The sequence below is a fragment of the Emydura macquarii genome, unplaced genomic scaffold (genome assembly GCF_026122565.2).
Source record: "Emydura macquarii macquarii isolate MOO-44397 ecotype Brisbane River unplaced genomic scaffold, CSIRO-AGI_Emac_v2 contig_2473, whole genome shotgun sequence".
NCBI classification, from domain to species: Eukaryota; Metazoa; Chordata; order Testudines; family Chelidae; genus Emydura; species Emydura macquarii.
The window spans coordinates 21,518,974-21,663,152 of record NW_027132610.1 but is presented as its reverse complement, the minus strand read 5'-3'; the positions used below and the strand labels follow the sequence as shown (position 1 = coordinate 21,663,152).

Genomic DNA, 144,179 nt, shown 5'->3' with positions numbered 1-144,179 from the left:
TTACTTTTTTGACTGCTACTGCACATTGAACAGATGTTTTCATTGAGCTATCCACAATAATCCCCAGGTTTTTTTCCTGAGTGGTTGCAATTATTTTAAAACCCAGTAATGTAAATGAGCGCTTTACGTTACTCCCTTTACTGTGCATTACCTTGCATTTGTTAGCACCAAATTACATCTGCCATTGTACTGCCGCAAAATGGCTTCCTGTTTTAGGTCCATGTGAAATTCCTCATAATTTTCCCTAGTCTTGACTAACCTAAATATGTTCTTTATCATATGCAAATTGTCATTTTATTGTTCAACTCTTTCTCCAGAATCTTAATAAACTAATCAAAGACCAGTCCTAGGATGGATCCTGGGAGCATCCCACTGATAATCCTTCACCATGTGGAAAATTAACCATTTATTTATTTCTGTCTTCTGTCTCTTGGCCAGTTTCTAATCACTCCTTGACTGTTTAGTTTCTTTCAGAAAGCTTTTATTTCAAGAGAGGCTAGTGAAGCCCAATTTATGCCAGTTCTCCTTTAGCTACTATTTTGTGGACAAGTTTCAATTCTAGTAGAATAAAGCAGCACAATTTTCATTTACCGGAGCTGTGCTCATTTTCCCTACCGTATTATGTTCCCAAAAGTGTTTCGTAACTATCTGAAAAATTTTCAAAAGTAAAGTAAAGTTTACTTGTTTTTTATTCCAATCTTCACCCCAGAACTTGAAAAAAAAAAAAAAAAAAAAAAAAGAGATCCAATTGCTACCTTCCAGTCCTGTTAACAAAAATGTACAGTCTTTTTATAATAACTCAGTCACTTAATTCTTCCTTCAGAACTTTTGATTGTTTACCGACTGGTCTTGGAGACCCATTGCCCTTTATCAATTTGTTCCAGCACCTCCTCTTTTGACAACTCATTCTGTAACTATGCCTCATTTTTATTACCTGAAAAGAGTATGTCCAGAGTAGGTATCTCCACAACATCGCCTGTGGTGAAGACTGATGCAAAGGAACAGTTTTGCTTCTCTGCAAAGTCTTTATCTTCCTTAATTGCTCTGCTGGTAGTTCAGCAGATACACAGATTCCCTTGAAGGATTTTGATATACTTAAAGATTTTCTTGGGTTTTTTGTTTGTCTCTCTTTGGTTACAACATTAATAGAACATTATGGCCGTCTGGTTAAGTGCTCAAAAAATGCCAACGTTAAGGTTGCACACAGCAACAAAATTATACCACCTTTTTTAATAATGGTGGGAAAAAAAATATACTTTTCCCACTCTCCTTGTACTCGACACCTGAACCATTTCTGCTCAATTTTTTTTAAATCACCCTACTGTAGAGGGTTGACAGCACTGAAAAATGTCAGCACATTATCAGCAACTGAAAACAAGGTTAGAACAGAAACAATTACGTAACTTTACTGATAGCAGTTCCTGCTTATTCCTTTATAGCAGTCTTGCAAATTTCCACTTACATGCAGCAAGTAGGAACATACACAGAAGAGAAACAACGCCAATAATGCTCAAAATCAAATAATTAATTTAGAAATAAAAACAAAAAGGTTTTAGCCCTTACGGGTGTGGGAAAAAAAACAAAAATACCTTAAATACTTGTCTTAAGAGTAAATCAATGTTGCAGCTGTTGTTCAACTGCAAAGGAGCTCTACCAACTCTGCCTCTTTTCATTAGCAATGTCAATGAAGGAGGAGGTGAAATAGACTTTACTGAGAAAAAGAATTGGTGGGGGGTGGAGGAGGATCTGGCAATGACAGAGAATGAGAACTGGTGAATTTGTTGCAGAGGTAAAAACTGAGGAATGAGGGTGAATGATGGGAGAATGGAAGGGAATGAATACATGGAGTAGTGACTACATAGGCTTATGAAGGGAGTGTTTTCCGATAAGCAAGATAGAGTTGGGATGAGTAACAAGTAAATGATGGGGTAGAATGTAAATAAGGGTGGGTGATTTATACATCTGTGTTTAAAGAAAGGATGAGCTAGTAGGCTTTTGCCTGGGCTGGTACATTTTCCTGACAATTTCAAAAGGTTGTGCTATATTGTTAAATAGCGGCCATGTTTCATTCCAGAATGAACGTCAAAATTTTATAATACTATGTAACTCAACTTGTGGAATTTGTAAAGAATTTTGGTAACCTTCAGGACAAAAAGTATTAAACTGCAAGATAATATTAAATCCTGTAAGACAACTAAATATTATTAAATTAAATATTTTATAATAAATTATGTTACATGTATCATATAAGAGACGATTAATGTATTTAATATTAAACAAATCACCATGTTTCTAGGACACACTGACCTACTGCTATTGAGGGAGGCTGGAGACTCCAAGCACTCCATTCTTACCCTAACAGGAGAGGACGATTCCTCTGTATTTCGTTTCTGTGGCTCAGCTTCCACGTCCTGACGCTTGTTCTTCATTCTTTCCCGAAGATCCCCAGTGGGCCTTTCTGGTGACCTGTATAAAGTAGAAATAGATATGATGTAGCCACTTCTATGTTGTTTTTTAAAGGAAAAGGACACACAATTTCCTTGACTGATTTTTGTAACTGTTTATAGAAAAACCTGTTCACAAAGTTTGATTTTAAATAATTCAGCCATGATGCCTAAGATCCCCGCCCAGCAAAACTGAGAAAAACTAATTAAATCTTAGTGGGACTGATGTTACTAAACAGTTTTTGGAATTTTAGACCATGTAATAGCTTCCTAGCAGTCAAGAAAGACTGGATTTCAGGAATGGGTTATTTTCTCAATGGAAGCAAAATGACTTGGCACAGTATTGTATTACTAGCTCAATTAAACTGACATATGCAGAGCAGAGTGCAGCTTATAACTCAGATGCAGCACCAATTTCAGAACTGCATTCAAAATCCCAGCCAGGATGATTATGTCTGTCTTTCCCAAACTATTATCTAGCTCTAGTTATCACCCTTATGACCCACTAAACCCGTCCAGTTATATCCGGCCCTGTGTATATTCAAAGCTGCAGTAGATTTAAAGAAAAAAAATCACATCTTTATTTAACCCAGTACAAAACCCTCTGTAAACACATTAAAAGCATACCCACAGGGCTCAGCATTGGTTTAACTAAATCTTTGTGAAAGAGATTTAAAGTTAAACCAGTGCAACTCTGAATGCAGACAAGGCCTTTGAGCTGAGGTCATTTGTCAAAGCTGCCACTCACCCATAGCCTTGACCATTTTGCCAGACAAAAGGAAGCCTACTTGAATTTAGGTTTCAATGACCCTCCCTCTAAGGCCTGGTCCACATGCAATTTTTATGCTGATATAACTATCCTGATCAGGTGTATGACTTTTTTTAAAAAAATGAAATAGTTATGCCAGTAAACACACCTCATCCAGATGCAGTTATTGTATAGAGGTGCCTTATACCAGCATAGCGCATTTCCCCTCTTAGGGAATATCTTGTATTGGTATAAAGCACCTTTGTACCAACTATACCAGTACAATTAAATCAGTACAACTTTTGTGGTTAGACAAGTCCTTAAACAGAAGGGCTGAAGTGAATGGTATGTAAGGCCTTTCAAGTTAAAAAGCCATTTATTGTTCTTACCAAATAAACCTAACTGAACACTGAACTGTGTGTATCTGCAATGGTGGTTAATTCCTACTGCAGTTTCTCATCTCACGCAAGTTATTAGCTTTGAATCTTTACCAGTTTTGTTATAGCTACGGAGAAAGATACTGAACAACTAGCTCCAGGAGGTCTGTCTGATATTTGAAATAATGAAACTTCCATCTGCTTCAGGACAGTAGTTTTTAACCTGTGGTCCATGGACCCTTTAGAGTCCACCGGCTATGTCTAAGGGGTCCACAAAAGGTGACTATGAAAATAAAGTTTCAGATCCCAGAAAAGGCACTCTTTTTCTGATCAATCAAAAATATGTGAATACCCCCATCTACAGGTCAAATCCCAGAAGTGCTGTCATTACTATGGAAGCTCACAGTTCAGCAACAGTCCTCACACTGCATACATTTTTAGCTGAATTTTGTTCAGCCAGTTTTCAATTTAAGACTTCAATGGTAGGGGTCTGCAGACCACAGGTTGGATTTCAAAAGGAATCTGCACCTCCACTTGAAATTTTTTAGGGATTCACAAATGAAAAAAGGTTAAAAGCCACTGCTTCAGGACAGTTGTTTTTTTCCTAGAAGGATTCGTGTTGTCACTAGGAGTTACAGATTTCTATTATTTTTTGTTGTGTTGTTTCCCCATTCTATAACGGATCGATATCCTGTACATATAGATATTTAAGAAAAAAATAATTAAAATGTTGTTTCTACTTTTAAAAATTGCTTATTTGAAGCCTCGTTTATGTTTCAATTTCCTCTTTTGCAATATTTTCCATTGTTAAAAAGTTAAATTTGGTAATAAGGTACAATCTTAAAGAGATCCAATTAAAAGGCCAGTGACTCCTATTTATCCTCCTCATACTTTTCAAAATATTTAACATGCAGTGAAGTTGTACACTCAAGTGATTTTAAAGTCAGGGGAGAGGTACAATGGTAACAAGGTTTCTCCATCCGCCCTCTTTCCCAATACTAATTAACAAAACATACTTCTCATCAGGGTGGATAAAAATCAATGATTTTTTTTTTAATTGTTTTTTTTATTGTTTTTAAAATCATCAATAAAATGCTAAATTTCTCTCTCATTTAAAAAATAACAGTTACAATTAAATATCGCAAATATGTTAAACCTACACCAACAGTCTCATAAAAATGACAATGGCTCTAGTCTGTCCAGCCTAACTACCAGCTCTTGCTTCTTGAAAGTTCTGGGCTTTCAGTTTCTGTTTCTCAGCAAACTAAAGTCACACGTGCAAAAAAAGACACAGGCTGGATAGGATTGTTGTTGTTCTGTGCTTATGTGATGGTGGAGCTGGGTCAAGCAAGGCAGCAGAGTTAGTTAAGACACTGTCTTAAAGACAGAAAGACAAAGGACAGAGGCAGAGTAGAAAGGAACAGTGGAGTGGACTGGAAAGAAAAAGGGAACACATTCAATACACACACAGCTTCCTATACTCCCCCTCACTTTTGCCACAGAAAAACTGTCATGGCTTCTGGGTGTAAGAGAGATCCTATCTGGGAATATTTTGAAGAAATTCCTTCCCTGGGTAAAAAAGGAAAACGTGTCAAGTGTAAGCAGTGCAAGGAGGAGATGCAGGGCCTAGTTGCAATAAAACATCATCATGAAAACTGCTTATTGGGAGAAAATGATGTGGATATGTCTGAAGAACAATGTGGATCAACTGGTTAGTAACGTAAATAATTCACTTTACAATGCATCATTCTTCAAGACTATCTATGCCTTTTAGTATAAGTGTGATTTAACAAGTAAATTCCCAAGCTGTTTGGTATGTTGGATGTTGCTAGAAAACAAGTTAAGTTTAGCTAATCTTTATGGATTGGTTAATTATTTAACTAGGTTTAGAATATATCACCCAAGTATACAGTACAGAAAGCTGCAGTAAGAGAAATCTAGAGTTGCCAGTTGCCACTGGGTGTCATTTTTTTATTTTATATTACATAATACATGCCCCTTATTTTGGAACATCATGACCACAGACCATAATGATGATGTTGCCATAAGTCTATTCCCTATTTTACTTCAGCATAACTCAGCTTTCCCAAGGGAACCCCATCCTATACTTGTTTTCTCAAAAAAAACAGAAGTGCCAGTGAGTTCTATGGGACTTATTCCAAAATTAAGTGTACTCTAAGTGTAGTCAGTGTTAGCCTTTTTGGTTATTTGGAATTGGATCTGCATCCTTGCTGAAAAAAATGTAAATGATTAACTGAATAACAGAGTGAGAAGAATGACTATTCAAAATCATTTCTGAATTTTGTTTCAGGATTCCATTTAAGCACAAGAGACCTTGACTGTGACTGTCTATCTGCAACAACTTCAGAGTCATCCGTTGGTACTTTTAGCAGCAGTGCTGCAACTAAACGTATTTCGGACAACAAAGTATCAGTAGCAAGCAAAAGACTTCAATTATCCAGTAAAACCACCACCATTGATGGGTTTGTAGTAAGGACCAGCAAATACCAACAGGACACCATAGATGAAAAGATTGCTCGGTTCATTTATGCCACAAATTCTCCTTTTCACATTAACAATAAACACTTCATTGACATGGTTGAGTCCTTATGACCAGGCTACACTCCACCTGGTAGAGCAGACATTGATGGAAGATTGCTAGATACAGTGTATGAGAAGGAACTTGAACAGTGTGCAACAGGGGAATTTTGCCAGTTTAAGCCTTGATGGGTGGAGCAATCTACACAATGATCCAGTAACATGTGCCTGTGTGACAACAGGAGATGGGGTTGCATATCTTTCAGAAACAATAGATACATCGGGAAATGCCCACACAACAGAATATTTAAAAGTGATGGCAGTGAAAGCTGTAATAAACTGTGAACAAAAATTCAACTGTCACGTGCGGAGTTTTGTCACAGACAATGCTGCAAACGTGGCAAAGATGAGAAGATACTTAGAAGAAGAAACGGAAGGATGCTCCTTAATAACATATGGCTGCAGTGCCCATTTAATGCATCTTTTAGCCAAAGACTTAAGTACTTCTTCTCCAGGAATAAAAGAAAATGTTGTTGAAGTCGCAAAATACTTCCGTAACAACCATTTTGCTTCAGCTTCACTGAAGAGAGCACGAGGATTCAAACTAATTCTCTCTCAAGATATTCGATGGAATTCTGTGGTTGATTGTTTTGAACAATTTATTAAGAACTGGCCTATTCTCATAAAATTTTGTGAAGAAAACTGTGATAAAATAGATGGAAGTATCTCATCCAAAGTATCTAACATTGGATTAGAGAGGAATGTAGAGGATATGCTCAGTATAATGAAGCCTATATCCATAGCCTTAAACAAACTTTAGAGAAATTGTTGTTGCATTGCAGATGCTGTCAAAATTTGGAAGGCATTTCAAGAGACATTGAAGAAAGAAATACCTCACCAGAAAAGTTAAACTGCAGACAAGCATAACTCCACCTCATTTTCTTGCGAACATTCTTGACCCCAAATATAAAGAGAGATGCTTAACTTCTGAAGAAGATGATGCTGCCATAGCATGGGCATCTCAAAATCACTCCTCAGTTATGCCAGTTATAATAAATTTCAGGGCTGGAGCGGAACCATTTAAACAGTACATGTTTACTGATGATGTTTTGAACAAAGTCACTCCCTTGAATTGGTGGAAATCATTAGCCAGGCACCTTGAAACAGAGTTTCTTCAGTTGCTAAGCCAACTTTTCACAGCACTAGCTTCCTCTGCAGGCAGAGAGAGAATATTTTCATCATTTGGTATTATTCACTCAAAGCTCAGAAATCAACTAGAAGTTGAAAAAGCAGGAAAACTTGTATTTCTGTTTCAGTCTATGAATAAAAATGATAGTGGGAGTGGGGAAGATGAGAGCTAGTTGTAGAAGTTTTAAGGACAACGTACATTTAGTGTTGTGATGACTTGTCTGTTAGAGTTAATAACATTTGAAAATTAAAAAAAAAAAGGACAGCCGTCAGCCAGCAACTCAGAAAACTGCTTCAATTGCAAATGTGAAACATTTATGTAATATTTAAAATTTAGTTTAATAAAATATAAGTGCTATTGTGTTTGTGTGTGTGATTTAGTTCTTACCATTCCTAATGTACTGCTGCTGCATCTGCAGCTTGACACAGGTAATGAGTATTATGTACTATTTCCTAAATTAATAAAAATCAAGTTATCTAAAAAATTATACAACGTATACCCGCCTAGATATTGTAAAATGCTATACTGAGTTGTAAATTAACACATTTTAGTGATCAGATTTGCACCACTGTTTAAAAAATGTGAAGAAGTATAAGTGGGAAACATCATTTAAATCAATGATTTTCTCTTGGTGATTTAAATCAATCCACTCTGCTTCTCATAAATATAAATAAGTCACCTTCATAGAATACATACATGCAACATATTTTAAATTTATAGTTTTAGGCAAATAATAGCTCATTTTAAAAAGGATTTGGTTTAATCCTTTAAAATAAGTTCCTTTGAGCTGTCTCAATACTTCTTCCCCAAAGATGCTCTATGCTAGCTTTCAGTATTACAAAAAGTGGTATTTCTTTAATGTTCTTTGTGTCTATTTTATTTAAATTCAGCTCCATCAGAAATCCCAAGCTGCTACCAAAAGGAGCGAGATTTGTGGAATTGACAAAATTTCATTTAGACAGCAAAGAGATTACATATGATCTAAAGGTAACATACTTGCCCCCAAAACACTGGTTGAAACACTGTTCTCATAATACCCCATGGACAAATCAGAGAAGCAACAGAACCTAGTGAGAACACAACTCATGTACCTTCTAACTGAAAGATAATCTGATACTACTAGAATGCATAAGGTTTTCCCTTTAAGTTTCAGAGTAAGTGGGGAAACACACCAAACCCACCACTCTCACTACACATTTCTAAGTGTGAAAAAGCTGGAAACCACCAACAGTTCAGTTTATTTAGGCATTATTCAAAACTTCTTTAAGATGAGGAAGTCCATCAGGAAATTAGAAGCAGAAAAAAGTATGGTGTGGTTGTCACCTTTTATTGCTTTGGGAGATAAACATGGAGATGAAATGAAGTTAAACCCTCTCCCCCTGCAAATAATAAAAGCAACATAAAGACAGTAGAAATCTGTTAAACAAAACACCTAGTTTCATCAAATTGCTTAATAGATTTACTCAAGAGGTGGTTGTTCATGAGGCCTTGGCTGGTTTTGGTACTTTGGTTTAGGACAGAGAAAAAAGTTCACAAACTGACTGAATTTTCTAGTGAATTTTCTACAGAGATTTCATCTGGTGCACTGGAATTTTATTCTTTTATATAATATTTGCTCCTTTAAAAGATCTTAAAGTTTTCTATATACTACACAAGACAGAAAGTCCTGCATTATGGACACTAAATGTAAGGTTTTAGTTACACAGGCAATTGCAATTAAGCGCGCACATTATAGTATACAAAGGACTCTACAACTGACTACAGTTACATTTTTAAATAAATTCCTAACAAGGTATCTTTCAGTAGGCCTCGTATTTTCTTCAGGGACTTTTTCATAAGATGCCCAGATGGTCCATATTCTAACTGTCTACACTAGAGAATTTCACCATTTCAAGGTTTCATATTGTCACTTAGCACTTTTAGCACCATTACTGCCTGCAGCAATTCAGCATGTTCACATTACACAAACCAAGCTGTGTAAATCAGTGCAGTGTGTTCACTCGCAGCAGTCCTTCCAATCATTTTGGGCACCATTGTGGCACCTATCCCATAATGCCAGGCAGCGTCTCTGGAGCAGGGGCAGACACATTTACAATGTATATTTTTGTAGAGTGTATATTCTATGTATATCTCTCTCCTTAGTTGTGTCTCTCAATACATACACAAATTTGTGCTTGTTGACCGTATGCTGTATTTGGTTTCATCAGTGGTTTGTTCCAATGATTGTTTCAAGTGTTTTTGTACTGTATGCATAGTATGCAATGACCAGGAGCTGTGCCTTCACACAACTCTATGTCAACGCTATTGCAAAAAGGCAACCAGATTTTCCAACACCCCCTATATGCCTGGATTCCTTCATAACAATCCAGGATGCAGAGGGAGGACATCTCTCTGGGTAAGCTAATGATGTCCAGTCAGTCATCTGGCTCCTCATGAAATGAGTCCTCAAGAAGGTGTACTGGAAATCAGGCAGTATATGAGGGATGCCAAACAACTGGCTACTGAAGTACCATTAGCAGGTAAGTAAAGAGCTAGGATTCACTTTGGGATTGTGGACTAACTGTGATGTGTGTCTTTTTACTAACGTCCTTTTTTCCCCCTCCTGTACTCAGATGTCTCAGGGATACGGCTCAGGCAGCTATTAACCGTGATGCCATCCTTGGCCCCCAGTAACATACATATAGTAATTTATTGGTTTGTTATTAAATTCTTATTTTTCCTCAAGAGAAATGTAGCATATGAGCCGATGTGTGTGTTTGATGATCTATTCTGTGTTGTGCTTGTCATGAACAGACCAAGACCCATGGGGAGAGAACAGAGATATTAAAATTCAAATAAAATTTTATGTTACATTTTCGGAAGTTTGAAGCTGGTAAGTGTCCTGTTTTCCTACCGGAGGATGATGGCCTGAATTGTGGACAGGCTAATGGTCAGGATAAATACATTAAGTATCACTGTGGCTTCTTTTGTGCAGGCATGGAATTGGAGGGACAGGTACAGGTGACAGTGTTTTCTGCTACCAAAGCTGCTTGCAAGACAATCATGGGACTACACTGGGAGGATCAACTGACCCAGTGCAACCATAACACCTGGGCTTCACAGATACTCTAGCACTGACAATGTCTGAGCTGAAATGGTGCAGACGGAAGCATTTACAAAGTTTACTTGGAGATGGTATAATGGTACTGGTACTTGGAACACAGTGTTTGACAGCTGTTTCCTGACACAAAATGGTACAGGAGATGCCAAAATTCTTTAGTGTAGAGCAGATACTTTAGTGCCTTGCTAAGAGCTATAGATGAGTTAAAGCAAGCTCCTAAATGTTCTGGCAGCTCACTTATCCAAAACTCTGAGTTTTGCAAGCTATCCAATTTGACTTTTATATAACTTATAGGAGAAAAAAGTTAACATAAATAAAGATGTAAACCAATATTATTCTTGAATACCAGCGGTAATGTCATGCCTTTATAGGAAGCAGAAAATTAAAAACAAAAATCCTGCTGTCCATTAAAAGCATACACCTTTTAAAAAAAAATGAGCAAGTAGAGCCATATGCTCAATACTCCAAATACTGTAGCAAAGGAAAATGACATTCAGCACATAAAGGTAAGTTTAGAATCATTTTCATGTAAAGCACCTCTCTTCCTTTGCTCTTTGGAGAATTCAGCACATAACATTACAGTAAGTTCCACTGTATACTAGAAAAAAAGCTCAAAGGTTATCTGTATTTTATTCCCAGTTGCTACAGTTTTATAAGCAACGAAAATTAAGATGGTCTTAAAATTAGGGCACAGAAATGGGAAACAGAGCCAGGAATAGAACCATAACATCCATGCCAGACATCCTGTTTGACCTTCAACAAGTCACTTAATTTAGTTGCTTCAGTTTACCCGTCTGTAAAGTGAGGCTAATTCCTACCTCACAGAGGTGTTGTAAAGCATTATTAATGTTTGTAACATCTTTGAGATCTTTGTATTAAAGCTGCTGAACTGAAAATTATTAACTCATATTTTTCCCTTTAGAAAAAATATATACAGTTCTGGTTCGGAGCACAGACTCAGACTACTACATAGGGCATTTTTTAAAAAGATAACAATGTCTGTTATAATATTATAAGCAAAGTGCATTCATTTTACTTAACAACTACTTTTCTTTTTATTCTGATTTCTCTGCTGGAGATTTGTCTGTAGAGGTAGTCATGAAATCACATTTTCATTCCCTAGCATGTCTCTTCACAACTGGAGAGAAAGAACAGCCACCTCACTCACCAACAAAAATATTGTTACTGGTGAAGGCAAAAGGATATGGGCTATGATTTTGAGAGTATTGCCTTAAGCAGTTGCAAAACAACATTTTAGTAGAGAACAGAGAGGCAGACAGAAGCTGCAAAGTGATACACTACACAGAAATCCATTTATTAAAGTACTTGCATGTCCCATTTCAAGGCAGGTTAAAAAGAAGTTAATCTGCATCCACAGCACTTTATTAAATATTTTTTAAAGTTACACACACAAGAAAATCCAGGGAAAACCCATTGCATCTCGCCAAGTTATTTGTTTTCAGAAGCTTCACAATCCAACAAGGTTATTGATAAAACATACCATTAGGACACCACAGCATTTCTAATTTTTACAGAAGACATACTTGAAAAAGCTATTTTCCTACAGCATGTGAACAATTCAAAGTGAGTTCTTGATTTACCTTCTATAACTGCTGCTATAGCCTTTACCTCGTGGTGAAGGGCCATGTACGAATCTACATGTGTTCCCATAGAGGCAGTTGCCAGTCTTCAGCCAGTTACGGCACTGTGTCTAAGAGACAGACATTACTCGGTAAATTTCACACTCATTTCTGGAAATACCATTGGTGTGAGTGTGGCAGAACAAACAAATGAGTCCACATTTACTCCCATTTATCTGAGATTTCCATCCGTCAGTAACTTACTTCATTAAAAACCAACAACGAGCACCAAGTCTGGCAGATACAAAATTTAGGTTTATAAAAATGCTATTAAATGTACACTAGAAGCTGGAACAACACAAGTTATTTGAAAATCTAAAGATTAGTATCTTGAACATCTCTGTGTGAATGTGTTCTCTTTACCTTTACAAACATCACCAATGACAAGAGTACTCAGTACTCATGAACAACTCTACCCCACTATCTATGTCCTGAAAGAGAAGATGCTGGGTGGGTAGGAAGAGAAGAACACTTTTTCAACTCACCTCTGCAGTACTTCCAGTGCTGGGTCCAAGCCTTTCAAACACACTGGGTCTTCGGGATGTGCTATCGGATATGGTCTTGGTATTTTCCACTGTGACCTTCCTTCTAATTTTTGACATTTTGTACTACTTCAACCAAAAAAAAAAAGCAAAACTGTAAAATCCTTCAGTTTTGAGCTATTGCCACTGAATTCACAATAAAAAAGAATAATATATTATGCTATAAATTGCAGAAGAATTTCTGTAGAGGTGTCGAAGAAAGGAACAGAAGGAATCATAAATAAATGGACTGTCCTGAGTACAAAGGGATGCCTCTGATTATTAAAAAAATTGGTTCAAACTTGTCAACTAAATACTAACAATGAAATATTTTAATTTATTTTAAGACCTGATTTGGATTCCCCAACATCCCTTTGGGAAAACATCAGAAGCTGCTCTGCTCATTCAGGCAGCAAACTACTTTGGTCACGTGTTTGACCATTATCTCAGTGATTTCAAGTGTAAAGAGCACTTTGAATGGCATTTAACTACTCTTTCAATAGATGGGATTTGACTGGTAAAGAGGCTCACACTTTAGCAACTTAAGTTTCTAAAGGGGATTCCTACTGCTCCACTCACTGTTTAGGAGAACTTATTGGCAGCCATCTCACTCATCTCCCCTCCCATACATTAGCCATGCTCGTTGTGCACCCTGGTTTGTGTTGACATACATCTGAAATCCTTCCTAACACTAAAAGAACTGAATAAATTTTGCAAACAGATACACCCTATGCTTGACAAATCTTCCTAGACATAAATTGTCTCATCTGGGAGCAGGGAGGGAGCTCTTAGTCAGAGGAGGGAAGCATTAGGGGAGATGAGAATATGCGGCAGGCTACAGAAAAACAGGCTACAGAAGGAGAATTGAGTCCAAAAATTATTCTCCGTTTAAGTGATACCAATTTATACAGAAAAATCAGCTTAGGAAAGCCAGTCTATATGAGAACAATCCACAGCCAGTTTTAAGAAAAACACATTACACAAGAAAAAAATACTACTGATGTAACCTATATTTTAGATCTGGCAACTTTGACAGTCTCTTGATTTCTTCATTACACAGAACTTCATTATCTGAATCTCATGGTTATCTGAATGTTGGCTCTTTCCCTGTAGTTTGACTCCAGCACAATGTTCTCTCTGTAGAAAACTATGCACTGAAGTCCATAAACTCTTTAACCCTTCTATAGAATGCAGAAGACAGTTTAGGGCTCTGCTAGAGGCTTTCCCAGTCCCCATGACTATTTATCCAAATCTTTGCTTGAGACATAACATTCTGTCAGATAACCAATGTTCATGTTACCAAGTTTTTATTGAATGTGCAAGGTTGGTACATGCTGTGAGAGAAGTAGTTAATTGTGGATTATATTAGGGATTAGAAACAATGGTTAACATTTATTAATGATCTGAAGGGTGAAGAAAAATAGCAAAATAGTAAAACTTGCCAGTAACAAGAAGTTAATTAGGTTAGTAAAAACTGTGGAGAATATTGAGGAACTCCAGAATGTTCTATTCAAGATAGAAGACTGAGCAATATAACAGCAAATGAAATGTAAATAAATGCAATGTAATGCACACCAGGAGAAATTATTTCAATTTGTATACAGATGATGAGTTCAAATTAGCCCAGTCTTCTGAGAAAAACAATTAGGAGTCATTGTGGATAGTTCAATGTGCAGCAGTGGTTAAAAAGTCTAAAGATAAACTGTCAAAGTTAGAAAGTGAAACATCAAGTCTAGACAAGCCCAGCTTCCTTCCAGTTCAAGGTTGTTCCCTAAATATATCCAGGTGTTTTGTTCGCTCTAATTTTAAGGTATCATGCAATTAGATCCTTGGGGGGCAGGGGAGGAAGAGAATACAGAATATATTAAAAAGGCATTGTATATATTAATAGTAAGACCACATATCAAATACAGCATTCACTTTCGCAGGCTTCATTTAAAAAGACACACTTGAAACAAAAAAGTTTAGAAGAACGGTACTGAAGACGGCATCAGAAGAGGGGAGAGTCAACATATGAAGGGTGAGTAAAACAGGATTATTTAGTGCAAAAAGGAGTAGAGTCACAGGAACATAGTAGAAGTATATAACGATATATGAAATAGGAACACACTGATAAGGAGTTCCCATTCATCTTGCCTTATAATAAGAATGTCGTTTTATTTTCAACTAAACAAAGGCAACAAACAGAACTGATTATTTTTAATTTACTCTTCACTCAGCAACTAGCAAACTTTTGGAATTCACTGTCACAGAAAAGTTAAGATGATTACCAATTTTAAAAATGACATTTTATAGTACTGTGGTAACAACAGCGAATTACGACTAAAGAGGTACTTTCATTTTAACTACCTACTGTTGGGCACCTATAATCTTCCCACAAAAATTACATTTTAGACTGTAATTTCTTCATACTCTTTTGAACCAAAATAATTTTTAGTTAAATTCCATTCAACCGCTTGAGTTTTCTGAACATGGAAAAGGTATTTTCATTTGTTTGGGTTTTTTGGGGAGTTTTGTATGCATGTTCAGATAACACAAGATCAATTCCATTCTTAAAGTCTGGCATGTATCCAGCTGTCAATGAGAATCATGTATTTTCCTAACCGGAAAAAAAATTGTTGCGATAAACCATTCCAAGTGAAAACAGCATGCTACGAGCACATAGCATGTTAATTTCCAAGTCCATCAATCCCATAATCAAGTCTCAATTCCATAACCGGATCTGCATGGTCTTAACCCTACAGTTAGAGGCCCATTGAATTCAACTGGAGTCCACGCATTTAGCACCAGTTACAGGATTAGGGCCCAGGTATGGTTATCTAGACAGGGGCAAATAAATCTGAGAACCAAGGTCACTGAAACACACATTTATGAAATTAAGTAAAATGCATTTATTTGAATGTGCAATCACTAATATTTTTCATTTGTCAACAAACAAGGAAATTAAATGCACAAAATACAATTGATATTTTACATGCAAATAGTAAGGAATATTGTTTTTTGACTATGTTGTGGCAAGTGTAGGAACGCTCCTCTTCCCTCCCTCTATATGCACTCAAAGGAATGGAGGGATTCCAAAATTTTAGGGGGGGGACATTTATTTCTGACTCGTTCAGCCACCTGTTTAACAGATAACCAAGAGCAACTGAAATGTAATGTCCCCATAAAATTCAGCAAGTTACTTTAATTCTTCCTAGGCTTTTCTAAAAGAAGTGCTCTTATATTTGTTTGACCATGATCCAAAAAAATCAGTCCTACAGTGATCACCAACAGAGTTCAGACTCCTAATCCCATCTGGTCTGCTTCTGTGTCTCCTCCCTCAATTTTTAACTGGTTCAACAAATTTTGTTTGAGCCCCCATCAGGATAAAGTATTAAGCACTCAACAGTTTCCAGTTTCAACTCTGCCAATAAATACCTTAAATGCATAACATTGGGAAATATCTTTTTTAAATTAATTTAATTAGAAGGAATCATTAATTATTTATTTCACTGACATGATATAACTTGGTAACTCAATCTATTTAGTAATATTTAGGAGTCTGCATCTTCTATGACATCTTAATCACTGTTAATGAATATCACAGAAAAATAAAATTGATTTCCCTATTCCATTTTTATAATACTCAACTTACTAGTTAATTTTATTATTTAAATTGTCTAACAATAAAATATTGCTTGTTTCCATACATCCAAGGCATCATTGTAATAAATTAGAAATACACAGTCAACACTTTTACACTTTATTGTCTTGTAAATATTTCTATACCATTCTGCGGTACAAAAGAGGGCTTATTTTAAGTGAAGCTTGTCAAGTGCGTAAGAGATAACATTTAGTGAACTGAATTCATTGTATTATTATATTACAAATTAATTAACATGTACTCCCCCATCTATGTATTTGTATCCATGTGTTGTCTCTCATCTTATACGTAAATCACAAACTCTCTGCTGCAAGGACTGTCTTTTTGTTCTGTTTCTACAGAGCCTAGGACACTGGGGTCCAGATCCATGACTAGGGCAACCAGGCACTACAAAAATACAAACAATAATGTTGGGGTAATGTTTTCCTTGATACTTCTGTTAATGATAATGTGTAACAGGGTGGAATGATTTAAATCAAAGCAATTTAAATCACCAATTTTAATCATGATTTAAATCAGTAAACAGGAAACCCTGATTTAAGTAACGGATTTTAATATTGTTTTGCATTTGTACTTTTTAGTTATTTTCCTAAAGAGAGGATGATTCTTATTAATTGGTAACTATTAAAATATGTTGATTTCCAAGTAAGTACAGCCTTTATACAAAATGTGGTACTTCTTTTTGCTAACTAGGATACACTATATTTACACACTTTTATTTAAGCTGTTATATAGTTTAACTTATGTTTATTCAGAGTCTTATCCTTTATTTTTTTATGTTAGAAAATGGCAAATAATGCATGTCTTGTTGTTTACTAAACGATGATCAATTTTTTTAGTTGTGAATTGTGTCAAACTATTTGCATGGATAAACAAATTCAAATAAATGCACAAAGGGCATTTTAATTTTTGTATTAGTTAAATAAACTACCTCAAATATACTGAATACCTAAGAAAAAAGTTTACCACAACATGTTTTACCTTGAGAACTAACTGATTTATTAAACAAAGGAAGTACTTTCTGCAGTTAGTGAATTGAACTGATTGTTACTGGTTACTTATTGAACTGAACTAGTTGAATAAACTAAAATGAAGTAAATATTCTCTCTGCACCTATAGAAGAGACTACTGCTGTCAAAGGCTGCTCTAGTACTTCAATAAACTCTGGTTCTAGGTGTTTAGTCAGTGACTTCCACCAGTTCAGTGGTTTGACTTTCTTTAAGACTTCAGCAACAAATATGTACTGCTTAATATTTTTAAATTTATTTTAGAAGATTATGGTAAATTTAGGCCTCAATAAAAGTTGTCATAATTTCATATTTAATTTTAAATAGGTTTATTTTTAAACAATAAGCTGGTATTTAAATAAAAATCCAATTTCAATAAAAATAATTTTTTTTATAAAAATCATTGTTTTGTATTACACACTTGTATTACTACACCTATTGGATATTACGTATGTAACTGCAGCTACTACTCTGTGACACAATACTATGATTCAGGATATAATATAATGTACATTTAAATTAGTAATAATGATATACCTATAGGTCAAATATAGTCCAACATTTAGATTTTGTAAAAATACTATTTCACAAAATCTAATGTTAACAAAAATGTTCACATGAAATGTCTTTGATTTACCACTGATTTTCTGTTTTAAAAAGCAGAAAAACTGAACACTTTCCCTTGTCATAATAGCATCTTGCTGTTGGAAAGCTAGCAATTGAGAGTAAATGGAAACTGACTATAAATAAAAGCAACACTGACTAGACTATTTTCACTATCTTACTGAAATATAAAAACTAATAGAACAGATGATAAAAAGTATGTTAAGTGTTTAGCCTTAATCTAAGATGGCACAGACAGGCAAGGCAATTTATGTATATTGCCTATACAAGTTATCATCTTCAGCCATGTTGAATAATGTCTATCTTTAAAACGTTATAAATATTATCCGATTAGAAAATACAAGACAATATTTTAAACTGAAAATATTTTATAAAGTCAACTGTACACTGATTATGCTGTGGCATTCTGGGATATAGCAAACTAATGTCAAAGAGATACTGACAGATACAAAGTAGCGTGGAAACAATTAAAATAGCCAGTGCTCCCCCTCTTCCACTTTTCTTTGTAAAGAATTTTTGGCTAAGTGTCTTTTTTAATCAATGTTATAATCTTTTCATGCCACCGTGTTAAGAAAATGTGATCTTAGACTTGAAGCAATTATTCCAGCATCTCTCCAGAGTGTTTTAAAAAAAGATAAAATGTTGCATAGTCATATAGAAATGGCCAAATTTCAGCTGCATAACATACAAAAACTAATGCCGACACAGAAGTAAAACCAAATTGCCAGTCTTCAAGTTACACATGAAAACTGGTGCCTGGCATTCAGCAAATAATTATTCAGAGTTCGATTTTACAACCCTCTGCTATGAACATGTCTTAAGTTAGCTATACCTCTTATTTAACAGAAAGCATTACTTTATAATATTAAACATATAGACCAATAATGGTAAGTAATTGATAGCAATGTGTTCACATTTGTCAACTGGGATTGGCCTGTTATTGGTAAAATGCAACAATTCAGTCCCTAGGATTATAGAAAAAGGTAAACAAAAAAAGTATAGATGCAGTCTTATGTGTATGGTATTTCACATTTTGTCTAAAAAGGTAGGGAGCCACTTCTCAAAACAACTTTCTCCAGACTAGAGGCTAGTCTACACTTAAAACTTACAGAAGCACACCTACATCGGTACAGCTGTGCCACTGTAAAAGCACTTGTGCAGCCGTTTTATGTCAATGGGAAAGAGGTCTCCCGCCGACATAATAAAAGCATCTAAATGAGCAGCGGTAGCTATGTCAGTGGAAAACGCTCTCCTGCCAACATAGTGCTGTCCACACAAGCGCTTATGCTGGCAAAATTTTTGTCACTCAGGAGTGTGAAAAACACACTCCTATGAGCAACATAGGTTTTGCCAGTATAAATGCTAGTGTAGACAAGGCCTAAGTTTTTAAATGCAACCAGCCAGTTCCTATTAGGTTCCATTCAGTAGAACATACTCTACCATACAGTAGAATCCAGACTGTAAAAGGTCTTGAAGCAGCCCCATCTACAAAAGCAATGATCTAGGTCTAGCGAGGAGCCAATAAAGAGGTTCAGCTGTGATGCTGGGGACAAAAGGAAGAATCTACAATACTAGTCACACAGGCCCATATCTCAAGGATATTTAGGCACCTGACTCCTGTTTATTTCAATGGGAATCAGGCACCTAAATACTTTTGAGGATCTGGGCCATCAGCCTAAACTACAAGTTTTGGATGGGAGTCAACAAAAGATGTCTTTAAAGAAAAGGAAAAGGCACCAAAGTTCAGGACTTATGCTACAAAGACTGACAAGTCCCAAATTCAGCTAAAAAGGCTGACTACATTTCACTATCTGCAGATGAGAAGGGGACTCCAGTACACAGAAGCCTGCAAAGGTTGCAAGTATCTGGGAGGCAGTGAGAAGGCCCAACAGGGTTCCCGTCTGTAAAACAGCAACCACAGAAGATGGTAGGATGTCAGGTCAAGCTAATGGTTCAAGTACAGCAGACTCCATGGCTGATCTGGGCCCTCTCTACCCCACAGCCCTCCCCCTTGCTTCTCACCACAAATCACACACCGCACAGCCAGTCTGCTGCCCCCAGCTCCCCCCAGCCATCCTTTATCTCAGCACCAAGGCAGAGACGCCCCCACAGCCTAGGGCCGATCCGCTCTCGCCTGCCCCTGCACCACGACTCCCCCCATCGCCTGGTACAACCTGCACCCGCCCTCCCCGACAGTCCCCCTGCCACCGCTCCCCTCACAAGTCACATCCCCTCCCCTCCCCTCAGCCCATCGCTTCCTCCTGCGGCCCGCCGTGACCCCTGGCCTCCGAAGCCGATCTGCCCTCCCCAGGCCTCACACGGCCCGCTCCTCATCCGCCCCCCCCCCTCCCCGTGCGCAGGATGGCAGCGGTGCGGGGGGGGTTGGGCTCTGCCCACACCGAGTCTCCCCCCCGCCCCCGGGTCCGCGCACGGGGAGGCGGGGTCCCGCCGGCCTGCTCCTCGCGGTGGAAGGGGGAGGGCCCGTTCCTCGTGTGGAGTCCCCCGCTGCCCCCCCTCCCCCGGCCCAGTTTCCCCGCCGGGGCGCCGCACTCACCTGCTCCTTCCACAGCCGGCCCGGTCCCCGCCGCCTCCTCCGCCGCCGCCCGGGGCGGAGAGGGTGGGAGGGGGCGAGGGGGGAGTCCGTCCTCCCGGGCCTGAGCGCGGAGCCAGACGGGGAGCAAGACAAGGAGCGCGGCCCGCTCCGCCGGCAACCGAACGGCGCTGCCCGAGCACAGGGGCTGCCGGGAAAGCCGCGCAACCAACCGGCCGCCGCCGGCCCCAGCGTCGCCGCCGCTGCTGCTGCTGCCGTCGGGAGGAGGAGCCTCGGCCCACCGGAAACCGCCTCGCCGCCATGATCGTGCGTGGCAGCGGGACTTCCGGCCGCGCAGGCAACGATGAGCCGCCGGGGAAAGAGGAACCGCAACGTCGGGCCTGAAATGAGAGAGGGCGGGGCCTGGTCGGGGGGAAAGAGAAGGGGGAGGGGCCTGAAAAGATGGAGGGCGGGGCCTGAAAAGAGGGACAGAAAGGGGAGGGGCCTGGTCCGAGTGAGAAAAGGGGGAGGGGCCTGAAATGAGGGCTGGAAGGGGTGTGGTCAGGGGAAGAGAAGGGGGAGGGGCCTGATCGGGGAAGAAAAGGGATGGGCTTTGAAAAGGGGTGGGGCCTAGTATGGTCAATAGAAGGGGGAGGGGCCTGGCAAGGTGTGGTGTGAAGTTGGGGTTTGGCCTGGCTGGAGAGGAGGTTGTGGGTTGGGTCTAGAGGGTATCATCAGGCTGTAGTGTGTTATGAAATGTCCTTGACTCCTTCTCCATGCATGGCTGGGGCTAATAGAGAGCCTCAGGGTCCCTTTCCCTGGCCCACCAGGCTCTCTAAGAGAGGTACTGCCAGTCAGCTGTGGCTGCTTGGCTTTGGAATTTCCTTCTCCCTCTGCAGCCTGTGGAACTTAGTGCATGCTTTTAGCCAGTTTGTTTGCTGAATTTGGACACTATAGGCATATTTCTTCAGTCTGTTCAGCTGCTGGACTGATTGGGAATACTGGACATTTGAGCTGTGTTGTGTAGTAGTGAGAGGTTAGCTTAGTCACTTGTGGTGTTTCCACTTCCATGGAGAGGCACCCTACATGTGCCTACCACCATCTTGGCCAAAATATTAGGGATTAAACCAGGAACTTCCAGAGCTGAAAGCCAAGATGTAGCCACTTACGCAAACAGAGCCAAGGCTCTTTAGCTAGGATTGTAAGAGACTCATACCCTCTGCGTATCTGGCACAGGGAGGGACCAGTAACATGTTCACCAGTGGGTTACACGGCCACTTTAGTACAATTTGTTTTAAAAGATTGCTTTTCACCATTGTTGGTGTTACTGAATTATTCAAAAATTCTCTGAAACCAAACTATAAAGGGGTGCTAAAATGACAACATATATTTGTTTGAATATTATTGGGCTGAGTAGGTTACATTTGTACAAGTGTAGTTTGTTGGTCACTACCCTTCTCGCACTACAGCTGGCTACATTTAATTAGTGTTGTGTGGTTTGTGAAGCAGTATATGTCAGGGTGAAAGGTAGTAAATGGAACACCAAATGCCACTAAACAAATAATTAAAATAAAGCAGTAAGTAATTCCTGTTTTTATTTGATCAAACTAAAAAACAAAGCACACTTGTATGAATGATACTGACCATGAGGACATGTAAATTACCAGCTAAAGCTATGAAATACCAAATTAAAATATAGTACATTAAATATTGTTGATAACATGTAAAGCTATTGTTTTGATACCAGAAAGTGCTTCAATACAAGTGGGTTTAATTAGATTTGTAGGAAGCAAAAATCCATGTGTTCCTTTGTCCCGAAGCTCAAAGGTAAAAGAATACTTAATGCCAAGATCATAAGCCCAGTCATCTGAACCTCCAGGAGCTAAATCTATAGGAGAAAAAAAAGAAAACAGATTATTACTTGAAACCACAGCTTTAGGCCTCAGTCCTACCCACTGCCTTCTGGTGGTAGAGAGGCTATTCTGTCATACTGATTATAATACTAAAAATGATACTTACAGATTGTTTGTGCACCAGGGCCAGAATCATAAATTTTCTGAGTTGCTTTTCTAATAGCATTAGATACTTTGTTTGCCACATATAGCTGAAATCAACAAAATATTAATTTGCTATTATAATTTAGTAAAAGTGTTTCACATTGTCTCTGTTAGGGCATAGAATTCATCCACTATGGATACAATAAAGAGAGAGGACCTGTTTACAGCATGGTTGTCCCCAAACCTGGCTGCAGTGCAGTCTGTAATGTGAACATGTGGTAGGCTTCAGAATGCTTACAAGGTGTGGTTAAACATGGTTAGGTTATGTCCATGGTACAAATTGCTGTCCAGTTGCAGCACAGATGCTAACAACAAATTATCACCAAATCCATTATTCTCTGTAGCTGTCCTATATTTTTAATTTCCTTTCAAATATTGTTCAAGTAGCCTTTAAATATTTTAACTTAAAGTTAGTACTGAAGCATACAAAAAAGAATTTAATGATGGAACTGTACACCACTCTTGAACAACAGACTAGAATGAACTGTTCTGTAATTAGTTTACAGAATATCACATCTCTACTTTACAGGGAAGGAAGTGACATCAATATTTTCTTTATCTTCCTTCACAAATTCATTAGCTAGGATAAAAAAAATAAATTTAAAAGGGATATAAACCCTCAACTTTGAGGGCATAAAATGGTCAGTAATTGGGGGGGATTTAGGAAGAAATATTCTCCTGGGAGAAGTTATTTTATGTCTGCTACAGGTTTTTTTTTGTTCCTTTCTGTGAAGGATCTGGTACTGGTCACTGCTGGAAACAGAATATTGGACTGGATAGACCTCTGGTCTGATCAGGCAGATAGTTTCTATGTTCCTACTCCTATGTTCACTGTACAAAGTCTAATAACTTTTAAAAAGAGAAAAAAACTCCCATTAGAGACAATAACAGCTACTTTTTAATTTTTTCTTTAATGACCAAAGATCTCTGTGGGGAAAAAGGAGTGGGAATGAAGGTTGAAGGCAATATGGAGAACCCATCCCAAATATGCATCACCAGCTGCGGCTGCCTGGCCCCATGCAGGGGATGCTTAGCATAAAGAATATCTTGAGACTGCCTAGGGAGATTGCGGAAGCTCCTTCACTGGAGGTTTTCAAAAGGAGGCTGGATAGCCATCTGTCTTGGATGGCTTAGACACAACAAATCCTGCATCTTGGCAGGGGGTTAGACTAGATGACCCTTGCAGTCCCTTCTTACCCTATGATTCTTGTCCATCCTGTCCATGTCCTATGTATCCACATAGGTGGTCCCATGGAATGAAAAGCCCTTCCCCATTCTTTCAGCCACTTATTGTTCCTTCCTTGGCCCCATTCAGGAGGCACTCAGAGTAAAGAACCCCGAGTCCACTCCTCCATGCATGGAAAGCATCAAGAAATTGGCCAGAGGGAGCAGGGAAGGGGCTTTTTCTTCTTATCCTCTACCCCAGCAAATTGTGTTAGGCTCTTCAGCCACCCGAGTAGCTTAACTGGCCTACATTTGTTGGCTAACTCCAACCCAACCTGAATCTCTTTTCCTACTCTAGAGAAACCTGAAGGCTTGGGGGGTAAGCCAGTGGTAAAAAAAAAAGAAAAGGGTGTTCTTCACTTCCCAGCTTCCCCTTTTATCCCGCTGGTTAATAGAAAGGGAGCTGATCCTACACAACTCGTAGTGCTCTGCAAGAGAGAGGCGCCCTGATCGTGTGGACCTCCAGAACTTCATAGGACTGGGACTTTTTACATAGGCCTAAGGAGACCTATAACTCCAGGACCCATCGCCAGTGGACAGCTTCATGGCCCACAGAATCAAAGAGGTATTCTTCTTCTGTGGACTACCTGTGATCTTCTGGTCCTCTTGAGGACCTTAGGGGCTCTAAAAAACAGGGCTCTATCAGACCTTTAGGACCATTTAAAAAATTTCTATACAAAAGAGTTAATTAAGGTGCAGTTAAGGCTGCAGGAACATATCAGTGTTATGGGTGCACATCATTCAAGAGCAATAGAGTTAAAAAAAAAAGTTACAGACTCAGTAAGTTCAAATATAGGGAAAAACTTACAAGAAATCTGAACTTGAATGTTTGGAAATGCCTTATTGAGGTGCCCAAATTACCTTTACTTTGCCACCTTAGCGATGCCTTGAAAATATCAGAAAGTCAGGCTACCTTATCCATCCAGAATAAACACTTCCATTTTATCAGTGTCCTCCAAAACCGGAATACTTTCTTGTAATCATATAATGATTATGCCAACTTCCAGCTTTCTTACGCTCTTGCATACCTCATCACAAATCTATTTTCCCAAATCTTGAACAGACAAAAAGCCTACTGAAGGCAGTCATTCCCTCTTCTTATTAAATGCCCATTCCTGCAAGGTGATGAAGATGCACTTACCAGCTCATCATGGTCTTTACTTTTATTCTTAGTGTAGGAATATGGAAACAGTACCATCTGTGAGTAAGAGTGCATAGTTATATATGCCTTAATGTGATCTTTATGCTTTTGGAGAAAATTAGCCACAGCTTTCACTTCTGGTTCAGACTCAGGATAGGGTCCACAGTATATCTCATGACAATCATTATGAGAGGCACCTTTACCTGTAATAAAAAAGAGCATACAATGTCACCTATTAAGTTCTTATATTGTACACTGAATTGTCTCATGGCCCAGTTGCAAAATAAAGCATTGTTTAGCATAAGTAGTTAACAACACGTATTTTCTGGGACCATTCAAGGTGAAGTGGCCTGTTAACACTTCTCCATTCAGAGACGGGAAAGGAAGGGAAGTGAAAAATAAATAAATAAAAGCAGCTGGATGGGGAAGAGCGCAGCAGGACGGGGTTAGTGGGTTGTAGATTGTTGTAGGCAGGGGCTCTCAAACTTTTTCTCTAGGACCCCCTTTGAAAATATTTCAGGCTGTGACGACTCCCCCGTCTAAAAAAGTGACGACCCCCTCATGCCATGCCACCCCCACCCAAGTCGTGCCACCCTTACTTCTGTGCTGCTGCTGGGGATGGTGCTGCCTTCAGAGCACCCAGCCACCCGCCGCTGCTCTCCAGCCACCCGGCTCTGAAGGGCTCTGGCTGTCAGCCATGCAATGGGCTGACAGCTGCAGCCCAAGCACGTGCAGGGGCTGACAGCTCGTGACTCCCCCATAATAACCTTGCAATTCCTTGAGGGGTCCCGACCCCCACTTTGAGAACCCCTAAGTAAGCCATAAAACCAATGTCTTTGTTCAGTTCAGGATTTCTAGTGTCTAGCAAAGTTATGTATTTAAGCTCCCAAGCTCATCTTTTAAAGGTGTTGTGCAGATTTCCTTTGAGAATGAGGCCTGAGAGGTCAGATATAGAGTGATCGGTTTGTGAAAAGTGTTCACCCACAGGTAAAATGGCGTTTTTGTCTTTTTTTAATTTTTCTGTGTGAGTTTACTCAAGAGCATATTGATTGTTTGGTTTCACCCAAGTGTTTGTTATGGGGGCATTTCGTGCACTGGATGAAGTATATCACGTGTTGTGATAGGCATGTATAGGACCATGGATCTTGAAAGGTGTGTTGTAGAATGTGTTGATCATCGTAACAGTGGAGATATGTCCATGGGTTTTGCATTTCTTGTTCTGGCAGGGTCTGGTGCTGCTTTCAGTTAGTGTGTCCTCCTGGTCAATAACTCCAACTGAAGTCGTGGTAGTTGTATCTGCTCAACACCTCTGAAAATGAAGCTCTTCCCTTAAAGAGTGGTTTTACTCTGAAAAGTACATCTGTAATATTGAAATTGTTGGGTTCCATCTTTATTGTTTCACAGTAATTGTGTGTCAGATATGTTCAGTTTAAGTAAAAAATATTTTAAAATATAAGAATTATAAAACTTAACCCTGAGGTTCTGAGAATTGTACTGGGTTCTTTCCTTTTTACACAGCGTCATTGATAATGAAGAGTCTGCAGTCCAGATTATATTGTGAGTTACACCTATACAATCCCATTACCTTCAATGGGTTTGCAAAGGCTTATGTTATTGAAACTTAATAAACAATTCTGGTGAGAATGTCCAAGAAGGTATAGAATCCAGTTTGCATTCTTATAGCTATATTGGTTCCGCAGGGCTAAGAGGAATATAAACTTATTTTAGGGCTGGTCTACACTACAGACTTTTTGTCAACCAAAGTCATCTTTTTGCGCCAAAACAGGGTGGTGTACACAGTACAATCCCTTCCCCAATCAATCCAACTCCCTTGATTTTGCAACAAAATAAAACCACCTCGATGAGCAGCATAGAACATTTTGTGACAAACTTTTAGTGACAAAGCATCAGTGTAGACACTGAACTTGGTTATGTCACGGTAAATGGCCTCTAGGTAGTGTCCCACAATACCCATCCTGACCACTCTGGCCATCAGATTGAACTCCACTGCCCTGCAGTCATACACTCCTCCCCCTTTAAAATCCTGGGAATTTTTGAAATTCCACTTCTTGCTTGGTTGGCATGGAGAACTCACATCACATCTTACCAGCTGATCATAGTGGCTCCATGCATCAAACGCTTTCCCACTTGGAGTACACCAGAGCTTCTGGATCTGATCAGCATTTTGGGAGAAGAGACTGTGCAGTCCCAGCTGCACTCCAGCTGAAGGAACTTTGATACCTATGGTAAGATTTCTCATGGCATGGTGGAGAAGAGCTATGAATGGACACGCTGCAGTGCCATTCGAAAATCAAGGAGCTACGGCAGGGGTACCAAAAAGCTAAGGAATCAAATCATCGCTCTGATGCAGAGCCAAAGACCTGCCACTTCTATAAGGATCTGGAAGCCATCCTTGACAGCAACCCCACCTCCACTGTCAAGAGACCCCTGGATACCTCCACAGGCCCAGAGACAGAGGACACCAGACTGAACTCCGATGAAGAAGTCGAGGACGAGGAGGTTGAGTTGGAGTACGATGCAAAGCAGGGGACTGGGTCATTTGGTGACATGAGGAGCCAGGATTTCTTTTTGACCCGGAGTGTTTGAGCCACTCCCAGTCCTCCAGCTCTGGCATGCAGGATGCAGGAGAGGGGAGCTCTGGTAAGTGATTTTTTTGAGCTGATGCTGCTTGGTTACATGAGGTACAGCTGTCCTTTGCTTTGTTGCATTATACAGCTGGTTGAAGGTATAGAAATGTACAAGAACATCTGTGTTTGCATGTGCTTTCCATTACCCTGTGCAGCTAGGCAGTGCAGCAGAAAAGCATGTTAATGCACACTGAGATTTCACGAGAGAGATCTCTAGGAGACTTTCCTGGAGGTACTCGCCAATCCTCTGCTAGAGATTCTTAGGCAGAGCTACTTTGTTTCTTCCCCCATTGTAGGAAACTTTCCTGCACCAATCAGCAATCACTTGTGCAGAGACCAAAGCAGCATACAGGCGAACAGCATAAAGACCCGGTTTGAAGCTTCTCACATGGAGGAGATGTACCCTAGCATATCTGCTTACTCTCAGGAGTGAAATATCGGTTTCTATGGTCCCTGCCTGTAGAAAATGGTGGCATAATTTGAAATTTTGTCCCTATCTATCTGCCTCAATACCTCCAAACAACTACCCAGAACCTTTTCCCCAGCTTGAGTGCCCCCTCCCCCCAGGCACAACTCATCATGCCTTGGGTGATCATCGAGCTGTGTACTTGCCAGGGGACAGTGAGAAAGAAGAGTATTTGACAGTAATGAATCAATGTCAGTGCACTAACAGCAATCATGCTTCTGTTCATTGTTAATTTGCTTCTACAGATGTGCCCGTTAGGGGAAACCCCTACACACCTGCCAAGTGTCTATGGCTGATAAGAAAATTACCATGGACAGGCAAAGAGGAGATGTTCCAAGAACTCTTTCAGTCCCCTGATGCGGAAAAAGAAAAAAGGGCATGGAGACATAGTGTGACCAAAAATCAAAAAATTGATAGGCAGGAGAGAAGGGAAAACCAAGAGTGAATGATAGCAGGTCATGAGTTCATGATAAAAGCCATGGAGGAGCAAACAGAGCTGCTAAAGTCACTCATAATGCTGCAGATTGAATTCCTGCGTGCTCGCTCCTTGCTTCCTTTCCCCCCAGCCAATATAGAACTGCTTTCCGTGCCCTCCCCAAGCTCCACCCACACATTCCTACCGAACTCCCGGCCTGTCTCGGTACCCTGTTCACTCCAGCCCTTCAGACATCTTCCAGAATGATAGCTGGACTTAAACCCAGCTGTCATTGCTCACAATGCCCCTCACTGCTTTCTCCCCTCCAGCCCAGCTTTTTGTGTGTTTTGTGAATAATAGTTATTTAATGAAGACATACTCTGTGAAGGATAAGCAATCTTTATTTGTCTCTTGCACGTGGTAGTTGCAGCTTATATTGATACACAGTGCAAGCTGGCTAGCAGGGATAGCATGGCACAGAGCTGTTTACAAAGACATCTTATTGGTGCTCATGTCAAAATAGTTCCTCAAGGCCTCCCTGATTCGAATGGTTTCCCATTGTGCCCCTCTAATAGCCCTAGTATTTGGTGATTCATAATCAGCAGCAAGGTGATGCACCTCTGCACTCCTCCCCAGGGGAAACTTTTCACCCTTAGCTTCACAAATATTATGGAGCATTCAGCAGGCAGATATAACCATGGAAATATTTTCCCATTTAGATCTAACCTGTCATAAAGGCATCACCAGCGAGTTTTTAATCTGCTAAATACACATTCAACAGTCATTCAGCACCTGCTTAACCTTTATTGAAGCACTCTTTGCTGCTATCCAGGTTGTCTGTATAAGACTTCATGATCCATGACAGTAAGAGGTAGGCTGGGTCTCTCAGGATCAGTATGGGCATTTCAACATCCCCCATTGGACTTTTTTGGTCTGGAAAGAAAGTCCCCACTTGCAGTTTTCTGTACAGGCCAGTGGTCCTGAAGATGGATGTGTCATGTACCTTTCTTGACCAACCCACATTGATGTCCATGAAACATCCACGGTGATCCACAAGCACCTGCAGTGCCATAGAGAAGTACCCCTTTCTACTGATGTACTCTGTTGCAAGATGGTCTGGGGCCAAAATTGGGATATGCGTGCCATCTATCGCCCCACCACAGTTAGGGAATCCCATTACTGCAAAGCCATTCACTGTTTCAGGCACATTTCCAAGACTTACAGTCCTTCATAGCAGGATGCGATTAATGGCGCTGCACATTTGTGATAACACAGCGCCAACGGTGGACTTCCCAACTCCAAATTGATTAGCTACCAACCAGTAGCTGTCTGGAGTTGCCAGCTTCCACACAGGGCAATCGCCACACACTTCTGCATCAAGAGGGCAGCTCTCATTCTGGTATCCTTGTGCCATAGGGTGGGGGCAAGCTCCCCACAGAGTTCCATGAAGGTGGCTTTGCACATTTGAAAGTTCTGCAGCCAGTGCTCGTCATCTCAGACCTGCATCATATGCACGTGCTCCATGAATGCAAAGAGTAATCTGCCATTGTTTGTTTGCAGGCACACCGTAGGTCAGGCGTCTCAGATTCCTGTTCTGATTGGAAGCTCATGATATGCTGCATGAGCAGCCGCGATGTGTTCAGAACACTGACAACAACAGTGGAGAGCAGTGCATGATACATCCTTTCAGATAGAGATGGCGGGCGCACAGGAAACTGGGGCCATTGAAAAATGCCGTGAAATGCAGTCAGAAAGCCATGGAATGATGGGACGGAAATCACTGCCTCATGGGATGTTGCCCCACAGCCATGATGCACTGTGATCCACTCCACCTTCCCACAACTCATAGCAGCACAAGGTGGCGAGTTGCACTGTGGGATAGCTGCCCCCAGTCCACTGCTTTCACTCTCAGTGCTAGGGCACCAACTGTGGATGTGCTTCAGTGACACGAGTGCTGCGTGAACAGGCACAAGCACTGTAACTATAGCGCTTTTTGATTATCACTGTAACTTGCATCAACAATACTCTCTAGTGTAGACAAGGTCTTAGTTACTAAAGTCAGGTGATATGACTCAGTACACACAGAAAGCAGGTCTGTTGCATATAAAGGAGCCCTTTTCTACCACGTGATTTTTCAGAGCAGAACCACTCTCATTGTGTCTGTTTCCTCACTTAAAAATAGAGATGATAATTTATCTGCCTCAAGGGTTGCTAAGCACTTTAAATGCTTTGAAAATTAATTGTGCTATATAAATACCTGCTGGAATTAATATTCACAGCATATAAATTTGCTATTAAACTTTCTGATTTCTCCAAGTTCTGTATTAAGATTTTTATGGTTGATATTACTTTTAAATCTATTTATATGGTCCCCATCACCGTAGTATCTTAGCATCTCACAAACATTAATGAATTCACTCTTACAATACCCTTGTGAGGTAAGAAAGTTTCTTTATTCCCATTTGCTGATGGCAGAACAGACACAAAGGGCTTGACTGTCTTCCTGATAATTACACAGGAAGTATGTGGCAAAGCTGGTAAAGCTCTGATCTCCTGACCTGCTTATAAATGATTTGATTAAGTTCAGTACTAAGGTACGTTATCTCTTTATGAATAGGTAAATACAAATATTTTCAAAATGAAGAACTTTAATGGTTAAAACTGAAATGTCTGTAATAAAATATGAAGAAAATTGCACCATACCACACCAGCCTGCATCAAAATTCCTGTTCATGTCGGTACCAATGCAGCTGTTGTCGCCATGCTTTGAGCGGCTCTTCCTCCACAACCGATTCTGTGGGCAGACACACAAAAATGTGGGTTTACGTAAAAGTTTAAAAAAATGAAAATCACTTTTTTCACTTGTTTGTGAAAAGCGAAACTTTCAATTACATTTCTAGATGTCAAGGCTAAAAACCTGTGCCAATGAAGGGGAGCAAAGAAGCAGGAGATTTAGGGAGCCTATAAAGCAATAAGATAGTTATCCACATAGAATCATAGACGTGTAGGAGTGGAAGGGACCTCAAGAGGTTATCTAATCCAGTCCCCTGCACTCAAGGCAGGACTATTTAATAACTAGATGATTCCTGACAGGTGTTTGTCTAACCTGTTCTTAAAAACCTCCAGTGATAGAGATTCCACAACTTCCTTAGGCAATTTGTTCCGGTGTTTAACTACCATGACCATTAGGATTTTTTTCCTAAAGTCCAACCGAAACCTCCCTTGCTGCAGTTTAAGACCACTGCTTCTTGTTCTTTCCTCAGAAGTTAAAGAGAACAATTTTTCACCCTCCTCCTCGTAACAACCTTTTATGTACATGAAAACTGTTATCATGAACCCCCACCTCCCATCTTCTCTTCTCCAGAGCCATTTTTTCAATCTTCCCTCATAGGTCATGTTTTCTAGACCGTTAATCATTTTTGCTGCTCTTCTCTGGATTTTCTCCAATTTTTCCATATCTTCCCTGAAATGTGGCACCCAGAACTGGACTCAATACTCCAGCTGAGGCCTAATCAGCACGGAGTAGACCGGAAGAATTACTTCTCATGTCTTGCTTACAACACTCCTGCTAATACATCCCAAAATGATGTTTGCTTCTTTTGCAATGGTGTTACGCTGTTGACTCATATTTAGTTTGTGATCCACTAGGACCCCCAGACCCTTTTTGCAGTACTCTTTCTTAAGGAGTCATTTCCCATTTTGTATGTGTACAACTGGCGGTTCCTTCCTAAGTGGAGTAGTTGGCATTTGTTCTTATTGAATTTCATTTGGTTTACTTCAGACCATTTCTTCAGTTTGTCCAAATCATTTTGAATTTTAATTCTATCCTCCAAAGTACTTGCAATCCCTCCCAGCTTGGTATTGTCCGCAAAATTTACAAGTGTACTCTCTATGCCATTATCTAAATCATTTATGAAGATATTGAACAGAATGGGACCCAGGACCAATCCTTGCAGGACCCCACTTGATATGCCCTTCCAACTTGACTGAACAACTGATAACTACTTTCTGGAAATGGTTTTCCAATAAGTTATGCACCCACCTTATAGTGGCTCCATTTAGATTGTATTTCCCTAGTTTGTTTATGAGAAGGTCATGCAAGATAGTATCAAAAGCCTTACTAAAGTCAAAATATATCACATCTATCTTTTCCCCCCATACACAAGGCTTGTTACCTTGTCAAAGAAAGCTATAAGGTTGGTTTGACAGGATTTGTTCTTGACAAATCCATGTTGACTGTAACATATCACCTTATTATATTCTAGATATATGCAAATTGATTGCTTGAATATTTGCTCCATTATCTCTCCGGGTACTGAAATTAAGTAATGCTAAGCATGTAAAGTAACAAGATGAAAAGTTGTACAGTACAAGGCCTGGTTGTGCCTGGTATAATTATTCTGATTTGACTAGAACTGGACTACACAAATACCTGTTGCTCATTCGTTTGTTTGAGCTTAACTGTTGCTCATTCTTTTACTTGAAACAAAAAGTGCTTGGAAAACTATGCTATCAGGCCTTAGACCACAAAAAGGAAGAGTGAGTTGTTCAATCAGGCCTTTCTGCCCTAATGGTGAACTGTCACAGTATTGGCAGTCTTGCTGATGCAGCCTACCACAGTCATCACCTGACATCCAAAAGAATTAAAATCACAAGGTGGGATGCTATGATGCTCCTAAGCATTGGTTTGACCCAGTATCTGGAAAACGCCTGTATTCTATAAGTTAAAAATCACACATTTGCAGTAGCTATTGTGGTCTATAAAGGGCAGAGATATAGAAATTCCAAGCACCAGTTAAGAGGGCTGGGCTCACAACTGCCACATGACACTTTGAAAAGTAACCCTTTAAATCTGTCCACTATGTCAGCCCGCACAAGACTTGCAAACAATAGACTGGAATGTTCCATCGTCTGTCTAGAAACCTTCTACGTACCGTGGTCCACGTGTAGTCATAGCCATCTACATTCATCACAGGCATGACGTAGAAGTCAAGATGCTGCAGAAGTCTTGCCATGGTCTGATCTTTCTCACGGAAGTGAGTTGCCTATAGAACACGACAAGAACTTGTTCATAAGATTTATAATAATTTTTCCTCATCGTCCTTGAAAGGTATCTGACAGATCTTCAGTTGGCCCTATGTAAAATAGTACCGTGGTGGTGGCATCAGTCCAGCTCCTGGAGGACCAATACCCACATCGCAGAAGTCACCCTACAACCAACACCTTAGTTAGCACAGAGAGGCTAAGAATTCAATTAAAATGGAAACTCAGCTGTCTGCTCACACTATTGGGTGGTCACTCTAGGTCAGGATAGAGGTATATTGGTGAGGAAGATTATATTTTTGCTGCGTGTGCAGATAAATAGTGTAAGTCTTCAAGGTTGTCACAAGCACTAAAATAGCTTAAAAGTAATATTTGAAATGACTGTTGCAAGTATGCATTGTTTTGGGGAAGGTTAATTATTAAAAACGAAATCCAAGCCCTATGCACTACTTATATCCCACTTAAGACCTATTTTGAGGGCTTAAGTGGCACTTGTCCTCTGCATAAGGGTAAATTGTGCCCTAACAGATTTAGCTGGGTTACTAAATATAAAAGTTAAGTTTAATCATACTTCTTAGTCCTCGTATGTCTTTCATTAGGCACTTCCTCTTATTGTAAATTCCCCTGTCCTTTTAATTCCCTGGCAATGGTTTTTCTCTGATGTGAATATGAAGTGGCAGTCTTTGTTGTGCCTCTAAACAATATTCAAAACATCTTTAAGAAGGATGTTTATTGTAGCCAAGAAGCTAATACTTGTAATGTGTGTGGCTATGTCTGTGACAATTTTAATAGAAGTGTTCCTTCATAAAGTGACGTGGGAATAAAGCTTTGGATTGAATTTAAAATATTTGGGTAAATTAGATCAAGTGGATGGGGGCGGCAAACAGTTTACATTTTCTCTTAACTTGTTAACCACTTACAGATGTTACAGGTACATTTCAATGGCATGACAGGAGCACAGCTGATAATCATTTAAACCAGCAGCAAGAGGATAATTAGTGTTAGGTTTCAAGGGAGGATTTAAGGCTGGGATTTTCAAAGGGGTTGATGGAGTTAGGTGCCCAAATCCTATTGACTTTCAAAGGGATTTGGGCACCTAATTCCCATAGGCTCCTTTGAAAATCCCTATCTGAACTCCTTAACATACTGACATCCAATTCTGCACCCACATTGATTTCAATAGAGTTTTATAGTTGTAATTGAGGTCTGATGGTAGACCCTTATGTTTATTCTGATGCCTTCACTGCCTATATATCATTCAACTCCTTGGTGGACAAACTATTACACTTTCTAGTTGGTTAACTCTGTGTTTGGACTTTACCACTCAAATGCATTCTTAGGGTATGTCCACACTTTCAAGCTGGAGGTGTAAAGTCCACCTGGAGGAGATATATTCATGCTAGCTCTGATCGAGATAGTGCACTAAAAATAGTGTAGCCATGGCAGCAGGAAGAGCTGGCTGCCCCAAGTATGATACTGTCTGAGAGGTTAGACATGCGGTTAGCCTATTCTGTTGCTCGTACCATCACAGCTACACTATTTTTAGCGCACTAGCTCAGTCAGAGCTAGCATGGGTATGTCTTCTTCAGCTCGAAGTGTAGGCAATATGTTTAGTTTGAAACATTATAACCTGTGTTCTCCACTCCTGACCAGTCTATAAATGTGAAATATTGGTCTAACTTACTGCTGATGCTTTGAAAAATTTAAATCTGTAATAAGAACTGAGTTTATTCTTCAATGATGTGGCATTAAATTGAATAGGAAGTTGTTGAGATCGAGCACAATTTGCAAAAGAAGGAAAATAGGATCAAGGTATTTTGTTTTGTTTAAAATACTGTGATGAAATCTACTCACGTGTCCTATGAACCACAAGCAGAAAGCAGGAGCAATCCATTCTCTTGCATGGATACCACAGTCAATCCATATGGCACTTTTTGGTGTTCTGTCTCTGTTAGAAAGCTGACAAAAGAAAACCATATGTTTAAGGCTGTAAGAAAGTGGTGGATTTTTTGATCTTTTGTTTCAAAAGTTGTGGCCACGGTTTTTTAAAGTTGCCGTTTTGGTGCAATCAGCATGTCAGCATGATGCCAGGCAGACACTCCCCTGCGGATCTAGTCTCAGACCTCCCCTCAACCTGTTTCCTGTTGAGGAATGAAGACCCCCCCACTGAGTATCTCCTGGGTGCACACCCACATGTAAGCTCCAGCACCTTCTTCCAAGTCATGCAGCCTTCCAAAGCAAGGCAGCAGCACAAAAGACACACGGTGTATCCGATTTGGCTCTCAAAGACAAGCATGACAGAAGGGCGGTTGGCCCAAATTTGAGCAAGCATCTTTACAACCTGGTGCACAGGGTCGCAATGCCACTCAAATTTGCAGCAACTATAAAAATTTGCAGTTTCCACAAAATAATTGCGGCCTGCGAGTTTCTTACAGCCTTCTATATGTTGAAAGGGCACAGAAGAATGGCAATAGAATAGTAAACAAAAAGAAGAAAGAGAGACAAGAAAAGGAAATGTTCTGTCTGTTGCATGGAGTTCTCAAGGAGATACCGGGCTGGATGCTACTCTCACTTATACTAGTTTAAATGCAGAGTACTCAATTGACTTTCTGTAGTGCAAAGGAGAGCAGTATTTGACCCGCTATGTGTGACAAATTTCAGTGGCACCCTCTTTACTAAACTCAAAAAAAAAAGCAAAATTTTCTATAAAATAAAATCCAATTGAGCTATCAATAACATTTTTAAAAATTTCTCTCTGACAAAAACCTACACCTGTAGTTTAAATTACTACAGAAAAAAGATTGCACACTAAATCATAACATGTACCTTCAATATATAAAGTGGGCGCTTCTCATATGAGGATCCAATATATATTTTCTGAAGAAGATCAGCATTCATCTCTGTTATTTCTTCCATCCAATAATAGATCTATAAAGATGGAGTGAATCAGTTAGCAAATATAGTTTCAGTTTTAAAGTCTTCAGCCCTAACGCTGCATTCCATGCACAGGAAAAATTCCCACTGAAGGTAATGGGAAGTTTTCCATTCAGTGCAAGGAATGCACGGCTATGCCTTCTTTTTAGAAAGGGAAGGTGGGATTTTTCCCAAGTGCTTATATGATTTAGCTGCACAAGTGCCATTTGTTTCCCACCTGCAATCAGTGGCTAATTATTCATAGCCAGCTCTTCTATCTCAAATAATTTGAGTGACAAAAGAAGAACAACAAGGTGGGTGAGGTAATATCTTGTATTGGACCAACTTCTGTTAGTGAGAGAGACAAGCTTTCTAGCTACACAGAGCTCTTCTTCAGATCGGGGAAAGGTAAGAGTGTCACAGCTAAATACAAGATTGAACAGATAGTTTAGCATAAGAAATTAGCACATATTCTGATGGACCATTCAAGGGGAAGTGGCCTAAAATAATACAATCAAGAGAGAAGACAGAGAGCTTTCTTTAAAATATGTCTGGGTAGGGGACAAAAGGCAGAAAACTATTTTAGATCATTTTTTTTCAGAAATTTTAAAGGCAATAGTTAAAACCAAAGAATGAATGAAAAGTGCTGAACTGAACAAGTTATGGGTGCTTGGAAAAAAGAAGCCAACAAAATATTTATTAAGAAAGTTTATTATGGGGAAATATTAACTGGACACAGAAAAAAGTTAAATGTTTTGGACCTTATTTTCCAAATTAGGTGTTTGCAAATATACAGGCACAATTGCGTATCTAATTTTCATGCACAAATCAAGTAATTGTATATGCAAATGCCCAGTTATACTTCTAATCAATCATATGCATGCGCAGTTATCTGAGTTGCACATGTATTCATGGTAATTCGTGCATGCATTTCATTTAGTTAAATGAAAATTGAAAAGCAGATACTTTCTGAGAGCTAGTTTTCATTTTAGGGTTAACACTGTATACATTTTATGTCAATGGATATAAAATTAGCTGGATCAGATATACCATGTTCTCAAAGGGTTTTCCCAGTTTGCTGGGTCTTCATTTTTTAGCTTAATTAGAAAATGTGTGTAAACTCTTAATAAAGTTATTAATGCAGTACTCTATGATTAATCTCTTCTTTCCCAGGTCCACCACAGAAACCCTAAACAAGGTACTGCAAGAGCAAATGAGAAAAGGAGCTAAATACCGTTATACTAGGATAATTTATCTAGGGCCAGACCTTTTAGTTCAAATTGAGTTTTCACTCAGTCATTATTTCCAAACAACTTTTAAGATATTGTACATAGAATATAGTTTCTCAAGCTGTTCTCCTGTTTCTCCTTCATGGTTCAGAAAAAATATTCAATCATTCCTGAGTATAGGTGAGGTGGGGTGGGGCTCGTAGCCCTGTATATTTATTAAGGTTGCCTGACACTTCCCATTATGAAACCCTATTTTCCACTATTTATAATTTTGTCAAATTGTAGAAGTTTGGGCTGAAATTTTACATGCCAGGTGTCAGCCACAGGCTGATTTTAAAAAAATCTTCAGCCAAAAGGGTTCAGCTGTTTATAAGAACAACACCAAAGGAAAATATGTTGTTTTGCCCATGTTAAAAAGTGCTGGTGACCTTTTTTATTTTTTCTAAATGCTCTAGCACCCCTATGTTTGGAGCAGGGACTTAAAATTTGGCAGGGGGTGACCTCTGTGTCAAGGATGTTACTTTGGCTATCATGGTGAAAATCCATCCAAATTTGGCCAAGTTATAAGCCTTTGATAAATTTTAACAGCTAAAATCTCTGAAGATTTCAGCCTCATTGAGCATGCTTAGACTGCTCATACCTCCTTGTGCTAACAAAATAGTATGTGATCACATACTTGAAGACTATATGATAACACAAATGCACAAATGGCAAAATTAAGAAGGGTATACAGGGACCTTAACTTTGGCATTTCATAACTTCTGAGTGCTTGACTTTGCAATCTTAATAATGGTATTTTAATATAGTTTTTTGTGTGGAATATAAATATACAGTATAACCTGTACAAGGGATTATCCTTATTAGGAGTTTAATTTATCACTCATTTAAGGCCAATTTTATAAAGCTGAAAACATTTATGAGCCCAATCAGCTGGGAGGAAAAAATTAATCAGAAAAATGTAAATGGTAATTGGGAATCATCTAAGAACACCTTGCTAGATGCCCAAAAAACTATAGTCCCACAATTGAGGGAGAAAGACATGCTGATTAAAAGACTGACCTAGTTTAGAGGGGAAATGAAGGCAGCTATAAAAAAATAAAAACAAAATATATAACAAATGGAAGAAAAGGGAATTTGATAATAATGAATATAAATCTGAAGTTAGGAATTGTAGAGAATTGATAAGAGAAGCAGGGACACAGGGAGATAGTTCTAACCAGCGGAGTTAAGGACAATATATTAGGAACAAAAAGAAACCTCACAATGGTATTGATCCATTACTAGATGGAAATGGTAGAATTATCAATAATAATGCAGAAAAGGCAGAAGTGTTCAATACATATTTCTGTTCTGTATTTGGAGAAAAAAGCAGATGATATAGTCTCATCACATGGTGATGATAACACTTTTTCAATTCCACTAGTATCTCTGGAGGATGTTAAACAGAAGTTTCTAAAGTTAGACATTTTTAAATCAGCAGATCCAGAAAATTTGCAAGAGTTTTAAAAGAGCTGACTGAGGAGCTGGACTGTTAATGTTGATTTTCAATAAGTCTTGGAGAACAGGGGAAGTTCCAGAAAATGGGAAGAAAGCTAATGCTGTCCCAATTTTTAAAAAGGGTAAACAGGATTTTCTGGGTAATTATAGGCCTGTCAGCCTCACATCAATCCTGTGCAAGATAATGAAGAGGATGATATGGGACTCAATTAATAAAAAATTAAAGGAGGGTAATGTAATTAATGCAAGTCAATTTAGGCTTATGAAAAACAGATCCTGTCAAACTAACTTGATATCTTGTTTTGATGAGATTACAAGTTTGACTGATAAAGGTAATAATGTTAATGTAATATACTTAGACTTCTGTAAGCCATTTGACTTGGTACCACATGACACTTTGAATAAATATCTAGAATGATATAAATTTAATATGACACACATTAAATGGATTAAAAACTGTCTAGCTGATAGGTCTGAAAACGTAATTATAAATGGGGAACTGTCATCATACAGGTGTGTTTCCATTGGGGTTCCACAAGGATAGGTTTTTGGCCCTACGCTATTTAACATTTTTATAATTGACCTGGAACAAGAGATAAAATCATCACTGATTAAATTTGCAGATGACACCAAAACTGTGGGAGTGCTAAATAATGAAGAGGGCAGGTCACTGATTTAGAGGGATCTGGATCGCTTGGTAAACTATTAGCAAGCAAACAATACATCTTACTACAGCTAACTGTAAATGTATACATCAAGGAACAAAGAATGCAGACCATACTTACAGGTTGGGGGACTCTATTCTGGGAAGCAGTGACTCTGAAAAGGATTTGGGGGTTGTGGAGGATAATCAGCTGAACATGAGCTTCTAGTGTGATGCGCTGGCAAAAAGAGCTAATGCAATGCACAGACAGGGGAAACTTGAGTAGGAGTAGAGAGGTTATTTTACCTCTGTATTTGGCTCTGGTGTGACCACTGTTAGAATAATGTGTCTAGTTCTGGTGCTCACAATTCAAGAAGGACATTGATAAATTGGAGAAGGTTCAGAGAAGAGCTACAAAAACAATTAAAGGATTAGAAAACATGCCTTATAGTAATAGATTGAAAGACCTCAATCTATTTAGTTTAACAAAGAGAAGGTTAAGGGGTGACTTGATTATAGTCTATAAGTATCTACATGGGAAACAAATATTTAATAATAGACTCTCAGTATAACAAAGAAAGGTATAACATGATCCAATGTCTGGAAGTTGAAGCAAGACAAATTCAGATGGAAATAAGGTGTAAAGTTTTAACAGTGAGGGTAATTAACCATTGGAACTATTCACCAAGGGTGGTGGTGGATTCTCCATCACTGACAATTTTTTAATTAAGAATGGATGTTTTTCTATCAGATATGATCTAGGAATTATTTTGGGGAAGTTTTATGGCCTGTGGTACACAGAAGGTCAGATTAGATGATCTCAGTGGTTACTTAGCATCTATGAATCTATAAATGGGTGTCTTGCTACTGATTTCAGTGGGCACTGGATCAAACCTAGGCTACCTGTCTTAAGAGAACACCCTAATGTATCCCCAAATTTAGTCATTATACACAATTCAATTCCATCTTTACTAATGACCACCTGTGTTAAGTAACCACTTTTAATCCGGCCTTGATAATTGCCACTGCATTTTAAGAGTGGTAGGCGGAAGACGCACACCCTAATTTTTCAAAAAGTGGCACATTTTGGTGATATACTTTAAACAGGTTGACAGTTTCTTCCTTGCTGGCTCATATCCATTTAGGATTCAGCAAAACAGAATAATCTGTAGAGTATTCAGTTTACAGTATATTGTCCTGCTTCTCATGAGTCCTAAGTGAAAATAATTAGAACTGTATAAAATAATTACAGAAATCACAAATGGAAAATTAGAGATGTAAAACACCCATCAGGTCATCTCGTATATCTTTTTGCATCAGCAAGAAATAAAAGATATTAAGCAAGAAAGAAAATCATATTCCTTTCTTTGCATTTTCCCTGACCTTGCTTTTAATGAGTTTCATACATTATTCTTACTAAAGACTTCTTTGGAGTGAACAGTAATCCAATCCTTTTTAAGACAATTTGGACAGACATACACAGCTGCACTATGCAGAGTGCCTTTTAGGTAAACTGCAGAATTGTGCATTAGAATTAAGTTGTCAGAAGCCACTAAAGTTATGATTGTAGACTTAGGGTGAGCATTTACCTGAAATCTAAAATGTCTTGGCCAAATTCCAATTTAGGTAATTATATTGCACCTATCTCAAATTCCTCCTGTGTTTCAGCTGGAGAAGATACTATTCACTTCCTGCCCTACACAGATGTGTGTTATATTGCTGCGTTGGTATCTGCATTTCACTGGTGGGTGAAGTGGTTCCTGTGTGTGTGTTTAGTAAGGTGCTGAGATCCTTCTTTATTAAAGGTACTATATTAATAAGAACTATTATTAGTTAATACAGATGTAATTGTTTCCCCTGTGGATCTGTAATGTGACAGTCCATATCACAAACAGACAGTCCATATCACCATCACCAAATTAAATTCAATCCCTTGTTAATGCAACAACAATAAATGCATATAGGATCACAAGAAAAATATAACATATCTTACTTCATTCAGAGAGTGATATTGTTCATAGTAGGATGCAGAACTGCGGGGATTGACTGTGTCATTGGCAGTTTGGTTTTTTATAAGTCCTTGAACATTGTCCATCAAAACTCTGAACAACAAACAAAGAGTATAAACCACTTTTAAATGGCAGTGTCACCCATTGGCTTGAATTTCTGATTTCATATCTTCAGATCAAGAAATAAGAATCATACTTGTATCTGATGGTGGATCGGTTTAGCTCAGATTTCACGTCATTTATATTGGACACATTAACATAGAAATGGACTTCTTTGTTTTTCATAATGTTTTCAGGTGAATCAGGTTTCCAGAGAACAACCTACAATGTTTGTCAGAACAATTTTTTTCCCAAGGAAAGAAAAAATACTTTAACATTTAGTAAACATTCTGAACACAATTAAAACACAATACATATCTTCAATCTACTAGGTCATATGTGGGAAGCAATTTTATGTTTCATGTGTTGTGATGTCACATCATACCATTGCTGAAAATGAAAAGTGTATATATGTAAGAAATGTTTATAATAGCTGCATATACATTCATAAATCACGAACAAAGGCAGGAACATCACCTTTACTGAGATAATATTACTGGTTTAATATATCTGTTTAGTCGGTTATTATAATTCAAATCCTCAAGTCTATTAAGGTTTATTTTCCTGAAGGTATTTGGGGAATTAATTCAGCTCAGACTGGTCTTCGCAGTTATTGTATTCAGTGATTACTTTGATTATAAACAAACCAAATGCCAGAAGGGATTTCAAATAAATCCAGATGAAGCAACAATATAAAGGGGCCTAGAGAGATTAGAAATGGGCAGAAAATAAAATTAAATTCATTTTAGTAAAATTCAAGTTAGTAAAATGAAAGCTAATGAAAGAAAATAACCTGAAACCTAGATATTCAGGGGGTGGTTGAAACGTGGGAATCAATAAGGTTGAAAAGACTGAGGGGTGATAGCGGGCAGCAAATTAGACATGAATTTATAATGTGAAAAAAGGCTAATGCAATTCTTTTGCTGCATACTCAAAGTCAACATGTCACGGAGTAGATAGATGAGTTATTTTTTCCTTGCGTCTGGTGTAACTACACTTTGAATACTGTATTCATTTTGGTGCACCAGACAGGACTATGTTAATACAAACTAGGTTCTTTTTAGTTTACACCAGCAGTATCCATATGGGGCAATTAGTGCCCAACATTTTGGTATGATCTGCAATTCATATCTCCATAGTCTGCACTGCAGTGCAGTGTAGATATATAGCCTTTGGAACAACCAACAGAGAGACAGCCCCTGGAGAATTTATTCTAAATTTTAAACAAGATTAAGGGCCAGATTCCTGAAGGTACCTAGTTGCCTCTTTAGATGCTTGTGTCTACCATTAGAGGTCAGTGACATTCTCAAAACTACTGCTCGGTTTCTGCCTAACCCTGTAGGTACCTACGTTGCAGCTGGCGGACCCGCACAAAACTGCTTTCATCCTGAAGGCACCCCAGAGCTAATGAGCTGCTTGGAGACCTAGCGCAAGCTAAAGCCCTAGCAGTCCCCAAGCGGGATTCTCAAGCTGTGTGTTTCTTGCCTATCTTGCCAGCAGGGTCTGATCCCATGGCCATGTTCATAGTACACCTTCAGTTTCAATAGGTATTTTTGTTTTTATATTAGAAGATGAAAAGCAGTGGTCAGTCTATCTTCTATATACCCCATTCATTACTAAAGATAGTTCTGTCTATAGTTAAGCTTGCCTAATACTTTTCATTATAACACCTGTTTTCCACTGCATTTGCTTATAACTTTGCCAAATTGGCCTACTACATTGGGGTGAAATTTTCCATGCCACGTGACAGCCTCTGGCTAATGTTTATTTTTTAAGTTTCAGCTAAAACAGCTCAGCTGTTTCTGAGAACAAGAATTCATTGTTTTGCCCATGTTACAGATGTTTAATTAAGAAGCTTTAGTGCCCTCATGTTTTGGAGCAGGTACTTGAAATTTGGCAGGAGGTTGACCTTTGTATCAAGGATGTGCCTTTTGACGTCCCCATAAAAATCCACCCAAATGTGGCCAAGTTATAACCCTCTGAAAAATCTCAGTTCACATGTGATCAGTAGTGACTGGCAGGAAAATTCGCTAAACACTCCACCTTCTCTGAGCATGCTTCAACCAAGGACTGCAGGAGCTGAGCAAGACTTTCCCTTTGTGATGCTGGAAATCAAATGCCAGCTCTAGCCAAGGCCATAGGTGTTAGCTAAGAACTGACAAACTCATAGCTGGAAACCAAAGCAGCTCACCTGTGTGTTAATTTTGTTCAAAAGAGGTATTAGTCTTATAAGAATGTATGTAGTGTTTAGACTCTGTGAAATGCTTGTAAGTTGCTGCATGCATTAATCTCACTTGTAACATCTGTATTCCACGCTAAAAGGTAAAAGAGAAGTTTGTTTTATAATTGTAAAACTTGTGAGCTCAGATGGGAAGAGTGGTTCCTCCACCCATCAAGAAGTTCTATCAAGACTTAATGAGCCATCTAGGACAAAAAGCTTTGTTGATTGCTCCAGCCACCCATGAAGAAGTTACACCCAGGAGCCCGCATCCCATTGATTTAAACTCTGGGGGAAGGTCATATAGAGATTCTCATAAGGAAAAAATGGTGATCTCTTTACTATTTGAATTTTCACAGGGCCAGAAACACTAAACTAAGGCAGGGATACTCCAGAGTCATCCTTGAGTCACATTTCAAATTGATAAATTACAACATCTCTGCCATCTTTAGGAATCATAAGTGGTAACTCATTTGTGTGTATATGTTTGCTTGCTTTAACCTGGAAATAACTCTCAATTTCTTTTTCCTAGTTATTAAACCTTTAGATAGTTTATTACAAGATTGGCTACAGGCGTTGTCTTTGGTGCAGCATTTAGGGTACCAACTGATCTTGGGTAAGTGACTGGTCTTTTGGGACTGAAAGCAACCTGAATAGAGTATTTTGTGATTTTTGGTGTAAGTGACCATTTATCACTAAATCCAGTTTGCCTGGGTGGCAAGATAGACTGAAGAGCCTAAGGGGACTCTCTGTGACTCCATAGAAAGACTGTTATAGTGATCCAGGAGTTCACATTTGTTACTGGGTAGGTGAAATCTAATTATAGAACACACCACCAGTTTGGGGGGTCTGCCCTGTTTTTGACAGTCTGCCCTGAGGTTGGCATTCTCAGTCATGAGCCACTCCACAGTGTGACACGCTTTATTTACTCTTCCTAGCTTCTGTAGGTCTCTGTGGCACCGGGCACTGGAACTGCATGCAGGGAGATTGCCTCTCCACACTGGAATGAAGAGTGAGAGAAGAAGGGGACTTAAGGTGGCCAGAGAGAGAGGAGCGGGGAGGGTGATGCAGAGCTAGAGGGTGGGAGGCAGCAGAGCGGGAGGGAGACAGGATCTGGTATGCAGGAGGTGGATAGGAGCAGTTGGTGAGGGAGATAAGAAGCTGTGGTGGAGGGACAGGAAGACTATGGGGGCAACAGGAGTCAGGGGAGCAAGTGGGACCGACAGGCTATGGACACGGGCAGTTAAAGGCTCTGGTGATCTGGGACAAATCATCAGGGATCCTGTTAACAATGCTGATGGGGGAAATGGTTTATGCTTTTCATTACAGGGTGCTGACTTCAAACAAAAATGTGATGAAATAGTGGGGGAAGTGCTTTTGAAGAAATATGGATGCTTTATTTTAATTAAATGCTTTTTCCTCTAATGGCAGATGGAAATCACAAAATCCTGCTGGTATTCTAAGACATTATTAGTTATAGATAAACTGATTCTAATCATGTAAACTCTGTCTTAGTGAAAAACCACCAAATACTGTAAAATCCAATCCTGCGTGTCAGGTTCCTATAAGTCATACAGTTAGAAATTGCATTGGCCTAAACTCCTGGGACTTCCTGGCAAATGATTTTACCAGCCATCACATGTCAGTACTTCATCTTTGTTTTGTTGCTGCTAATGTACAAAATCAATTACATAGTTCTGAAATCGGTTGCTTGATATAATATGATAAAATGTTATCAATCAATGGAATCTGCTCATTTAAATCGGTAGACATTCGAATGATGGAAATAAAGCATCTATTGAGCTCCTACAAACTAAAAAATATATATAACATAAAAGAATGAAAGAGTGGGCTAAATCTTCCTCCCAATGGAATGGCACTGGTGTACCTGAGAGCAGAATTTGGCCGACACTTTACAGAGAACAAATTACCTCAAAGTTGGTTGTTAAATTCTGAAGAAATTCAGCTTGTCTGTCTGATCGTGGGAGAGCCCACAAAACTTGATCACTGAAAAAAAAAAAAAGACATTTAGAAAAAGCAAAGGCTTGAGTGTGCACCTGGGAACATTTCATATTGTTGTGCAAACCTGAACAGTCTGGCTCAGGCCTGGTCTACCCTTACCGTGAAATTTGGCAGCAGTCGACGGGAGATACGCAAGCTACGTAGACTTCCTAAATTCTAATGAGTGCGGCGTCCCCACTATGCTGTGCCGATGGGAAACACCTTCCCGTCAATGCAGCATTACTCTTTTTCCAGGGGTGGATTTATTAAGTTGATTTCTGGATCGATTGAGTGCATCTCTACTTCCACTCAATTGATCCCAAAGAATCAATCCATCAGCGGCATATTTGAAGGCGTACCCTCAGTTTCTTGAATGCACCATTATAAGGGAGTTAGGAGAAGTTTGAAATAGTATGAGTGTATCAGAGATGCCAAGGGTTGGCTGTCCTTAAGACTGAGATTTACAGCCCCAAAGAGTGAGACTTTCCAGGTGGTGTGTTAGGTCATTGTTTAAGACAGAGACTCTCATCTTTGGTCCTTGGCAACATCCAATAGTCCAGGTTTTTATTCCAACCAGCACTTAATAGTTGTTTTAAAATGTACATGGCTTAATATAACATATGAAACACTTAAATGTCCTAATTCATACTAAAATCTAGGGCATGTGAAAATTCTATATGCAATGCAAACCAGTGGATTTTAATACAAACTATTATTTGCTGGTTGGACCAAAAACCTGGATGGTTGGAGATCCCTGAGGACATGAATGTGTCCAGTGTGATTTATATTTTGATCTGCATTTTGCAGAACACGCCATCTTTCTATGAAGTCCTGCTTGTTTTCTGGGTGAACTCAGATATTTTTGATCGTCAAGTATTCACACACCCCCACAACCCACCCCCACATAGCCTTCTCTTGCCTCCCATGCGTGTATAGAATGTGGGCTTATAGTCTCTATGGTTACCGCAGTAGACAAGTTTGGAAAGCAGCTTTCCAAGCTCTAAGCCTGTCGTCTCTTGCAATGCCTGAGTAAAAAATGTTTAAAAACTTTATATATTTACTCAAAATGAGTGAGATAAGCTTAGGAATGTGTGTGAGAGTGAGATAGCATGCTAATGAGTGAGACTTGGCGTGTTTAGTGTAGGTGGGTAGGGGGAGCAGGGAGAGGAGCCTGTGCAGATCTGAGCCCCATTTCCATTTTCTTGGAGGGGAAGCGGTGACCCAAAAAACCATATGGAGTTGATGGCAATGCATGAAGCAAGCTCTTGAAGGATGACTGACAACACCATTTCTGAAGATTGCCCATAAAACAAAACTGCCAGGGCTCTCAAAACACGTATTTTTAGTCTGTGGATCATGATTGTCACAACCCATTGCTGTAATTGATTTCTAGCTGTGACCTGACCGAGGCTAGTGACCAAATGATTTATCATTTCTGCTTTTAGCTGTGCTCCACGCAATCGCTGTTGTTTCTCAGGCAGAACCAACACAATGTGCCAGCCTTTTTTCTCCCTTCACTATCATACGACAGAGCAACAAACAGCAATCGGAGTTATGCAGCATTGGCTATTTGCCCACTTCTTAGGGCATGTGCACTACATAGCTTGTGACTGGGCTTGTTTTGAAAAGGAGTTGTCTCCTGATGCTACTATCTACCATGGAGGTTATCTTTATGAAGGGTGCCTGAACCGGGCAGCCTCATGTGACATCTTCACGTAGTTTCCATTGCTCACTATAGTGAAAAGAATTATAATGAAGTGACTATTGTGTATTCATATAACTGTCTTCTGTTGGATGGAATCAGAACTGCTCAGTTGAATGTTATAGGCATTAAATTAGCCAACGGTTAAAAGAGATTTTCCTATGGCTTTTGTTGAAGGGGCCTGTGCTTATGGAGTGGAAGGATTTGAATTCTGTCCTTACTGCTATTGTGAAATTTGAGATTCCATGGTGTGCAGCCTGGAGACACTTGTGAAGCCCTACTGATAGATTTGAAGGACAGGAACTGAAAAGTCCTATCCTAGACCCTCTCTGATCTGGCTTCTGTCCCTTGCCTGTAACAGAAACCACACTCACCATGGTCTCTAATGTCCTCTTCCTAACCAAATCTGGAACCAATACTCCATCCTCATTCTCCTTGATGAGTCAGCTACCTTTTACATCATCGAACATGCTTTTCTTCTTGAAATCCTGTCCTCCCTTGACTTCTATAACTTTGTCCTCTCCTGGTTCTCCTCCTACCTCTGTAATTGCTTTTCAGTGTGTTTATCAGAGGATCCTTCTCCTCCCCACTCCAGCTTTATATGTGTGTTCCCAGAGCTATGTCCCTGGTCCTCTTCTCATTCTCCTCTACACTTTAGCTCTGGGTAATCTCATCCACAAAGACAAATTCAGCTACCATTTTTATGCTGACAACTCACAGATCTCTCTCTACTATGCACTGGTCTCCTTCTGTCCAAATTAAATTTCAGCCTGTCTCTTTGACATCTCCTTGTGGATGTCCAATTGACAACCCAAGCTCAAAACAGAGCTCTTTATCTCCCCCCCCAAGTCTATGCCCACTATCTCTTTTCTCGGTAATTGTGGATAACACCACCAGCCTGCCTGTCATTTGGATTTGTAACCTGGGTGTCATCTTTGACTCAGACCTCTCTCTAAGTCCTCATATCTAGTCTATGTCTAAATCTTGCAGATTCTTTCTGTATAACATCTCTGTGATACAGCCTTTCCTATCAATCTACACAGCTAAAGTTCCCATCCATGTTTCAATTATTGCAACATCCTTTTCTCTGGTCTTGATAAATGCAATATTGCCCAACTCATATCTGTTCATCGTGCTGACCACTATGTTCTCACTGTATTCTTGTACTGCCTCATCAGTCAGTCCGTATCCATGTGTTGTTACTTGTCTTCTACACAGATAAAACTCTCTTTTTGTTCTGTGTTTATACGGTGCCTAACACAAAGGAATCCTGGTGTACAGCTAGGCTGTTGGGAACTGTGGTAATACAAATAGTAAATAAGAATAACAGGTGGCCAGGGATTTGTTACAGCTTCTTTCTGGCAGGCATGAGTGTCCTTAATCTCACCCAGTGTGTGTCTAGCTTTCCTCCACTACTCATGGCTTGTATTTTTGACACATATAATTGTCCCTTGTGACTAGGAATCAAGATATTTCATGACACTGAAGAACAGAGTTATGAACAATGGAGTCTGTTCCCCCTCACACACTTTTTAGATGCGCTCTAAGACAGTCCCGGCCCTCTCTCTTTCCTAAAACAGTCCAGTGAGATGGACACATTTCCAGTGTTACCAATTCTCAAAATCTTATCACTAGTCTTGCAATATTTAGCCTTTTTCTTAAAGGTTCAGCTGCTGGAATCATGTTACAGCCTTTGTGGTTACAGAGAAAAGCTTGACAATGCAATCCCTAAATGCTCCAACATCAGTAGTCACATAAAAATAACCCAAATTGCATTAGTTTTAAAATCTCACATTTTTTCAGCCAATATCAATGTTTTCATGGGGCCTGACTCATGATTTTTGAACAGTTGGGGTTGGCAATACTGCATTTCTGTGGATTAGGTCAAATCTTAACTAATCTGTTTAAACATTAAAGACAAAGCTTCAATTGGTGTAAACTGGTGTAGCTCCATTGACTTCATCCTAAAGGTTATTTTAATGAGCCTATTCACTTCCTTCCCTATTTATCCCATTGTGTGTAACCAGTGCTAATCTGTATTTAGGTTACTATTGGAAAATATGATTACAATACAAGGCAAGAAAAACAATCTTGTCTTTAGGGCACAAGACTAGGAGTCAGGAGATCTGGATCTAGCTTCTATCCCCAGTTCTGCCACTAACTTTTAGCGTGAACCTGAGTAAGTCACATAATGAGAGTGTTATGGGGTTTAATTCATTAATATATGTGTAGTGGTTTGATATCTGTGATGGGGGTGCTATTTAATCATGATTATTTTTGTTATTGGGTTTGCTTAATACAGATGCAAGTTGTATTATCTTTGTATCTCCACATAACACAGTGTTTCAGGTTTTAAAACCAACTGAATAGTAGAAAATATAATCTCTTTGTCTGTTTTTGTTTCTGGCATATGTTTTCATGTTTTTAATAGAGCTTTTTGGTTTCAGGCCATTTCTGAGGTTTATCAATAGGTAACAATAAAGCTGCTTCTAAGATGTCATACATGGATGAAATGGTTATTCGAAAATGAATTAAGACAGAAAAAGCAATAATAAAAACTCTTTTAGAAAGAAAACAGATTGTTAGCACTTTCAGAAATGGTTTCCATTTCTACTTCAAGAAGTAATTCGTTTAAGGCCTTGTTTTAAGGCAAATGAAGCAAATTATTTTCCCCCATTAAGCTTAAGTATGCCATTTAACGGCATTCCAGAACACCGACTGAACAGAATTGATTTGCACTTAGACCAAAATGGATAGTTTTAATATGATTAAAAACGTAAAATTTATGGTTACAAAGGAGACATATATTAATTTCATTGCCCATGTCTTCTATAGATTATATTGACATACATCCAATTACAAATATAATAAATTACCTTAGATCTTTGTCAAATGTTTGTTTATACCAATAGGAGATATCATGGTTCAGACAGATAGGCTTCCATACCCACACCCACTAAAATACAAATAGCACCAGGAGCGTGTTACCTTTGAAGAGTAAAGACATGCTTCTGCTGAATGCAGATAGCGAGGGTGACAACTAGGAGGTAAAACTTCATCTTGACAGTATCTGCCATGAAATCAAGTGCAATTAGAGAAGCCAAGGGTTCAGAACCCACACTATTGATTTAAAAAACCATTATTTGAAGAGTGGTTAAAATTTAATACTGTCTCTCTTCTCCATCCCCTGCTTCTTGTGACTGAGTCAATGTGACTTAATTCCTGTGGGAGATTCTGTTCATATTGATGAAGCAAATACTAGAAGGGACATGGTACATTTTAATCATTTTCATATTGACGAGTCACTTTGTCTTCTGAGCTTTTAAATCATTTTATTGTGACTACAAAACTCAGGACTAAACAAAAAACCACACTGATGCCTAAGTTATTGATGTTATTATTCTATACAGCATACAGGAAATCATGGTCTAATGTGAAGCAGGGTTGGTGCTCTCAGTTCCAACAGAAGCAGATGGATATACATGTTATTCTCTCACTACTTGACATCAGGGTTGGAACATATCTCCCAGGCCTGCTTCAGCCACAGCTGGCATTGCCCACTTTTGGTGTTGCGTTGGCCAACTCCAGCAGAGTAGGGACTGTGGCCCACTTGCATTGCTGCACCCCCTCTCAGGTGAGACTTTCCATTGCTGAGCCCCAAAGCCTGGATTTTTCCACTGGAGGAAGCCAGGTAGTGAATCAGGCCCTAGAGGTTTAGCTTTGTGATGGGAGTACTAACTGTTTTGCACAGGATTCCTCCTTGTCTATAATCCAGAGAGGAGCACTGGTGCTTTCTGCTTTTAGGTCCAGTGAGACTGAGATAGAAAAGTGTAGAAACAATAGTGCTTCAAATGAAAATTAAGGTCCCAAAACTTTTCCCATTTCTCTCTTAATTGCTGCATGTAATATTTGGAGTAAGGTAGGTGACGATAAAGGGGTGAAGCCCCTGAGGATCAATGTCTAGTGATCACAGCAGGGGATAGATTTTGGAGTTACATTCTCAGCTTTGCTACTGGTTTGCTATATGACCTTGGACAGTTCATTTACCTTCTCTGTGCCTAAGTTTACCTATACAAATATGTCTAATAATCTTTACCTGCTTCAAAGGAATGATGTGAACCTTAATTCATTAATGTTTGCACAGTGCTTTAAGATCTTCAGATGAAAGCTGCTACAGAAGTGCACAGCATTATTTAAACAAAAACAGTTGAGTCTTTTCAACTAAGGACGTTTCTTGAATGTATCATAAGACAAATAATGGATCATGGCACAGCCAAAAATGATGATAAGCCAAAGGAAAAATACCTCTAATGTTTCAGTAAAAATACATGAATCCTCAAAGATCCTGAATCACAAAAGAAAGACAAGATTGGTTGTGCAGGACATAGGAAATAAAAAAGAATTGCTACACTGACACCCACGATTGCCTAGATTTCAAAGTCCCTTTTTTATCTTTTCTAAACTTTATACAAATAAATATCAGCTTCTAGTAAGGTGTGCAAACAATTCTCAGATAAGGAAGCAGTGAGCTCTCTGCTACAGTGCTTGATTTTTAAACCAAGGATTCTAGTGTTCTTCTGTCACAAGAAAAGCCACCTGCTTCACTGAGACCAGATCTCCAGAAGGCTCTGGATAAATCAAAGATTTATCTTTAGAAATAACTATTTTTTTCTTCATTTTAAAATGTGTAGAAAAGTAGAACATTAAAGATTGGCGCAATCTGAAGACTGAGCTTCAAATCACATGACAATGTTGTAGGGAACCTAGGAAATAATGTATTATAGTGTTCCAGATTATTAATTTATGGAGTTAGCTGATTGATTAATTGATAAAAGCGCCCATCACCACAGATTCTAGTCATTGTATAAGTTATAGAAACAAAAACTTATTGGACAATAAACATGAAAGAGTCTTATTTCACTTTGAAACCAGAGTTCCTCACATACACACACAAACCTCATCCCAAAGTCACTCCCAAGTAGGCAAAACATTAATTTGTTTCACAAGATTCACTTGACAATTGAATGTCTTGTTGCTATCTGTCACGGTTACTAGGGTAACTGTACCTCTAACCCTCCTGGTCTTTTCAAGTGCACCCTCCTCAAGTCTCAGGCCTTAAGATGTCTCCTCTCTCTTGGGATAGAAACAGCCCTGGGCTGCTGCAGTGACCTATGCTCACCCCTGACTATGTCAGCAGGTCTGATTTATCTCAATGTCTGCGGTGCTGTTCGCACCAGGAGCAATGCAAGGGGTAACTAGTAATGCATTAGAGTCAAAACATTTAAGAGAAAATAGATCTCCCTAAGCCTTGCCATCCCTGGGATCTGGGGAAAGCCCAGCTTCTTCAGAGACCCTGTCTGTGTCAGTCTGTGACAACTGGCCTTCCCCTTTCTCTCCTGAGAAGGTATTTTTAACTGTTTTGTGTTCTTTTGATCTCTTAACTACCAGTCTGGAAAAACAAGGCTTGCATCTGTATTGGCCACACGCTACAGGGTCCCCAAAGCTATTAGCTTTCCCCATGGTCTTTGAAGTCTGTCATTGCTTATCCAGATCTATTGCGTTGCTTTCCTGCTTATCACCTAACAACTCCCACTGAGTTAAATCAATATAGGCATATAATAAACGTTCCACTAGCCTCGTCTAGTTTTACAGTCTGCCTCAGTAACAAGACCACATACAGCATTCATGACATTATTACAGGTCAGTATTCTTAGATCATATCAAGAAGGGAAATCTGATCCATTTTGAGATGAATCTGTGATAGAGGCTGTGCCTTCATGCTCATTAGTATAGAATTTGGTCTGGAGCGTGGTGCCTCCCTCTGCTTGGCATTCTCAGCTGCACACCCTCAAATCTTTCAGCCCTGTGGTTATGGTACTCAGCTGGAATGTGGGAGACCCTGGTTCAAGTTCTCTGCCCCCTGAGGGGGGAGAAGGGGTGTGAATGGAGATCTGTTACTTCTCAGGTATGTGCCTGAACCACTGAGCTATGGGATAGTCTGACCTGGGTCTCCCTCAATCTCTCCTATTGAATTTGTTGCACTGTGGATAAATAATTAATATCATTGGATTAGGGGGCCTGGATCCTGAGTCACCCACATCCTGGGTGAATGTGCTAACAACTAGCCTAAGGAGTCATTCTCAGGCTTTTTTGCTTTCTGTCTCTGGCCTAGTGACTTGTTTTAATTATTTAGCCAAAGTGGAGCAGCTTCAACAGGAAAGATTGAGGGAGGCTCCTCTCCCACCCTCAGAATATCCCGTAGGTCAGTTGTAACCCTTCTGCCGGGTGGAGTCAGCAGCAACAAAGGCTGGGTTCAATATCTAGGGGTTCCTTTTCAACAATACAACATGAAATAGGTTCAAACCCTCACCCAGTAACCTGGGAAAATTACACACACACACCCCGGGTGCCTGTAAGAGGCAATACTTCCCCTCTCACAAGCACTGAGTCTGGGTAGAAAAGATACTTTTAATAAAAAGGGGAAAGCAACCCAACATTAACTTGAGAAAATGGCGTGAACAGGATTTGTAGGCATTAAGACCATGAGCAAAACACTCACCCAGAGTATGCTGGGCAGTGTCCTTTGCCTCAGGTTCTTAAATCCAACAACCAAAAGTTCCTTTAATGTGTCCCTCCCTTCCCCCTCCACCGCACCCCACTCATAATTGTTGTCCTTGGTCAGTGAAGTCCCAGAGTTCTGAGAAGCATTTACGTAAATTCACCTCCCACCCTGGGACATGGGAGACCCTGGTTCAAGTCCTCTTCCAGCTGAGGGGAAGAAGGGATTTGAATGGAGATCTGCCACTGCTCTCATTGCTCACAACTCCTGCCCTTCATTCCGCTGCGCTGCTCCACTACTCACTCTGCCCACTCTATTGCACCCTCTGGGATGTTTTGAGGTCCCACCACTTAACACAGTTTCCCCTGATTTCAGCTGTCAGTGATTTCAGCTGCTAGTCAGGGAGCTTCACTGCTGGTTAAGGCCGGGCAGTCTCTCAGAGACACTGTCCCAAAGTAGGCTTAATGGTCAGATCCGGTTATCAGTGATTTCAGCTCTAGTGGTCTGCAGCAAAAGACCACCAACTGAATTTTAATCAGCTCTGTTATTATACAGTGGAGAGAGGGAGAGTCAAATGGTGCCTAGGCCTCTTAGGCAGAACCCACACCACCCAGTACAAACTCCTGTGCCTACCCTCTCTCTTCTCTACTGAGCTTTGGCACCCCTACTCCCTGCTTAGCAAGCACAGTTCAGTTAAGGGTGAACCTCTCAATCAGGGCATGCCAAGCACAGTTCTGTTGTCCTTAATTCACACAACAAGGATGACAACCCTTGATTACCCCTGCACCCAATAACAAAGTGATTTGCTATCCAACACCAGCCAAAAGGGATCATTTGGGCAAAGCGGCCCCATCATGCTGCACATCTAGGCAGAGTGGGCATGTCTATACTGTTGGGGGCCCAATGCAATTTGAGTTGCTTGACCACTGTTTTGGGGCCTAGCATAGCTTAAGTTTCTTGCTTGACCATTCTGGCCTCAATAGCTTGACATCTTCCGGTTGGCAGAGACAAAAAGGAATACCGAGTAACCATGCAGATGTCTCAGTTTCAGCATACCACGGCACATAATAAGATTAAATACATAACATGTATACTTGCAGCTGCACATAGGTATCGGTGATGGGAATAACAAGTTATCCTGGAATTTCTGAGGGAACATTTTTCTACTGTAAAGGGACATATTTTGTTTACCACTCCTCTTATTGCCAGATGTTGTTTTGACGACCCCAATTATTATGGTGAGAATGGAATATGGTTAAGGGTGAGAACCTGATGTAGGTGATAGAATATATAATAATTAATAGATAGGTAATGAAGTGAAAGCTGTGTATAGAAATGTATAAAAAGTCACCACTTAGACAAAGGGGCACACTCCATCAACTCCTGATTATGCGGGAGTTGCTGCCAGTTGGACCAGAGGATCCACTGACTCCCTGGTGGGGCCCCTGAGGAAAGCCGTTCCTGTATATGGACTTCTGAGTGACTACTTAGCTTTCCAGAATTAGTGAATATGATATATTGTAGTTAATTTTAGGCTTTGTCTTTAACTAATATATTTATAGAAAACCTTGCACATTAAACCTTATTGATCTGCAAACTGTGCATACCATGTCTCACTAGTAGCCACACTGATCACTAAGCATCCAGTATCAACATATCCAAACAAGGTCAGTTCATGGAGTCATCGCTCCTAGTTCATCGCTAGATGTCAGGGGAGAGTTCATGCAGACCCTCCTTACACAATGGTTAGAGCCCATTCCTGAAAGGTGGCAGATACCTGTTTAACTCCCTTCTTTCCTTATGTGGAGGAGGGATTTGAAGCAGGGGTCTTCCAAATTCCAGCTGAGCACCCTAACCAGTGAGCTAAAAGTTACAAGGGAAGTCCTTCTTCCCTTCCCTTTTGTGTGCTTGCCTGTAAGGCCCAATGAAGTAGGTGTGCTAGGAACTTGGGCTCTGCAGGTGATTTAGGACAAATATCTATTTTCCTTTACTTCATGAATCACTCATGGCTAGAGTGAGGAGCAGTGTGCATACTCAGAGGCAGGAACATAGGCACGTAGGTTACTTTTACTGCAAAAACTTAGGTGCTGAGTGAGCTTAGGCACCCACAGCATTCAGTGGCAGCTAAGCAAGGGTTTTGTGAATACCAGTGGCATCTGCTACTGGGATTTAGGTGTCTAAAGTGGAAGTGAAGCACCTAAGTCTCTTGGTGAATCTAGCCCATAGCGGAACATGTGTACATGGAGATGTATATCATGTGATGATTAGGTGTGTGATACTATTGAGCATGAAGGCTCAGGGTTGTAGAGCAGGCCTCCTGACAGTTTCCCCTTCAAGGCACTTCTTCAGTAACACACAAATCCTTTTGTCCATTCACAGACCTTCTTGGGTTCTGTTGTATTAAATTGACAAAAACATTCCAAATAAAGTTAAGCCTACCTGTTTTCCCTTGTCTCTCCCATATCTTTTTTGCCTGTAGTTTCACTTCAAGTTTCTCTGCTGGAATCTACCCATTCCCAGCAGGATCTCTATGCCACTCTGGTCTCCCTACACATCCGCCCCTTCTCTGCAGCTTCCTGCTGCTCTTTATAGGGAATCAGCTGATCCCTGCTTAGGTGTGCCTACTTAGTAACCAGGACTGGGCTAGCCCCAGGCTACTATTCCTTAGGGGGCAAGCCACTCTGTTACACACAGTCTCTTTCACTGAGTCATCTCATAGAATCATAGACGATTAGGATTGGAAGGGACCTCAGGAAATCATCTAGTCCAACCGCCTGCTCAAAGCAGGACCAACCCCAACTAAATCGTCCCAGCCAGGGCTTTGTCAAGCCACTCCTTAAAAACCTCTAAGGGTGGAGATTCCACCACCTCCCTAGGTCACCCATTCCAGTGCTTCACCACCCTCCTAGTGAAAAAGTTTCTCCTAATATCCAACCTAGACCTCCCCAACTGCAACTGGAGACCATTTTTCTGTCATCTGTCACCACTGAGAACAGCCTAGCTCCATCCTCCCTGGAACTCCCTTTCAGGAAGTTAAAGACTGCTATCAAATCCCCCCTCATTCTTCTCTTCTGCAGATTAAACAAGCCTAGTTCCCTCAGCCTCTCTTCGTAAGTCATGTGCTCCAGCCCCCTAATCATTTCTGTTGCCCTCCAGATTTGATCAGATTTCCATTATTGATATGATACCTATTTGTGTCACTGAAGATTTTTGATTGATTAACCTACCAGCCATACACTCAATTACCAACAGCAGGTGCATCTATAAGGAGAGCTTTGTTCCAAAGTTGCCAGGAATGCACTGGTTCAGCAGCAATAATAGACTACAGATATGGTATAAGGGACGCAAAGGAGCTCAGGTACCAAACTCAGATGAGCATTGATTTCTCTGACTTAACTGAATTGTTATGGCTTATCCTTTCTCCTATGATTTAGGATTGCATTCCACTATCTGCTCATCTGTCATACTTACGCTGTCTACCTGCTTCAGCCAAAACCACCATCTGCCTCTATCCCTGACCATCTGAGCTGATTGCATCTGCTGTGTTTTGGAGTTTCCAAAAGCCGTAAGTGAAAATATGGTTTTTGCTAGTGCTGGGTGGGAAACTGATCTTCCCATCCCATGAGAATTTTTGAAATTTTGAAATTTTCTCCATCCTAAATTGGGATGAAAAATTGATATCTTGAAAGTTTTTGTGAATTGAAAATCCGATCTCCCACCCAGCTCCAGATTAGGTAAATTAAGTATTTCATTTTGATTTTTCACCTTTTAAAAAATACATTTTTATTATAAATGAACTTAAATTTCTAAATGAAAAGTCATTTAGAACCGAAAAAAAACTTCATTTCAAAAATTTCTTTCCAACATTTTTTCAAAGTGGGAAATTCATTGAAATGGACCCATTTCCACAGACGGTTTCCATGTGATGACTGAGCATTTACTGATGAACAAACATTTTGTCAAAGAATTCCCCACCAACCCTAATTTTTGCAACTTTTGGGTTTATTTTGCTTCTCCACTAAGTGGAATATGGACCTGCACTAAAACCACACCCACTAGTTGTTGCTCATATAACAGATTGCAAAGTTCCTGGGATAATAAAGGACAGATTACAATTTTATCTCTTGGAGTAACGTTTATGGTAGCTTTTCCCTTTGCTCATGCTTTTATTTCAAAAGGAACAATCCGGCACAGCATTTGTAAGGTAGGATGTTAAGAAATTTATCTCTTTATGTGTTAATGCAGGAAATCTGACACAGACATTTTGGAGAGATACTAAATATGAACCTCAAAATGCCATTTTTATAGTCCCTTTTTAGAGTATAAACACACTTCAAAGGAAACTTTAAATAAAATCTTATCCCATACTTGGCCATTTACTCATCCTGATTTCTTTCCCCCCTCACAGATTTCCCTCCCCATTTCTTTTCCTGGGTATTGCATTGAAGTTGTGCCTTCAACTGTTCCTAAGCAGCCTCCATTGTGAACTTGCCCAGTAATTTACAGTCATCTTTTAAATTATGGGCCAAGTCCTGCGTCAGCATCACCCTGCTTGGAGTCCTGCACTAGCACAGAGTCCCACTGAGTTCAGCAGACTCCACATGCGTGCTGTGGTCCATGCTAGCAGCTGAGGATGCAGGAGTGGGACCTAAGTTTGGCCTGTTGGTTGCTAATGATAAATCTATTGAAAAAGCAAACACTAAGAGGCAGAAGGGGAGAAGGGTACTTATTACTGCAGCCACATTTGTCAAATACTTCTCTTTTTTGCATTAGCCTGTTCTCTCCATTGTTATCTTCCTGGTGGTAGCCTGTTAGTTTTCTGCTGATCCGCAATGAGTTCCTGCAGTGGCTGGTCATAGTGCCAGTGGATCCATCCAATTAAAAGAAACCCCAAAAGCCAAACTAAACCATGTTGTTATGCTTCAGGTTGTTTGTATTCAGGTTAAATTGCTAAATGAATCCCCTGGATAATATTTACAGATTCTTTCCCCCTTCCCACCTGGCGTATTATTATTATCAGTGGGAAAAAATAACTAGCTGCTTTCCATTTTATATGATGTAAAGGACAATGACTGAAGTCTAATTAAACTCTGACCTCTGCAGCCCACTGTACTATGCAGAATAATGCTGTTGTTCATGAACCACACAAAGATGCAATTAGTTTAACAGCTCTTTATTATGAGTGCAGCAGAACAGAGTTAGAACTCAATTTACAAGTCTCCCTCCAAAGTCATTCAGCCATTAAGGCCACAGAATCTTTCAGTTTTTCCAAGGCATATAATTGATAAATGATTTCTCCCTCCACACCTCTGCTCCTCATCTTTATTCATGGTTCAATTCATCTCCATAGGATACTGTGTTCATTTACATAAATGAGCGATGTCGCCGACTTCTGTCATCTCACTGAGGAAACAATTTTGCATCCTATCAAACCAGTGGCATAAGAAACTCTCAGGTATGTTTGAATCTATATGATTCTGTAAATCACTTTTGGCTAAATCCTGGTCCCACTGAAGTCAATGGCAAAACTCCACTGCTTTTAATGGGACCAGGCGTTAGCTTTTACTTTGGGTTATCTGCTCCCCGTGCCAAAAGCAGCAATCAGTCATTAGCAATGTGTCCTTGGAAACAGCCCTCAGAGATGCACTTTTATATTTTCCTTTACTCCTGCTTTTTCCCTAATTTCGACATACTGTATTTTTTTAGTGGAAAAATAAATAGAATGATCATAAATAATAGAATCAGCCGTAAGAGGGAAAGATCATTTCAAGAAAGGAAAGATCAGTCACGTGACCAGGACATGGACAGTCATGCCTAGTGGTTGGAGCAGACGTCAGGCCTAGTGGTTAGAACAGAAGTCAGTAGCAGGAATCAGAATCCAAGATCTGTGCTGGGGGTCAGAGGCCAGAGCCAAGGGTTAAAGCTGGAGTCAAGAATCAGAACCAATAGCCAAAGTCAGAGGTCAGGAATCGGAGCCAAGGGACAAAACTGGGTTACCTGGAGTGAGCCAAGGCAGGGGCAGGACTGGGTCCATGCAAAACTGGAAACTAGCAGGAGCTATCACAGCCATGTGCAAATGCATTGATCAGCCACTACCTTGCTGGGCTTAAGAGCTGGTCTGCTGAGTCTTCCAACCAATCAGGCAGGTTGTGTTCTTCAGGTTGCCCAGAGACTGGCTATGTTGCAGGCCCTGATTCCTGACAAAATCCTTTGGATTCACCTCAGTGTTTCTTCTTTTTGTAAAGCTGCAATTGGGGTTTGTGACGTTTCCCCCCAGCAATCCAGACTGGTGAGTAGCTTTGTCACCCTGATTCCTAACCTCTGGGCCCCAATTTACTCTGCTTTGCTGTGTGAATCACCCACTCCTGGGTCAGCCCACGCCCAGCCTCCTGTGAGTAATCGGTCCCTGGCCTAGTGAAGAAGCGTTTCTGGCCAGCCACTCATGGGATAGACACCCAGCAAACACCCCCAGTCCCAGATGCAACCCTTGGAACTGCTGTCTTGCAGGGTTCAGTGCTGTACACTGCACCCTGCAAGCTCATTTGCATTTGTCCGCCAATTTATCAAAGTAATTGATATGCACCAGCTTTGTCACTCTGATGTCTCTGCACACACTCAATCCACATGCACTGTGGATTTATCGTCTACAGCATGATTTTAAATGATTCCAAGTCAGATTAATATAAACCAAAAGATTAATAAATGAGTCTGGGAGATAATCACGATTAGCTAAAAGATAACTCACATCTTAACCTAAGGCTAATATTTCAGTCTGTATTCAGCTTACCACACAGGCTGGTTGTGAGGCCTCTTGCAACTAGGTCCTGTCCCCCCCGACCCGTCCCGGTGGGTAGATTCTCAGTATTTGGTGTTGTTTAGAAGATGGATTCCAGGGGAGAGCCAAGAGATAAAGATGCCTCAGCTTTTAATAAGTTTCCCCAATACCCCTGGGGTCAGGTAATCGGCCCTATCCGGCAATGGGCATGATTTCCCCCGCTTGGCCAAAGTGTTCACAGGTGCTTAGGCCAGTCTATTGTTCCTGTAGGCATGCCTCTGCTGGGCATGGAAACACAGCTTTGTATTCTTATTCAAGCCATGTGAGACACACATTTGGGGATATGACACAGCAGAGTTTCATATCTGTACATATGTATGACATGGCAGGAAACATGCTACCATAACAATAATGTGCAGTATGTCATGAGCATTCCAAAAACACCTTACATGGCATACTTTGCATCAGACAATACACAATTACACTTTAAGGGTGAACATGAATGATACACAAATCACACCATAAGGGTGTACATGGGGTACATCGTGTCACAGGATTGAGACTAGCTAAGAATGGAGGTAATATGGTTGATGCTGAGTCACAGTTGGAGAGTTCTTCAGAAGGAAATGGACATTATGGACTCATTTTAAAAACAGACTCCAATTTTCACCTGCAGTTTTGGGCCTGCTGCTGTTAAAACACTGGTGCCCAGCTGCTACAGCAATGGGCACAACAGAATTACCATAGAGATGCAGTATCTATCTGTCCAATCTTGGTATTTATCTATGACACTCTTAGGCCTGGTCTACACTGGCAACATAGGTTGACATAAAGTCACTTACGTCTACATAGGTACACCTGCGTCTACACTGGCACCACTGTTAATTCAAATTAAGTCGCCTCAAAAGTCGACTTAATAAGATCACCTCTGTAAGTGGCGTAGCTCCTAAATCGAATTTGTTAATTCGATTTAGTGTCAGTGTAGACACAACTTCACTGAAATTGAATTTATTGGCCTCCGGAATGTATCCCACAATGCCCCATTTTGAGCGCTCTGGACAGTCGCGCTGTGCTGCTCAGTGGTCACGCTACCAGGAAATATCCCCTCCCCTCAAGCCCTGGGAAGATTTGAATTTTCAATTCCTGTGATGCCAGCGTGGAGACAGCTTTGTCACTGTTCTCTGCATGGCTACTGCAAAGCCCAAATGTGCTCCAGCATGGAGTCGACCAGAGGTCTTAGATAGACCTCATCGGGCTGTGGGGTGAGGAGTCCGTTCTGACTCAGCTCAGAGCCAGCAAAAGGAATCTGGACATTTATGGGAAGATATCCCAGGGCATGCTGGAGAAGGGACACAAGAGGGACGCTCAGCAGTGCTGCATGAAGATCAAGGAGATGCGTCAGTCATATCAGAAAGCCAGGGAAGCTAACAGCCATTCTGGATCCTCACCCAAAACATGCCGCTTCTATGATGAGGTGCATGCAATTCTCGATGGCGATCCCACCACAGTACCGCCCTGCAGCATCGATTCCTCCGCTAGGTCACAGTCCATGGACAATGATGAGGACTTCGTGGACGAGGAGGAGGAGGCTGAGGAGATCAGGGTGCATGAGAGCATGCTGTCCATTCTCCCTGAAAGTCAGGACATATTCCTGACCCCAGAGCAGTCCAGCAGCGCACAGGACAGCACTAATGATCCTGTGGAAGGCACATCTGGTGAGTTGTTTTTCTTCTTAGCATTTCTGTCCTTGTATATTGGGTGGCGGGGAGGGGGCACGAAGGAGATTTCAGGTGTTTCGGTGACTACTGGGGGGGTTACCCAGGGAACAGATTATTTAGGTGATGAGAAATGCTACGTTTATCATCAGTTGATATCCCACAGAAACTTTCATGTATGTAATCTGTTATCCTTCGCAAAACTTTTCAGGGGAGGGCTGCCTTGTTCCTCCCTCCACGGTAGGATACTTTGCTGCAATCAAGGGAGCCTGCATCATGGTGGAACACTGCTGGTACCCCACTGCATCCAGCAAATCTGTGTTTTAAGTAGAGACATCCCCCTCCCCACGCTCTCCACAGTTCCTCTCTGTAAGGGCTTAAAATACCAGCAGAGACTTCCCTCCCACACACACTGTCCTCAGATCCTCTTCTGGAATGTCAGGAATGGAATGAGGCTCTGTGTTTGCCCTGTGCACTGCATGGGGATTATTGTCTACATTGTTGCAGTTGTATCATTTTCTTCACTATGCTAACAGTGGCTACCTTGTTATTTTTTTTTTCATTCTGTAGACACCTCGGCCTTTGCCCCACACTCAAGAAATGCTGTGGAAAGACTATCACAGATTAGGAAGAAGAAGAAAAAAATAAGAGATGACATGTTTTGCAAGCTCATGAATGCCTCAGCAGCCGCAGAGACAGAGCAAAGAGTGTGGTGGCTCACCTTGTCCCAGAACATGGACATGGACAGGGAGACTCGCAGAGAAAGGATGGAGCATGATCGCAGTACCACGCAGGAGATCCTGTGAATCATGCGGGACGAGGCAGACATGCTGCAGAGGCTTGTGGAGCTTCAGGAGGAGCGACAAAGTGACGCTGCAGCCCCTCCATAATGCTCCTCAACCGAGGGCTTTGATGCCCGCCCCCCTCCCCTGCCTGCAGCCAGTCTCTGAGGAGACTGGCCAGGCTGCAGTTTGTGCTCGCCTCCACTGGAAAGCAGCGGTAGCCACATAGACAGCTGGCCAGCAAGCTATTACCCTACCCCTTGAGACAGTGAATAAACAACCCCCCCCCCCCCCCCCCCCCCCCCCCGTTCCCCCATGACTTGAATGTTCAGAAATAAAGTTAAGCATCATTTCAACACGTTTCTATATTAAATCATATCTTGTTCTGGAGGGATTTGGCAGGTACAGATATCAATGGGGGCGGGGGTGGTTCACCAAAGGCAAACAACATACAGGAACAGAAATCAGCCCTGCATCTCCTTGCAGAACCTGCTTTCCAAAGCTTCCCTAATGCAAAGCGCTACGCGGTTAGCTCTCAGCGTAGTGTTGGCATCTGGCTTTTCATAATTGGTGGCCAGTCTTTCTGCCTCCACAGCCCAACCCTGGGGAACCTCTCACCCTTTGCTTCATACACATTATGAAGAACACAGCAAGCAGATATCACAGAAGAGAGGTTCTTCTCAGTCATGTCCAGCCTAGTGAGGAGATTCCTCCATCTACCCTTTAAATGTTCAAAGACACATTCTACAACCATTCTGCAACTGCTTAACCTCTTATTAAAACACACCTTGTCGCTGTCAAGGTGACCGGTGTACGGCTTCATTAGCCAACGGAGAAAGGGGTAAGTAGGATCCCCCAGGATCACTATGGGCACTTCCACACCCCTGATGTGAATTTTTTGGGAAAAAACTGCCTGCTTGTATATTAGAGAACAGCCCCAAATTACGAAATACGCGCATGTCATGCACCTTCCCAGACCACCCCACATAGATGTCAGTGAAACAACTCCTGTGATCCACAACTCCCTGCAGGATCATGGAAAAGTACCCCTTGTAGTTTATGTATTCAGTTGCTAGGTGGGCAGGCGAAGATGGGGATGTGTGTCCCATCAATGGCCCCCACGCAGTTTGGGAACCCCATTGTGGCAAACCCCTCCACTATGTCCTGCACATTTTCCAAAGTCATTATCCTTCATAGAAGAAGTCTATTGATAGCCCTGCATACCTGAATCACGACGGTGCCCACTGTAGATTTACTGACTCCGAATTGAGTCCCAACCGAGGGGTAACAGTCTGGGGTTGTCAGCTTCCACAGGCGATGGCAACTCTCTTCTCCACCGTCAGAGCTTGTCTCAAGTGAGTATTCACACTCTTCAGGGATAGGGCCAGTTCCGAGCACAGTTCCAGGAAAATTGCCTTTCGCATACGAAAGTTTTGCAGCCACTGATCATCATCCCACAGCTGCATAACGATGCAGTCCCACCAGTCTGTGCTTGTTTCCCTGCACCAGAACCGGTGCTCCACGGAATGCAGATGATTCGTTACAGCCTGCAGCAATCAGGAATTGTTCTGCTCAATGGCTTGTAGTAGGGCAGCCTTGGTGGCATCACTGTTGTGTGTGCTTCGGCTTCTTGCTCTACTTCGAAAATACTCGATGATAAGCCGCGATATATTTGTAACGCTCACAATAATAGTGCAGAGTTGAGCTGGCTCCATGTCTCTGCAGGAATGGCGAGCGCAGGGAGTAAAAAAATGGCATGAAAATACTTTTCCTGTTTGTTTGAGGGGGGAGGGAAGCAGCGTTGCATCATGGGACAATGACACTCATCCCAACAGCCACCACGGCTAGTTGCACTGTGGGATAGCTACCCACATTGCACTGCTTTGCAATTCAAATGAAGACTGCTCAGTGTAAATGCAGGAGACCTGTGCAAACAGCGTAGTGTATACACGCTGCTGCAACTTCTAAAAATCGGCTGCTGAAAGTCGACTTAAAGTAAGTCGACCTCATTTGGCAGTGTAGACATGACCTTAGTATCTTTCCCAGATTTGAAGAAGAGCTCTGTGTAGCTTGAAAGCTTGTTTCTCTCACCAACAGAAGTTGGTCCAATAAAAGCTATTATCTCACCCACCATGTCTCTCTAATATCCTGGGATCAACACAGCTGCAACAACAATGCATAGATATGCAGTAGAGAGGTGGATGGATGAGTGCTGCAGGTGCAAATGAGTATTTGCATATGTATCTGACCACATCCACAGTTCAGATGGTTAACTAGCTAACTGCCAGCAATTGCACCTGCAACTGTTTATATCTGTTGAAAGTACATATTTGGAAGGTAGGTTGAAGCCTCTTTCAAAAATATTGCCTTGTGTTAGCAAGACAGTCTTGCCTACTAGGATAACAGCCTAGGGAAGCTGTGAAGCTCCCTCACTGGAGGTTTTCAAAAGGAGGCTGGACAGCCATCTGTCTTGGGTGGTTTAGACACAACAACTCCTGCATCTTGGCAGGGGGTTAAACTAGATGACCCTTCAGGTCCCTTCTAACTCTATGTTTCTATTATAACATTTAAAGGTGTCTAGAAGACATGAAATAAGTCTAGTAAATCTAGAATGCAAATTATTACTTCATTTTATATGTAACCATTTGTTTCCAATACTTCTACTTTCCATCATTTGAATCTCCATACTCTGTTAAATAAACTTTTAATTGACTGCCCTATAAACATATCCCAGTGCTGTGTGTGTCAAGCGGAGCAGTGAGCTGAGGTGGAATTGGTAAGCTGGGGTGCACTGCTTCTTTTGGAAGAAGTAATCTGTGAATACCGTACAGGGACTGGACGCAGCCAGGAGATGCTAGACGGACTGGATGGGTGGTTTGCGCCTATCGCTAACCTGTAAAGAGTAAGAGCGTGGGGGCCTGTGTATGCCTGGAGCAGAGAGCTTGTGTTGCCCATGGCTGGTGGCGTTGGGGAGCTGACCCACAGCAAGCACAGACAAGGCTTCCTCATGCTCAGGGCAGGTGGGAGCGCGGTGGCTCACAGCCCCGGGTATCCCTGGGAAGTGTCACACCTAGCAAAGTCACATAAGCTACTGATGCAGAATTCTGGGACTTTTGAACACATTTTTGACATCTACAGAGTATCATCCTGGGTGGGTTCCACACATGGAATGAAAGCAAGACGTGGCCCATGTTGTAAAAAATTGGCATAGTCAGCAACGAGTCACCTTCACTTTGACTATTGCAGCATCTCTTAGAATCATAGAAGATTAGGGTTGGAAGGAACCTCAGGAGGTCATCTAGCTCAACCCCCTGCTACATGCAGGACCAACCCCAAATATATCATCCCAGACAGCAATTTGTCAAACTGGGCCTTAAAAACCTCCAAGGATGGAGATTCCACCACCTCCCTTGGTAACCCATTCCAGTGCTTCACCACCCGCCTAGTGAAAAAACATTTCCTGATATCCAACCTAGACCTCCCCCACTGCAACTAGACCATTGCTCCTGTCATGAGCCACCACTGAGAACAACCTAGCTCCATCCTCCCTGGAACCCGCTTTCAGGTAGTTGAAGACCACTATCAAATCCCTCCTCACTTTTCTCTTCTGTAGACTAAATAAGCCTAGTTCCCTCAGCCTCTCCTCATAAGTCATGTGCTCCAGCCCCCCTAATCATTTTTGTTGCCCTCTGCTGGACTCTCTCCAATTTGTCCACATCCTTTCTGTAGTGGGGGGCCCAAAACTGGACACAATACTCCAAATGAGGGCTCACCAATGCCGAATAGAGGGGAATAATCACTTCCCTCAATCTACTGGCAATGGTCCTACTAACGCAGCCCAATATTCCATTAGCCTTCTTGGCAACCAGAGCACACTGCTGACTCATATCCAGCTTCTTATCCACTGTAACCCACCAGGTACTTTCTGCAGAACTTCTGCCTAGCCCGTCGGTCCTCAGTCTATAGCAGTGCATGGGATTCTTCCATCCTAAGTGCAGGACTCTGCACTTGTCCTTGTTGAACCTCATCAGATTTCTTTTAGAGATGAGTCCAAGCTCAGATCTGGATTCAGATCTGAATTACCCCAAAGTTTGGATGAATTAGAAACCAGACTCCAATGTTCTGATTTGGCCCGTAACATAGATAGGAGTCAGCTGCAAAGTTAATATCTGAATCCAAACTTCAGAGGGGGAACAAAATGTTGCAGAACTAGAGTTCTGGTTTGACATCATCTACAGTGTAGATAGAAATGTTGATATATTCATACTAAAACATAGCAAGCATCCATCTAATTTGGTATTCTGCCACTGAAAGTAGGCAGAACCAGATGATTTAGAACCAGGTGTAAAATCCCCATCATGCACCTAATTATGCTCTACTACACCATGGGGGGACATTTCTTTCTGATTCTATCTGGTGATCAGATTATGCCCTGCAGCATGCTGATTGTTAGCCCTTGTCATTTTCATCCTAGCTAGTGCAATGATAACTTGTGCACTAAAGATCAATCATGAAACAGTTTATAAAGCCAGTTTGCTTTGGAAGTGAAGACTCAAAGACAGCTGCTGCCTTTCAGGGAGATAGAAAAGTCAGAAGAAGGAGACAACGAAGAGTTCAGAATCTCTGTGCCAGGATCAAAATGCCAAGGAATGATTCTTTTAGTAATGCTAAGAGTGCCATTCCATGCCATGTTTACCAGTCCATCAATGCAAAACCGCAAACAACAACTGAGTCCAACAGCAAAAAAAACCTAATGAGCATCCATTTGCTGAATGTGAAAGTGCAGATATTTATAACCGTCTATAATAATGTAGCTATTCCCAAATTTATTTTTCACACAAGATTATAAAATGTTAGAGTTGAAAGATCTGCTAGATCATCTAACTATATTGCCCTGCCAATGCAGCACTGTAGCCTCTGGCACATTGATAGGTGCTAATTTTCTGTCCAGGTTTAAATATCCCAAGTGAAGGGCTTAAACTGCTCCCCATGGGAGACTGTTCCAGAGCTGTATGTTTACATACACACGTATTTGTGTTAAACTCCGGCTAGATGTTCTGCCATCTGATGGTTGGTTTGCTCTACTGCATTGTTAGTATTGGGAGCATTAGAGAGCTGACAGTAAAGCATTTGAGTATCCCAGTGCATAGTTTCTCAACCTGTGATAGGCATACCCCTGGGGGTACGCGTGACACAGGCAGCGGGTACCTGGGGAAAAATAGAGTGAAGGGGAGGCAGGCGGCAGCTGCTGACTTCTGGGGGAGGAAGGCGGCAGCAGCCCACTTCCCACCGGTCCCAGCTCGGAGGCGGGTGGCAGCCCCCAGCTTCTGGGGAAGGCAGGCGGCAGCTGCTACAGCCCCGGGAAACCGGGCTCCAGCCACCGGCTTCCTGCCCGGTCCCAGCTGGGATGCAGGCGGCAGCCGCCGGTTTTTGAGGAAGGGGCGCGGCAGCCACTAGCTGCCTGCCCAGTCCCAGCTCCCAGGTGGGAGCCTGGTAGCAGCTTCCTGCATCTTGCGAGCTGGGCTCGCAGCTGGGTGGCAGCCACCTGCACCCCAGCTCTGAGCTGAGGGACAACCTCCTGTGTCCCGGCTTGAAGATGGGCGGCAGCACCTGCCCACAACCATGGGTCCCAGCCAGTGCGGAAGCCACCACTGCCCCAGCTCGGATTGGGTGGCAGTCGCCCACCTTCCGGGCTGGCAGCCAGGTGGCAGCCATCTGCAACTTTCGGCAACCCCCTCCCTCACTGCTTTAGCTGAGCAGTGAAATTGACAGTCCCAGATTTCACCAGTTACCCTCTTTTCCTGTCTCTCTCTCTCATCTTCCTTCCCTGTCTCTCTCTCACCCCTTCCTCCTCTCAAATCTATGGCAAAAAAATTGGTGCAGCGCTTTATATTCCCCAGCACTGGCATGCTGCTCAGCCGCCTGGCTTCCAGCCCAGAAGATGGGCTCAGAGCCGGGGCACAGGTGGCTGCCACCCAGCTGCGAGCCCAGCTTGCAAGATACAGGAGGCTGCCACCAGGCTCCCACCTGGGAGCTGGGACCCAGTGGGAAGCAAGGGGCTGCCACCCACCTTCCTCAGAAGCTGGGGGCTGCCACCTGCTGCCCAGCTGGGAGCTGCAACTGGGCAGGAAGCCGGCGGCTGCTGCCTGCCTCCCAGCTGGGACTGGGTGGGAAGCGGGCTGCTGCCGCCCGCCTCCCCCAGAAGTCAGCAGCTGCCGCCTGCCTCCCTTTCACTCTATTTTTCCCTGGGTACCCCCTGCCTGTGTCACACGTACCCCCAGGGGTACACGTACCACAGGTTGAGAAACTATGCTGGAGGTGGATTCGCAGTGTTCGGGTTATCACCATGTCCATAAAGTGATGAGCTGCACCTGTGTCAGTGAGAGCCCACTGCACAAGAAGTTATCTAGACTGTCCAGGAATATGTAGTTAGGTCAGTACTTGAAGGTGCAGAGGCAACTGGCAGAACCCGGAGCATCTTCTGATCAAGACTGGCGCTGGAGACTGTTGCTGCATAATTCCCAGCATATGCCCACCCCTCGCACCCCCACCCACTTGGTGCTAACAGTAAAACCGTGACCTGACCTTATTAGGCTGCAGCTGTTGTTGTCAGCATTTAGTTGTTATGCTGCTACCCCCCCCCCCCATAAGAAAATCGCCTACGCACCCCAGTGCCTATGTTGTTCTCAGATAGCTTTGTTGCCCACCGATAACGGGCTATGTATCCCGTGCCATAACAGCTCTACCCAAGGCCACAGGCCTCGTCATAGTCTGGCACGTACTAATGTATATCCCCCCCCCCAATCCAGAGCTACCAAACTTGCAACGCATTCCCTAGTATAAAAAGGGGTACGCCCCATCCCCAAATTGAGAAAGCGTTCGCTAGCCTGATCACCTGGACCGCCCCCTTCTCCCGTTCCCGTACTCTGAACGCGAATCGTAAAATTCGGCCCGTACCAAATGATATGCTACGACTCCTTCTCTGTTCCTAGTGGTGAGATATAAAAAGTAACTGCTTTGCCTGTTTCTCTGCCTGCTTTATATAATAATCATTTAAACTACGTATTAAGTATTACAGCGTGTACCCCATATTCCTTAATAAAATTTTGTTGTATTATCCAACTGACTGATTATTGACTCTGGGGGATCCATAACCTGTCGCGACAGAGACTTGGTGGTATATGCTGTTGTGATGCCCACGCTAGCCCCCACTTACCAAGCCTGGGTTGGTTCATTTCCCGGCTCCTTTTGGGCTAGCATAGGGCAGATGGAGAGACCCTGGGAGCAAAGGAGGCACTTTTTCTGCAGCATGGACCATGCTTTGAATTAAAGTAAATGGTGGATTCTCTGTAACTTGAAATCTTTAATTCAAGTTTTGAAGATGTCAGGTAACTCAGCCAGAGGTTATTGCAGGAGTGGATGGATGAGGTTCTGTGGCCTGCAATGTGCAGGAGGTTAGACCAGATGATCATGATGGTCCCTTCTGGCCACCAAGTCTATGAGTCTATGAGATGGGATGACTTAGAAACATAGGTTGAGGTGTTATAATTGTTCCTTTCCCTCAAGGGTATGTTACCAACAGGCCTGGTCTACTGGCATTGGCTCAGTATGCTGAGCAGGGTTTGACAGCAGGGGCTATGGGCTAGATGGCTGTGACAACCCTCTTTTTCTGCCACTCACACAACCAATTGTCGACCTGAATAGTAAGGTCAAAGAAGGTGTCCACACCTGCTGGGGTTTCTACTCGGGCCAGCTTGTCTTTAACCTCCTCCTATAGGCCTCATCAGAATTGTTACTGCTGGGGTACCTTGTCCCACTCAGCGTCTGATATGTGTTGACAAAAATGTGACACATAGGAGGCGGCTGTGCCTGGCCCCCACTGGAGTTTCCATACGGCAGCCTTGCCTGAGCAGGCACGATAGAAGTTGTCAAAGACAGTCAAGATAAATCATGGGAAGGCATTCCAGTTGGCTAGTCCTGAACTATCACCTCTAGTAAATGGGAGGCCCAGTCAAATGGCTACTTACCAGGCCTACCTTGGCCTCATTGTAAAAGTAAACTTGCATGTGAAGTAGGAACAGGAGGCAGCACAGGTTCATGAAACCTTGGCACCTCTGATGGTTCCTGTCAAAGTGTTCCGGCAGGGGAATCATGGGTCCTGGTTCAGGCCAGGTCCGAAGTGCAGCTTTCTCAATGTGATGTTAAAATACTTGTGTTCGCAATATCTGGTTTTCAGTTGTCAGCTGTGTAATTTGGGTCTGCATCACTTGGTTCTCAGCCTGATGGCAGGCCACCTGCTTTGGTGATTCTGGGGAGCTCTGCTGGTTCCATCTTTCCCTGCAGAGCCAACCCTGGGGGGCTAGAGGTCTGTGCAAACTCTTAGGGATTGAGATGTGGGCAGTCTGACCTAGTGATCACAGCAGGAGTTAGAAGCCGTAAAATGAAGCCTAGGATCATTACCAGAGTCAGACATCAGATGCCAGAGTCAAGGATCAAACTGGAGTCAGAGCCAGGAATCAGAGCCAAAGGTCTGAACTGGTATCAGAGGCTGAATGCCAGGGCTGAGAGTAAGAACTGGAGTCAGAGATCCAGGACAGGGTTCAGGAACACAGCAGCAAGGCAGAAGGCAGGAACCAAGTAGGGAAGCAGGGCTCAGGAGTCAGTTGATAAGGTAGGTCCAGTGTAGCATCCAGCCAGGAACTCACCCAGTTGCACGGACAACTTCCTGTGCCTCTTTCCAGCTTAAATAGCACAGCCAGACCAATCGGTGAGGCCATGCACTCCTCCAATCAGAACTCCTGTGGGTGGTCCCTCTGGTAGGGCTAGGGTTCCATTAGCCACTCACTCCAGCAGCTACTGTACTAGCACAGTGCTGGATGGCAGTTGGGCAGGCAAAGGTTGTCTGTGGACCTGGGGTTGAGACCCAGGGATCCCCAGGCTACGTTGCTGTGCAGAGGAGTAACGGAGGGATAAGACTCCCTGCATGGGAATTCTGAGGCAGGGGCTGTGTACCTGATACTCTCCTTCCTGCTTACAAGTGGCTGGAGTGAGGCCTACTTTTTATAATACCAGTCATACCTAAACTCTTCATACAAAATGTTATTCTGCTCTACCAACACATCACTCTATGGGAAACATAATGACATGATGAAATGTACCATGCAAAGAGTCCCACTGAAGTCACCGGGCCCACTCACAGAGTAAGGTGTTACTCAGTCTGAGTAAGGGAACAGAATCTGGTCAGAAGCAAGTTACTACTCAAGATGAATAAGGGTGGCAGAATATAGCCTTTCTAATCAATAGCGTACATCCAACAACTTATTTCCATTGCGAAACAAATAAAGCAGTGTAGTTAAAGTTGATGGCTGATGTCCGGAAGGTGGGATGATACTGAGTGGTGGATTATATAATGATGCACAAGTCCAGCCCAGAAGTCTACATATATTAGTCCCAGGAGTTTGTTTTCAATTCTGTATGTTTCAGTTGTACAAGGATACAGTACTTATCACACCGTTAGCACATGCATCACTGAAAGGAAAAGCCTTACATTTTGACATGTAGAATGTTTTATTTAGAGAGGCTTTGCACATCACTGTATATTTATTCTTCATTAAGGCCATTTTGCAGGGAGAAAGAATGTGAGAAAAGGTTGACAAGATTGCATTAAGGCAAAATTCACTCCTTTTGCATTTTAACTATAGTAGAATCCACTTATTGAGCATAACAATGAATACCATATGCCAAAGAATAGATTCAGTGCAATCTATTTCATTGCTTCTAATCAGATAGGGCTAGATCCTGAGATAGAGTAAACTGACAGAGCTTCACTAAAGTCAATGGAAGCTATGCTTTTTTACCCAAGTTGAGGAAATGGGCCCCGATTTAGTAAAGCACTTAAGTATATTCCTAATTAAGGTAAATACATGCTGAATTGCTTTGTCGAAACAGGGGCCTGGCCCCTAGTATGTTTCAACAGCATACCTTTTATCGTCTGGAAGCCTGGTTAAAGCTGTTAACAAGGTTGAATTATTGTTTGATAGATAAATCTGTCACTATGTGGCCTTTTGTTCACTTCACTCTGGTCCCGGCTGTTTTATTTCTACTACATGAGTAGACCTCTCCTTAATTTCTTTAGCATAGTTTTCATGTTAAGGATGCTCATGCTTTGTAATGTGCTTATTTTTAAAGCATGTCATGAAATAAAACGAGTGATCATCTTGCACAATGTGGGCTGTGAAGGTCGCACAGAATTAGGATGCTCTGAGAGCCAGACTGTGATACTTTTACTCAATGATTCATGTCATATTCTGCAAGTAATGCCATGGATATCACAAGGATTATTCATGGTGTAAAGCACTAGTTAGTCTGAATAAGGGCATCACAATAGGGCCCTTAATTAGCACTTTTATTGTCATAAGAATTTCCCAACTAAAAGGATTTTACTATTGCAGAAAAATAAACATAAGGACACTATGCAGTATCTGCATTGTCTTGAGAAAACTTCTTTTGTAGTTCCAGGTAGAAACTGAAAGAAAGCATAGCATAAATATCACAAGCGTGAACACCCATAACAGAATTAACTGTAACATTTCACAATCTTGAAAAAGCTGTATAACCTGATCCTGCTCCCAGAATGAAAACTCCAGGTGAGCTCCAGAAAATGACCTTGATATCCATTAATATTAGCACATGTAAAGCCCTTGTTGTTTGGAAACATATTCAAGAAGCTGAAAAGGCTACAACTAGCAAAGGGAATAACGTGGCAAAGAAATTAAGCACACTGCTGTCCCGTACAGAATATGGTAGATTGTTTTGCCAAATACACGTCACCTTTTGTAGGATTTGGAATCTTGTCTAGCATTCATACTTTGGGAAAGCATGAAGAGTCTGCATATATCCTTGATATCTGAGTCTATGAAGAGCATTTGGTCAGAGGGAGTCAGGGGGCATATACCGGTCATGAATATAAGTCTTTTATAGCTTAAATTTTCTTCATTCCTTTTCCCATAAGGCAAGCAAACACAGTCATGACCATTTTGGGTTTTACTTCAACCAGGTCTTCTGGAAGGGCATAGACTCTTGCTCCAATTTTTCTTGCCATGGAGATGGCATATCTATATTGGGTGAAAAAATTAAAAGAACTGTAAGAAGCAAACTTAGTAATCAATTTGTTTAACAACTTCTTGTGTTTCATACATATAAACAGTAGAGTGGAGATGAGTTCAACAATGACAGAGAATGGGGGAGTGCACTGGGTTTCAGATGAAAGATCATGAGTTTGGTTTGAACAATATTAAATGTAAGGTGGTGGCAAGATGTCCAGATGCAGATGTTGGAGGGTGAAGCCAAGAATCAAGATTAGATGATGGGAGACAGACTGGGAGTAGAAAGGTAGATTTGTGGGTTGTTGGCATATGGAGAGTAGTAGTTAAAGTTTTGTGAGTTGATGAGTTCACTCAGATATAGAAGGTAGAGGAAGAAAAGGAGGGAACTGAAACCTGTGGGACTCACATGGCAAGTAGCACAAAGGAGGAGGATGACGCACCAGAAGAAGTGCAAAAGGAATGGCCAGGGAGAACAAGCACTGGAAAAGTCAATGGGGGACAAGGTAGGAAGCAAGAGGGTAGTGATCTGCAGCGTCAAAAGCAGCAGAAAGGTCAAAGAAGATGAGAATGGCTTACGGGCCCTGAGATCTGGCCAGGAAGAGGTTAGAGACCTTGGTGAGAGCAGTTTCAGTACAGCAGAGAGGGTGGAAGCCAAAACAGAGATGGAGTTAGAGGTACTTGAAGCAACAATTGCACAGTATTCACTAAGCTTCTCTCTACAGACTTTTATGTCCCGTCGCCCCATCTCTGTCGTATCTGAGTGCCTCCAAACACTAGAGAAGAAGTGAGTCCATTAGGCAGCAGTTATAGCTGGGGTCAAAGAACAGGACACAGCAGAGCACACGTCTATTGTGAGAGGAAGGAGTTGGAAGTGAGAGTGATACTCCTAGAAATGCTTTTTGGTTCCCGTTTTAAATAAGTAAAGTTTAAATTAATGCTACATAAAGAGAAAAACTCTCAGCCCATCTCTTCCCTGATTCATGCCTCCTGCAATCACATTGGCTTCAGTGAGGCTGCATAGGCAGAATTTGGCCCTTTATTGCCAGCTGGAATTTTCCTTTGATGAAGAAAACTGAGAGATCAGGGAAGGAAGAAGCGTACTTCTACTGGTGTCTAGGCACTTCACCACAAAGAACGTAAGCATATAAGTTGGAAGCATGAGGGAAGAGCCAACCTAGCTGCCTCTACAGGGGGTGCTGCTACAGAGGCGAGAGACAGCAAACAGGAGCTGCCCTCAGGGCCTGGATTCACCAGTGGGACTGGAGCTGCTGACACCAGAGGGAGAAAGGGCTGGTTAGTATGTTGAGGGCAGCATGGAAGCTAGAGAAAGGAACTAAACAGCAAGGATGCATGTGAAGAAGAGAAGTAGGTAGAAGGGAAACATGGGCATGAAGAGGGGGGAGAAAGGGGCTTTATGAAGAGACACGTGTGCAGGGCAACAGGGAAACGAACAGAATAGCTGGGAGGGGGAGACTGAATACAGAGAAAAAGCAGACAATGTGATTATCTTTGTTTTCAAAAACAAATCACTCATAACATTACAGACAACTAAAATACAGCCATGCATTTGCTTTTCCACGTTGGCTTTTTCTGTGTTTACTACAGGGCTCCTCTGTGACCATGAATAGGAAGAGAAGTGGGCCTATGCGATCCCGAATGAGATGGGAAGTAATCAGCACAGTTGTGAATGGAAAAAGAGATGATGCACCAAAACTTCTGCTTAGTAAGATGTGGTTCAAACTTTGAGAATTAATACCGAGATCCAGAAAAAGGGGGGCCTTGAGGTATGGAATTGTCCCTGCTCCCCTATTTTTTTCGAAGCATAATCCTTGCTTCACCTTTACACGAACAAGGAAGTTTGCCTTCATACTTTACAGCTTATTGGTATATATTTACCAAAGCTTTATATTGTTGGCTTTATTATTCCCTGAGCTTTGAAAGATTTCTAAATGTAATAAGCGAAAGTAGAAGTGTACAAAGCAAAGTGATTATGAGCCCATCAAAGGGTTATAAAGCAGAAGCTATAATATTATGCACTTAATTTCCACCAGCAACATTTTTACTGCCTTACTTATAACCTATGTATTTTTCACTCCCAAGACATTTCTGACTTGCAGATGATAACAGAGCAGTTTAAAGACAGAGTAATGCAACCCTGATTGGCTATACCCTTGCTAGTGCCCCATGGCATGCACATACTTAGCATTATTAAGTTTCTCTTCCTCGTTCAAGTCCTCTGTTTTCAGAAGGTCATATTTGATGGAACCTGGCTGAATAGCATCAATGAGATCCAGGATTGGCATGCTTGTGCTGATTTTGCTGTCCTGCACAGAGGGAAAATACAGTGAGACACAAACACAGAATGACAGATGTTCTGCAAAGCCATAATCATGGCTCAAGGACAGTGGATTGGTCATTCAAGTGCCATGTTGTTTAGAACTTTGGAAAAAGCAGCACAGCAGGTGCTGAGAAATGGAATGAATCACCAGAACTTCTCCTTGTCCCTCCGACTAGCCAGAGCAGAAGAAGAGAAAGGTGACATGGAGTCAAAAGGAGCTGCAATCGGCACACAATAACCCTGGCCTGGGTATCTTGATGCTGCATTGCAATATATGTGTCACAATGTTATTATATCTACAGGCAATGATTTTGTGTCACAAAAATTGAACATCACGAATAACTATGACCATAGAATGCCAAGACATTGTGTGAGACAAGGTGGGTGAGGTAACATCTTTTATTGCAGTGTTTCTCAACCCCTGTGGGTACACAAAGGTTTTCCAGGGAGTACATAAACTAATCTAGATATTTGCCTAGTTTTACAATAGGCTACATAAAAAACACTAGTGAAGTCAGTACAAACTAAAATTTCATAGGCAATGACTTGTTTATACTTTCTATATGGTATACATTGAAATATTTATATTCCAATCAATTTATTTTATAATTATATAGTAAAAATGAAAAAGTAAACAATTTTTCAGTAACAGTGTGCTGTGACATTTTTGTATTTTTAGGTCCGCTCTTGTAAGCAAATAATTTTTAAGTGAGGTGAAATTTGGGGTACACAAGACAAATCAGACTCCTGAAAGGGGTACAATAGTCTGCAAAGGTTGAGAACCACTGTTTTATTGGACCAACTTCTGTTGGTGAAGGGGACAAGCTTTGAGCCACGCAGAGCTTTTCTTCAGGTCTGTGAAAGGAACTCCCAATCTCACCAGACTCTTCTCCCAGAACTGAAGAAGAGCTCTGTCCTCACCATCTTGTCTCTCTAATATCCTGGCACTGGCATGGCTACAACTACACTCCGTAAGACATTACTCTGCTCACCACAACCCCTTTCACTGATGAAGTGACTTTCCAGCTCTGCGAGGCTGAAAATCACTGGCACAGATTAAAACTGCTGCTCTCATTATCACCTCAGTTGGCATACAGATCCCATCAGGAAGGATCCAGGCAAGGCATAAAGCTTCAGCTTGCAAATACAGTAATTTAAAAAGAAGTTTTTTCTGCTTGAACTAGAGATGAGCCTGAACTGAACCCACAGATCTTAACATCCCTTGAAAATGCAGTGAAAAATAAACAACAGTAAACACATGTAACCAGTAGGGTTCCCAAAACTGAGACATATAATGAAAAACTGTACCTTGAAACCACTGATGACTGAACTTTTTCCAGCTTCAGTCAGTGTTTCATTGACCCAGCTGACAATGATGTCGTCATTGACCTTCTGTCCACCACCAATATCTTCAAGGATACTCAGAGTGTACCTTAACACAGAGGACAAAATGTTTTTTAACTAGTTCATGCTTTATAAAATGACTGAAGCAATAGCACAGTGTACCTGTGAAACTTGACACAGGCCAAACCCTGCAGCCTTCACCCACACCTGATTCTGTTCCCTCATGTTATATTAACTTATACAAGCTACAGAGCTGGCTCTCATTTACACGAAGGCCCCTTAATACTGCTCTGGCAGCATCAAGGGGCTTTAGAGTAGGTACACATTACATTTACTCCTGCATTAAGGCCCTTTTATATGGCTTGAGTGGTGCAAAGGGACCGTAATATAAATGAAAATTGGGCCCACTGTATCTGAAAAAAATAATAGATGTGTAGATTTTAAGGCGAGATCAGTGTGATCATCTGGTTTGACCTGCTACATAACACAGGCTGTAGAACCTCAGCCAGAGATTCCTGAATCAAGCTCAACACTTCAGTTTGAGCTAGAGCCTAGCTTTTAGAAAGACATCCAGTCTTAACTTACAGGCTGTAAGGGGCAGAGAATCCACAACATCCCTAGCGAAGTTGTTCCCATGGTTAAACATTTGAAGCTTGTTTTCAGTCTGAATTTATCTAGCTTCAGCTTCTCACCAGTGGATCTTGTTGTGCCTTTTGCTGCTAGATTAACGAGCTTCTACTAAAAAAAATTAAAACTAAAGGAACTAATAAAGTGTTTCCATAACAGAAAGCAAAGCTCAGGACTTCTAAAAAATGGTTACTAATCTTCTGTAACTGTTGTTCTTCGAGATTGTTGCTCATTTCCATTCCATGTCAGATGTGTGTGCGTGCCACATGCACCAGAGATTTTTCCCTCAGCGGGACTGCTCTAGCACCCTCTGCTGTGGTGCATGTATACGCTGCTGTAAGGGTGCTGCTAGTCCCCCTCCCTCCCAGTTCCTTCTTGCTGGAACTCTGACAGAGGGGACGGTGAGTTGACATGAGCAACATATCTCAAAGAACAACAGAACCAAAGGTTAATAACCATTTTTCTTCTTCAAGTGCTTGCTCATGTCCATTCCATGTCAGGTGACTCATAGGCAGTACCTCTGGGGGTGGGCCAGGAGTTCACAGATGTGCCGATTGCAATAATGCCTTGCCAAAGCCTGCATCATCCCAGGCCTGTTGCCTGATGACCGAGTTGCCTGAAGACCAAGTTGCAGCCTCGCAAATGTCCTATATTAGAACCTGGTCTAAGAAAGCCATTGACAAAGCCTGTGCTCTTCTTGAATGGGCTGTCAGAGTGGTAGGAGGTGCAATCTTTGCCTGTTCATAACAAGGTTAGATGCAGGCAGTGATCCAGGAGGAAATCCTTTGTGTTGAGACTAGCAAACCCTTCATTCACTCGGCAACCGCGATGAAGCACGGCGTGGATTTTTGGAAGGGCTTAGTTCTTTTGATGCAGAAAGCCAGTGCTTGCCTGGTGTCCAAGGCATGCAGGATGCTCTCTTCACTAGAGCTGTGAGGCTTTGGAAAAAAGACTGGCAGGAAGATGTCCTGGTTGACATGAAACTGCGATACCACCTTTAGTAGAAATGCGGGGTGTGGGTGCAGCTGAACTTTATCCTTGTAAAACACAGTATAAGGAGATTCTGATGTTAGAACTTTGATTTTGGAGACTTGCCTTGCCAATATAATTACCACCAGAAATACAACTTTCCATGACAAGAAAAGAAGCAAAAAGAATGTCATGGACTCAAAGGAAGGCTCAGTGAGTTTGGACAAAACTAGGTTGAGGTCCCATGGGGGGCTGGGTCTCTGACTTGCAGAAAGAGCCTTTCCAAGCCTTTCAGGAATCTGGCCATCATCTCATGGGAGAAGACTGATCTGCCTTGGATACGCAGGCAAAAGGCTGAGATGGCCACCAGGTGTACCCTGACTGACGATAACGCCAGGTCTTGATATTTCAAGTGGAGTAAGTACTCCAGAATGGAGTGCAATAGTACCTGGATCAGGGAGAGGATTCATTCCACTGCCGAGCAGGAGAAGCGTTTCCACTTTGCCAGGTAAGTTGTTCTAGTACAGGGTTTTCTTTCCAGCAGGACTTTCTGAACTTGAGTGGAGCAAGCCTGCTCCTCAAAGCTCAACCATGCAGCATCCACACCATCAGATGTAAGGAGGTTTGGATCAGATGTAACTGCTGACTGTGATCCTGTGAAATCAAGTCCGGATAATACGGGAGTGTCCAAGGGGCTGCCACCACCCGGGCCAGCAACATGCCAAACCAGTGTTGACTGGACCAAGCCCCACACTTTGTCCTTCTTGATCTTTATGAAGACTTTGTGGATGAGGGGAATTGGTGGAAAGGCATGTATCAGGCCTCCTGACCACTGCAGAAGGAAAGCATCGGGAAGTGAGCTGCTGTCAGGTCCTTGCAGGGAACAGAAATGGTGACATTTCCTGTTCTGTTTGGTTGTGAACAGGTCCACCTGAGGAGTTCCCCATCTCTGGAAGATAACCTTGACTACCTTCAGGTGCAGAAACCACTCGTGGTGAGAAGAGAAGGACCTGCTGAGATGATCTGCCAACATGTTCTTGACCCCTGGGACGTGTGAGGCTTTGAGGTAGATCGCATGTTCCACACAGAAGTCCAATAGATGGAGTGCCTCTTGGCAGAGGGCTGAGGATCTCACTCCTCTGTGCTTGTTGACGTAATACATTGAGGCTGTATTGTCTGCCAACACCCATACAACCTTTCCCGACATCTGTGGAAGAAACACTTTGCAGGCTAGACAGATTGCCCTGAGATCTCTTATATTTATTTGTAATGTCAGCTCCTCTGTGGACCAGAGGGACCAGTGGGTCCTGAGAGAGCTGAGGTGGGTTCCCCACCCTAGATCCGAGGCATCCGATACCAAGGAGAGCATCAGGCTGGGGGCCACAAAGGGAACCCCTCTTGCTATGTGGGCAGGGTTTGTCCAGCATGCCAATGAGGTAAGAACTCGAGGCTGGATCATAAGGATCGAATCCAAGTTGTGTCTTGTCAGGGAGTAAACTGACGCTATCCACATTTGAAGGGGGCTGAGGTGCAGTCTTGCATATTGTACCACGTAGATACACACTGTCATGTGACCCAACATTCTGAGACAAATTCCGGATGTGATGAGGGGGTGAGCTTTGACCTGGGTGATCAGGTCTGACATGGTTTGAAGTCTGGCTTGTGGTAGAAATGCTCTGGCCCGGGTAGAGCTGAGGACTGCCCCGATGAACTATATCCTTTGTATCAGTACTAATGTAGATTTCTGTTCATTTAGCAACAGGCCCAGTTCTTGGCAGGTGACCCATTGTACCATGATACTGTGCCGGACCTGAACTTCCCAGCGACTCTTCACGAGCCAGTCGTCGGGGTAAAGGTAAATTTGTGTTCCTTGACATCTGAGGTAGGCTGTGACTACTGCCATACATTTTGTGAACATTCTTGGTGCTATTGATAGGCCAACTGGGAAGGCCGTAACTTGGTACTGGTTGTCTCCCATCACGAATCGTAAGAATCATCTCTGGCAATGGAAAATGGAAATATGGAAGTATACATACTTTAGGTCGAGGATGGCGTACCAGTCTCCAGGATCCCAGGAGGGAATGATGAAGGCCAGGGAGACCATACGGAATTTAAGTTTCTTGAGATATTTGTTGAGGTGATGTAGGTCCCATATGAACTGTAGGCCTCCTTTGGCCTTTGGGATTAGAAAGTAATGGGAGTAGAACCCTTTCCCTCTCAGTTGTAGAGGAACTTCTTCTATGGCTCCTACTCATAGGAGAGCTTGCATCTCCTGGATGAGAAGTCATGAGAAGGGTCCCTGAAGAGGAACGGGGATGGGGATAGGAAGGAGGGATTGAAATAAATTGAAGGGTGTACCCCACTGCAATGGTGCTTAGCACCTACTTGTCCAACATTATGGATGCCCACACAGGAAGGTAGCATGAAAGGCAGTTTGAGAAGAAGGAGTGCTTTGGATCCTGTGTTAAGTATGTTAGGCAGCCTCCAGGTACACCCTCAGAGGCTTGCCTGCCGCCTGGTGGGTAGCAGCTTGAGCCTGACTGGAAAGCGTCGGCAGGGGGTTGACCTTGACAGCGCTTATAGCCCTTGTTCTTCTTCTTGTAGGGCTCACTCCTGTCATAGCCTGTGAATCACTGTGGTTGCTGGGGCCTGAAATGGTTCCTGGAAGCAGATAATGTACAGGCCTAAGGAGCAGAGTATGGCCCTGGAATCCTTTAGGCTGTGCAGCCTCGCATCCATTTGGTCAGAGAATAGCACTGCACCATCGAAGGAGAAGTCCTGGATGGACTGTTGGACTTCTGCAGGATGACTGTAGCCATGAGGCCCTCCACATAGAGACAGCGAACGCCATTGTTCTGGCTGCTGAGTCGAGTGTGTCAGAGGCTGCCTGGAGGGAAGTTCAGGCCACTGATTCGCCCTCCTCCAAAATAACCACAAACTCCTGCTTAGTCTCTTGGGGCAAGGAATCAGCGAATTTGGCCATGGAATGCCATAAATTATAGTCATATCTCCCCAGCAGGGCTTGCTGGTTCGATATGTGGAGTTGGAGGGTAGCAGTCAAATAAATCTTTCTGCCAAAGAGATCCAGCTTCTTCGTGTCTTTGTTCTTGGATATTGTGCTTCACTGCCCGCTAACACCATCAGCGACCCAGAGGATGGGTGAGAGTACAGATACTTGAACCCTGTGGCAGGCACATAATATTTTTTCTCTTGGACTTGAGACCCTGGGGCAGGACGGAATCCCCACAGATTCCAGAACTGCCATGGTCCAGGGCCTTTGTGTCCGTGGCCACGAGCCCTATGGTAAGCCCAGGGGGAAACCTGCAGCTGTCGCGGAGTTCACTTGACCCTTGGCCAAAGTGATCTCTTCTTCCTCTGAATCTGTGGTGTCCTCTTCTGGGGACCATGGGAGTGCTGACCTTGTCTTCAATTGTTTAGTGCACCAGTAGATGCGGTGTCCTGGTATATGCGGTGTCCCAGTACCAGGGACCGGTGCCGGAGCTCTGTCAACCGATCTGGGGATCGATGATGGTACTTGGGTGACCAGTAGCAGCACTCCGGAAACCAATGCCCAGGGCTCCAGGGATCAGTGCCAGGACCGGGGTGACCTGCATCGAGGCTCTGGAGATCAGTTCCACGGGGCCAGGGAGCAGTATCAGGAGTCTGGATGGTGATGGTGGTGCTCTGGGGACTGGTAATGGAGTCCTGGCGAACACTACCAGGGCATCGGTGACCAACGAGGGGTCGGAGAGCAGTGTTGAGGCAACAGAGATCTGTGCAGGGCCCCCATCATGGGCTTGCCCTGGATGCAGTATTGGCCGGCTGACCCAGCACAGGGTCTCGGCATGGAGGTCTTGTTTCCCAAGGAGTGGGCGGCACCGGGAGCAAGAGAAGTCCTTGACCACTTGGAAAGCCTCAGGTGTTGATGGCAACACGAGGTGCCAGGTACCCCTACCACTGCCAGGAGTCGGAGGAGGGTCCTGGGGAGCACTGGGAGTTCTGAAGGGTGTGACCGTAACTGACCGGAGTTCCGGGGAACACATGCCGCCTGGCACGGGTCCTGGCTTATCCTCCACTCCCTGTTTGTCCTCCTTACGGGTCGGGGAGCGCCCTCTTCCAGCATGCAACTTCTTGTGCTGCTTCTTTGGCACCAGGGATGGTGACTGATGCCGGGATGAACTCGGTGCTGGCAGGGTGCTTTGAGTTGATGCCGATGTGCTGGGTGCAGAGTCCAAGTGGCCAGGCTCAGAGTCCGGTCTGAGGGGGACACCATCAGGAGTTCTCTTAACCTGATGTCCCGGTTCCGTTAGTGCAGGGTCTGAAGTTTCTGCAGATCCTGGACTTGTCTAGAATGTGGATCTCATCAGGCACTTTAAGCAACTTTGGTGAAGATCGTTTACGGGCAGGGGCGTCTTACATGAAGCACAAGGTTTGAAGCCTGGGAACCAGGGCATGCCCTGTCCTGGGACTATGTCCCTGCGGGGCTGACTACAATTATACCTAACTATTAACTCTAAGTAATTAACTTATCTAAGAAACTATGTGCACTAAATCTACAGATGAAACCACTGGTAGAAAGCTTGATGAGACAAGGATGTTCCAACACCATCACTGGCGATAAGAAGGAACTGGGGAGGGGAGGATGGCAATGCTCTTATAGCGGCACTAGAGTTGGCCCTACAGATACTACAGAGGGAAAAATCTCCGGCACCAGTGCACATGGTGCACAAACACACCTGACATGGAATGGACATGAGTAAGCACTCAAAAAAGAACTATTGTTTCAGCTCTTGACTTTCCAATGCTTTCTCCCTCTCCTTTCTTGGTGTAAAGACCTGCCTTTTAATTATCGTCTGTGAAGGGCCATGAATGCTTACGGTGCTATACAGACAATAGGAATAATAATAATGCTACTGATCCACCTCTTTAGTGGTGAATGCTGGCACCCCATTTCCAGGGAATCTCTCCGTACCAGAAGAGCAGTATGTTCAACTACCGTACCTTCTCATTAACTGCCAGATCAAGGCAAGTGTTAGTGTGCGATTTCCTTCATTGAGATCCTGCCCAGCAATTCCAACAAGGGAAAACTTGGCTTGATTCTTTCCCAGATCCACCGCATAGTTGCAGTTTTCGAGCTGTTAATGACATAGTCAGTTAGTGTGCTTCGTAAATGTGAAAAAGTTGCTGTTCAGGGCATTCATGCCATCTTTAATTATTACAGGGAATTTAGGCCAGATCCTGCCAAAGGATCCAGGCTGGCAGCTCCATGCTGCTTCACTCACAAATAGTATGGGAATGTTCCTGGCCAGAATTCCTCACCGTCACAGCTGGGAGAAAACTGGGTATTTAGTGAAGATTCAGAAGGGAACTCTTAGCCAGCTTGTCAGGCATCCATGTCAGGAATGTTTAAAATCTGCTTATTTTAATGGTGGGAGGTGATCTGAGGGCTGGAATTAATGTGGGTGCCACATGACTCATCATGAACATATATCGGAACGTTTGACTAGAGCAAGTTGGATAGTGCGAAAAATTATTCAAAAACATTTTTAAAAATTGATAGAAAAATCTCAAGTATAATAATATCACAAATAATGTTTGACCATCCACCCAGTTGGTGAAATATTGTTGAATTTATTAGAAAACTGGTGGAAAATAGTCTCTGATTAGACTATAAAAATATTATTTGGTTGGCTCTACTTATGACTTGAGAACAGTATCTACTGGTACATGCAAACTCCTGCATGCACATTTTTTAGCACAATCATCTACCACATGCAGCTGTTATATGCTATTGCTTTCACTCGAAAGAACACAAATGCAAATGCCTGCATGTGCAAAATTACATATGCACAAAAGGAAGTCAGATTGAGAACCCTCTGAAAATGTAACCCACAGTAACACAGGCAAATCAGACTTTACTTTGTAATTTGCTGATTAAGGACTCAGTTCCATTTTCAAACATGCACAATAGTCAATCTGTAATGAGTGGTGGTATGTATGGTTCCATTGCTGTCTATGAAATGGAATGGATATCGTTATAAGAACTTTGCCCATTTTTTTTACCTTCTTCATGTTACCACCCAGTTTGGGGTATGGTGGTTTGTTCACTTTGCTCCAGTCTACTGGCACTTTAATCTTTTCATAAAGCTGGAAGATAACCAGGGCATCTGACAGGTCACTGAAACAATGGAAACATATTATGCCTTATCATGTGAACAAGGAATCCCATTTAACCATTAATAGAATCAATTACATTTTCCTAAAGAACAAAACAGAGACAACTGTTTTCAGAAAGACTAACAATGTGTTCATATTTCCTAGAAACAATTTTTTTCTTAAGACATAGATCATGTTAGTTATCTAAAGTAGGAAGGTTGACTTTCCTTACCTATATAAATGATTGACACGGGGACTAACACCCAAGGAGTTCATCCAGTTCCTAAATGTCCTCTCTTCCCTTGTTTCACCTAAAATTACAGAATATCAATCCACAGCACAAGAGAACATTTCAGAGAAATAAACTTTTTGCAACAAGGAAAAGATAAATGCTGAGTATTTATAAATATAAATGATAGGTAGAATGAGATATCAACAAGCAAGTGAAATACGAGAGTACAGAACAGTAGGCAATGTTCGGTACATGTCTTCACTGTCATATTTGGGCAGATGGTTCTCAAACTTACTTAAAAAATTCAACGTTAGTCTGTGTCAAAGCATGAGATGTTTCAGCATGAGACTTGTGAGCAAGTTAAAAGCAATTTAAAATACAGATTTATGATGAGTTGCCATCTTCAGCCACATCGCATAAGACACTGATCTTGCATGAAGCTGAGCACTTTTTCTCAAACTTAAGCACTTGCTTAACTTCAAGCAAACACAAAAAATGTCATTGACTTCAGTAGGACTACTCATGTGCTTAGTTTTAAGCACATGATTTAGGTATTTTGCTGCACTGGGCTAGAAAGTTCAGCACTTTGCAAAACTGCAGACTGGTGAAATTGCATTTAAAGCACTCCTCAGTTGTTGTTGTCAGTTACACAACAATATTTAATAGGAGTGTCACACTGAGCATGTGCAAAAGCCTGTTTTTGATTGATTATAATTTATATTTTAGAATTCTTCAAAAAACTATCAGTGACTATTGCTGATTGATGTCTAGACACATGCAAAGTTTAGTTTTGCATTCAGCTGTTTGTGAGTTATTTGTGCACAGAAAAAGTCTTTAAACTATTTATAGAGAGAGAAAAGTATACTTTTTTCCTGCTCACTTAAGTTGAAAATGTCCAAGCAGAATCTCTTCCCAGAAAAATTCAACTTTGGCCTAAGAACAAGAAGTTTCAGTCCAAACAGAATGTTTTAGGAGGTTACATACAAAGGAAATACATTTATAATGGACATTTCGAAGATGTCATATTAGATAAAAGAGCCAAGGCCAGCTCACAATAACCATCAGCCACCTAGACATTGAATTCATTCAAGTCAATGAGCTTACGTGTCTCCAGTGCCAGAGAAAATAAGAACACAGCTCAGAAAGGAGATCTGATGTGCAACAAAGTGACCTGTGCCTTTATCATAACTCCATAATGGATTTGTCTTGATGAGAGTTTTTGCTCTTGTTTTCACTTAACTGTTTGTCAATTAACTTGATTTAACTAACAAACACAATAGTAAATATTAGTCCAGTCATCCCATTAATGCTTGTTCCAGGACACAAAACTGGAACAATCATTTGTGCAGAGTCTAGGGTAGCATTTACACTCCTGTTTGTTAACTTGAGTTAATTGGCAATCAATTAATGCTAATTAAAACAGGAACACAAATTCTAGTCTAGACAAACCAAGGGAGCATAAAGCCAAGGTGCATTCAAACAAATCCACCTACAGAAAAGGGAACCAACTATATCTGAAGCCAGATGCAAGCTACACACAGCAATATCCATCCTTAAATCTGGCTTGGCTAATGTTGCACTAAGTACAAGTCAGGAGAAAGTTGAGAAAACAGCTGAATCACCTAGCCAGGTTTCAGTTACATGTTAAAAGTCAGAGGCCTCATTTGGATGCTCTTCATTATTTGTATTTTCCTTACCTTCAATAGAACTCCAGTCAATGTCCTGGTTCTCTGGTTTATGGAGGGCAGGATATCTGTTAAATAGGTTGGCAATGAAAGCCAAGTTTAACTTGGGGTTTCCACGGACTACATCTGCGGCTGTAACAAACTGCCGGCAGCCCAATTTCTCTGCTTGCTGCAACATGCACTCTGCCCTCTGGATGTCATCCTTCTCCTATGTTGACAAAAAAAAGATATTAAAAGCCTCAATCAGCAAAAACATGAAAATATCTTGACGTCCAATAGCACTGAAATATCACACTCATAATACACATGAATGTACTGTCTCTTTGGATAGTGACGCCATAGAAAACTAAAACACATTCTTGTTTAAATCCATAACATTTACCTTTTCCACACTACAACTCATGTCAATATTTGCAAATTGCTTTTACCTAAAATCAATGTGCTGCACCATGTGACAGTAAAATGAATTTTTTAAGATAAATCTTATCACATAATTTAAAGTAGGTTTAAAAATATCCCAGAAAAATGTCCAGAAATACATATTGACTAAGTGTTCCACTGGTTCATTGGCTGTTATAGCTTCTGTGATAACTCATGCTGGCTGATAGTTTGTTATCATTAATAAAATCTAATTTAAAATATATCATTTTAATTCTGCATTTTTGGTGTTTTAATGCAGGATTACACTCCAGTGGTAAATCTAATTTGTTTGTTTTGGTATTACGGTGCATCTCAATGTTGCCTAGGTCCTATAGATAAAAACTTAAGTGTGTAACTGTATATCATCTCACCCGTAATCCTGTCATGTCAATAGCAATAGCTGGAATACCTTCTTCATCTCCCTTCGGGGCAACTTGGTTCAGCAAATGATAATAAGCTTTGGAGTCCTGCAAAAGACCAAGAAAAAGTTACATTGAAAGCCAGGTTTTACATGCCAATACTTCCTATGAACAATGAGCAAGCAGGCTTTGTTTTTATTACATCAACCATTTGACAACCTTTCTATGATTCTATGACAATATAATTTAATTAAAAAAGCTGAAAGCATTTAATAGTTTCCATTGTATGCCTTGTGGTTTGCATATCTGTTTGTTTTATAAACCAATTAAAATGCTAAAAATGGAAAAACTGGACGCATTAGACACAATATTGCATATTGCATTTAGGAAAGAAGGATAGAACTGATTTAATATGAATGCATTGCATTAGAGATATGAAAAATATACCTTTATAAGGCTGTCGAAGTCAGTCAGCTAAAGGTTTAGTAAACGAATAGACAGAAAGAGGAAGCAGAAGTTGAAAGCAGAGTTCAAAGGAACATTGAAATGGTTACAAAGTAGAAAGTAGAGTTTTCAAGGACAGACATTAAAGCTGACAATAGTACACAAGCATTTTTGAAGGAAAAGGCTAGCACAAGACAAAGATTTTACATGCTGTTTACTTTAATTTTTATAAAGCATAGTTCTGGTTTCATGTATCCAGAAATTAATCTCACTTCAGAAATCATTTTAAACAAAAATAAAGCCCTTCAAAGAAAGATTTAGATTATTAAAAAAAAAGAAAAAGAAAAAGAAAAAAAGAAATTTTTACTAATTAGACTCCAGGTGATAACCTTTCCTGCTGAGATTTGTCCTCATCTGCACAATAGCTCCACTGAAGTCTCCAGATTTCTATCCAAATGCTTCCTTGTAAGCATACATTCATTGTATAATATATGTATTTATAAAAGAGGCAAAACTGATTAGTGGTAGTAAATAGTTGCATAGGTTGAAATCCCGGCCCAGTTGAAGTCAATGGGTACTTTATATTTTCCAACATTAACATGATATAAATCATAGTTTAGATTTAATTAGCTACGTTAGATAGCTCTCCAGCCTGCCTATGAAAGGGTGAGAAAGGGGCCAGTCCCACAGCCCTTCTCCAGACAAACTATCTATGTGGTTCAGAAACATCTACTGAGTTCAGTGGAGATTTTATGCATGAGGTGACTGAAGTATTGGGCTCAAAATTTTCATATTTTCTTCCCACTATTATTTGTTATTTTTATTTCATTTGAAAACAATGTACATGCTCGGTCCAAGTCTCTGCCGGTGCTGCAGTGGCCATGCAGCTATTTTTAGCATGCCAAAGTGAGCCTTACCAACACAACTCTGTTTATCCAGGCTGGGAGGCTCACCCCCAGCTGCAGTGTGGACACGCCCTGTGGCCCTAATCCTGGAAACACTCTACCCACATGGTTAACTTTAATCACGTGAGTAGTCATATTGACGTAAAGTTAAGCATACTCATAGGTGTTTTCAGGATTGGGGGATAAATCATCATCTCCAGGTGAACAAGCTCAGTCCAGAGGAGAAAGATGAAGTTTGAGGTTGTTTTTTGTGCTGTAGTTGATCAGTGTTTCTCATACCTTGATGTCTGTGCTGAAGTTGTTGATTTTGTTACATCCTGCGTTCTCCAAGTGATAATTAGCCCACCTCAGCAGCAGTTCCTCTGGGGATAATTTCATCAGATCCTCTAGACTCTCTCCTTCACGCAGAAGGGCAATCAGAGCTAGGCAAACACAAAATTGAAAGAAAAATAAACACCATGCACAGGAATATTGTTGCTTTTAATTTATCCTTCTTAACTTCCTTTACTGAGCAAGGGCCTGATCCTTCTCCCATTGAAGAAAATAGGGGAGATTGGTGTGTTTATATAGTTGAGAAGCTCAGGCAAAACTAAAGCTGTCACCTGAGCCTACAGTTATTTTATTGTTAAAAAATTAATTCGATGTTACAGATGTTAACAACCATTTTGTTCTGTTCTTGACAGTGTTTTGTACAACTGCAACACAGAATTGTAAACACAGTGTCCTTCTATGCTCAGATAAAAAATGTAATTCTACTGGCAGATTTACATTCTGGCTTTTTAAATTTTGTTTCTATTTCACTGCCATAAATTCTCAAATTCATTTGTTTCTAATTTTACATTAAGGAGCTAAGTTTTATGTAGACAAAAATTACATACATTGTATTGTGTTAGAGCATTGTTCATTCACAAGTGACACAGAATGCTTTCCAGTTTTTGACACACTAAACATGCAAACAAAAGTAACATCTGTAGTTTACAGGGTATTGTCTCATGTATGTAACATCTACAGATGTGGTTGGGCAGCAGAGTACAAAGGCTAAAGTTTCAGGAAGAATGAAGAGTATCAGTATGGAGAACAAGGAGGTTTATAAAGTAGGATATGATTAATCCAGAGGTTCTCCGCTGTGGTTTATGGGTCACTGGTAGTCTCTGGAGCAGTGGCTGGTGATCTACAGAGCTGGCTGGTCACCTGAAGCTGGCTCCCTCCTTGTTTCCAGCTGTTTCTACAAGTGGCCAGCTTCTTCATTGCAAGGAGAGTCTGGAGGCCTTTAAAGCCAGCTGGGAACAAGGAAGAAGTGTGAGCCTCACTGGCTCTGCCAGATACCATCACTACATAATAAACGAAAGAGAGGAAACTGCAGCCAGTCTCTGCCGCTGGAGTGGCCAGTGGGACTGCCAGCCCTCAGCAGGACAGCAGTGTGCAGGGGAGAAAGGAATGAGGAAGCCAAGCAATATGTTCAGGGGCGAAGGCGGCTGGGGGAAGGATGGGCATTAGAAGAGGTGCTTGTGGCTGGGCAGCACATCCAGGGGAGAAAGGAACCAAGCAGCAGGAAGAGATACGGTTGGAGAGCAGTGTGTGTGCACGTGTCATGCTGAGGCAAGTTCACAGAGAATTTTTAAGAGGAGAAGGGAGATTTGGCACTGGATTCTATGAAGTCCAGGAAATCAGCAGTGCTTCCTGAGCGTAGCTTGATGTGTTCCTGATCTCAGGTGTAGGTAAGGAGACAAGGATGCATCTTTTGGTCAAAGTGAAGTTTGGGGCCTTGTGGCTTATGGAGACTAGAACTGGGGGAATTAGAGCAGTGAAGAAGAGAGGCGATGAAGTCTTGAATAAGAGTCCCCAGGAATAGTTGAAATAACGCTTCTAAAGTGTTCAAGGATGAGAGCACTGGTTTGAGAGAGTGCACCGCATGTACCTTCATTTCTGCTGAGCTCTATGTCGGCAAACAAGCCAATTTTGATAACTTGCCATAAGAGGCCCAAGACCAGGTAAGGCTTCCCCTCTTTTAAGTCTTCAGCCCCAATGTTAACAACATGGCACCCAATGGCTGAGGCAGAGTTCAAGGCGAGGTTCAAATTTTCCTGAAGAAAGAGAGAGAAAGGTTTCCTATTATGCAAAAACTACACAGTGGAGGGGAGGGAGGAGGAGAACTAAGGAGGGGACGGGGAAGTCAGTGGAAATATAGCGAGTAAAGTTAGGCATAACTCTTTTCAGATCTGGGTCTAGGGTGTGATAGCCTAGAACTCCCAGGAGTAAAAGCAACACAGGGAACCTCTTCTTTGCAAAATTAAAAAGCTTCAATTTCTTATCCTGAAGTGTTACAAGACATTGGACCTTAAGCCCCACACTGGTCCTGGACTGGATATTGCTCATGCTGGTCTTTACACCAGTGGAATATGGGATGAGAGAGAAAATCCATATTTTGACGAGTGTGGGGTGGAAAAAAGAATCTTCCATATGTCAAGGTGGAGGGTGGGAAAAAGAAAACATTTCAGGCAGTTTGCTTTTTTCCTTTCCTTTTTTCAAAAGGGCAGTTTGAATATGCTGAATGGTTTGGGTTGTTTGAATAAATCCCCGGGGAGATGGACTAGCAGGCAAAGGGCAGGTGAGGCAGGCAAAGGTGCATGATAAAAGCCATTTGTCACATGGCTCTGCAATTTATCACATGGATTTCACCACCGCAAGTGTGAGAGATATATTCGATTAGGTAGTAAATACACAGGGACACAAAGCGTAAATTGTCATAAGCTGAAAAATGTATAACATTTAAAAATAATTACCCTCTTTATTTGACAGTTGTAAAAGGGTTAAGTTAAAGCATAAGCTATATTGATTAAGTCATATCTAAATCGGACAGGGATTGATCTGTGGTGCATCAATAAAGTGTGCTGCTGACCAAGAGGATTAAAACTGAAAAAAATGTGGAATGCAGCCCAGAAACCCAATTTAATGGCTTCTAAGCTTCCGTGAGCCTGGCTCATGTTCCATTTAATCAGAGTAACTGAGGGATACAGTGGATTATGTTTACATATAGAATAGATATCTATACATATGCTGGTATACCGATACATATGAATAAACTTGAACATAGATCTTGGCAGGTAAAATTTTGTTTTTCAGTTAATCTTTAAATAATGAATGTGTGCAAACATGCTCGCAGTATGTAGGCCCAAAGCTTAATTCTGCTATATTAATTCTATGTGAAATACCCTTATTCTTTTGGTACGTGACAAACCACCACAGCAGTTTCTGTGAGGATTTGCACTTTGGATATGTAGGGTGATCTGTTCACTATTAATACATTTGTTTAAAACCACCATCTGTTTGTCCAAAACTAATATCTGGTTATTAATTATCCTGTTTTTAAAGTTACCAAAAATAATTCTGTAAAACTGTTGCTATTATTAAAGCACACCTGTTTTAAAATCACTGCTTAAAGTAACATCAGCAAATGTTCTAAAGCAAAAAAATGCAATGTTAAAAAAATATTTTATAATAATAATAATAAGTATTTTAAATAAAACAAATTATTGTTTCTAAAAAACACTTGTGTCTTCCAATTAGAAGTTTTAAATAAATATTAAAAAATTAAAATATAAATAAATAAATAATGTATGTATATAAAACCAGAAAGTAACCAAAAAAAGCACCAGCCTCAAATGTTCAAAACCCTAATGGCCAAAGACTGCCCACCCTGATGACCCTGGCATCCACCTCAAAAAACAAAAAACAAAATAAACTATAAAAAAACAACAGCAATTATGCTTACAAAACATAAATAATTAATAATCACACCAAAATGCAAATACAACATAACAAAACCAAACCTATAAAATAGCATAAAAACTTACCCCTATAAAAAAAAAATCAAAAATGTAAAATCTTTGAGTTTAGTTCTACAATAATCCTCCAGGAGCATCGGTGCGCACCAGCAGACCCCTGCTCCCTCCCTCGTGTCTTATCCACCTGGCCAGCGGACTAACATGAGCAACTGAGGCTGGTAACTATGCTTCATCTTTGTAGAACTGTGTGTGTGTGTATAAAAGTGTGCAGGCAACTGCTTTTTAAAATTTCTGTATTCACAATAAACGTGGCGTATTGCCTCATCCCTCTGAATAAAATCCTGCTGTTTATTTTATAAGTATAACAAGTATACATTACAAAATGGATTCAACATTCCGGTTGAAATAAAAGATAAAAATCACATAAGAAAATGCAAAAGCTAAGGGTCCAACGATGTTAACTCAGTCATGTTTCACATATGGGGTATTTACTAGAGCAAGGATGGCCTTTTGATTAAGGATTTGGACTGGACTCAGGAGATCATCGAATCATAGAATATTAGGGTTGGAAGGAACCCCAGGAGGTCATCTAGTCCAACCCCCTGCTCAAAGCAGGACCAACTCCAACTATGTGGGGTCAGTTCCTGGCTCTGCCACATAACTTCTGTGTGACCATGGTCGAGTCACCTAATCTCAGTACTCAGGTGTCATTGTATTCTAGCCATTAACCCACATTTGAATTTGTCATTGTCTTCATCTCATCTGTAGTATTCATTAGGCTCCTATCACTTAGATCCTGCTAAGATTTACATCCTTGCTTAATTATAAGCACATAAGCAGTGCCATTGACTTCAGTGGGATCACTCTCAAATTTAAAATTAAGCCTGGATATAAATCTTTGCAGGACTGCAGCCTAAGTACCCTACGTTGCCACAAACTGTGTCTGGCTGCATTGTGCAGGAGCATGAGACTTATAGCACTACACCTAATCAAATAACAGCAACTCTGCTTTTACACTTGATATTTTAGTACCTGTATAGTGAATGGAGTGAGCTTCTTTTTGTTGATCGTTCTTTCATCAATGGTATCTGGCACTGAAAAGTTGATCATTTTACTGTAAGTTAAAGAATAAACACAAGTGAGAAATACGCCATTATGCCTACACCAAAGTCATTTTGAACCTTTGTCACCACACAGTGTGCCATGCTGATCAAATAGCCGTAGACTGAATTTACATAAGAACTTGCTTAGTGCATTAGAAAGTCCAGAAACACCTGTAGATGGTCTCTCTCTCTCTCACTCACACACACACACACGCACAGAGGTATTGCAATATTTTGCAATCTTTTTCTTAATCAGTGGAAGCAGGGAAAGTGACAGACATATATTGAATGGTGACCAAAAAGGGCAATAAAGTAAACCTGTGTGAAATCCAAAATGTTCATTTTGTGGAAATTCATGTTAAAATATTCACTGTTTCACATTGCTTTTCACCCTCGACCTCCAAAGATCACTTTATACAAAATTTGAAAAAATAGCTATTTTCATTGCCCACAACTGCAAACAAATCCTCAAATGTACACATATTTATGACACAAAACCATCTTCACTCATAAATGGACCAGTCTGTACAAAAATGGTCTAAAAATATGCAGTCTTCAGCAGAATTTCAAGTTCAGATTAAAATGGGAAAACCATCATTTTTGCATCGCAAATATTTTGCATGCCTCTGGATAACAAACCCCTAGAAATGCCCTGTCTCAAGTTTCTTATCACTATTACAAAATATAATGAATACATAAGAAAAAGAACTACACATTCATGTGTTTACTGGGCTTGACTGACACGGAAATTCCTCTTTGAATCTAACAATACAATTCTTTCAAAGTAAGCTGGAAAACCTGGGGCCATTCAGAGCCCTTCACATTTAGGCAGGTTGGTTGTGTTCCGTATCATTTAGTAAAAACGGTGGGACCAAATCCTGAAGCCCTTGCTCATTCTTACCTGAAACAAAATTTCCATTGTGCCAAGTCCTGAAGTCCTTATTCATCTAAATCTCCAACTAAGTCTATAGAAGAATTTTATATGAGTAAGGACTGAGAGAGAACTTCGGGATTTGGCCCATGCTGTGTAATGCAGGACATTTCAGATATGCAACTAAATATATAAAACTCACTGGGTCCTTACTCAGTTTTTACTCATTCTTTACTCAGGCACACTCCTATTGGTTCCATTATTTTTCCCTGATTCCAGTGGACAGAGTCAGTCACTTCTAACATATAAATTATCTTTTTTTCAAAGATAAATAATAGTTTTTAAAAAAAGTTTCCCATCTCTTTAAGAGAAAAGATTAATGAGAAAGAGAATCACTACAGACCTGATACTGCAAAGAATAATACCCATGCCTAACTTCAACACAGTCAACACAACTGCTCCTGTACTTCAAGTTAACCACATGAATAAGTTTTTCCAGTCTCAGGGCTTAACTGTGTAGGAAAACATAGGTGTTATTTACCACAGCACGATGCCATCACCAACGGCTTGGAAGAGGTCATCAGTGTCTGGATTCATTGGAAGCACGTGTTTGCAATCGGGATCATTCTCTAGGGCTTTGTTAACCCAATTCACAAAGGCGTACTTTTCTTCTTCTGCAAGCAAAGGGGCAAATCATTCAACTTGGAGCCTAAATCTTCTAACAATTCTCTTGACATGAAAATCTCAATTCTTATTGAAAGTGATTTGGCACTTTTTCCAATACTTATCCATGCCTCCTAAGAACCGGACAATTATTTAAAATAAGAGAGGCCGCATTTTGTCTAAAATATGGCTCTTATTTATCCTCAGCTTTGTTAAAGTTTGTCCTAAATATGCCTATTCTAAGTCACTCTTACTGATATAGCAATTCCTTAAGGCCAAAGCCGTAGCTTTTCACACAGCCAGTTTTGAAATGATCTTCAAGAGACCATCTAGTCGCAGTTCCTACCGATATCAATTGATTGTACATACCTGAATAAGAATGTTGTGTTCCAACACTGGACTGTTCTGAAGTTCCACCGATAGCACAAATTCCCTCCTTTTTATTGATTGCTTTTCTAAATGTTTTAGCAACATCTGTGCTCTTCAGGCCATGGAAAACCTTTCAAAATACATATAGTGATTTTAAAATCACAAGCTACAGAACCAGAGTAAAACTACAAGCTTTTAGGTGGTAAGTTCCTTGGGACATGGACCGTGTCTTCCTTTATGTTTTTTCAGAGCTGAACACACTGTGGGCATTGAATAAATAAATAATCTGTAATAATAACAATTACTTGAATGGGGACTCTATACAGAAGCAAGAGTTAGCACTTGTGGCTGCTTTTGCAGAATTGGGACCTTATAAAGTTTAAAACTTTTAAACTTATAAACTAATAGGAAGTTAAAGAATATTAGGAAACTACAGGGCCTTTGTAGTCTGTAGACAGGTCCTTAGAAGTTTAATTTCTGAACAGAGATAAGTGAAATTCTGAATTTCCATCCTGCAGGAAATTCTAATACTTTAACATTTGTTTTTTTCCCAAATGGGGATGAAAAGACACAAATTTTTGTGGAACAACAAGTTCTGAAAATTTTTCAGTTTGAACATTTCAAAATGTTCAAATCAGTGTTTGATCAAAGGAATACGTTTCAACATTCTTGAATTGAAACATTTTATTTCAGCATGTAGGAACAAATTGAAAAATTTCAAGTCAGTTTGACACTAAATTGCATCTGCCTAAATTGCCTTGTTACATCATGGGAGTTGTAGTTTGGGATCCTCAGGCTCTCATTCTTCCCTCTGGGCCAGGCTCCCTGGCCTGACTACATCTCACATGATGCTACCAAAGTCAGGTGACTTGTATGATGTGGAAATCATGATGCATCATTGGAGATGTCTTTAGCAAGTCCAGTCTATCAGAAAGAACAGGGTCATGAAGCACCCAAACTACATCTTCCATGAGGCACTGGGATTGCAAGGCACAAGGATAGGTAGAGATTACTGTTTGCCATAGGCTGGGAATGGCCAACAGGATGGGTCACTTGATGGTTACCTGTTCTATTCATTTCCTCCAAAGCACCTGGCATTGGCCACTGTTGGAAGACAGGATACTAGGCTAGATAGACCATTGGTGTGACCCAGTGTGGCTGTTCTTATGTTCTTCTGTTCACTGCACCATCAGCACCAATGCAGTTTAATGCTGAGGTGATTTGAAATGAAATGTTTGGGTTCAGTTCAGCAAACCAAAATGTTTTGATTCAGGCCCAATGGATCAAAACTGATATAGTTCATTACAATTTTCCTGCTGACTCAATACAAAAATGTTAGCACAACTGACATTTTCCAATGGAAACTGCATTTACCATTGAAAAATCATTTTGATAGAAAATTCCTGACCAGGTCTAGTTTTGAGAGCTAGACTTTTTTTTCCCTGAATTTCTTTTTAGAGGATATTCTCCTGAATAACATTTTACTCACTGCAATAAATTCATCAAAGCTGATTTTGCCATCATTGTTTTGATCTCCTGTGGCCATCAAATTCTGAATGATTTCTCTGATTTTATATCCCGGCAGAGGCAGATTGGCTGCTCTAAACAGCTCTGTTAATTCACAAGTGCTGATGAAACCATTTCCATCAATATCTGTAAAGGAAAAAACAGTTTAATGAACCTGTCTGTACACCTGTTTTTGTCAGGAAATATGAATTATGTGTAATGATTTTTTAAAATCTTATAAAAATATAGTACATTATTTTTTAACAATTGCAGTGACCTTTTCAACAAAAGAGAAAGGCTATAATGACCATCAAACATAAAAAGAAGTAAGAATTTGCATGTTAGTTCGATATATAATTTACAGTAGCAATGCAATATGTAGATGTATTTATAGTTTGAATTTATTGAATTTACATTGAATTTATGGTTTTTACAAAATAAACAAAAACAAACTCAAAACCAAAAGTCATTCACTTTTCTCCTGCTGCATTTTTTTTTATTAAGACCTGAAATGTGACTGTGAATTTGACAGAGATTACGTCTGTAGGAACAGTTCTGAAAATATGCAAAACTGACTATCCTCAAAGTTCTCTCAAATGCATAAATTATGCAAATGAGAAAAACAGAGTAAAATAACATTAATACTCTAATCTCTTTCCATGACAGTAACTTTGCATGTTACATGTAACAGTAGCAGGCAAATAATAACAGAAGTATGATTATTCCAGATATTGTTCCATTCTTTCATTGCTTCCCATTTTGCTTTGGATGTTGATGGGGGTCTTGTATGTGCAAGTGTTTAACCATCACCCATGGCATCAAAATGCAGAATTCAGGAATTTTAAAACCTCAGTTTTACCTCAGTTTACCACAGCCTGTTGTGATTTGTAAGGAACTTTTAATGACAGGCTTTATATTTTGAAAGTAGAGTATTTAGATGTCTGGTAGACAGATTTTTTCTTTGATATATGAAAATGCTAGCAACTTGCTATTTGTAATAAACTCTCTGATACTCTCAGTGTATATATTGTCCCAAATTTTGTTTTATAGTCTTCATCTGCCCAATCAGAGAGAGATTTCAAAGAAGTATATGTTGTGATTTCCTGAGTTGAGCTGGAAATGGAGCATGTCATGTGCAGCAAAGCCACATAGGATCTATATATGAGGCTGCTTTTAGCAATAGAAGCATGGATTAATATGGGATTGTGAAGAGTGACCTTTCAATTTCTGTCTCACAGTGGAAACAGAAGCTAGTAGAGAGAAGAGGACCTAGAAAGAGAGAGAAAGAGACAGGATCAGAATTGCAAGAGGGAAATACTTAGTAGCAATGAAAGGTCTTAATGGTAGAGAATAAGTGAGCTGTGAGAGACAGAAATGCATAGACTTAGAATCAGGAAAGACAGATGGATCAATGTAAGGAGGAAAAAAAACAGAATGAGTCTTAAAAGTAGAAAAGGGGATATGCATTTAAAAACACAGCCAGAGTACAAAAGGATCAAGAAAAAGGGGCTGTACATTGAGGTTTTTAAAATTTGCCTTTGTTTCAGTTCCCTTAGGAGATGTGAACCAATGTATTATGTTATATCAGAAATCCTTTTAGTGTCTTCTGAGTAATTTGCCTTGAATAAATGTTTAGGGGAAAATGCTTTAAAATACTTTATATATCACTTTCAAAAAGGTTTTCAAATTATTTCATAAAACCTGTTTTGCAACCTTCTACTGTCTTCATCCAGCAAAGGAATGCCAATACTATACTTCCAGAAAGCTATGGCAGGTTAAAATGGTTTTATTTGAAAAGGTCTGCAGTTGTATGAAGATTACTTCATATAGTTTCCATGTCACAGTACAACAGTACGGTTCATTTCACTGAAATTGGTTAGGACACAAGGATACAATACAACTTCACCTAGTGTAGTATCTTATATGCTAACCGTACTCACCAATTTTGTTGAAAGCCTCTCTTAAGTCTGCCATCTCTTCATCTGAGATGTGTGCTGTTGATGCCATTTTTACTTCTGTGAATAACAAGTTTGTAAGAAAATGCCCATTATTCATTTTTGCCTTTTCTTTTTAATTGTCAGAAATGCAAAGCAATTTCACATAGAAGTTAGAATAAACTGCATCTTTCTTCATGATTTACAACACAATTTCCATCTGTATCCAGTAGTGTAATTAAGGGGTGACCTTTTTGATACCATAGATGTAAATGCACATTGATTTGTTACCAAACTGCTGCTGTTTTGCCAACTCCTGCCCAAAACGCTTGTCCAGGCTGGTGAATCCTCCTGATACCTAAATCCCATCCCCACTTGCCTTAATTACTCTGTGGAGAGTGTAGAGGGACAGAACAGAATTATGCTGGACACTCAGTAATTCCTAAAGCCGTCCTGCAAGCGTGGATCAGGCTGGCTCACCGCTTTTGGGGGCAAACACCTGGTTGGGAGCATGTTGCTGCTGTTGCCAGGGGCAGCATCCTGTATCACCAATTAGCAAATGCTTCACACTGCAGCATACATGCTAAAGGACTGCGGGGATCTTCCAGCTAGCACAACGTGTCTCCTTGGAGTGGGATATACTGGCAGATGTCGTAACAGGGCCTCCATCTTAGTGCTTTCCGGAGCTCGAGACTGAAATCGTAGCTCTTTTGTTTCACAGCCACACTGTGGGAGAATGAAGCACATCACGCATGCCCTCTCCCTCTCAGTATGCCCATGCAACACAAGGAAGGATTAGGTACTAAATGTGATTGTGCCCTCATTCGGATATCATTGAGCATGCTTCACAGAGGAAGAAAATTCAGTTCCACTTGTGACAGAGACTTAACATAACACTTAATGCACTGCTAGAGGCAGTTCCCATACCATGGTGATGGGAGTGCTATTGTAGGTTATACCCATTCCCCTGCCCTGTCCCTGTCTTGACTGTTTATAGTGTAAGCTCTTTGGGGCAGAGATTGTCTACTGCTCTGTGTTTGTATAATACCTAGGACAAAGGGTCTCCACTCTTGGTTGGTCCTTAGGCACCGCTGTAATAAACACGATTTAAGAAAATAAGAATTAGACTAGACTAGAACATAATATGGGCCCTGGTTAGAAGTTTTGAAGGTGGCTGCTGCAGATGCAATGCCCTTAATTAGGACAGAATCGAAAAAGAATCCACAAAAACTACTGCAGAGCTAAAAAAACATAACTTCATTGAGAAGGCCCAGATTGCAAACATCTGTATAGTTCTGTACAAGATATTCAGGATAGATCTGAAAATTGGAAGATGATACTTGACACATTTCCTAGAATACATTGAGTATAACAGTTAGACACCATTTATCTGAATTTCAGGTTCAATACTTTCCTGAATTTATGCATTGATTTATAATGTCAGTAAGTGTGGTGTAAAAGGAAAACTGCTTATGGAAATGGATTAAAAATAAGGCATTAAAATGTGGTTGGTTCTTCCATCCTGTCTGTCCCTACAATAGCACAGGTTGCCTGCCTAATCTCTGCAAGCTCTGGATCAGAAACTAAAAGACTTCTCCATCATAAGAAAAAGCTGGTTCATCTTGCTCAGACTTTCTTGAAGCATCACCCATAGAGAAGAATAGCACCATACATAAATAAGATTGTAATCTCTTTTAAGGCAGGGGCTCTGTGTTTGTGTTTGTGTTTGTATAGTGTTTAATATAATTGGGCCTCTGGGCACTATGTAAAACAAATAATAATATTAATAGCATTTAGAAGTATACTATTAGGGACCTAGTAGACAGGAAATCATGGAAAAGACTTATTAGGGCATCTCATTAATCCATTTTCCAGTGCAGGTTTATACTGTCCAGTCTAAATTCTTATTCAACCAATAAGACATCTAACACTATTCCAGGAAGATTATTCCACAGTTCAATAGATAATAAAAACAACAATAACAGCACATATATATATATACTATCACACAATTCAGTTACAAACATTGGATCAAGTTCATCACCTGCATAAATGGTCCCATTGAAACCAATGGAGTTGTGTCCACATATGCTGGTGGACAATTTGGTCCATTAAGTACAACTAAATCTATTATTAAGGCCACCAAACGCACAGGTTTCACTGTTATTAATTCTCCTATGCCCCGTGAGGTCAATGTTAGCCCCATTTTAAGGATGGGAAAACTGAACAGAGAGGTTAAATGTTTTGCCCAAGGCTACAGAGTCAGTGTCGGAGCTGAGATTGGAATTGCTGTATTCATACCACTAAAATACCCTTATATCCCCTCCCCTCTAGCGCACACCTTAGTTGGAATTTTTTCCTATATTCTCAATCTAATTGTACTTTTTAATTTCACCCAATTAATCTTACTACCTAATATCCCCTTGTACCACCAATTTCAATGGAGTTACTCCCAATTTACCCTTGTGCATGACGAAAATCAGGTCCTCAGATTTTATTTTTGTCAATTAACCCTAAACTGCCATCTGCACAACTCTCTCACGGGACTTTGCAAGTCACTTAACTGTTTAAGTTGTAAAGTTGGGCACCTTAGTACTTCGTCATAGTATCTGAGCACGTTCCACTTAATATCAACAGCAAAGTCCCTAGTGGATGACTGCTCCTATGCCGTTTCAAGATTACCTTTAACCCCATCTTGGCAAGGGACTGCAGTAAAGGGACTGAAAGAACTAAGTCTTTATTGTTAATACTTATAGTTTCATATTTGGCCAGAATTGCTCAGGAAAGTCAGTGAAGGTCTCCCAAACCTACACTGGAGAGCAGAAGAACTGAGAGCAGAATCTTGTACAGAAAGTTTTCAGAGTAAGAAAAACATTTTGTGTTAGTGTCAATGCGATTTTTTTTGGAAAGATGCTGATTGAGGGTCTAATTAGTTGGGGATGCCAAGAGAGTTTTCCTGTGCATTAATTTATAGTTAAGAGTTATTGTTACTTTTCTGAAATTATCTGAGGTCATTAAATCAAATGCACTGAGAAACAGAGAACTGTTAAAATCCAGGTGCTTAGTGTACCTTAACCAATAGGGATTAATATTTTCTACTTGTTTAATGGAATAAGGAAATTTGCAAATGACTGTTTTGTTGTACAGTAATTGCATATGTTGTTTAGCTACTTGAATACTTAGATATTGTTTAAAAATAAGATCTGTGCAAGGCATCCAGTATTGTACAGTACTGTACAGAATTACTGTATAATGAAGTGGAGGATCAGGCCCAATAGTTTCCTTGTAGACTTTACTAGCCAAAAGGACATACATCCAATTAACAGGTGGTACCTCAAAGCTCCCCAAGCACTCCAGAACTTCTCTGAGTGACACTCGTTTGAACTCTAGCAAAGAAGACTGCATTTATTTCCCAGATATTGGGCCTTTTGGGAGTCCGACAACCCCATCTGACTCTGAATAACCTTGTAAGTAGTCATTTACAATGCACTGCAAATGTATGCTTTATAAAACTTATAGAGTTTGCTATGTACGTCAGACAAGACAAAACAAACGAAGACAAGACAAAGGAAAGGAAACAAAAGGAAAGGAAAGGAAAAAGGCAAAGGAAGGTGTGGGGAGATTACTGGTGAACAAGGTGGAAATGATTCTTGAGAGGAATGGGCTTTGAGGATCTAAGGGAGAAGAGAGAAGGAAATTGGCAGACAAGAACTAGGAAATTGCTCCAGGAATAGGGGTAGGATGAGAGGTGGTATAATGCTAAGGGAAGTGAAAGGAGCATGAACTGAGAGGAGTAAAGGGAATGAGAGGGAGTGGACACAAAGGAGAACAGTGAAGTAGGAATGGGAGGAATTAGGAAGGGTTTGGAAGCTGGAAGCAAGAATCTTGAACCTGACATGTTAGAAGATCAGTGAAGAGATTTAAGGAGGGATTGTTGTGACTGGAGCAGTGGGGAAGGAAAATAGCGTTAGCGGCAATTGTTTTGGATAGAAGGGAGAGGAGTCAGAGGTGTCAGAAAGGACAAGGTTAATCAAAGTGAAGAATGAGCAAGGTACGGAAAAGGGTTATAACTGGGAGCCATTACAGAGAATGAAAAAAGAGGACTTAGCCAGAATTTGAATACAAAGGAAGGAGACTGAGGAGTTGATAGTGACCCCAAGTTACATGCTGGGGAGATGGGAAAAATATTGGTGTTGTCAGTGAGAAAGAGGTAGACAGAAATGGAGAAAGATTAAAAGAAGAGGTGCAAAGCTGTGCTTTGGATAGATTGAATTTAAGATAGTAGTGGGACATCCAGACTGTGTGTTACTTAGGTCTGAGGCCCTGTCTTTTTATTTTCCTGCTCACATCAGTGTTGCAATATAAGAGCAAAGTGTGCAAATGCATTCTTGCTCCATCTTCTTAACCATATCTGAATGTTGGTTTGTGTGTTCCTTTATTTAAATATATATTCTCACCCTATGTGCTGAGAATGCTGACAAATTTATGCTGAAATTGCTTCTGTAAAGCCATTACTTTTATTGTTGTATTTAAAATAATAAATTACAACAGTGTAATTTGTCTGGTTTTTAGTTGACCTCATCCTCAAAAGGAACAGCTATATCATAGATGTTTTAAGAGATCTAATGACAAACTATTTTCTACAAAGGACATAATGGAAGAACAAAAACAACAGTCTCAAAACTGAGGAATGAAATGTTACCAATAAATTGATGCACTTCAGCATTAATGTTCTTTCATTTCTTCTGATTATGAGGCCATACTTAAAAAATCTGAAAAGTACTATAATCTCCTGAATTATTACATATTACTTGGCAAAGTAAGTGTGCACTCAGAGTGCAATATAAATAATAAATAGTAAAGTCATTAAATACTGAATGGTTTCACAATTTGTACTAAATTAGTTACTAAAAGCTCTTGTTTCATATGCTTCTCCATTTTGTGGTTTGTCATAGGCACTAGAATAAAAACCATGAAGATATATCTATGTGCCATAAGTAATGTTGCACTTTTTCCCAAAGCAAAATGGCAAATTTTATGTGGCAACATTAAATTTCATAAACACATATTTGAATGGTTATGATCAATTCAGCAATGATTTATGATGCTGGAAAAGCTGAAGAAATAAATAATCTCCACACACTCATTACCCACTGAGGCTTTACTTTGTTAAAAAAACTGTTTTTTCTAGGTGTTGTGGAGAATGGAGAGGGGAGAATTGGGTACATCCCTTGTCTCATAAATTATCAACTCCCCCAGCCACTCGTTTCTAAATCATAGAATTATAGAATTGTAGGACTAGAAGGGACCTTGAGAAGTCATCTCTAGTCCAGTCTCCTGCACTCAAGGCAGGATCAAGCATTATCTAGACCATCCCTGACAGGTGTCTGACCAACCTGCTCTTAAAAATCTCTAATGATGGAGATTCAACAATCTCCCAAGGCAATTTACTCCAATACTTAACTACCCTGACAGTTAGGAAGTTTTTCCTAATGTCCAGTCTTGCTGCAATTTAAGCCCATTGCTTCTTGTCCTATCCTCAGAGGTTAACGAGAACAATTTTTCTCCCTCCTCCTTGTAACAACCTTTTATGTACTTGAAAACTGTTATCATGTCCCTTCTCAGTCTTCTCTTCATCAGAACAAATCTAAGTTTTTCAATCTTCCCTCAGAGGTCATGTTTTCTAGACCTTTAATCATTTTTGTTACTCTTCTCTGGACATTCTCCAATTTGTCCACATCTTTCCTGAAATGTGGTGCCCAGAACTGGACACAATACTCCAGTTGAGGCATTATCAGCACAGAGTAGAGCAGAAGAATTATTTATTGTGTCTTGCTTTCAACACTCTTGCTAATACATCCCACCATGATGTTTGCTTTTTTTCAACAGTGTTAACATGTGATCCACTATGACCCCCAGACTCCTTTCTGCAGTACTTCTTCCTAGGCAGTCATTTCCTATTTTGTATGTGTGCAACTGATTGTTCCTTCCTAAGTGAAGTACTTTGCATTTGTCCTTATTGAATTTCATCCTGTTTACTCAGGCCATTTCTCCACTTTGACCAGATCATTTTGAAATGTAATCCCATCCTTCTCAGCACTTGCAACCCCTCCCAGCTTCGTATCAACCACAAACTTTGTAAATATGCTCTCTATGCCACTATCTAAATAATTGATGAAGATATTGAACAGAACCGGACCCAGAACTGATTCCTGCAGAACTCCACTTGATATGTCCTCCCAGCTTGACTGTGAAGCACTGATTACTCTCTGGGAATGGTTTTCCAACCATTTATGAACCCACTGTATAGTAGCTCCATCTAGGTTGTATTTCCCTAACTTGTTTATGAGAAGGTCACACAAAACAGTATCAAAAGTTTTTCTAAAGTCAAGATATACCACATCTAATACTCCCTCCTTCCCCTCCACCCCAACTACAAGGCTTGTTACCCTGTTAAAGAAAGCTATCAGATTGGTTTGACCGTTTTTGTTCTTGACAAATCCATGCTGACTGTTACTTATCATCTTATTATCCTGTAGGTGTTTGCAAATTGATTGCTTACTTATTTGCTCCATTTCTTCTCAGGTACTGAAGTTAAGGTGACTAGACCATAATTTCCTGGGTTGTCCTTATTCCTCTTTTTATAGATTGGCACTATACTTGCCCTTTCCCAGTCCTCTGGAATCTCTCTCATCTTCCGTGACTTTTCGAAAATAAATGTTAATGTCTCAGATATCTCTTCAGTCAGCTCCTAAGAGTATTCTAGGAATACTCCTAAGAGTATTCATCAGGCCCTGGTGACTTGAAGACATTTTACATTTATAATTTTTAACTTGTTCTTTCCCAATTTTAGCCTCTGATCCTACCTCATTTTCACTGGCATTCATTATGTTAGATGTCCAATTGCTACTAACCTTTTTGGTGAAAACTGAAACAAAAAAGTCATTTAGGACTTCTGCCATTTCCACATTTTCTGTTATTATTTTCCCCCCATCATTGAGTAACGGGCCTACCTTGTCCTGGGTCTTCCTCTTGCTTCTAATGTATTTATGGAATATTTTCTTGTTACTCTTTATGTCTCTAGCTAGTTTACTCTCGTTTTGTGCCTTGGCCTTTCTAATTTTGTCCATACATACTTCTGTTGTTTGTTTATAATTTGTTTACATTCTTTGTAATTTGACCTAGTTTCCACATTTTGTAAGACTCTTTTTTGTTTCAAATCATTGACGATCCCCTGGTTAAGCTAGGGTGATCTCTTGGCATATTTCCTATGTTTCCTATGCAGTGGGATAGTTTGCTCTTGTGCCCTTAATAATGTCTCTTTGAAAAACTGCCAACTCTCTTGAACTGTTTTTCCCCTTTGACTTGCTTGCCATGGGATCTTACCTACCAACTCCCTGAGTATGCTGAAGTCTGCCTTCTTGATGGTTTATTCTCACTTAAGCTGATGGAACAAGAAGCATGTCATCTCTGCAGAACAGAGCATTTAGAGCAGCAGAAGGAAAACACAAGACTCAGCACTCCTCCTCCCCTGATAACACAGTGCTGCTTTGTCTGGCAGAGTTGGATCCCCTTTAACTACTCTCTTCTTTACTATTCCTTGCCCTAGCCAAGTTGTCAGCGATGTGAGACCTGGTTTCTATATGCAGAATTTTCCATCAGGATTATAGAACAGTTTTCCACTTTTCTGAATTAGCATTTTTTTCTGATCAATTTCAAGGAGAGCTGTTTTACCCAAAATGCATCAGGAACATTCTCCTTATCTGCAGCACATCTGGGCAATGCCATAAGCAACAGTGATCGAGAAGGAACCACCAGAAAATGAAAAGGAGTTTTGCATCTTCTGATGTACCCCAAGTGTGCTTGAACATCACGAAGATATAAAGGAGTAGGTGGTATCTTTGAGGGATTTTCCTCACCAAATCCTTCCTCCCATCATATTTCTTAAATCCCCCTCCTCATCCATGTCCATGTAACTGATGTTCATCGGAATGTCTCCTCTAGGACATTCTTCTTCTGGAATACTTCTCTATCTCCCAGTGGGAACTAGAACTCCTGGTCTCCATGGTTTCAACCATATGTCCCCATACCCAGCTACAATCCCCATGCACGCGCATCCTTTTCAGACTATGTGTCCAACTAGCGTATTTTGTATGGGTCGGAAAGTGGCATTTATGTTTTTAGGCCTTAGAAATGTTTGACTACTGCAGGTAGTTTTGCAAGAAGGGCACATAATATTTTCTTCCTTTTTTGCTCTCATACACAAGGAGAGAGAAAAAGAGAAATTGCTTGCATGCTAAAAGAAGAATCAATACTGTAAACCACAACTCTGTGGCTTAAAAGTTGCTCAACTTTAGTCTTCTGTCCACTGGCCAAAAAAAGAAAGGAAAAAAACCCTGACTTTTTTAAAATCAACATCTTTAAAGGCAGTAAATGGAGATAGCAAAATAATGTTGCTGATGCTCAGTAAAACATTTAATTCAGTTACATCATAGTCTAAAATTTCCTCTCTCTCACTCCTCAGGGCATATTTATACTATATTTTTGTTATATTAAGCTGTAATGTACGTCATAACATAGATTCTCTAATGTTGTCTCAGGTAATTGCACCTCTCTGTGCCAACAAGGAAACCCAGGATGGATTCACCACCAGGGAGGACAAGCAGTGTTAGTACTTCAACCTTCCCTCAGAGTTCCTGCCAGAGTGGGGACAGGTTTAATTTATAACTGGGGCACTACAGGAATCTAGCTGACTGCAGTGTCTTAAACAGCTAGATAGATCCATCAATGCCCCTCAGTGCTAATTTACAACACTGCTACTTTTTCAGTCTGGAGGTTCTTGAAAAGACTGGTGATTCTTCCCATTTGTGTCAAAGTTTAGTTATGTGTTTTAATGATTTTTCACTAGCAGTCTAAGACAAAATTTGAACCCACATCTCCCAAGGTGAAAGAACCCACTGCAACACCTAGTTCTTCACTGGTTATTTAGCATCATAGAAGGGTAGGAATGGAAGGGACCTCAGTAGGTTATCCAATCCAGTTCCCTGCACGAATGGCAGGACCAAGTAATAACTAGACCATTCCTGACAGGTGTTTGTCTAACCTGTTCTTAAAAGCCTCCAATGACAGAGATTCCACAACCTCCCTAGGCAATTTCTTCCAATGTTTAACTACCCTGACAGTTAGGATGTTTTTCCTAATGTCTAACCTAAACCTCCTTTACTGCAATTTAAGCCCATTGCCTTTTGTTCTATCCTCAGAGGTTAATGAAAACCATTTTTCTCCCTCCTCCTTTTATGTACTTGAAAACTATTATCATATTCCTCTCAGGCTTCTGTTCTCCAGACTAAACAAACCCTATTTTTTCAGTCTTTCCTCATAGGTCATGTTTTCTAGACCTTTAATCATTTTTGTTGCTCTCCTCTGGATTTTTTCAATTTGTCCACATCTTTCCTGAAATGTGGCACCCAGAACTGGACACAGTTGAGTTGAGGCCTTATCATCATGGAGTAGACTGGAACTTTACTTCTTGTATCTTTCTTACAACACTCCTGTGAATACATCCGAGAATGATGTTCACTCTTCTTGCAACTGTGTGACATTGTTGGCTCATATTTAGCTTGCGATCTACTATAACCCTCAGATCCCTCTCCGCAATACTCCTTCCTAGGCCACTGTGGTTGACTGCATTAGGAAACACTAACAATTTCTGAACAAGATATCAAATTAAAATGTAATTCTTAATAAAAATTATTTCCAAAATCACTGAAGGATGTAGACCGACTAATGTATTTTTTCTAGGTGCACATTCTTTGTACTGTGTCCATCTGCCTACTTAAATAGCTACTAATACACAATAAAGTTAATTGTTTCATTCTAATTTTCCCAAGGCTGTTGAATTAAATTCTGAATTCTAAAGTAGCCAGAAATGTCCCCAACTACATTAACAATATGTAACATTTCTGTTATGGTATCACCTAGAGGTTTCAACCAGGTTTGGACCCCACTGTGCAAGGCACTACACAAAACTATAGGGCAAGATTGTGCAACCCTCATGAAGTCAATGGGACTACTTCTGTGAGTAACTGCTCCTCAGTGTGAGTAAGGGGTTCAAAATTGGTCCACAGTAATGATAATTTCTGCTCCCAAAAGACAACACCCACCAACAGCAAACCTCCATTATAGCCACATAGGCTATGTACACCTGACAGTGGCAAATTCACCACCATCAGATCAATCTATCTAAATCGATTGAGCAGAACTGAAGACCCACTCAATCGATCCAGTCGATTCAATTAAACCATCTACTGAAAAGGCGTAGCGCTGTGTTGACGGGAATGCATTTCCTGTCAGCACAGCACAGTGGAGACGGTGTGCTAAAGGGAAGTTATGAAGTCAATGGGAGTTACGCAAGCTAACTCCCATCGGCTGCCACCAAATTTCTGGATAAGTGTAGACTAAACTTCAGTAACAAAGACACTACCTCTGATCCCTTCACATATCTATTTCAGACAGTGAAAATTTGAAGAGAGTGTAGCAAAATGACACATTTATCTCTGCTTGAAAGGCAACAAGGTGGCACCACACAAGTCTTAGTTTCACATGCTTTGTTGAAAGGACATTGTTTCTCAATATAACTTATAAAGTGCTTAAGGCCAAATCCTGGGCTGTAGACCAAGCTTAAATAAACCGACTTTCTGCAAGAGAGTTCTAGAGAGGTTGTAGGGGAATGGAGTCCTCCTTCCCACATGCCAGCTCAGTTGCTACTGGGCTGTAGTAGTGGCTGCTAATCCTGCAAGGAAATTTGGCCCGTGATTGGGCATAGTTGTGGAACCATGAGCCCTGCTCTTGTGTGCATTAAATCCATCAAATCTTTCCTGCTGTGGAAATAGCTGACACAACACTTCTTAGAACCTGGGAAGGGCAAAGAGCAGAATTCCCAGCAAAGTTTCCTCGGGATATTAGCAAACAGACTTAATCTACATGTTCAGCACCTGGTGAGTGCAGAGATGGACTGTATGAAAAAATCTTAGATGGGTAAATAGAGGACAGCCTCTCTCCTACCTGTTCCTCCATCCCCATGTAGTAGAGCCACAGGGTTCCTGCAAACGTGGTGGCATTACGGATGGTGGTGGGTTAGATGTATCTCAAAGTATTTACTCCGTTAAAGTATACTGAATATGTACCATATAATAAATGTATTTGATATAAATTCATAGAAAAAATTGTTGTACATATTTCAAGCTCATTAGTATGGAACCAATCACTTTGTGCCTAGAAAATAATCATAACTAGCTAACTTTCAAAACATATTCAGAAGATTAAACAAAGAGCTGCCAAATATTTTAACTATTCATATTATAAACTATATAAACTATTAATATTTATTTAGTTTGTTATTCCAGCTGGATTTGTGTAGGGTTTTTTGTCATAGTCTCCAGTCCTTTTTTATTTTTTTGCCCCAGTACAAAAACCTGCCGGTAGATTTCTTTCTGGGAAATACTAAGGGCCATATTAAGTTATCAGTTATGTAGAATAATAAGAATCAATAAATTTTGATACTATATCAGGAACAAAACTTTCTATCAGCCAGATCATGCCTTTATGCAGAAATACCTAGCTGTGTCATCAGGAATGTCCCAAATGGTTCAGGGGTTTCTACTGGATGCAGAGGGAGTTTCCCTGCCCTCCACTTCCACTCATTCTCTACTTTCAGATCAATTATGCCACCCTTTCCGCACAAGGTGGGGTTCCCTCCACACACAGGTGGCCCTGAGTATTCATCAAAATGATCAAAACTCCACTTGTCAATCATCTATCTGTGTCCCTAAAGAAGCAGCCTTGTTTATAATTTGTTTTTAAGATTATCTTGATTTGATATGCATGGCAACTAGTGGACAAATCCTGCACTGGGACAAATTTGACCATTACTTTTGTGTCACATTAACCAAGATTTTCTATCTATCTATATTTGTTATTCTTTCCTGAAATTTTAATGTAATGTATTTAGAACCTGTCGTCGCATTTCATTTATGATTTGGAAATCAAAGTCAAGACATAATGTCCTGCAATGCATACAGTAAATGTTTAATGAAACTTGAATTAATTTCATGGTAAATCCACACCTGCCTGGACAAGGGAGGCAGGAAAGTCTATGGAAAACATGTAATAGAAGGATCAGCAGAAAGATCCTTGTTTGTGCAAACATCACCTTAATGCTCAGAAGAGAGAAAGCCACCCGGAGAATCCAGAGACTTGTAACACACAATAAACTTAAAGTCTAAATCAAAGCCTATTGAAGTCAATGGCAACGCTTTGACTGACTTCAATGCACTTTGGTTCAGGCTCTTAAAAACCAAGTATTATTCTGGGGCTGTACCATGCCATCAGTTTTTAAGCAGAAGTCCCCATTGAAATCAGTGATAAGTTCGGCCTTAAAATCGATATCCCAATATGGCTCCCATAATCTGGGAAGGGACAGCACAGTGAAATTATATCGATAATAACAAGTTAGCATATATGACTTCCTAACAAGCAACACAGAGTATTTTAAGCCGTATCAGAAAAAGTAAATTAGCTAGAAAATGTCAGCCTTTTTCAGACCACCGGAACTGAAATTAAACTACACCACCACATCGATCCACTCCACAATCTAAATGGTTAATATTTATTTATTCTCCCAACATTTGCAAATGGATCAAGTACAGCAGATAACTTTGACACAAATCGAGAGAGTGGCAATAAACCAGAATAACACACCACATATGCTCCCAAAAGTTTGTAGAAACAATCTGTACAAGACTACTGAAAAATGATTCATGCTGTTACTGATCCTGTGCTCTGGCCCCTGGTGACCACAGGTTTCCTGTGCAGTTAAACTGCTAAAGCGCATATTGAGAGCGGGTGCACTGAAAAATAACAGGTGCTGTAAGCATATCAGAAATTGAATGCTATGGTCCAAACTACCTGGCAGAATGAGCAATAAGTGAGATCCAACTCAAACTGAAAGGAAAGAATTTTTGTAAAATTACCTTGTTTGAAAGCTGTAAAAAAAAAAAATAAGTAGAAGCAGGATGGCGCGTGCTTAGGAAAACCCTCCTCTCTGAGCTGAAGAACAACTTGTCAACCTTCAGTATCTGACACTGATGAAGGAAGTGACTAGAATGATAAAACGTCATCTAGCAGTGTGATATATTTTGTCTTTATAAGGAAATAATGCTTACTTTGGGCAAAACCCCCCCTCATCACCTGATTACTCACACAGAGCTGGTCACATTAAAATGTAGAGCTCTTTCCACTTCCTCTTTATCTCTCAAAAGCATTTCTCTCTCTCTCTCTTTCTCACCACATACACGCACACATACACACCATTTATGCCTTCTCTCTTTCTAAATTAAACAATTACAGTTTCAGGTCATAGTTCTCAATTAAACTAAGGCTCAGTGTATAGAAGGAGCTTTAAAGTGGGTGTGAATGTAATTTTCACCCACTTTAATCCACCTCTCCACTGCCAGAGTAGTGTACAGGGGCCTTAAAGAAACTGAAAATCAGGCTCTCAGTGTGTAAAAATGACTTTTCAGTACTTTGGGAACTTGGGGTGAAGTCCTGGTCCCATGCAAGTCCATGGCAAAACTCCCATTGATTTCCACAGGGCTGGGATTTCACCCTTTTTCTTTTGATTCTTTTGAGCAGTTTCTCCTACTGTTTTAACTTCAGTGAGGTTACTGCTGAGGAGGAAAAAAAGACCCTTCATCAAAAATAAATCAAGCACCATTCACCAGACAATCTGACTAACTGGACCACCATACTCCTGCAGATGTAGAGTGTTTAGGAAACCCTCACCTGAAATATAAACCCCACTGCATCACCCCACTGCATCACCGATGCAAATACAGTGATCTTGGAATGGATGTTATAAAGGTATGGTATCACAGTGAAACTTGCATAGGGGTTCTCTCTACACTAGACAACCTCATGTTTTAGGAGACCACCCCAATACTGCTCAGCTGTTATGAGTAGATTACCTCTGATAAACAATAGATTTTTGTTGGTCCCTGATGTAGTGTAATCAATGAAAAAGAATTAGAGATGACTGGAGCTCAGCAAACACTCATCAGAGATCTTATGAAAAGAAAGATCCAATTTGCAGAGCACATTTTAAGAGGTTCAGCAGGTGATGCATATTTACAAGCGATGGAAGAGAAAGTCGATGACAGAAGAACACAAAGCAGAAAAAGAAGAATTTAGATGGATAATGTGGTATCGTGGGTCAAGTGACCAGATGGCAAGTGTGAGAAATCGGGACAGGGTGGGAAGTAATAGGCGCCTATATAAGACAAAGCCCTAAATACCGGGATTGCCCCTATAAAATTGGTACATCTGGTCACCCTAATCTTGGGTGAATCAAAAGGACTATTCATTCACAAAGAGATTAACAGAGCGTCGTACAGAATGGGATATAATGGGTTGCAAACCTCCAGTAGTGGAGATGCCACAGAAGAAGATATAGCTGCGGAAAATAGGTTTCACCATATAGAAATACCTAGTATTGCGTAGCATTTATATAGTGTTTTTTATTTTTAAAGTGTTTTACAGACATGAATTAATCCTCACAATCTCCCTGTGATGTATATAAGTATTACTATCCAGGTGGGGAACCTGAAGCAGAGACATTAAGGGACTCATTCAAAGCCACAGAGTACTAGAGCTGGGATTCGAATGCAGGAATCCCTAGCGCCCAACCCTATGCTCAGAACACCATCTTGTTGCATGTGCTATAAATGCAGCATGCTACTTATTAATATTAGTCCTGGGACAAAACTGGAACCTTATTGTATTGGGCCTTTGAACCTGTACACAAGCAGGGAGTGCAATGTCCCACATCTCAAACTCAGGTCCGGGAGACCCAAGATAGCTAACACATCCTGACCTCCACCCAATATCTGCTGAGTGCTGAAACCTGGTGGGCCAAGAAGCTAGTTGGACTATAGCCTCAGTCAAGGCACCACGCACAGAAGCCCTGATTGAGGGGATCGCCCAACTGCACTGATTGGTTCGACTAGGCTATTTAAGCCAGAAGCAGGCACAATACGTTTGTCTGAGAAACAAAGTGATTTCCTGTTGTGGCTGCCTTTGACCCTGCTTGTGCCTGCCTCCTGCACCCAGCCCTGTTCCTGTGCCACTCCTGGCTCCTGCCTCATCCCTGTCTTCACTCCTGTTCCCACTGTGCTCCTGCTCCATGCTTGATCCTTGCCTCTGCTCCAGTTTCTGCCCTTTCACCTTGCTTCTAATCATCAGGTACCAGTCCTGGCTCCAAAACCAGCTTCTGACTCTGGCTTGACCCTTGGCTCTGGCATTTGGTATCTGACCTCAGCTCTGACCCTCAGCTTCAAATCCTGGTTCTGACTCTGGCTTGACCCTTGGCTCTGGTAATTGGCAGTTGACTCTGGTGCTGACTGTTGGCTTTGTTCCCCATTCAGTCCAGTATCCTGTCTCCAACAGTGCTAGATGTTTCAGAACACACAGTAGGCAGATGTAGGATAATCTGCCCTCAGTTAGGTCTCATTCAGGTCTCTAATAGTTGGATTGTTTTAAGTCCTGAAGCATGAGGTCTAAAATCCCTTCCACAAGCTTTTGTTGTCATTCATTATGATAACTTTGGATATTCTTATGTATATAAATGTCTAGTCTCGTTTTGAATCTAGCTAAGCTCTTTACTTCAGTGACTTCCTGTGGCAAGGAGTTCCACTGTCTAATTATGCATTCTTTAAAAAATATTTCCTTTTTTCAGTTTTGAATTTGCCAACTTTTGAATTTCACTGAATGTCTTCATGTTCTCGTTTCATGAGACAGAGAGAAAAGAAGCTCCTGATCTACTTTCTCTAGACCGTTCATTATTTTATGTGCTATTGTCATGAGCCTCTTATTGGTCTCCTCTCTTAAATAATTAATTGTAATCTTTTCAATTCCTCTTCATGAAAGCTCTTTCAGGCCCTTAATCATTCTCATTGCTCTTCTCTGAACTCCCTCTAATTCTGTAATATTCTTTCTGAGATGGAATGGTCAGTTCTGCACAGAGTATGCTAGATGAGGTCACACCAGCGAATTTAGATAATGACATTAGAACATTTTTGGTATTCTTCATCCAATTCCCTATGTATCTCAACATTTTGTTTGGTGTGTTTTGGATTGGTTTTATATTTACCACAGCTGTGCATTAAGCAGAGATTTTAATTGAACTGTTTACAGTGACCCCGAGGTCTCTTTCCTGAGTTGATAGTCAATTGAGAACCTTTTAAAGTGTAGGAGTAGCTAATTATTTTCCCTCAAGTATGCATTAAATTGTATTTAACAGCACTGAACTTCATTTGCCATCATGTTGCCCATTCACCTAGCTTGTTTAGCTCCTCTCAGTCCCTGACTAAAATAAAATAACTTTGTATCATCTGCAAATTTAGTTAAATTTAGTTACCTTGCAGAAATCGTGTGAGAACAATTCCCAGGGGATTTTGCTCTATGGGAATGGAAACCTTACCAGAACACTTGATTTCATGCGATTTCCACCATTTGGGGCTGAAATCCCCCTATGACAATTCACAAGAATTTTATACAGTCAAATCCAAATCTTAACCATAGCCCTGATTCAGCCTTGAACCCAAAAAGCAAATCCTAATCTAAATGTTAGTCACATCACTTAATGCACTACTGGAAGGGCCTTGGATACCGTGGTGATGAGGGTGGTACAAGAACCTGAATGGAGCAGAATAGAAATCTAACCCAGATCTGGATTTGGATCCTAACACTGCCTCCTCATTCCATCTCCATTTAGTACTAGAGTCCTCTAGAGAAGAAAGTAGTGTAGATAAAAGTTATGGCCTATCCAATGAAAATGTGTGTGTGTATGTTTGTGAGAGAGAGAGAGAGAGAGAGGTAGGTATTCCTCAGTCAAGGTTTTTGATTATACAATTCTGTACCCTGTCTCTGCTTTTCTAAAGTAAGTAGAAGGTGTCTTAGATCAGAGCATTATCACACTGTCTCTCAAGAGCTGATTTTGCTCCCACTGAATTCAATGGCAAAACTCGCATTGACTTCAGTGGTGTAGGATCAGAACTGTGTAGTGCATATCACAGATATAAATCAATCTGTACCAGGGCAATGTTCAGAATGTACACAGTTGCTAGCCCATGTAGAAATACCCTGAGAAAACATAACAAAGAGCCTTTGACTTACTTGGCATTTGAACTAAAAAGTCACGTTCACTTCTTCTTTTTCTTCCTGAGTTCCACAATACACAGCTGAGAGGCCTCTATGTGGGGCTAAAAATGCTGTTTCATTGCAAACAATCAGATTTAAGTACATGTTAAAACCTATCCTAGCTGATGATGTTTCATGACAATGCACTATTTTACATTCTCCACAGTGCATTCTGTAAAATGTCAAGCAAATAGCAGCTTTATAGAAGAGTATGAAATTATATGCAACTGGTGATTATTCTCCAATTGTGTGATATTCAGTTGTGGCACTGATGATGATGTATATTACAACTGATACCTTCAGTATCTCTATACAAACAGAATATCATTTTCAACAAGAACTAGGATGCTGAAATGTTTGTTTCCAAAACATGTTTTGAATCATAGCTAGTCCCTGTAAATGACTGGTATTTTACAATAATGTATATGTATTACTAATAACTGACTGGTGGCTTGTGCTGCATTAAAGAATTTTGGTGCTCTGTACACTATGGGAATTTCCCCACCATCACCACCTTCCCAGCCCCACAGGGGTTGGATCTTGTCCCTGCAGGGGTGGGAGCCTCTGGCAGATGTGGTGGGGGGAACGTAAACCTGGCCCACACTCACCCCCCGTGTCCCACAGGACTGGGCCTAACTCCCAGCTCCAGGCCACACAGGATGCAGGTGGGGCCTTCCCCCCGTAATACCCAGTCCTGCCCCCTTTCTGCCCTTGTGTGTGTGTGTTTCCCCCACACACTCTGGTGGTCAAGGCTCCCCTGAGACCGAGGCCCTGTGCACAAACAGTTGACCCAGTGCACATGGGTTAAGCCGGGCCTGCTGATGCCACGGTAAAAGGTATTGTATCTGATTAAATGTCCATTTCTTGCAGAAGGAAACAAAAATATAATATACATAGGCCCCCTATTACAGTCCTACAGATAAAACCACCAGCAATGCCAGCACTGCTTCCTACTGGATCAGGAAAGGCTTGGCCCCTCAGGAGGAGGATTGCTGCTTAACGTGGTTTCTGTTCCCAAAGAGTTTCAAGGCAGACCCCCTGGGGTGGGAGCATGGGTCAGGGGGAAGGAAGGAGTGTGCTCTCTTCACAAGGGCCGGGGAAGGAAAGCCCCCTTGTTTGCATTTCTGGAAGAGAACTCCATGGGCATCCCCCATTGGTTTGGCCTGCCACCATTTCCTACTCCCATCTTCACACCTTTTTCTGGGCTGCCCCCCCAGCATGGAATGATTTCCCCATGCCCTGTCTTGGCTTACAAAGCCCCTCACTCTCTTTATTCAAATCCCTCCTCCCCTCTGCTGAAAAATCCCCATTTTGTGAGTGAGTTGGATCTGTTTTACCAGACAGCATGCAGAGGGGAACTCCTAGAAGCAGAGTTAGTGCACAAGCATGGATCCTTTGTGCAGATGGCTCTGGCCTTCTGTTCACCCTTCAAAGGATCCCCTCTTCTCTAACAGTACAATTTCAAATGAACTCTTTCAGGGGAGCCTAACAAATTTTTCCTTCCCCCTTCCATGCCCCCATGCTCTTTGGGACATGGACTAGTTGGGGCCCCCTCTAAGGGTGTTGGGGCAGTCAACTAGGTTATTCCTGATTCAGTCAGCGTTCATTTAGGTGGGGAATTCCAGTGAGGTTTTGGGAAGAGACAACACTCAAACAACAGCTAGCCTCTTTCCACAGCATGGGCCATCATCACAAATGAGCCTCAGTGGGGGACTTCTGCCGGTTTGGAGGAAACAGGAAACCACGCTGAGGGAGACTGAACTTCTACCTTCCGCTCTCCCTGCTTGACTCCATCACATTTTCATTCCCCCTGCCCATGGAAGTAAGGGAGGGGTGGATAATTTAGGCCTGACCTCTCATGACTTTTGGGGATTTTCTAGGGTTGAGGGTGACCATTTGGCCTTTTCTCCAACAGGGAGCAACCCCTGCCTGCCCGAACCCTTAACAGGAGGAAGAGGGGAGGGAGGTGTCTCTTGTGAGTTCAATGGGAATTGAAGCAGGACTTTATTTAGGGAGAGCCTGCTCCTGTTCCCCTTGAAGTCAGTGAATAAAATTTTCAAAAGCAACTAGCAATTTAGGTGCCTAAGTCCCATTTTCAAAAGTAATGTGGGCTAATTTTAGGTACTAAATCTCATTGAAAGTCAATAGGGCTTAGACTTCTAAGTGCCCAAGTCATTTTTGAAAATAGGACTTAGGTGCCTAAATCACTAGTTGCTTTGAAAATCTTACCCAGTGGCAAAAGTCTATTTGACATCAGGAGACACAGAACCTGACTTAAAAGGCACAAGAAGCACTTCTGATGCCCTGAAAACAAATCTAATTTTTGGGAGGAGGGCAGGAGGAGAAGGGATGTATAAGAAAGTGAAAAATGAATGGCAAAACACCAATGTAAAACCGAAGCAATGATAAAGTGAAATAAAAGACATGCCTTGATGAAAATGTAATAGGCCATATTCTGCCATCAGTTATTAAGCAGATCTCTCCACTGGTTGCAATAGGGAGTTCTGATTTAATAGGAATGACACAATATGAGCCTTTCTTAGTTATAGCTAGGGGAAGCAGGCCAATTTACAGGAGTCTCTGCCTACTATTAAGTGAAACAGAGCAGCTGTGGTGCATCTTCTTTTTTAGACAGTTAGCTTCTTGGCATGCTATTAACACAACTAAGGTAACATAGCAGCTATGAAATAAGTGAAATAGAGGAATGCTTATTTTGGCTGTAATGAAAAAAAAAAGTAATCTTGTTGGATCCCGCTATATCTTAGATAGACTCCTATGTTGTGTGCCTATTTCCCAAAGGGCATGAGTTAACATCAGTGGTTCTCAACAGTTTTATAGTGACTCCAACACTCCTGATTTTATCGTGAGTCTCATGAAAATTGGTGTTTCTCCTAAAGCCTGAGCTCCTGGAGACAAGTGATTATTTAAGTATCTCAAGCTTTCATTTTTTAAAGTTTCAAACCTTCATGATTATGGGGAAAAGCATGAAAATGTGATCTCAGTGGCTCAAGTGGCTAAAGGCTAAAAAAACAGACGACAGAGAAAAAGAATCCAAAGTGTATTTTTTTTTAATATGATGATTTTCGGGGGGGGGGGGGGGGGGGGGCTGATTCATGATTTTTGAATATTTGGGCATGGCAGTACTCCTTTTATTATATCTACTCCAAGTGCGCTTCTTCTCTTCTACCCCATCTCCACCCCTTGCTAATAGTACTGTGGAGGCTGATGCTGTAGCTGGGCTTTTTTACCCCCACGTAGATTAAAAATATTCTGATTGGGCAATATGTTTTCACTAGTGTGCATGGTAAAAATCCTGATCAAGTCGTACTAGAGATGATAAAGCCCCTGTGCTTAGAGATGATAAAGCCCTGTGCTTCGAGATGATAAAGCCCCTGTGCTTCCACCAGAATTTTTAAATACATGTCATCTATACAAACTGGTGCACTCCAAAGACAGAAGAATGAATTGCTCTTCAGAAATATCCCACGACTGCCTTTTCCGGAGATCTTAATAAACAGCAATTTAATTTGTTTTGCTTTTGGAATGCACTCAGAAAAATTGCACACATGCATGTGTAATTATGTGTTTTCATAGACACACTTGCACACTAAAATAATTGGTGTACTTTGTTCACATCTTGACTTAAAATGTTAAAGTTCTAACTTGCCAATCTCTGTTTTGCTCTTAATTTATTCTTTGCACTTCCTTCACTCAGCTGTTTTGAAAATTATATTCCTGTATCTCTTCCTCTGTCTTTCAGTATCCATTGTTCACTTTTTCTAGCTCCCTTCTTCCCACTTGCCTCCCTCTTTCATATAATGCATTCTCTTCCTTTTCCCACAGGTTCTTTTTATGTCATGCCACTTCCCTTTAATCTCTCTTTCCCTTTCCCCTTTCTCGAACTACCCTTTTCTGACTCTTCCCCTCATTCTTTCTGCATACTCTCACCTAGTCACATGTCCTCTACCAACCCTCTTCTCTTTCCTACTTCTCTTTGCAGCACCCAGCCTTGCTCCCCACTTGTCTCCGCAGCACACTGCCAAGAACTCCCCAGCACTTGGCTTCTCCATTCTAGCCCATAGCTCTGACAGCTCAGCAGTTCTGCAGCATTTTGCAGCCCAGGAGACTACAAAATCTGCTATCGGTTCCCTGTGAGGAAAGGAACTAGGCCTCCCTGATGAGGAACTTCCTGCCCTTCCACAGCACATAAAAATCTTTACACAAAATTGGGACAGTAAACTCCAGCAGTGAAGGACTGGATGTAATATAGAACTGTCATTCTCAATCTTTCCGTAGTTGTTCTCAAGGCTCATGGGCTCCATTTTTTTTTTCTGAAAAAATAGCCATGACAATTGTCACAGAGCTGATTGTTAGGCTGAAAGGGATGTGCCTTGTGTTGACTATCACTGCAGAAGGACAGAAAAATGTACAGGGATATGAGGCGGGGGATGAGGGATGTTGATAAAGAAATGAAGCTAATAACTTTACTGAAATATCTTGCAAGAATGAAATATAAGGACAATAGCAGGGAATGTCTGAATGGGTTGGGCTACCAATCCCCATTCAATTCAGCTCACCTCTGAAAAATGATTGTAAAAATGCCATCATATGATCTGACAGATCAATTCCCTGTGTGTATTGAGTCATATCTGCTGACTTCAGTGACAAAACTAAATACTTACTTCAGTTAGTCCCACAGAACTAACATGGCTCAGCGTGGGAACTGGATTCTATTCCTTCTCGTGCATCACCGACAGGTAATCTAGCACAGATGACACCATTTGTACTGGTGCCACTGACAGAATAAATGAAAGTCTAAGTTAGCCTGCAGAACCTTTATTAGTGGTGATGCACAACCTGACTTACTGAGATCAAGCTAAGTTTGCAGGAATGGCAGTAGGATTTTTTTTATCTTGTTGGTCAAATGCCTTACTGAGGCCATGACTATGCTATAAACTTTGGCCAACACACGTTACATCAGCATAAAGTCGCTGCATTTAGTATATCGCTTGTGCACGTGCATACTTGGGTCCTCACATCAGCGCTGCGTGTACTCACCAGCAATGTTTGTGTCAAAGCACAGTGCGGTGCACCGTGGGTAGGTATCCCACTGTGCAACCCATCACTGCCCACCGCACTGTCTTTTGGGAAATTTTGACAACACATGTTAGGACAGAAACGAGTCACACAGGTCTGATCAGAAGAAGGGGTCAAGTTCCCTGTGTGCAACTTTCTCCATCCCATAATGTGAGCCCTAGCCCATAATTTCATGCCTTTTTAAAAAATCCCAGGACCTCACACCACCCTCCTCACTGTCCATCATCTCTGACAGAAGCTTGCAACCTGCACAGCTCTGCACTATTGTCATGAGTGTTGCAAGTGCAGGACACATGAGCCTCCAATATTTGTGCAGCCACAAAAAGATCCACACACAATTCATGGAGGACAGATTGCTGTGGGACATAGTGAACAAAAAACAATTCAAGGTTGTTGGTGGCATTCACAAGGCAGCTGCAGATGGCGAAGCACCACATCTGGGCCTGGGAAACAAGCACTGACGGGTGGGATTGCATCGTAATGGACATTAAGGACAACGAGCAGTAGCCACAGAACTTTCAGATGCAAAAGGCCACATTCCTGGATCTGTGTGCTGAGTTCACCCCAGTCGTCCACCACATGGACACCAGAATGAGCTGCAGTGACAGTGGAGAAGTGAGGGGTGATTGCACTATGGAATCTTGCAATACTGGATTGCTACTGGTCAATGGGAGATCATTTAGGAGTTGGCAAATATACTGTGGGGCCATTATTATGCAAGTGTGCAGGGCCATTAATCGCCTCCTGCTACACACAAGTATGACTCTTGGAAATGTGCAGGACTTAGTGGACAGATGTGCAGCAATGGGGTTCCCAAACTGCTGTGGAATGACAGACAGCATGCATACCCCTACTTTGGAACCAGACCAACTTGCCACAGAGTACATCAAAAGAAAAAGCTACTTTAATATGGTTGTGCAAGCGCTGATGGATCTCCAGAGATGCTTCCTTGATATCAACACTGGCTGGTCACGGAAGGCGTATGATGTTTGTATCTTTAAGAACACAGGATTGTTCAGAAAGCTGCAAGGAAGGATTTTCTTTCCTGACAGACAGATTATCATTGGCAATGCTGAAATGCCAATCATGATCCTGTGGGACACAGCCTACCCCTTCTTCCCCCGGCTCATGAAGCCGTACACCGGTCACCTCGGCAGCATCAAGGAAAGATTCAACTACCAGCTCAGCAGCTGCCAGCTGAATGTGCTTTTGGTAGATTGAAGGGATAATATTGTTGTTTACTCACAAGATTGGATCTCAGTGAGAAAAATATCCCAATGGTTATAGCTACCTGCTGTGTCCTGCATAATATCTGAGAGGCAAAAGGGGAAAAGCTGCCACTGAGATGAAAGGCCAAAGTGGAGCGACTGTCTGCTAACCAGCAAGACATGAGAGCTATTAGAAGAGCTCAAAGCAGAGCTCTCTGGATCAGGGAGGCCTTGAAACAGGCCTTTAACAGTCAGAGCAACAGTAATGCATTGTGGTGAACTATGTTCTATCTGGCCTTGCTGTTTTGGGGCCTGTTAGAAATTTTGTGATGCTTGGTGTACATCCATGAACATAACACTGACAATGCACCTATTGATTTTGTGGTGCTTGCTGTATATTTTTGATTACACTGTTTGTTACTGATTCTATGAGTCGTGTCACACTTTACGGTAGCCAATAATTGGTTGCTTTCAGTACTGCTAGGCATTCTGCAGCATTCAAGAAAGGGAGGAAAGAGGATCCAGGGAACTACAAACCAGTCAGCCTCACCTCAATCCCTGGAAAAATCATGGCGCAGGTCCTTGAGGAATCCATTTTAAGGCACTTGGAAGAGAGGCAGGTGATCAGGAACAGTCAACATGGATTCACCAAGGGAAAATCATGCCTGACCAACCTGGTTGCTTTCTATGAAGAGGTGACTGGCTCTGTGGATGTGAGGAAAGCGGTGGACATGATATACCTTGACTTTAGCAAAGCTTTTGATATGGTCTCTTACAGTATTCTTATCAGCAACTTAAAGAAGTATGGATTGGATGAATGAACTATAAAATGAATAGAGAACTGGCTAGAGCATAGGGCTCAATGAGTAGTGATCAATGGCTCCATCTCTAGCTGGCAGCCAGTCACAAGCGGAGTGCCCCAGGGGTTGGTCCTGGGGCCGGTTTTGTTCAACATCTTCATTAATGATCTGGAAGATGGGGTAGATTGCACCCTCAGCAAGTTTGTAGATGACACTAAGCTGGGGGGAGTGGTATCTACCACTGGAAGATAGGAATAGGATACAGAAGGACCTAAACAAACTGGAGGGTTGGGACAAAAGAAATCTGATGAGGTTCAGCAAGGACAAGTGCAGAGTCCTGCACTTAGGAAGGAAGAATCCCATTCACAGCTACAGAGTGGGGACCGACAAGCTAGGCAGCAGTTCTGCAGAAAAGGACCTGGGGGTAACAGTGGATAAAAAGCTGGATATGAGTCAGCAGTGTGCCCTGGTTGCCAAGAAGGTGAACAGCATATTGGGCTGCATTAGCAGCAGCATTGCCAGCAGTTTGCGGGAAGTGATTATTCCCCTCTATTCAACATTGCTGAGGCTGCATTTGGAGTATTCTGTCCAGTTTTGGGCCCCCCACTACAGAAAGGATGTGAACAAGTTGGAGAGAGTCCAGCGGAGGGCAACAAAAATGATTAGGGGGCTGGAGCACAACACTTATGAGGAGAGACTGAGGGAACTAGGCTTGTTTAGTCTGCAGAAGAGAAGAATGAGGGGGGATTTGATAGCAGCCTTTAACTACCTGAAAGGGGTTCCAGGGAGGATGGAACTAGGCTGTTCTCAGTGGTGGCAGATAACAGAACAAGGAGCAACGGTCTCAAGTTGCAGTGGGGGAAGTCTAGGTTGGACATTAGGAAAAAGTTTTTCACTAGGAGGGTGGTGAAGCACTGGAATGGGTTACCTAGGGAGGTGGTAGAATCTCCATCCTAAGAGGTTTTTAAGCTGCGGCTTGACAAAACCTTCACTGGGATTATTTAGCTAAGATTAGTCCTGCTTTGAGCAGGGGGTTGGGACTAGATGACCTCCTGAGGTCCCTTCCAACTCTATGATCTATGATTCTATATGTTCTGAAGTAATAAAGATGAATTATTTTCCAAATAATAGAATTTTATTCAGTTAGAAAACCAGGACAAAGAGAAATCTGTCTAGTTTAAAACAAATACATTTAAAACTTATTAAATGAATAGAACAGAACTTAACAAGAGGAAAGAACATTCATGTTCATTTTGGCTACGCATACAACAATCAGGGCTCTCACACTGGTCAACGTACGCAAAGCTGTGGTTATCCTTAATGTCCCCGGCACGGCATGGTAGGAGTAGAGATGCAACCTCTGATGCCATGTGGAATGTTTAAGGAGGTGCTAAAACTGAGTTCTCCATGGCCAGCAAAGAGAGGCAAGCCTGTGAGTGTTGAACCTGCATATTCACAAGAATCTGCTGCATCTGTGTTTGCCACCAGAGAAGCCCATTATGTGCTGGTGAATTTCCCTTTTCTTTTCCTGCTGGGACTCCTGGGCCTTTCTTCATACAATCTGCAATATTCACCCTCCAGGCCCTCTGCTCACAGTCTAATACAATACAGGCTTGCAGGATCTCACTGAATATGCCATCCTGTGTCCTCCTTTTTCTCCTCCTTATCTGGCTCAGGCATTCTGTAAGTGTAGAGGGTGAACCTCAAGGCCGCAACAGCAGCAGCTAAAGATAAAACACACAGAGGTACCATTGTCAGTGTAGTCATAACAGAAAGCAAAAATTAAGGTTCAGAATTCCCTTCCCTTCCTTCCTAAGGTTTTAATCAAGACACTTCTGCTTCAGAGTGCTTGTGCACGGCACCATTCACAACGCCAAGCGTGGTGAGCATGGCCCACCAGGAGTGAGAGAAATGAGGAGGGAATTGCTCAGTTGCACAAAGCTATGAGTATAGGGCAATGGCACTGAACACGCATCATTTTCCACAGGTGATGGTGATTTTAGCTGATATCTCAATCCTGAGAGTCATAAAGGCAGAGAGAGCACAGCTGCTCCTGGCATTCTAAAGCTGCCCCAAGCCCGAATGCTGCTCAACTGTTTACTGCAGTAATTACTGACTGCTGAGGCAAAGTGTCCTACTGGGGAGGAATAAACAAGGCTGCCATCCCTAGAAACTTTCTGGAGAGGATTGCAGAGTACTGCTGTGAAAATTTCATCAAGATCTCTCCAAAGAATCCAAGGGATGTCCCTGTGTATATAAACAAACTGCTCTGTATGCCCCCTCTCCACCTAACTTTACAGGGACATGAACAGCAGATGACAACTCTGCCTCTCTTTATTGTGCCTCTGCCTCTTCCAGCATGAGTAAATGAATGAAAAGTCAATAGCTGTGCCCTGCTAAGTACATCATTTTAATGGGAAGAACATCTACACACTTACCCCGGTTCTTTTCCCTGTATCAGGTTTGCCTGTGCTCAACTGCTGGGACTGACTGGACTGTGGTAGAATCTCAAATGGGTCCTGGTTCTCAGCATAGCTGGATCCCCAGTTGCATGTCTCCCATCCTCCTCCTTTTCTTCCTCCTCCTCCTTGCTGTTCACAGTAGGAATCTGCATCTTGGGCTCCTTAGAGACATCCATGGTGGTCTGTGAGGTGCTGGTAGGGTCTTCACCAAGTATGGCATGCAGCCCATTGTAAAAGTGGCAGATCTGAGGCTCCTCACCTTGCTGGCCTTCTGGTATTCCTACCACAATTCCTTCACTTTCACACAGCACTGCTGCGGATCCCTGTTGTACCCCTTCTCCTACATTCCCTGTGTAATCTGCTCATAGATGTCCACATTTGTATGGCTGGTCCATAGCTGTGTCTGCACAGCCTCTTCTCCCCACAGACCCAGGAGTTCCAATATCGTCCGTCTTCTCCAGGCTAGAGCACATCTGGAGTGTGTAGTTGGCATAGTTGGCTGGGCAGTTGCACACAAGAATGGAAAGCTGCTAGGTGTGCTCACCAAGCTGGCCAATCAGGAAAAGGCATTTCCAACATTTGCAGGATTTTAAGGGGAATGGGGAGGAAGGGCTTCCAATATCTGAGACTTCTGGGCAGTGGCGTTCACAACTTTGACCAGACCGGTCAGTGTCAGGTATTGTGGGACAGCTGCTGGAGGCCGACATAGGTAATGCAGTGTCTACACTCACACTGGATCAACCTCAGTACATCGACCATGGCTCAATGCCATTCAGGGAGGTGGTGTTACTGTGTCACCATAACCAGGCACTTACATCAGTGAGAGACAAATTAAAGTACAGACACATGCAAACTGGGTCTATGCAAGGTGGCTTACATTGATCTAACTTTATAATATAGACCAAGCCTGAATAACTGGTTGACACTGGAGCATGGATGAGATATAGGTATCTGAGGTTCAACTGCGATAAGACTAATGTGTTGTTGGTCAGCTATGGAAGCAAACAGAAGAGACAGTGAGGATTGTATGTGCACCTTTGATTGAGGGTGTTTGTTCACTGTTTGTTTCTAAAGTTCATATTCTGGTGGTCTAGTTAGATCTTCAGCTACTTTTGGATGACTAGGCAGTAAGTGCCCAGGACTGGTGGTTTTGGTTTTTGGGTTTTTTTTTTTAAAATCAGATGTAACTGGGCGCGGGGGGAAGAGTGTGAGGAGGTTCGGACAAGGTTTTGCTAATGGTGTATTTAAATACTTAAAATGTAGGCACAGAGAATGTCCTTACTGACTGTATAAATAAGGAAGTAATCCGACCTAATATACACTTTAAGGCTAAAACTTTCAAATGTGGCCTCTAATTTGGGGTGCCTCCATTTCTGAGTGCTGAACTTGGGATTCCTTGAGGCTGACATGCAGTGTGATGAAGGTTGGACACTCAAAAATATATTCATCCAGAATGTGAGACCACATGAAAATTTGGCTGCAGGTGTTATTTGCCCACAGAAAAGTAGCTGGCTCTCCACTAGCGGGTAATATACAGAAGCTGCTTGGATGCATAGAAAACAGGAGATATAACAACTAAAACACCTTCTCTTCCTTACTGATGATTCTTATACATTAAGCTGCTGCTTCACTTCCTCCGCTGTTGGTGCCAATGCACACTGGGGAGAAATGAGACAAAGATACCCCTTTTGTTTTCAAATGTCAGAGAGTGAGAATGAGGCTCTCAAGAGCTTTCCTAAAAAATCCTAACCCTATTCTTTAAAATGAGCAATGAGCACTAAAACTAGAGTCTTATCTAAAAGACAGACAAGGTCTGAACCATTTATTTCATCACTATCTTGAGATCATATGAAAAGGACACAGGGGAATACAGTAATATAAATTATAGTGGAATCCCGTTAAAATTAGCATGGGTTGAACACAACTATGGTACCAAGTCAAATTCCGCAGTCCTTACTTAGGTAAAGCCTTCTTACATTGCAGGCAGAGTGCTACCTGTGTCTGGACTGAAGGCCAAATCCTGCTTATTTTACCCAGACAGTTAGTCCCATTTGAAGGTAATTGGACTATCTGCATGAGTAAAATAATCAGGTTTGGGCCCTGAGTTAGGATTGAAGGATCTGTCCCATACAAATTACAGATGGAGAATATTAGGTCATCTAGTCCAACACCAGCACATGATGAACGAATTAGATAAATCATTGAAACAAAATATGTTCGTAAGGTCAGTGTGATCTATGGAATCCAGTGAGTAAGCATTGTCTGCTCAGGCAGCTTTAACTTACATACTCAGATTTTCCAATGTTTAAGAAAACAGTATAGACAAGAAAACATGTAATATGCTTAACTGAGTTTCTTCCTTCCTCCTTTTTTCCTCCCTGCTTCACTCCCTGTTTGAGCATACACTTGTCTAACCTTCTCTTGTGCAACTGTCATGTTTTCCAAGATCTGCACAAAATTCTATGTGGGAAACGGCAAACACCTACAATTTTTATGCAAAATAATTCAAGATAAACCAGTCATAATAATTTGCAATTTTGGAGTCATATTTTCCCATCCAGTTTTAAGTAAAACTCCCTGCTGACAGCACTGCCATCACTGGAGGAATTTTGTTTAAATGTAACTGTATGACAGAACCTCTGTAGTGTATGTGGTTTGCAACAGAGTTTGGAAGGAAGTCAGGGAAAGGAAGCAGGGGGTTAGAGGGGTGATAGTAATGGAGGAGGAGTGAGAAAGTGCTACTGCGCAATGTTTTCTTTCAGCAACTGGTTACTGGAATGCTCCCTGGTATCTGATACTGACCTCCCCTGCCTCAATCGCCTTGTCTTGCAATAAATGATGAAATAGCAAAGAATGATTTAGCCACTGACTTTGATGGCTCAGTAACGGAGGAAATTAATATAGTTAATTAAAAAAAATTAAGCTGTTTGAAAAAAACAGCACTGGGAGAAGAGAATCTATGAAAGAGAAACAGCGGTGGAGGGGGGAGGGAGGTAAGTTGGTAGGGGAGGGAATGGGCCTACTATCACACACCCTAAAAACTTAGACTACGGCCTTGTATTCAAGCTCACGTGGTGAGTCAGCCGCAGAGCCAGTAGCAGAATACAGGAGTCCTCTCCTGGTTCTGTGCTCTTGTCTACAAGACCACACTTCCAGACTGTGGCCTGAACCACAAAGAGACTTAGGCATTGCAATGCCTAACTTTTAGTCACCTAGAAAATCACAGGAACAAGACTGAGATCCACAAAGCCTGAGTTAGGCACCTCGGCTCCCTATACAATGAATGGCAAAAGATAGGCACCCAAGAATGAGACTGACAGGAGCCAGCATGCCAGCAAATGGGAGATGCCAAGGAAAAAGCGTGTCCTAACCAGAGATGCTGGAACTATTTTTGGGGGGGTGGGTGCTGAGAGCCATTGAACCAAACTGTGAAGCCTGTATATGATGGAAACCACTGACATTCACACATTTACCTCCCGGCTCCCAAAGGACGCTGTGACTCAAGGATTTATACAGCAAAGCTGCACCTCTGCATCATTGATCTTCTCCCTGGCGGGTGCCCAGTCAACACTGAGCTCTAATACTTAGGGTATGTCTATGCTGACGGCAGCAAAGTTGCCACTGCCAGCTCGATCTTTCTGAATTTGCAGTTCCCGACGACGCAGTGCAGTGAAGACGACGCGCAGAAGGGAAGCACAGCAGTCGACGGGAGTTACGCAAGCTACGCTGCGTAGTTTGGGTAACTCCCGTCGACTACCGCCGAATCTCCAGGTACGTGTAGACCAGGGCTAAGAAAAAGAACAGGCAGGTAGGTGGTGTTGTCAGGGAGGTGTGGGGGCCAACTAGGAGGGCTCAGAATTGGCAAGGACTGATAATGGGGAGATAATCAGTAGGAGGATGAAAAGGGGCATGGCCCAAAAGGGGATGGGGCTAATGGGAAGAGTAGAAGGAGGGAAGCTGTGCCAAATTCTCAACCCCTCAGGCTACCATTCCCCCTAACATTGACACTCCCCCTCCCTGCACACTAAGCTGCTGCTCCAACAACACTTTAGGTTCTCTCCTGCACCCCACACCCACCCCCTCTACTAGACTTGGGCAGCCCCTTACCCCTTCCAGCAACTTGGTCCCCAAACAATCCTGGCTGCTTCTGGTTTGCACTCGCCAAGCCCTCTTTTTTCTGTGGAGTGCAGGGAGTAAGCTGCTGTCTCCCCATCGCTGCTCTCACTGCTCAGTAGGATTGTAAAGGGGAAACATCTGAGTATTTTAGTCAACGACTTCCTCTTCAGGGTCCCACAATCATTGCTTATGGCAGCACCTAGGGGCCAACCAAGAATGGAGCCCCATTATCCTAGGCACTGAATAAGCACAGAATTTGAAACAGACCCTGCCCCCAAGCGCTTATCAGCTACTGAGAGAAAAGAGCCAAAGGCTGGAGAAAAGGGATGTAACACACAAGCAAAGAGGACTGAGTGATGGTTTGCAAACCTCACATTAGCTGCCTGATTTTGAGGGCTGCAAGTTGTTTTTTTAGCAGGGGAAATCATGCTGTCTTTTTTTTGGGGGGGGGTGTTTTGTTATTTAAATGCTGTGGGTTGGGTTTTTTGGCAGGGGATGCCGGAGAGGTGCAGAAGGGAAGTGGAACGAGGCTGAGGTGAACAGACTGAGGGAAGGAGGTTGGCGCAAACAGCCAATCAACACAGGGGGAAAGAACATTCAGAGAAAAACTGTAGAAACTGAGGAAGAAGCCTGATGACATCATCAGTGCCTGACAGCCTCTGCTTCAAATGCTCCTGCAGATTTACTTCTTCAGCTGGCTCTTCCCTGCATTTTTAGAAAAACTCTGCACAACCGCAGGGTGTTTCTCCCATAGGAATAATACTGAAGTAAGTGCTTCCAAGTTTTTTTTATTGGTTAGTATAGAGGTAGTGAATAGGCAGACTGCGGGCCAAATCCAAACTACCAAAAATCTTTTTTTATTTACTTACTATCATTGTTATTTTTTTATTATTATTTTCTCTGGAGTCTGGACCTTGACTATACCTTCACCAAGAAATCTGGACCTTGACAAAAAAAATAATTGAGTATTCATGGGTTAGGACATCTAATTTTTTTACCCACAATGCATTGTTTTCAGCATGAATGTACCCTTTAATATTACCCTGATAGCAGTAGCACATGAGGGTGTGGAGGCAGTCACAATGGGAAATATGAACTATTTTACTCTTTCAGCTGAACAATATATGAGGAAATCCTTATTACCATGCAGAATCATTGGATAATTAAATTATAGCAGTCAGGCAAAATTCACACATCCCGTGCCCAAGAAAACTCTGTACTAGGCCTGGTCCCTTTCTCGCCTCAGCCTCATGAGAGTTATCCCTGAACAGCTATAGGAGAGGGAAGAAATGGACTGGGATCCCAGTGGTGGGCTGCAGCGGTCTCCTAGGAATTCAATACTTTTCCTCTCAGTGTTGCAGCAAAGTCTAGCATGCTGTTCCGGGGCACTCTGCTGTTGGAGGTGCCACCTTTCAATCACCTTTGGGAGACTCCTTCTTGTACCTCATACAGAAAACTGATGTCACTATAGTTACAGCAGATGTCCTAGCCAAATTCTAGGTTTGGCAATTCTGTCTACCTTAGCAGTTTCAGCTGGATACTGTATTCTTCCCTTCCTCTGCTGTAAAACCGTAGCCATGTTTCACGTCACAGGTGACTGCGTTTCAGTAACAATTAAGTGATCCAACTGTAGTCAGAGTATCATTCAGTTAATCTGCTTTAAGCATGTGCACACTTTGGAAATTCAGCTCTGCCTCTAATTAGTAATTAACTGATTGCACCCCCTGTAGGTAAGCTTAACCAACATTTCCCCTTATGGGACCTTATTTTCAGTTACTTATAACTATGCCAAAATACATCCATTCAAGCTGAAATTTTCCATGCTGGGTGTCTGCGTAAGAGTGAATCTTTCTACAAAGTTTGAGCTAAATCAATTCAGCTGTTTCTGAGAACAAGGTTAGAGAAAAAAATACATGGTTTCCCCCACGTTAAATCTGCCCCCCCCCATTTTCAAGGATTAGCTTCAGTGCCTCTGTGCTTCACAGAAGAGACTTGAAATCCGGCATTGGGCATGCCCTGGTGTCAAAGACATGTCTTCTGCCATCCCTGTAAAAATTTACCCAAATTTGGCCAAGTTATAAACCTTTGAAAAAAAACTCAGGTCACACATGCTCAGTAAAGACTTGTCAGCTAAGTTCTCTGAAAATTCTCTCCCCACCAAGCATGCACCATTCTGGGGTTGTGGGGCTGAGCAAAACTTTCCCTGCATTTGCTCCTCCTAGCCCTGTGGGGCTACTGTAGTGCTGGGCACCATAAATGAGAGAGGGAAACTCTCTCTCCTGTGTGCTCAATACCCCCTGTGATATGACTCATTTAAGACCATGTTGGGCAGCTAGAGGAACTCAAAGGATTAGTAATTCTTTTACCAGTGGCTGCCTACACACCACCATGATGGGTATATTAGATGTGTGGTATAATTAACAGGCTATAGAGCCTCTAGGTCAACAGTTCAAATCCAGCCCAGGCTGGTAGAGGTGGTAAAGAATTGCCATCTGATAGATGGCCTGTGCTCATGAATTGGTGGTCTGACTTCCTTCCTTGTGGCCAGGTATCCACAAAAAAAAAAGTCGCTTCTGCTAAGGGCCAAATTTTCAGCAGATCTCCTTACCTACACTTGTAAAGTTTGCAAACATCTTAGGTATTTATATGGCCCCCGTTACTGTAGAATCTGAGCGTCTCAAAATCTTTGATGTACTTATCCTCCCAATACCCCCATGAGGCAGGGACATACTATTATCCCTATTTGACAGATTGGGGATGGAGGCACTTATACACAAAGTTACTGGAGTAGGCACTGATGCCAAGTCTCAGATGGTCTAAGCTTGCACTCTAACCAGCAGACCAGCCTTCTTCCCCTGGGAAGTCAGTTTGTCTGCACATACCTACTAAGCATAGACAGATAGAAGGTTAATTGTGAAAGCAAATGTTGCAGGTTACACCTGCCAGTCAGTACTGTGCAGGAAGATGAAGGCGTTTGTGGTCACAGCTTTTGCTGGGAGGCTAACTGAAATTAGGCCTTAATTAGGCCGCCTCAGTAGAAAAGTTAGGTTTGAAATGACTTGAAACGTGAATTGCCCTCACACTCACAGACATGGTCCCTGAAGAACCGAGTTGAGGCTCATCAGTAGCCAACACGTTAAGCCTGCACTGGAACTTTATAGGATCTGTGAATTCAGCCTCAGATGTTTTTAAAAAAAAAATACCTGAGAAGGGAAAAAAGGGGGTCATACATTTTTTAATTCTATGTTTAATTAAAAAAAAAAAAAAAAAGGATAAACTACTTCTTTTTGCCATTATATATGGGGTCAATATAGTCCTTTCCATCCTTTTTTTACTGGAGGACAAGGCTGGACAGGATGAATCTTTAACAAAGAGATCTTTCCTTGCAGACTGACTAAAACTCCTTTCCCATTCAGTTACTTCAGTATCACTTCTTTGATACTTGTGATGTCATAGTTTATTCATGAAGTCATCGAGGAGAAACAGCGTAGACAATACCTGAATTTATAATGCAAAATAAAGCAGAAATTAAAAACTTCCAAGCCTTTGTTAATCATAAAGAAGCAAAAAAAGTACAAAACCCGCTGAGAGCGAAGGCATATTTATACTTGACAGAAGCCAGCTGTGGATTTTAAGAGTCTGTTTTGATAACATTTAACTGCATATTTGAACTGTGTAGGTGTAAGAAACTGCACAGTAATCATGTTTGTAAGAACAAAAAAAGATAAAGTAACCAACATGCTAGATAAGACAAGTTTGAATTAACACTAAACCTGTACAGTTGAGGGAGAGGTTAACATGGAAATGAGAGACTAATACACATGTATAAGAAAAGATAACAGAAAGTTATAAATAAGATTGTGTGACAAAGGGAGGTTGAACCTGTATAGTCCAGTGCTGGAGGTGACTACGATGAGATTGTCCTGATAAACTTCCCATTTGTGAATAACTGTTGTGAGTGTTTTGAGTTAATAAATATTTGCTAGACCCATCTGCTGAGTAAGTGAACCTCAATCCAACAGCCCCCTTTGCAGGCCTTTTTTATTTGCTGATAAAGTTCCATGCTTGCCTGTGGCACACTATAAAAATGCTGCCCATCCAGCACTTTTCACAAGTACTAAAGTTCCTAGTTACAGACACATTTCAAAATAAGAAACATTTGAGAAACCGTGTATCTGGCATCAGGGCTGCTTCAGACCTAACCTGAGGCACTGGAGGCCCGTGGATTCTGAAGCCCCACCCCAGCAAGGATAGATTGCAATGCTAGCATGATGTTTACTCCTATGCTCCAGTTCCATGTAATGAGGGGAATAAACTACTTTGTGTTGACTGAGATTGCAGTGGTCATAACAACTCGAATCCCTTGAATTCAGAGGTCTCCTCAATATATCTCTGCCTGGCTTGGGCACATAGCAGGTTCTCTCCTCTCCTACTTAACAGGAAACCTTCTCCCATTCCTATCCATTTCAAACACATCCATCGTCCTCACTGCACTTCAGTGAGATTTAATCTCACCAGTTAGCATGACAAAGGAGTTTGGGCTAGCTGAGGAGTAGGGTAGAAGATCTCTCACTGATGTTTGGATTTTTAAGCTGCATGGGCCAATTAAATGGCAGTGCAGGGAGCCCCAAATCAGCTTGAACTGGTCCTGTCTGGAACATTTTTTGGTTCTAGGAATTAGTCTCCTTTTTCCTAAAGTGATTATCTTAGGTGACATTCCAGTTCTGCCCAATATTCAAAGTCCAAGTTAGTGCAAGAGAAGTTTGGCTGAGAAAAGACAATCGGACCATTTAAAAATAAACAGATGGGGGGGAAAGGGAGTGGGAAATTAACCTTGTTTTTAAAAAATATTTAAATTAGTTGTTCATTTTAATTTATAGACTTTATTATATCTTCTCTCATTCCTGTTAGCACTTCTAACTGCTTGTGCACACAGAACTGCGGTTCTGATTGACTTTGTATACCTATACATGATCTCACTGTAACCTGCAAAATTTAATATAATCCATTAATGCTCTTCTTGGACTGGTTCATGCTAGCTTTTAACTCTAAACAACAATTAGCGTTCAGAGAATTCCAGGAACTACAGCACAAGTTCTTCAATAGTTACTAGTGAGGCTGGATGCCTAAGGGTATGTCTATACTACAGTTACAAAACCCGTGGCTGGGCTGTGCCAGCTGACTCAGGCTTGCAGGGCATGGACTAAAGGGCTGTTGAACTGCAGTATAGAAATTCAGGCTCAGGCTGCCTGCAGCCCAGGTTCTGGGGCCCTGCGAGCTGGGAGGGTTCCAGAGCCTGGGCTGCAGCCCAAGCACAAGCACCTACACTGCAATTAAACAGCCCCGTGGGCTCAAGAGGCTTGGGCTATGTGCACTAGCATGGGCCAGCCGCAGGTTTTTAATTGCAGGGTAGATAGAGACATGCAAAAATTAAGGGTGACACCTTAAAAGGTCCTTTGTTTTTAGAGGGGATGGTGCTCAGCACTTCCCAGAAATCAGGGCCTCTTTAATTTGTCTCAGGTTGGGTACCCAAAAAACTAAGGTGCCCAACATCGCTAATGACTTGAAAAATCTTGGCCCAAGTATACAGTCAAAAAAATTAGAGGGCAAATGTCAGCCAGGAGACCTGTGGGTAATACAGCCAACAAATGCATGATATGAGAATGGTAAAGAGAAAATACATTGTGAAGTCTAAACTATTAACATCAAGTTAAAAATTTTCAATATTTTATTATACACATTTCATGATAAAAATCTCACTTTTTTTTTTTAAACGTACACAGGACATCAGCGATTGAAGCGTGTACAAACAGCAGATGCTTAGAACTTGAAAACTTTGTTGAAACACACTCTGGAGATTTAAAGATTCCAAATATAACAATAGAGCTGAGGTCGCAGTCAGAAAATGTGGCGTTTAAATGAGTTATCCTCTCCTAATTTCAAGAAAGCACTCGTCTACAACATACACTGAGACATTGTGCTTCAGTTCTTCCCATGAGCATTACAAAAAGAACTTGCTGCCATCCTATTGTAGCCAATCTTTTGGAGACTAATATTCACATAAATTAAAGGATGTTTTCATGTATTATTTCACAATCTTAAAATGCAGATTCTGTTTCTTAGGGATATCACTTTTAGATAGAACTCCGTTATTTCATCCGAGACATCTGCTCAAGAACTGCTAGCATATTATGTTTGTTTTCTTCGTGAACATCACAACATTTTAAAATTGCTTTGTTGACATTAAAAAATAAGTAGCAACAATTATCTATATTATACTTGGAGTGTGCTTTTCCCTGTATTCCAAAGTGATGGGACTCAATTCATACTGTACCCAGCCATAGCTTCATTTCACCAAAATAGACAGGGGTACCAAACTGTTTCTGAGTTTCTTCTGTCAATGAAAGTAAGGAACAAGAAAAACTCAACCCTAGCAGGGCAATAAGCACTTTAAAAATGCTATCGGAGCTACTTTCATGTAACATTTCAAGGTTAGAAAACATAGCAATGTGGTGATAGGAAAAAGTGAAGAAACTTTCCTTTCATGAGAATGGTGCTTGTTTATGGGAACAAAAAGCTTTTAAAAGATAATTCAAGGACCTGATTCACAGCTTAGTTACTCCAGTTTTACATCTCTACAGGGAAATCAGTGGCGTTACATTCTAGTTTTACACCAATATAACAGCAATGAATCTTTGTCCCATTAAATTTATGCAGTGTTGTTGCAGCCGTGTCAGTCCCAGGATTATTAGAGAGATAAGGTGGATGAGGTAATACCTTTTATTGGACCAACTTCTGTTGGTGAAAGAGAAAAGTTTCAAGCCACACAGAGCTCAGCGTACCATTCCCAGACCTGAAGAACAGCTCTGTCTCTCTCCAACCGAAGTTGGTCCAATAAAAGATGTTACCTCACCCACCTTATCTCCCTAGTCCCATTAAAGTCAATTCAGTGTTTGCAGGATCGGGGCCTTAAAGGACAAAATGAAACAGGTCATCTTATTATGGCACTTGCCTTTACAGTAAGAAACATCTACTTAAGGATTTTATAAAACGATCATTGTCAAAGAAATGCATTCAAAGCATAATCACCTTCCTCCAGCAATAATATATCACGACAGGAAAGAAAGACTAAATATTAAAGTTTCAGTCACTAAAGGAACAAAAGAAAAGCAACGTAAAGCTAGAAATAAAATTAACCATATTTAGGGAAAGGTGTTACATGTCATTAAAAAATAAAAACATTTAAAAGAAAAAAAAAAGGTATAACAGGTAATCATTAAATACAGAAGTTGGCGCACTCCAAAAGAGCAATCAAATGTATTAACAACTTGTCCTCCATTCACATTATTGTAGAAGAAATTCATATGCTTAAATCATTAAGGATCAAATTCAAATCCCAGTGCCCAGCATGAGAAGTTGGCCAGGATGACAAGCAGGAGAAATATCCTCATATACAGACTACAGAGCTATTCTGTGACCCCTTGATGAAAGCCAAGCCCCTTCCTCTGCCTCTTGGAGCATGCACCGCTATACTATTTCCTGCTTTTCCATTTGCACAGCAGAACTGCACCAGTTTCATAACTTAGGAGACCTCTGTGGCTACAGAGGAGGGGACTGGATTTGCCCCTACAAGCACAATAATGAAGCAGCAGCAGCAGATAATTCTTCCTTGTGCTGAACATTGAAGAGTTTAGGGAAATAAAGTCCCCAGTCAGGCTTATGATGTTGTCATGAATTTGTGCATTTTCACAAGTGGGCTTATAGTATTGTTTCCATGTTTCACAAGTATAGTACAGTCTGATAACTTAAAACTCATGCAAGTTTGTGTTTTTTTAACAAAGTTCTCATTCCTGCTTTATATACTGAAATGCAAAACATAAGCCCTGGTCCTTCAAACTCTTGGGCATAAGCCTAACTTTATTCACGTAAACAGTAAGGGTGAATTCCTGGCCCTGTGAGAGTGGCCAATCAGAGTTTTGCCAGTGATGTCAATGGGATCAAAATCTCACCGGAAATGGTAGGTCTACACTGGAGCTGGAGGTGTAATTTCCAGCTCGGGTAGACATGCCTGCACTAGATCTGATTGAGCTAGCATGCTACACAGAGAAGCATAGCCACAGCAGCACGAGTGGCAGCCACCCAAGTATGTGCTTATGGTCTTGGAGGAGATCAGAGGGCTAGCCCATCCCACCACTCACAGCTATTCCTCCATTTTTACTATGCTATCTCGATCAGAGCTAAAAATTATACCATTCAGCTCCAGTGTAGATGTACCCATAGTGTTTGCAAGGTCAGGGCCTTAAAATTTAGAGCCCAACCCTGCATTCCATGAAGGATCAGGCCTACTATTTGGTTTTGGCTTCCTAAAGGGTTGGAAGGCTAATACTGTTTAATATTTATATATAATAATGTGCCTTTCCTAAAACTATATAATGCCCAGTGCTGCAAACACTTCTTCTCGTGAGCAGTCCTTACTCAAACTGTTGGTCCTATTAAGCTCAACGGCACTGCTTACATGAGGAGGAAGTATTTCAGTAAGGGTTTGTATGATTTCATTATATACCAGTTACAAAATTGCCCATTCAGAATCAAAGACAAGAACCCATCCAAATATTTCACTGTGAACAAAGAGAAAATATAAATTAGTTTCAGCAGTTTTCTTGAGCTCTGTTTAAACAAAAGGACTTCTTTGAAAGTCTTAATCAGGATGAGGGTCCTGTTGTGTTAGGTGCCAAACAAATTTAGCAATGGATATGGTGTCTGCCCAAAAGAATTTACAATCTAATTAGAGTTCATCATTCCACATTTCATTACTGTGAGAACACATCTTAGATATGACCCTGCTTTGGATTTCTCATCACTAAACAAAACAGCAGTATACAAGCAGTAGACCAAATATCACACTGGCATTGGTTATTGATTAAGAAGTGATACTTATATGGAAAAATCTGAACACACTAATGTAATTTAGCAAATAACCCCCTTCAGCTTTCTATTTACTTTATAGTCAACATCTATGGTTTTCTTTTGTATAAAAAACAATATAAAATATCTCCCTTCACCTCATCCCTGATCTGTAATCTTTCACGTAGCTGATTTTTTATGAGAAAACAGCACAAGACAGGACAATTGATTATGATGACAGTCCAGTTGAAAAATATTTACCTTGTAGATTAATGACAAACAACATATTAAATCCACAACATGCAAAACAGTTTCTTTATTTCCATAATGAGTCAAAGGAAATGACCTTCAATGTTTGTGAAAACAATTAAAAATATAAATAAGTTTTCTTTAAAGTTAGTTTAAAAAAAACACAAAGGTTGAATAAATACTCATTGAAACAGAAAACAGCCATCACTATTCACACAACAGAGATACAGTATTCCTGCTTCTCCTAAACCTGCACCAAACTTAATGTTTTCACCTGACAGAGATATGAAAAGCAACTCCATTTCTGCTCTCTCTCTCTCATCCCTTCCCCTTTGTAAATAGTTTGGAACAGACCCAGTGTAGTCTTTCCTCAGTCAACATTTCTATTGCAGTCAATCAATAGCAGTTTTGTCAGAATTAGGACTGCAGTACTGGTGACCCTGCTGGAATCTAATGTTCTCTGAAGGAAACTTGATTCAATCTGGAAATAAAAACCACTAAGAAACCTACCTGCTTATTAAATACAATTAGTAACTCTATCTCCAGTAAATAACAAGATAATGGGTCAAGTTTCAATGAATGCAACTAAGCTACATTTGAAATTTCTTTGATTTTTTTTTTAAATCACTGCTAAGGACAATTCTCTCTTTTTACTTTGCACCTCTCTAAACTACACACAGACAAAAACTACACACATTTTATCAACTGTCTTAAAGTTGATAACCTAACAGACAACAAGAAACAGGAGGAAAACCAGACACAACATCCTGAGCAACAAACATAAGATGAAAGTGACAGGAGATAATGGCTTCAAAACTCACTCTTTGCTTTGTTTTCTTTTTAACTGGTGCTGCTGCCCTTCAGCCAGTGGCTTTCCTTCCTAGGCACCCAGACAGACATTGGAATCCTGCACTGAAAGGAAAGGATGAGAAAAGGGTAAGCACCATACTCATTAACCAGCAAGTGTCCAAAAGAAGTCCCTTCATTAACAATGATCAAAGAGAATTCAAAAATCATCAATCAAAGTACAGAAAAATCTGCACACCGGTAACAAATCACGATCACAGATAGCAATAACAAACAGAACAAGGGGAAAAGCTTAAGTCATAAGGAATAGTGTAGCACCCCAGCTGATAAATAACTGCGGATGATGAGGAAGGAAGAAAGGAAGGGGGGGGGGGGAAGCAAAGGTAAGGGCAATGACAATTACTTGTCATTAACAATAATGATCAAGCTAACCCCCGAGCAAGAGGGACTGTTCTGGCATCGCCCATAACTATTCACCAAGCCCAAGAACTGAGAGCGCTGCCTCGGCCAGGCTAGAACTGCACTAGCAAATGTAACTAGACGAGCCCACACTAATTAGCCGTCTGCCATCATTCTAAACTCAATGCCATTAATAATCTTCACCAGCCGGGGACGTCACGCTGCTGCCAGTGGGTCCAGCGCCGCCCCTTCCTTGCTGCCCCACCTTGGCCACTAGCAGCAGCAGCAGCAGCAGCAGCACCTCGCTGAGCTGCGCCGCACCACGCCTGGCCGGCTACCGGGCGCCCAGCCCGAGCGCGCGCCGCCCCGCGGCTGAGCCCCCGGCGGGAGCGCGCCGGCCTCTCCCAGCGGTGCCTCAGGAGTGGGGGGGCGGGGGCGCGCATTCGCGCGCTCCCTGTCAGTCTCTCGCCAGACGCCCTGCGGACCGGCGGCTGTGAGCGAGCCGCCAGAACGAGGCTCGCTGGGGGTTGTTAGGGCCCGTCTCCAAGGACGCCTTGGGGGCACGTGAGGGCTTGCTGCTGCTGCGCGGAGAGGAGCTGCCTCCCCTCTCCTGCTGCTGCTGCTACAGGGGCTGGGGCATTAGCTGCTGTGCGGCTGGCTCCACTTGAAGAGAGCGCCCAGGCCACCGCCCCGGGCTGCAGGAGGCAATGCCAGGGCCCTGGGCTGCCAGGTGCGGCAGGCGGGTGGCTGGGGTCGAGGGGGCAGAGCAGTGGGACAAAGGGATCCTGGTTCCCTACCACCCCCCCCCACACCCCTTCTACTGGGGGCTGTAATGCTGCGAGTTTACCAGGGCTGGCCCCCACTCTCTGGTCGGGGGTGTTGTTCTTAGAGCTCCCAGCAAGCTGTTCTTCTGTGGGGATTTCAGTGTCTTTGCTTTAAAGTGAAAGTTTCTAGCTCCCCTGGTTGTGGTCAGGGCCCCCACGTGGGGGGGGGGGAAGGGTACACTTTACTGGGGCCTGGGGGGCTTGGCCCAGGCTGCAACCCCCAGGGGTGTGTGTGTGTGGGGGGGGGGCCTTGTTACAAGTTTGTACTGGGCCTGAAAAAAATATGCTTGGGCCCTGGTTGTGGTGGAATCAGAAAACGTGGCCTGGATGCATCCCCCCACAGCACAAAGACAGAGAGGAAACAACCCTAGACTGTTTTTTTTTTTTTTAAATCTCATGATTTTTAAGCCACTCTCATAATTATTTTTCAACCACTTGCGGCTGGCCGTGCTGCGTTTGCATGCCCAGAAAACAAAGCGTGGGGCTGTCAGAAAATGACAGTTATGCAGCTAATGTACAGGGCCTGGCACAAAATATCACAACCCTTTGTACAGTGGTTTGAGAGCTTTGGATGAAAAGAGTGATAGACATGCAGCGTATTATTGGTGTGTGTGTATATATTTTTTTTTAAAAAGTGTCACTTTAATAAAATTGGGGCAGGGACTTAAAATCTAGTTTGACTCTACCTGGAATGTTACTGCATCAAAATGTGCTTTTTAAATGGACATGTGGAAATAATATATGATAATTAATAGGAAAGAATTTTTTTGAAATTGAGTCCAAGATTGGGGGAGGGGGGATTCTTGGTTACACAACATTATACTTGCTTTAGTTTTGTATTATCAATAGTTTTTGTGCAATGGTCTTTATTTGTCTCTAATTGTAAGTCTTTTCAAAGTATATGTTTATGGAAAAAGTTATTTTTATTTAACATGCAAAGCAGATGCTTTGTCCTGATCACTTAATCTGAATCTAGGAACAAATCTTTTTCTGCTTTATACAGAGCATAGTGGTTCTGATATTTAGCAATTATTAAAGCCAAATAAAATCTAGTTCATACTTTACACTGATTGCATCCCATACTGTATTAATCACAAAAGATGAAGAGAGAAAATTTAGAGTGAAAGACATTCAAAGCATTTGGGCTTCAGTGAAAATCTATAACATGATTGATGGAGGGTGCTAGAATTAGACATGAGATAAAGAGGACATTATCACAGCTTTGTCGAACTTGCAGTTTTGATTTGCAACAGTTCCATATATTCTTTGGTTTCATAGATTTTTAAGATGAGAAAGGACCAAAATGATCATCCAAGTCTGACTACTTGCATAATGCAGACCATAGAACCTTACTCAGTAATTTGTACATCATGGTTGTAACTTCTGTTTGAGTTATAATTTATAATCTAAAAAATAATTATTTTAAGTGATAGAGAATCCACCATGTCCTTAGGTAAATTATTCCAGGGATTAATTAACCTCAGTGTTAAAAAATTGCCATATTTTTAGCCTGAATTGGTCTTGCTTCTGCTTCCGTGAACTGGATTTTGTTAATACTGTTTTTTCTGCTTGATTAAAGAGCAGTCTACTATCAGAAATCTCTTCCCCATGTAGGTATTTGCAGATCATGATCAAGTCACTAAACTTGGCTAAACTTAATAGATTGAGAATAGTCTCTTACTGTAGGGCATGTTTTCCAGACCTTGAACTACTCTTGTAGCTGTTTTCTGAATCCTTTCCAAAATATT

General features: G+C 41.3%; 3 protein-coding genes across 6 annotated transcripts in view; all 3 read right to left on the bottom strand.

Moving 5' to 3' along the window:
• ZC3H13 (zinc finger CCCH-type containing 13) overlaps positions 1–20,505 on the bottom strand; it is a 54,937-nt gene extending 34,432 nt beyond the window's left edge. For 2 of the 3 annotated variants that reach the window (XM_067563134.1, XM_067563135.1), the window contains exons 1-4: positions 20,386–20,505; positions 12,522–12,644; positions 11,998–12,107; positions 2,355–2,466 (exon numbers count right to left, since the gene is read on the bottom strand). In XM_067563134.1, coding sequence (XP_067419235.1) covers positions 2,355–2,466; positions 11,998–12,107; positions 12,522–12,638 — 339 coding nt within the window. In that variant the 5' untranslated portion in view covers positions 12,639–12,644; positions 20,386–20,505. The remainder of the gene's footprint in view (positions 1–2,354; positions 2,467–11,997; positions 12,108–12,521; positions 12,645–20,385) is intronic. The other variant, XM_067563136.1, reaches the window with a different exon arrangement.
• Positions 20,506–21,939: 1,434 nt separating this feature from the next.
• CPB2 (carboxypeptidase B2) lies at positions 21,940–50,806 on the bottom strand. The gene is given in 11 exon segments (XM_067563133.1): positions 21,940–22,249; positions 22,381–22,465; positions 24,784–24,986; positions 31,016–31,106; positions 33,247–33,357; positions 35,210–35,314; positions 36,182–36,283; positions 41,631–41,739; positions 41,843–41,967; positions 45,895–45,970; positions 50,655–50,806. Coding segments are annotated over 11 exon segments (1,344 nt in total). The 3' UTR covers positions 21,940–22,064.
• Positions 50,807–72,924: 22,118 nt separating this feature from the next.
• On the bottom strand, positions 72,925–141,768 carry LCP1 (lymphocyte cytosolic protein 1). Of its 2 annotated transcripts, XM_067563132.1 has the most exons (17): positions 141,641–141,768; positions 141,223–141,313; positions 100,319–100,393; positions 98,362–98,525; positions 96,873–97,002; positions 96,382–96,514; positions 94,899–94,980; positions 92,000–92,165; positions 90,361–90,503; positions 88,745–88,840; positions 87,966–88,161; positions 86,269–86,347; positions 85,944–86,058; positions 84,882–85,015; positions 78,249–78,372; positions 76,802–76,926; positions 72,925–74,611 (listed from the first exon to the last, which is right to left on the bottom strand). In XM_067563132.1, exons 3-17 carry the CDS (start codon positions 100,383–100,385, stop codon positions 74,479–74,481), a joined length of 1,887 nt encoding a protein of 628 aa, XP_067419233.1. In that variant the 5' UTR covers positions 100,386–100,393; positions 141,223–141,313; positions 141,641–141,768; the 3' UTR covers positions 72,925–74,478. The 2 variants fall into 2 exon arrangements, with proteins under 2 accessions (XP_067419233.1, XP_067419231.1); XM_067563130.1 differs by lacking the exons at positions 141,223–141,313; positions 141,641–141,768 and adding an exon at positions 113,344–113,444.
• Between the last annotated feature and the right edge of the window lie 2,411 nt (positions 141,769–144,179).

Coding starts and splice junctions, on each gene's coding strand:
- LCP1 (XM_067563132.1), bottom strand. CDS start 100,385: ATGGCATCAACAGCACACATCTCAGATGAAGAGATGGCAGACTTAAGA. Junction 97,003..98,361: donor GCTTTGATGAATTTATTGCA/GTGAGTAAAATG, acceptor GTATTTTGAAAG/GTTTTCCATGGCCTGAAGAG. Junction 78,373..84,881: donor ATCTGGCAGTTAATGAGAAG/GTACGGTAGTTG, acceptor CTCTGTGTTAAG/GTACACTCTGAGTATCCTTG.